The sequence below is a fragment of the Peromyscus eremicus genome, chromosome 4 (assembly GCF_949786415.1).
Source record: "Peromyscus eremicus chromosome 4, PerEre_H2_v1, whole genome shotgun sequence".
NCBI lineage: Eukaryota > Metazoa > Chordata > Mammalia > Rodentia > Cricetidae > Peromyscus > Peromyscus eremicus.
The window spans coordinates 77,703,254-77,847,432 of record NC_081419.1 but is presented as its reverse complement, the minus strand read 5'-3'; the positions used below and the strand labels follow the sequence as shown (position 1 = coordinate 77,847,432).

General features: G+C 41.3%; 2 protein-coding genes and 1 long non-coding RNA gene across 4 annotated transcripts; 1 reads left to right on the top strand and 2 right to left on the bottom strand.

Moving 5' to 3' along the window:
• Positions 1–28,700: 28,700 nt before the first annotated feature.
• Positions 28,701–30,996, bottom strand: LOC131908408 (uncharacterized). Its single transcript, XR_009378583.1, has 2 exons — positions 30,868–30,996; positions 28,701–30,010 (listed from the first exon to the last, which is right to left on the bottom strand). It is a non-coding gene; the product is annotated as an uncharacterized LOC131908408 (long non-coding RNA).
• A 10,257-nt stretch (positions 30,997–41,253) lies between these two features.
• Positions 41,254–61,815, bottom strand: Apip (APAF1 interacting protein). 2 transcript variants are annotated; one of them, XM_059259456.1, is made up of 7 exons: positions 61,646–61,815; positions 51,127–51,227; positions 46,946–46,994; positions 45,354–45,471; positions 44,515–44,650; positions 42,170–42,337; positions 41,254–41,433 (listed from the first exon to the last, which is right to left on the bottom strand). In XM_059259456.1, exons 1-7 carry the CDS (start codon positions 61,697–61,699, stop codon positions 41,334–41,336), a joined length of 726 nt encoding a protein of 241 aa, XP_059115439.1. In that variant the 5' UTR covers positions 61,700–61,815; the 3' UTR covers positions 41,254–41,333. The 2 variants fall into 2 exon arrangements, with proteins under 2 accessions (XP_059115439.1, XP_059115440.1); XM_059259457.1 differs by lacking the exons at positions 46,946–46,994; positions 61,646–61,815 and having other exon boundaries at positions 51,127–51,191.
• Positions 61,816–61,965: 150 nt separating this feature from the next.
• On the top strand, positions 61,966–128,236 carry Pdhx (pyruvate dehydrogenase complex component X). Its single transcript, XM_059261013.1, has 11 exons — positions 61,966–62,202; positions 83,136–83,216; positions 97,617–97,717; positions 104,684–104,886; positions 107,338–107,436; positions 112,983–113,157; positions 114,720–114,867; positions 118,223–118,281; positions 120,040–120,198; positions 124,943–125,007; positions 127,447–128,236. Exons 1-11 carry the CDS (start codon positions 62,043–62,045, stop codon positions 127,703–127,705), a joined length of 1,509 nt encoding a protein of 502 aa, XP_059116996.1. The 5' UTR covers positions 61,966–62,042; the 3' UTR covers positions 127,706–128,236.
• Positions 128,237–144,179: the final 15,943 nt, after the last annotated feature.

Sequence of the window (144,179 nt, the reverse complement as noted above, 5' to 3'; positions counted from 1 at the left end):
CATCCAGTGAGATCCTCCTCAGCTGCAGAGTTGAAGGGACAGTACTACCTCACACTTATTAGGATGCTACTATGAAAGATAGATAAAAGGTGAGGGAAAAAGAGAAGAACAAGTGTTGGTAATGATGGGGAACTCACAGTCCTTCTCACCATTGGTGAGAATGGAAAATGGCGCAATTATGATGAGGGGGCAATTCGACAGTTCCTCGAGAAATTAAAAACCTAGCAATTCCTCTTCTGGGTGTAGAACAAAAAAGAACTGAAAGCAGGATTTCAAACAGAAGCTTTTATGCTCCTGCCCATGGCAGCGTTATTCACTATTGCTAAAGGATGGAAGCAAGTATCCCTGAGTAAACAAATAAATAACACGGGGGGGGGGGCACAAACACACATACACAGAAACAATGGTTACACAGAAATACACACACGTGCACAAATGCATACACACATACACAAATATTATTCATTATTAAAAAGGAAGTAAATTCTGGCCTACTCTACAATGTGGATAACCCTTGAGAACACTATGTTAACTGAAACAAGCCAGCTATAAAAACATCACATTAGTCTACTTATGTGAGGTACTGAGGGTTGTCACAGTCATAGAGACAGAAGACATGAAGGTGGTTTGTTAGGAATCAGAGTAGGAAATGGGAAGTTAGAGTTTAATGAACATCAGGTTTCCTTTTGGGGAGAGTCTTGAAGATGAGTTGTGATAACAATGTAAATGTACCTAATGCCTGAATGTTACACTTAAAGATGGTTAAGATGGCAATTTGTATGTTCCATGTATTCTTTTTAAGTCACAATTCATAACAAAATAACAATTAGGGGACACTAAAAAACTTCATTCACCAAGCTAGCTATCTGAATGACTATATATTTATATAGTAAGCACCCTGCTGAAGATACAACCCAAGTCACTGCACATGCTAGGCAAGCACTCCACCACTCAGCTATATCCCCAATACTTAAAACCCCAATACTTAAAACGGATAAAAATTAATGCAAAAAGAAGTCCATGGGGGAAAAAACATGTAAAAATCTTAAATTAAGACTATTAGGGTCAATGTCTTACCAAATAGTAATAGAGCCTCAGGCAAAAAGAAAACCCAGGAATTCCGAACCAGCACATGCCCTGGAGAGTCTGTGGGGCTTTTAGGAGCATGAGCTGGGGTATCTACATTGAAGATGCTTGCTAGATGTTCTAATATCAGCCTCCCACTTCCACCACTAAAGCAGAACTCTGCCAACATGTATGGGGCAGGAGAGGACGCTGAGTACCACAGGGGTACTCTGTTTCTATGCAATGACCCAGTTTAGAGATAGCTGGGAACTTCCTAGCAGGGAAGGAGGTGATTGGAGGCTGGAGGCCCTGGGGTCCCTCCCCATGTCAGCTTTACCTCCAAGGCTCTGTGACCCCCTCACCTGTTTGGAGGTGTTCATCAGCATACCAAGCCTACATCTCTGCTGCCAGACCTTTTTTGGCTGATTTTAAAATGAGCTTCAGACCTAATCACCCAGCAACCTGCTCCCTTTTGCCAACTGGCTTGGGCAGTTCCAGGAGGGGAGGCAGCTTCAGGACAAGTCTCTGCAGTAACACCTGAGGGCTAGGTACTGCCATTAACAATGCAAATACTGGGGAGTGTCTGCTGATTTATGGAATGAAGCCCACAGAGGTTCATATGTCACCCCTCATCAGTCCTGGGAACCAGGCCGGATGAATGGGCTCCATGTAACCACCCAGGTCCATTGACGTTGTTTCAGGGTTCTGGACTTGTGGAAGCTCTTTCATTTTCTGGATTCCAGTGAGTCTAGCTAGGAGGTCCTGTCATTAGCCTTGTGGGTCCGCACCCCCATCCTGTAGGTTCTGTTTTCTTTTCCAGGAAGCAGACCATTTACTTTTTTCTTTCTCAGCCTTCCAGTTCTGGTCCTTTCTGCCTCTGAAAGTCATGGCTACCTTTGCCCAGGCAATCTGGAAGCTCCAGGAACACCACTCTGCTACCCATGGCTTCTGCTAATACATGCTCCTTCCACTTCTCCTCCCCACACTTCTCTACACAGTCCCCTTGCCTCTTCCCCAGCTCAATTGAGTCTCAGCTGGATTTTGCCCCACAGGGGACATTTGGTGATGTTTGCACACATTTTGATTGGTCACAACTAGAGCTCAGGTGGTGGAACTACTGACATCTAGTGGGTAGAAGGTCAAGACTGAATCACAAGAGTCTACAGTGTATAGGATATTACTCCTTGCCCTAAAACTTGTTCCAGGTGACCAGACCCATCTACCCAAGCTCAAGCATAATTTCTTCCGGGGAGGTGGGCTCTGATGTGCTTTCCTGCCAGCCCCACCTCTATCAGCCAAATCCACTATACATTAAGCCACGTTCTCAGCACATCTTTTCTTTCCTTCAAGGTGCTTACCTTAGTTTGTCATTCTATCTCTGTGTTATTGCTTGAGTAATATCTGTTTTGAAGTGCAAGGTTCAAAATGTCAAGGACTGTCTATTCCCAAATATCTGTATATGTGATGAACTCTTTTCTACACACACACACACACACACACACACACACACACACACACACACGCCTCTACTATGTGTCAGGGACTATTAAATGTTACATACAGCCATGCACAAAGTGAACACAGAACTTGACTTCATCAATCTTTAGCCTTTCAGAAAACAATGATAAAATATGTTACTATAGGTGTGATAATGTTCCCAAGGGCAAGGAATGGGACTGTGGGTTCTGAGACTCAAACTCAGTTGTGTATGCTCACTTGGTAAAACACTTGACCAGCTGAGTCACAGCCCCAGGCCTTGGTTTGAATTTTTACTTGGGGATATATGAGGTAATACATACTGTGGAAGCTGATTCTGGTATATAATGCCATGGTCAGGTTTATTGGGGTCAGATCTCAAATGCTATACCAGCATGGTGGTTAGGAAGGCAGACTGGGGATAGATGAGGAAGCTGGTCAAGGTGGACATCCTCAGGTTGGATAGCCCTGTAGATTGGTCTTGAATTGTGGTCAAGGAGTCCAGCCTTAATACCCACATTGGCTTGACACAGGCTCTGGGAAAACCTGCTAGGATGCTGTGACCTACACTGAGAAGTTTCCAAACAGAAGTGCAGATGTGAGGACAGGGCATCTAGGCAGAGCCTCCACCATCCCCACCACTAGAATTCACTCCTCCAGCAGTACATGTTGAATGCAACACACACACACACACATACACACACACACACACACACACACACACACACACATATAAATCTCAGAGATTGTATGCCCTAAATGTTATGTTGATAGAACCAAGTCTAGTGATCAGCTTAGAATACAATACCCAGTTTTTAAAAAAGAAGATCCTTTTTTTTTTCTCACTCCAGACTTCCAATTCCACCATGGATTCCATGGCTTAAAAACGGAACATCCCCCCCCCCCCCCCCCGTGCCCACACACATGGAAGTCGTCCTCTAGGCTGCTACAGAAAGTAACAGAGTCCATCTTGCAAACAGAGTCCATCTTGCAGTTAGTAAAAGAAAAATCTAATTCTGGATGAGAAGAGACAAGAGCAGGAACCACCCGAACTAATCTGCTGTGCTCTCCCGACACCACTGCATTCAGCATTCAGTCATATGTGGCTAGGGGTGGGCTGATCGGGATCAGATATACACTACTGTCTGTTCATGTGAACTTGAGCAAGCTGGCTGCTTTGCCTCATGTTTGTTTCCACATCTACGGGACAAGGGTAGCACAGCACTTGCTGCATGGGATTGCTGTGAGGATTAAATGAGCTAATGTATGTAAAGTGCCTCAGACAGGCCTGAGACAGCGAACATTTAAAAGACGTTACTCAACACCATTAGGCTCCGTGATTTTTTTTTTCCCAGGGAACTGGAAAACTTAGGCTTTTGAACCTGCTCCAGAGCAGCTTGTTAAGTGTTGCCAGCTCTTATGGCAATGCCACAGTCTTCAAAGCCCCAGAATCCTCCTAGATTTATGCTCTGTTATCTACAACATCTCATGGATCAGTATAACGTCGATAGTCCCAGGCAGAATATCTAAACTGCAACTTACTGGGTGGAAGAGGCAATGACTCTACCTTTAACATTTTATGAAATTTACACATCTATTTCCATTTCCATCTTATATACCAGGATTTAGTCTTGTGACTAAGTTTAGCTGAAAGAAATGTTGGGAAATGTAGTCTGTATCCAGGGCAACCAAATAAGGAGCTAAAATTTGGAGGGGTTCTATTGCTGATGAAGGAGAGGGGGGATACTGGAGACCATGTAGCGGTCTACCAAATGTCCTGACTTTGCTGTTGACTTAGGGAAGGTAGGAAGGTATAGTCCACTACTCAAACGATGTCACCATTGACTGCCTGGACATCATTCCAGAAGCATGACCGGGACTGTTCTTGTTCTGATCAGCAGATGGCAGCTTGATCTCCAGAGCTCACCATATGGAGTATGGAATAGGTCCTGACTGAGAATGGATACCTTTCCAGTAGAACAAACTTCACAACTGCTGTGGACACTGGGCTCCTAAGTCCTTCTACATCCTTTTCCTTGACAATCCTTCTCCTCTCCTTACACTGGCTTGGCTTGGCCTGACTTTAGATTTTAATGTTCAGATTGTCTGACCTGGCTGGAAGGTGAGAGACCTTTGAAGGACTAGGTCTCAGGGGAGGAGCCTAGGTGAGCTGGATCATCAGCATGTTCAGATGCCTATCAGACAGACAGACAGACAGACAGACTGCAGACTTCTCTCAGTAAAAATTGCTTCCTACAGCCACTCTTATTTTAGAAGGGGGCTTCTGTACTTTGAGGGCTTTTTTTTTTTTTTTTTAAACTCAAAATTTCTCTCGTTACCCTGGCTTGGTATGTGACTGCTCCAGAAAGGGTGTGTGAGTCTCAGCTTGTCTTAGTGAAGGTTCCCTCCCTTCCCCCTTCAGGGGCCATGGAGGACTCCTGCTGAGAGTTAAGCACTGGGCACTAGGGTGGCTCAACTCACTCACTTAACTCTAGAGGAAACGAGACTGTATTCTTCTTAAAGGCAAACGTTTGCTTACCCAGACTAGTGAGCCCTTCTGAAACCTGCTACTGTAGTTGATTACTAGCGGGAAAAAGTAGCAGTAGTTACTAGACAATCACTGTGGATTGGGACTGCACCAGGGACTTAAACTGAGTCATTAAATGCCCACAATAGCCCCATGAGATGGAGGATTTGAGCTGCATGTTATACATGAGGAAACTAAAGCTCAGAGAGGCTAAGTGACTCCCCAAAGCTACACATTTTAAATGTGGTAAAGCAGGACCAGAACCTGCAACTAATTCTCAGAGTGTGTCCTTTTACCCATAAGAGCTGCCTCTTGTTAAGGGCATTGAGTAGTCAGTGGTATGGGTACATGGGTAGTGAGGATTTGGAGACACAATGACATGGGTGCTATAGTAATAACAATAACAACAACAACAATAACAAAATCCAGCCCCTCCAGGAACATCAGATTAGCTAGGAAGACTCAGAGACGAGAGTCATTTTATTTGTAATAAAGATATACAGCATGGGATATTATGGAGTCTCAGTAGTATAATCCGTATCTAGTTTGGAGCTAAAGAGGGAATAGAGACAACCACAGATGTTCAAGGTTTCCTTGGCTACACAAAGAGTTCAAGGTCAGCCTTGGCTATATTAGACTTGGTTCCAACAGAACAGAGGTGCTAAGATCAACACAAAAATTAATTTAAAGATCTCATGCACTCAGCATGACCCATTAGACATCCACTAGGTTAGCTTGTAGGCTCTGCTCACTCTCCTTCATTTGTCAAGTGGTGAATTGATGTGGCATGTCAAGCGAGAGAGCACAGAAACAAACATAAGCAAGGTGACCATGGGTTGTGTTCCTGTGACCACTTTACAATAGGAAATGATGTGGATGGAGGGTGTCCTCAAATCGATGATTACACTACTTAAAGACCTGAAGTGTAGCTAGATAAACACTCTAGGGAAAGGCTACCCTACCAGTATCACTCCCTGTCTAGAACTTGCCTTCTTCCAGACAGTCCCTGGAGGTTTTCTTTCATGTGTGGTTTGGTTTCTGTAAAGCATCTAAAACAAGCTCAGCAGTGTAAAACACATCTTTCTTGAATTTTTCCAAATCTCAAAAAATAGTTCAAGGAACATGCTCCAACTGAATAACATGTGGTCTGACTATAAATAATAAACACCTCTTCTAAATTATCCTTCATTTTTGTAATCATGAAACCAAAGATTCATATTGTAGAAAGGTTGGAAACATAAAAGACAACCAAGAGAAATATATAGAATTATTTACAATAGTAATTAGTGATTTACTATAGTATCCTCAATGTGTGTGGTTCTTGAGGTCTTTCAAGAGGTCCACAGGACCAGAAATCATTTCATAACACAAAGCCATTGTCTGCTGGCTCTTATTCCATCATGATTGTACAAAGAAGTCTTCCAGAAGCTATGTATCATGATAGCATCATAACTCCAACAGACTTTGTGCTTGTGTAACCTAATCTTCTACATTTTCTGATTTTAATTTTGAGTATAGTAAATATTAATAGCTGTAGCTCACAAAGAAAGAAGTAATGCTGATCCTCAATAATTTCCAGAATATAAAGTGGTCCTTAGAACAAAATTTTTGAGACCCATAAAGTGCAGCATAATTTTTTTCATGACTGTGTCTAATCTTAAAGCGTCAGCATGTATTACATGCATGCTTTCTGCCACAGTTTGTATCTGGACTGTACCCCAAGGACTTTTGTGTTAAAGGCTTAGTCCTCACCTTGGTGACATTGGAGGATGATGAGACCTTTCAGAGGTGGAGTATTGTAGGAGGCTTGCTTCTTAGGGGCATGTGCTCTTAAATGAAACTGTTAGCTCTTCTCTCTCACATCTTGGCCTGAGGTGAGGGGTCTTTCCTATGTTTAATTTGCTCTCTGCCATGAGGTACTGCTCTGCCATAGGCCAAATGACCATTGATGGTCAAAACTGTGAGCCAAAAGTGACCTATTATTGTCTTATAAGTTGATTATCTCAAATACTTGTCACAGTAACGGAAAACCAACTTATGCTTTGTATCCTGTTGTTTTACCCCCACTTAGTTCATATATTAGATTGCAAATCTATAAAAAAAACTTGCTTCTCTCTACATTATATAAAGCAGTTTATAAGCCATATGGGAAAATAGGAAATTCTTTGTACAGAATGTTTTTTTTTAATCAATTTTAAAATACGATTTTTGGTTTTGAGAATAAAAGACAATATTTCTCATTGACTTTATTTGCCAAGTTGCATCTGAATATTGTTTTGGTTATCTACTGATACTGCCTGCTCAGAGCATTTCTTACAGAAGTTATTCATAGTATTCCATCAACACCTTGCCTCAATTCCAGTTCACCTGGCTGACACCCATGCCTAAATGCTATAAGGTCACCCATTACTGTCAGAGGCTCTCTCAGATAAACAAAAGTGCCTTCACTTATAGGGCAGCGCCCCCACACATCCTAAAGACAGTCAGTAGCCAATGGCTGACATGGAGATTCAAAAGATTGACATCTTTCCCCAAAGGATGCCTAGTCATTGGGTGCAATTTGTGCAGCAGAGTTTTCTGTGGCACCAGACTTCTGCTGGTCTTCAACCAAGACTTAGCCTTACTTAGGTCCTCCCACCCTTGTTCTATTCTGCTTCTCTTTCCTTCTCCTGACGGTAAAGTTAAAGGAGACTGCTCTCAAAAGATCCATGGCTCAGCTTCTGCTTCTGGGAAGCACCATCTAAGATGGTATTGGTAGTGGCCATAGATGATGAACTGTAAATACGGGATCCTGGAGGTAGTTCACTCCCTGGTGGATGAGAATCAGGGCTCCTGTAGCATTGGTTGACGTGTTCACTGTATTTGGCGTGCTGCAGCAGTGTGAGTTTGGCCTGGGGTGGGCCACCCTGCAGGTAGGTGATGCATTGGCTAAGGCTGTGTCTCTGACATTTGAGAGGTGGAACAAATAGTCACTGTAAGAGGATAGTATGGGGAGACTGCTGTCTGGTGCCATCGATTCATGCAAGGAAGAAAATGCAAGGTTCAAGTTAATCAGCAATTTAGAGCAGAGAACCTCTTCGATGTCACTTAGAGCTTGCATCTCCTGCAGCCAGGCAGCAGATAGACACAGAGCACAGAGCCTGGTTGTTAACAATGCAGAACTCCAAAGCAGACAACCCTCAGTTTAAGCAAATAACCCACGCCAAAGCCAGGGCCCTAATAAGGAAAAAGAAAACCCTGAGACTTGGGATGCACTGGAGAACCTCAAATCCCAGATTTCAGATTTTCCTGAGCCCCCTTTGTCTACATAAATGATCCCCTATTTGCTGAAGGGTAAACCTCCCTCCATTTCTCAAAAATAATACACAGAAATCTTGATGTAATGCTTGCTATTCTTGGATCAGCCAACCATATTCCCTCCTAGCCACTAGCCCTATAATTAGGACCAAAATCTCAGCTTACTGGGGAAGTACCAGGCCTGTAAAGAGAGGGGAGGCACTATAGGCCAAAAGAGGTGCAAGAACAGGTGAGCACGTCAGCACATTCCAGCAGGAACACAGGGAGTGGGACACGCGCACTGGCCCAAGGAGGAGGGCAGGGAACAGCTATCAAAATTAGTTAGTTACAGGCCTCTGTGAAGCTAGTCCACTACTGAGAGAGCGCTCAGTTGCGTTAGATGTGATAGAGAGTCAATCTGCTTGGGAGTTGTAGAGCTGTTGCAGAGGAAGGGATTAAGAGTCAGAAAAATGAGTATGCTAGAGAGTCAGTTGCATAAGACTGGAAAACCCATCAGATGACTGTTCCTCCATTTACCAAGGCAACAAGGAATGTTCTGGGAAGGGCTAAGGGTGGGTACTGGAACCACTGAGAAGCTCCACAGAGGCTGTTGTCTTTAGGCTGGGGCTGACAATAGAAGATGGGGTTCTGGAAACCGGTTCCCAGTATCAGTGAGACTAATGGGGTGCTGGATAGTAGAGGGCAGGTAATAATGCTCCACCATCAGAAACGATTTATATGTGAATACTGTCAGCAATGTTGTTACCCAGAGAAATCTGACCTAACAAATCAATGAAAATACCTAACATGTTGTTTCTAAGGACAAGAAAGATTGTGGCTAATAAAGCTATTTATTTAGCTATTATTCAAAGCTATTATTTAAAATGCTTAGCATACAAGCACGAGGACCTAAGTTTTGGATCCTAGCACCCATGTAAAATAGTAAAACATGCCTATAATCCCAATATTAGGAAGTAGAAGACATGAGGATCTCTAAGGGGTTTGTTGACGGACTAGTACAGTCAAATTGGTGAACACCTGATGCATTGTGACCCTGTCTCAAAAAATAAATTAAAAAGTAAATAATAAAGTGGAGAAAAATTGAGGGAGACACTTGTACGGAATGGTTTTATGTCAACTTGACACAAGCTAGAGGCATCAGAGAGAAAGGAGCCTCAACTGAGAAAATGCCTCCATAAGATCCAGCTGTAAGGTATTTTCTTAGTTAGTGATCAATGGAGGAGTGCCCAGCTCATGTGAGTGGTGCCATCCCTGGGCTGGTGGTCCTGGGTTCTATAAGAAAGCAAGCTGAAGTTGGCAGTTATGGCACACATTTTTAATCCCAGCACTCAGCAGACAGAAGCATACTGATCTCTGTGAGTTGGAGGCCAGCCTGGTCTACAAAGTGAGTTCCAGAATAGCCAGGACTGTTACACAGAGAAACCCTGTCAAAAAAAGAAAAGAAGAAAGAAGGAAGAAGAAGAAGAAGAAGAAGAAGAAGAAGAAGAAGAAGAAAAGAAAAGAAAAGGAAAGAAAGAGAAAGAAAGAAAGAAAGAAAGAAAGAAAGAAAGAAAGAAAGAGAAAGAGAGAGAAAGGAAGGAAGGAAGGAAGGAAGGAAGGAAAAGAAAAGAAAGCAGGCTGAGCAAGCCATGTGAAGCAAGCCAGTAAGCAGCACTCCTCTATGGCCCCTGCATCAGCTCCTGCTTCCAGATTCCTGCTCTGCTTGAGTTCCTGTCCTGACATCCTTTGGTGATGAACAGCAATGTGGAAGTGTAAACTGAAAAAAATCCTTTCCTCCTCAACTTGATTTTGGTTACGGTGTTTTATTGCAGCAGTAGAAACCCTAACTAAGATGACATTTAACATGAACTTCTGGTCTTCACATCACACACACACACACACACACACACACACACACACACAATGTTCACACCTATACATCACACATGCATGAGTACACACACACACACACACACACACACACACACACACACACGCACAGAGAGAGAGAACATTTGTCCCCTCTATAAGATTAAATAAGACTGAGAATGGATGAACAGAAAGCAGAGAATAACCATCACAACAGAAAATTAGGATCTCTTGCTGTTTCCAGATCTGAGCCATTCCTTAGGTTCAGAATCCACTGCATACAAAAGGGGTTGACTTGTCCCATTTAACAAAGTACTGAAGCATCATGGCAAGTATCTTGACATGGTTCACCCAGTTCTTCACCAATGGAAGCCATAGGGTTTTTACAAAGATAACTATATCCTGAGGAAAGAGGCATCTCCATCCTTCCAAGAACTATTGGATCCAAATCAAAGATTATCCAGATTTGTGTGAGTGCCACCAGGTAGGAAGTGGAGTTCTGAGAATGTCTTAGAACTGTAGGGAATCCACAGATGCACGCAATTGTGATTGGAAGGGTTGAGGAATTCCTCTTGCACCCATTGTTCCACACAGAGGAACAAATGACTCTGTCCACAGGCAATGGCTGCTTGCCTTGTAGACATACATTGTGTAGGGGAGGTCACAGTCAAAAACGCCATAGAGTTTATCAGAGTGGCTCATGGAAAGCTAAATGTTTAGGGGGGTCAGTACACTGCTGTAAATTTAGCCAAGTAGTACACCCAGCTATCACTGATTTTTCACTAGAGAAAATAAATACATCCCCATATATAGAGAATTTATCTAAATAACCAATATACTTGCCTAGCATGGGTTTGTCCTCAGTACCATAAAACAAACAAACAAACAACCCCCCCCAAAAAATCACAAAACCAACCAAACAACAAACAAACAAAAACTAAAACAAAACAAAAGAACCTCAGAAGGAGCTGGAATTTTCGACATTGCAGATGTGATGAATGACATACACACTTGTAGTGTTGTCTCAGGGATGCATTTGTTTTCCCCTTTCTGTGTAAGCCTTAAAGATCTAACCTACATAGTGATGGTGGTAGACCATTGCACTGATCCACTGCGTGATAGTGAGGCCAGATGAGAAAGTGGCATATTTTCTGGATGCTTTGGCAAGGTACACATGCTTCAAAGAGTAGGAGATAAAAGCTGCTGCATTGTGTGACCTGCTTAGAAGTCCAGTCAACTGGAACATATGGAATTGTTTTAAGAAGTCTCTAGACCTGTATCTTATGCAACTAAGAAAGAAACATAATGGACTGTGGGGTGCTGACAGGACATCTGTATCAACTCCCTTGCCAAGGACGAGGGTTCATTTGAGAAGAGAAAGTGCAAAGAATGTAAGATCTGGAAGATGGGGAGGAGGGCTATGAAATGATGTCTTTTGGACCTGACATGACCATTCCACTCACGAACCCACTACAACTATTGTTACACATCCAACATCAAACCACAAAATCTGCTAGCATTCCAGTGGGCAGCACTGATTGGACTCAGTGGGTTATGTAAAAACAAGGAAAAGACAGGAAGGTGGAAGGAGATGTGTTGAGGGAGGAGTGTCAGGGCAAGAGAGGGAAGGGGAGAGGGGTGGATATGTTCAAGATGCATTGTATACACATATGAGATTGTCAAATAATAAAAAATATTTCTAAAAACTTCAACTAAAATAAAATTAAAAAGAAAAAGAAAGACACAATGTTTGGTAGACAGCTCTGGGTTTAAGAAGTAGAATGGCCCATGCTGGAACATTAGTCTTTTTATGAACTGACATAGAAGAATCCTAGATGGAGAGTGAATCATAATATTCACTCCATTAAATCCAAGTTATCATTTTCTTCATATGCTCTGCTTCTAGGTGCTGACCTGAGACAGATGCCTCAGAAGAGGCAGGTTGTTCTGAGCCGGGGGATAGGACACCTGGATCCTAGCTCTGAGTTTCTTCCACCTGGGAGATCCAGGCATGTTCTGTTTCCTCTCTGGGCCTCCGTGTTCTCAATTGTAAAACATGGGGTTTGTGCTGGTTCAGCACTTCTTAACCTTCTCCCATCAGATAGCAGTCATGACAGATAAGATTTACACGCATGACACACTTCCAAGGGTGTGCACCTTGGCAGCCACGAGAGAGGCTGCATGTTACGTACAATTCCCAGCAGGCAGTTGATAACCCCACCTCTCCCTCTCAGTCAAGAGAAGGTACTGGCATGCAGAGGATAAAAGTGGGATGCTGTGGTAGGGGTCTCCCACATGCTCTTCTGATTTTTTAAAGCATTGTTCAAATCTGTTGTGCTTGGATGTGCTTTTAGAGATTTACTTTGAGCAGACCTCACAATTGGCATCTCTTGACACGGTTCAGAATCTGCAGTTTAAACGTTCTTTGGAAGAATGATTTCTGTTTCTAATGTTTGAAGCCCTAAAAATAAGTTCCTCGGAAAGAAATTCTGGAATCTTTGTATAATGTCAGTGTCTCTGTGATACTTGACACAGGAACACTTTGCATAAATGTTTGAGTGGAAGCTAACTACAGAGCCGACAGGTGCTACATCCAGTCATTCGCTCCCTGTTAGCTGAAAGCCCACTGTCCGTGCTGTTTTGGAGATTCTAGAGTTCATAGGTCCTGTGATGTGACTTTGTTGAGTGTTTTGGCCTTTCTTTTTTTTTTTTTTTTCGAGACAGGGTTTCTCTGTGTAGCTTTGCACCTTTCCTGGAACCCACTCTGTAGCCCAGGCTGGCCTCGAACTCACAGAGATCTGCCTGGCTCTGCCTCCCGAGTGCTGGGATTAAAGGCATGTGCCACCACCACCCGTGTAGTACTTTGAAAAGTTCAGGGTAATAAGTATCAAAGAAGAGAGGGCTTCTGTAATCAAGAAAGTTTGGAGTGATTAAGCCTCCTTAGATTTCTGGGTTACACAGTTTCTCAGGTCCTTTAATCCAACTGGTTGCTAAGGCTGCAAATCTCCAGCAGAGAAATTAAGTTCACAATGTTTTCCCAAGATTTTGAATATGGGACCAATGTGCAAAAGACATGCTTTAGAAAAATTATCCCTACAGTAAACTGCTTCTGTGTGAGTTCAATGGTTCATGAGTAGGTTGAGATAATTCTGTGATTGCCTACCCACCAGCAGGGGAATTGCTTTGCCGAGTGATGCCAGGTGGCACCTAGTAAATCCTCTCCCTGCCTCTCCTCATTACTTCCTTCCAGATTATTCCAGAAAAGTCAGTGACTGCACCCCTCTGAGGTACTAACAGCTTATTTGTGGGCTTAATGGACCAACCATCAAAAGATCCATCTTTGGGCCTTCCTTCGAGTAGTAAGGTAGCATGAAGAATTGTGTTAATGAGATTCAATAATTAAGAGAAAACCAGTTATGTTTGTAACCTGAGATGATGCTTTCAAATATTGCTTAGTCGTGGCTGGCAAGATGCCTCAGCAGGCAGAGGCAGTTGCCACCTACCCTGACCAATGGAGTTTGGTCCCCAGGACCCACATGGTAGAAGGAAAGAAGCAAAGAGTTGACTCCCAAAAGTTATCCTCTGACCTCCACATTCATGCCATGGCAATTGCCCATGCCCACACCCCCATGCCTATAACACATACATACATACATAGATGTAAATTAAACATTTAAAAATAAAACAGACTGTTGATTGCTTAGAGATACATTTGAAGAATAAAAGAAAGCACCTCCCATAGTTCCAAGCACCCATTAACACCTTGAAGTTGAGAATCTAGAAAGTAACATAGATGCCCCACTTACTAGGCAGTCAGATCTTTGCTGATATGCCTCCTGCTCAAAGATAACTTTTATGATTGTCCTATTGCAAATAAGCTCCCTGTTATCCTCTGTACCCTAAGTAGGCTTTACGAATTTTAGAATTTGTCACCACTCAGCATTACTCTAGTCTTTTGCTGGTTTTTGTCTGTCTTACCCACTGGAATTTAAGTTCCATATAATCAGAGCTTTGTATCTTTTTTTTTTTCTAATCTGTATCCCTACCATCTAGACCAGTGTACACAACATACAGGTCCTTGGTAAAGTGTTTTATACAAGGGAGAAGTAAGTGGGTGATCTCAGGGAATTCTAAACGCCCTGTGAGCAAAGTCCTATTATTATCTCCATTTGGCAAATGAAGAGACCAGGCCACAATGAGGTTAAGTCACTTGCTCAAGGACATGATGCCCAATTAGGGAGACAGCGCTAATTAGGTTCCTTTTGAATCAGCAAATCTGCCAGTAAAAAGAGACCTTGGCCCAGATTCTGGAGTTGTTAGAGAAGGCAGAGGGAATCTCAGGCACGGGACCGCAACAGAGAGAGTGAACCACCAAAAAAACAAAAACAAAAACCAAACGAGCAACCCCCACAAAAAAACCAAACAAACAAAACAGGGCTGAAAGCCCTGTGGGACATCATCTGGGCACTTGAGAAAGCCTTGCAGGGTAGGCAGAATTTGCCAGGGTGGAACTCCTATTTTAAAGCAAGCCTGGTGCTAGCTGCTGACACTTGAATTGTTTATAATCATTCTTTTTCTCCCCTTGCCAGGCCCCTGTTCTCCTTTGTCTTTTGGGTCTGTCTCTCTGCTCTCTGAGGTCATGCTGATTTACTGAGCTTACATCCAAAAGGTGAGCTAGAAGGCAAGACCTAAGACCCAAGTACAGCATTTATCTTTCATCTTTTCTCAATTCCTGAGGCTGTGTGTGTGTGTGTGTGTGTGTGTGTGTGTGTGTGTGTGGTTTTGGTTTTGTTTGGGGGCAGCGTGGGGTAGAAGGAGAGCTGGAATAATTACTCCACAGGCAGATTTGGAATTAGCTGTAAAGTTCCACGTTCTGATGTCCCATCTCTCTGGACATGGATGACCACCAGAAAGAGAAAAGAGTCCCTTGTCTTTCTGTTGATCCAAGCCAAGCACCTAGTGTCCCAGGACCTAGGGGAAGCTTTCTTGAGGTCCCTCTGGTCTCACCCAGCCACTCCTTTATTTATATATTGGTTAAGTGAAGAACACCCACTCTGATTGTGAAATGCCATTCATTGTTTTTAGTGAGTTGCTGTTTTAGGTGTGGTCAAGAGGTCTTCATTCTGAGGGCTTCGAAAGTGTTTCACAGCAATACCAATCTTGTAGATGTGCCCCTAAGTAAAACCACTGACCTGAAAATGCTCACAATAGGTGAGGTAAGTAATTAAAGAAGGGGCTGTGTTTCATTATATAAATCACACGACATTTACTGTGAGCTAAACCCCCGTTAGCCCCTTTACAGTCCCCACACATAATGACTTAATCGCTAAGAGCAGGTTCCAGGACTGTGGAGCAGAACAGAACATGTCTGTCCTTTACATGCCATTGGGAAACAGAAACTAGATTACATTGGGAAAAGGCAGCTTTCCCAGTCTCTAGTCATTGGAAGCTTGGCTTGGCTTCAGGGCTGGAATTCTGGTTTTCCCCCCAAAACTCCCTAGCACTGGGTTATGCAAATCTTAGGTGTAGCAAGAATTGGGCATGAACTCAATTGCAGGTTTTAGATGGTTTGTGGCTTACCTGTGACTTGGTAGAGCATAGTAATGTTTTCCTCTCACCTGGGCTGTTTTCCTCATTTCTCTGGAAAGGAGAAGAGTATAAGTATGGCTTCAGGTTCCCAGGTTTACAGAATTCCAGTGCACATCATGCAAATGGAAGCTCAATGTCTTCCCCTAGAGGTGGGTAAAACATCTACTTGATTCCCCCATCATAAGGCCAACTCTATATGCATACACACGTATGTTTATATTCCTGCCAAAACTGATGACTACGTCCAGGTCAGATATTCCATGCAGACATTCTTTTCCCAGAACCTGGGAAAAACCTTTCTTTAGCCTCAGTGTCATGAATAATGATAATGACAAGCAATGTCTCACCCAGCGAGCCTCTAAGTGACTTCAAAATGCTAGAACGATTATCTTGAAGAAGATGTAAGAACTAGCTTTGTGACCATATAAATTTATTATATTTAATAAGTATTTAGTTGTTTGAAACCAAGTCTTGCTGTGTAGGCCAGGCAGGCTTTGGATTCAGAATCTTCCTTCTCAGCCCCTCCATTGCTGGGATGACAGGTAATTCACCACTGTACCGAACCAGAAAATATGATTTTAGATCCCAGTCTCGGTGTCTGGAGTTGAGGCAAAATGAGGGCATGGTGTTCTTGGCAAGTGATGAGAACGGGTAATGTGTCCCCCACACTCTTCAGCCTAAATAGGTTTGTTTGTTCTTGTAACAGGCCTTTACTTATAAAGACGGCTGGTTCCCTTAAGAAGTATGTATCCAACTAATCCCCCACATAGATTCTTGGCTTCAGCAAAAACAATGAGTTTGCCATATTCAGCATAAAACTTGATTGCACTTGCCTCCAGGCCTTTGAGCAAGCAGGCCTGCCTTACCTGTGATCATGGCTCTACAGGAATAGTGCCTAGGTAAAGGCCCAACAGTGTTTCAAGCCCCAGGGGGAAAGGAAACAAAAAAATGCTTAGTTTTCATTGAACATTGTGATATATGAACTTAAAAATATGTAGAGACATCAACTCCATTAGCTATTAAATTTAATATTCACAAACATCTCATTATAGTAAAAACAATTTGTGGATGAGTTTTTTTTTAACTTAAAATTTCTCATGAGTGCCCAGTGATTGCTGAAAGAAATCATTAGCCAATTATAAAATAATTAAAATAATTTCATTATTTAGAAATATAATTATATAAAAATTGTAACCAATTATGAATCAAAGGAGCTACTAACATAAGATTCATTTCAAAAGCCAAATTAGAAAATATTTTGCCCCAGAGTTATGTTGGATGTGGGTACATTCCAGTATGTTTGGTAAGATTGTGGGTGAAGCTACCCAAGATTCAGGGATCTCCAAGAAGCCCCTGACGGGAGTTATTTGCTCTTTCTGGAATACTCTCTTGAGTGATTTCTGCCATCTACATGCTTTCTCTACCTGACATCTGTAGTAGGGAGTCTCCCAAGAACTCTTCTTTAAGTCTACTCTAATTTTCTTCTCTGTATTTCTTTAGCAATCAGACATAGACTTTGTATTTGCTTATGTTATAGACAACACACATTCTTACCGTTTTTTGTTTGTTTGTTTGTTTTGGAGACCTTTCTTAACTCTATTTTGCATATTTATATTATATTTCAACTAAAATCAGGGCCTTAAGAAGGAAAGTCTTTATTTATTCCTTGAACAAAACTGTCATATGCCAGATGCTGAAATTTGGACCAGTCTTCTGAGACATCCAAGGGCTAAGAAAACAGAGAAGTGGAGTGACAGCTGAACAGGGTCCAACTGCCTCCTGGAGGTGACTCTGTCGCTGAGCCTGGCACTGGGCTGGCTCAATATGTTTAGATTAAGTTTACAGGAACATTCTGTGTGTCTGGTGCTATTTTAGCACAGGCACTGTTTAATGCCTTTACAAATATTAGCTCATTTAATTCTAAAAGCGGTCCTCCTGGGAGTTCCTGCTAACCCATTTTACAGCTGAGGGTCCTGATGTCCCAGGTCGGTCACAAGGCAAATAAATAACAGGAGCGAGATTTGAGTCCAGTTGAGCTTCTTCAGAGCCCTCACCTGACCTGTAGAGTCTGGCTGGAGCCATTGAGATTGGCAGGGAATGCTGCACAGCTGACTGAGGCCGGAGGAGGATGACCAGCAGAGGAGCCTCACAAGGAGGGACTGGATCGATTGCTTTGTATGACATACAACCTTGCTCAACAGACACATTGTGGGTTCAAGACTGAAAAGGTATTCCAGGCAGAAAGGATGGCCTGTGTCATAGTCTGTGTAGGCCAAGCAGAAAAATTCTGTCGTTTTTCCTAGCAGATGCAGTCACTTATATGATGGGAATTTGGTTTGCTTAGAGAGGATGGACAGAGACAGGACTTGAAAGAGAACCAAGGAAGACAGAACACTGTTGATCATGATGAGGTCTTCAGCTTTCGATCAGTTGTGACTTTGGCACGCTGACTGTTCTCTCTCTCTCTCTCTCTCTCTCTCTCTCTCTGTGTGTGTGTGTGTGTGTGTCTGTCTGTCTCTCTCTCTCTCTCAATTTCTATGTAAGAATTACAAAGGACTATCTTGATAAAGGCAGCTATGTGAATAAATAAATAATGAAACAATAATTTAAAAATGAGACTTAATTTCCAGGAAATGTTACGCATCTATATGGGAGAAATACAGATGAAAACATTAAAGTGAGAGACCATTGTCACCCTAGGTTTGGCCACGTTCAAAGAGTTTGGAACACACTGGCCTGGACAGTGTTTGGGGACCTAGCTCCTCTCTAACCTTGCTGTACTGAGAGTAATTAGCACAGCTCCTATGAAAGCATTTGCTATTAAAATCATGCATGTTTCTAATACAGCAATCCCACCCCAGGTATACTCAAATATGGAGGTGTCTTTGTGTTTACAAAGATATCCATAGCACAGCATTTTAGTGAAAGATTGAGGGGAAATCTAAAAGTACCTGTTCTTTAAAGTATTGTTTTTAGTATTTATTCTATCTTAATTATGCAGATGTGTCTGTGTGGGGGTATCTGTATATGGCTGCAGGTACTCACAGAGTCCTAGTTGTGGGATCCACCTGAAACTAGAGTGACAGGCAATTGTGAACTGAATGACATGGGTGCCAGGAAGTGAACGTGCATCCTCTGCAAGAGGAGTACACACTCTGAACCACTAAACCATCTCTCTAGCCCCCTAAATGTCCCCATTGGGAAACTGGTGCGTCCTCTGCAGTGTATCTGTAACCTGAAACTTTTTTGCTGTCTTATAAAAACAAGTCTACCTTATGTACTTTAGACTAGTCGGCTCTCCAAAAAAAATGATTTAAAAAAAAGAACAATGGGCTGGGTTTGTCACTGTGTATATGTGTGTGTGTGTGTGTGTGTGTGTGCATTTAAGGAAGCTATACACATGGGCTGAAGCAATTCTTAACCTGTGGGTCATGATCCTTTTGGGGGTCTCCTATCAGATATCCTGCATATCAGATATTTGCACTATGGATTAATAACAGTAGCAAAACTATGCTTATAAAGTGGCATTAGGAAGCTTGAGAACCACCAAGCTAAAGAATGTATTTAATAGGTGAGGGCCCTCCCCAGAAGAGGAGGCAGAAAGAATGTAAGAGCCAGAGGGGATGGAGGACAGTAAAAAACCAAAATCCTCTAAAACAACATGACCAAAGCTCATAGGAACTCACAGAGACTGGGGCAGCATGCACAGGTCCTGCATGGGTCTGCACCAGGGACAGAGAGGGACAGAAAGGGAGTGAGCTGGATGGGAGGGGAGGTGGAGAGAAACCAGGAGGAGTAGAGGGCGGGGAAACTATCCAGATATGTTATGTGAGACAAGAATCTATTTTCAGTAAAAGGAAAAACAAAGGCTAGGATAGTAGTTCAGAGGTAGTGCGCTTGCCTAGTTTGTAGAAAGCACTGAAAAATAAATAAATAAACAGATCAATTAATTAATCATTAAATACTTCCGGAAGACTCATTAAACAAAAAACAAAAAGCCAATGACCTCTAGGGTCAGAAACCTTGTCACTGAACAGAGAGGGATAAAGGGCATTGACTTATTGTGTAATTTGAGCTTGTTTTTTTAAATTTTATTTTAGTTTTTTTTGCTGCATATTATCTATCTTTGGTTCTTTTTTCTTTTGTGCTACATGATCTGGATTGAACTCTCTATTAAAATGGTGACTAACCCTCGTTTCACTGTTCTTCCTTCGGTAGGCAGGTCAATCAATCTGTGTCTCACGGATTGAACTGTCCAGAAAACTCTCAGAAAAGTTAGCTTCCCACTAGAGGGAGAAGAGCAAAGAGCTTGAACACAGTCTGCAAGACTTACAGGCAGACGCTGGCTGTGGGGAAAGGCTGCCTTTGTGTACTGCCTGGTGGCTTTCTGAGTCTCCGGCTTTCCTATGGCACAGGCAGGTGACAGACACAGTGTGTCTCAGGCAAGGTGCTCAGCAGAGCTCCTGGGAAGACTTTTGTTTACGCACTCTTCAAACACTGGCTGTTTTAGCACTTAGACTCAGAGATGGAGGCTGTGAAACTTCTCCCTGGCCTCCCTCGGTGGTTTGGGTGACAGCCCTGTGTGTGTTCCTTGACACATTCCAGCACAGAAGTAATTTTATTTTTTTCATTGACCTTCATCAGTGTGAAGTTTGGGCTTGCTGAAAGGGATGAATTTTTGGCAAGTATGTGATATCAGTCTGTTCTGGTTTAAGAGGGATATGCGTACTCACTGAAGGACTGTAGGGATGCGTCCAGAACAACCAAGAGCCCCATAGAATGCACTGTGCCATCAGTCACAGCTAATAAAGGAAACCAAGGGTCAGAGACCGTGTCAACTGACAAGACTAGGCCCTTCTCCTCAGTGCAAACTGCCCGGTTGCTGCCGTGTGGTGTTTTCTCTGCCAGAAGACAACTCCTATCTGAAATGTCGAAGCGACTTCTTGCTGAGCTGGTTCTGGGATTAAGCTGTGTAATTTCATCTCTCTCAGGTATGGGACACTTGTGTGTACAGTAATATGATTCTGTACCGTCAGGCAAACAGTGTACCTTGGTCAGCACTGTTGGCTGTCGAACCCCTGAATCATGAGCTCGCTCACAGGCAATCCCTCTGCAGGCCTAGGCCCCTTGTGGTTGCTGCTTGCCCTTCTGCTGGGAGGTGCAGCGCTTTGGCTCCCTGCACATGGTCATGTCACTCAGCACAGTGAAGCTGATGTGTGTCACCAGCCAAGCTGGACCTCAGAAAGGCTTTTCTTTCTAATCCTTTGGAGTCAGCTCCTTGGCACTAAGTAGTTGGTAAAACTACAATATTTGTAAGAAAGGGGGAGGATACAAATATTAATAATCTGCACTTGTTTTAGTTGGTAGCTATGTCAGTTGCGTTTCTGATGCTTTTGTTTCCTACTGAATGCTTGCATCTCTGAAGTGCTATGTGTGCTCTAGAATATAATAGTCAAGCTAGAATCGGCAATCCTAACAACGAACATTCATCATGTTCTAAACAAGAGACATGTACTATTCTTCATACTTCCATATGCAGTTTATTTATTATTGCCATTGTTGTTGAATACTAGGGATCAGCTTAAGGTCTTAGTCACACTAGGCAAGTGCTATGCAATTGAGCTATAATTTTCAACCCTTTATGAGTATTATTGCACTTAATACAAGATGCTATCTCATTCCCACTTTACAGAATGGAAAATGAAATATGAGTGAAGTTAAGTAACTTGACTAAGGTATCCATTCAAGCAAGCAGGCAAACAATTAATAATAATAATAATAATAATAATAATAATAATAACAACAACAACAACAATAACATCTTCCTATTCTTTATTTTACAGATTGAGGTCATCTGTTCTTAGGTACCAGGACTTCAGTTTCTTTATCATAAAGCTATATAGACAACCTGAGCCAGATACAACTGCTGCTTTCTTCTAGACAAAATCTGAATATCATCAGTTTCTTGGGATTTTACCGTGTGTGTGTGTGTGTGTGTGTGTGTGTGTGTGTGTGTGTGTGGTCAGAGAACAAGCTTGTGTATCATGGGTGTTTAAGCACTGTGCACCTTTTTCCTCATACTGCACCTTGAGCTCTTAGTGGTGTCTACCATATAGTAGGCATGTTCAACAAACATGGTACACCAGTGAATGAACAGCAGACTCAGAACAAAATGCAATAACTACGGATTCCTGTGTTCCTCATTCGGTGAAGGCAGTGTAGGAATATTTTCTGTATATTTAAATTCAAGTAGAGATATGTAGAAGAAACCTATTTTACTGCTTCTAGGGGAGCCAACCAAAAGCCTCTACCAAGTAGTAATGTTTGCAAGAGTGCCAAGAGTCCTTGAAATTTCTTTGTATGGTTGCCAAGCTAGTATGTAGACTAACTTAAAATATGTGTACAAGCTTTAGCAGGGAGAGGGCCGGGGCTTTAAAATCCATCAGCAACATAGCATTATAAGCATGCAGACTAAGCTATCTGTCTGCCGGGACAAGCATGCTAACACTTCTAACCCCTCTGGCCAGCACACACAGCAAGGGAGAGCCCTGTGGTAGATGCGGTCATGTGGATACTTCCTGATGGGGCCTTTTTCTTAGGCAACAGGTGCAGGAGTTAGAAACAGACTTTTATGAGATCCTCAGTTCATAGGGCTTTAAGGTGTTGGTTGGTACAGGTTGGGTGAGACCTGGGACCAGCTGGGCACAGTAGAGGGCATGCTGGGACAGATTGAGGATATCAAGATATTTAAGCCAAATTAGCCTGTCTCTACTGTCACTGACCAGTTTCTAAATCAGAGGAAATGAGTTGACCCTAGAGTTAACCCAAGGGTTAACTTTACAAAGATTAGCCCAGAGGCCTCCCTCCCTACGTCTCGGAGCAGATTCTGACATCATACTCTATGTCTTTGTAGAGACTGTGACTTCTAGTGACTTCTGTATTTGCATAAGCTAATGCACAGAGTGCTTTTTTCTACACCTGGGACCAGGACAGGGTGACCTGACACTTTAACTGCTCTCTGCTGCCTAGCACAGATCATTATCTGCAGGTGGGGTGTGCTGCAAAGAAGAGCCTGTCCTACTGACATTGCATGGAGATTGGGATGTTCTGCTTACAGCACACGAGAAAAACCAGGCTCTGGGAAGTAGCTGAGGTGGATCGCTTGCTTGGTAAACCAGCTCATCAAACAGGCTGTGGTTTAAATAAATGGTCTAAGCTAAGCTTTAGTTGGTGGTGGCATAGCCAGAAAGCTTTGGCTCCATCTTCACGACGCACTTCTCCAAGGAATGGCTTAGGCATATTCTTTAAGGTGCTGTATCTTGTTAGTCCTCTGACATCAGGTCCTCTCCTGCTGGGTCTGAGTTGGCTGCTACTTTCTATAATTGTGCCCACTGTTTCCCAAACGGCTCCTGCTGCTGTCCTCATTGCTGCAGTCCAAGGAAAGGCAGGAAGCAGTGAGTTTGTAGCCTTTTTAACTCGAGGCAAAGCATTGTTCTTCTGCTACAGGGACTGAAAGAGAGTGCTTCTCAAGGTCAAGTTCAGAGTCTCGAGACCTGAGATGTCTGCTCTGTTTAAATGTCCATCTGTGTGGCTGACCGCATTGCTCAGCTAAGAGGGTATAGCATCCGAACAACAACAACAACAAAAATTGAGGCCCTAAATTCTTATCAGGAAAGCCCCCTTTCACTACCCCTCCCCCACTTCTTATCAGAGGGTGCAGAGTGGAAGACTGTAGGTGTAGATTGTACAGGCGTTGGATGGGCGATTCTATAAGACAGAGCATGTTGGATTTTAAAGTTTCCAGAATTTAAACAAGTGTCCCTTAGCAATTATTGGGCTCCTCCCCTATACTTCATATTCTTGATTATCTAGCAGGCTATGACGTTCAACCTTCTACCCCTTTTACAATTCTCGTATATTGAAGATTTGTTTCCTTTTTTTTTTTTATTTATGTGCTCCCATGTGAATCTGTGTATGTGTATACCTAACGTGTGCAGGTCCCAATGGAAGCCAAAAGAGTCAGATCCTTTGGAGCTATAGATGGTTGTGAGTCACCAGATGTGGATGTTGGAGATGGAACTCTGGTACTCTGCAAGAGCAGAAAGTGCTCTTAACTGCTGAGCCATCTCTCTGGCCCCAGAGATTCCTGTATCTTAAACTAAACACATTACTATTCTGGCTTCCCATATGACCTCTTTCTCCATTTCTGTAACTGATTTCTTAGTAGGCTCCCCACTACACACACCAATTTAGGGTTTCTCTAGATCAGTGGTTATCAAGCTGTGGGTTGCAACCCCCTTGGGGGGGGTCGGATGACCCTTTCACAAGGGTCTCCTAAGACCATCAGAAAACACAGATATTTGCATTATGACTCACAACAGTAGTGAAATTATAGTTATGAATAGCAATGAAAATAATTTTATGGTTGTGGGGGTCACCACAACATGAGGAACTGTACTAAAGGGTCACAGCATTAGGAAGGCTGAGAACCACTGTTCTATATCGTTGGAGAAATCATCCTCACTCACAGCCTCAGTCATCTCTTTCCAAATTCTAGAACAACAGACGCCCAATTTCTCTTTCTTTCTGCCAAAACCCTAGTATCTCCAAGAGTGCCTGACAGATGTTCAATAAATATTACGGAGTGAGCAAGTGCATAAACTCTCAAGTGAATCACTGGTATGCTGACAATTCTCACTCTTTCCCCCACGTCCAGACCCCTATTTCCGGAAGCTGTTAGATAGTGCCCACCATTGGTGTGAGGTGGTACTAAGAATTTAGTAGAATGTTGAAGTTTTCAGTAGTTTTCTGGGCTGCAGCATTGGTTGGGTCCTCTTGTGTACTGGAGTAGCAAGTTGGGGTATGGTCTTCCTTACTGGGGAATAGCAGCTTGATTCGTCCAATGATATAGATCTGAGATCTTTTGATGGGGAGGGAGGTCCCCAAGAAGCAAGCTGTATGACATTCTTGCTAAGCAGACATCAAAGGAGAATAGTAGGCACATCTGAAACCTCTCGTTGCTCATTGGAGGTGACAACATCACCACATTCATTTGGGCAAATGTGTCCTTGTATTGACTGAGCAGGGGAAGTATAATTCCAGGTCAGGTTTAGACACGGGAGAATAATGAGCCTGTAGCCATGCAGTCTCGGTCCTCTCAGGGCTTCCAGATCTGTCTCTTGTTTGCCTCCTCTTGCTGCTCCGGCAAATTCTTTATATGCCCATAAAACTTGGCTGTGGATGTCAAAATTGGAGGCTGTCCTCAGTTCCTAGGGGTGCGGTCCATTGAGGATTTGTGTGGCTTGAAATAATTAATTAAAGGAAGGATTATCAGACAGAGGTTTAGAGACTGGATGGCATCTCCTGGCTGATTCATCCTGTCCACCTAATTGCTTCATACTTATTCTGTAGTATGTGCCCTGTGTTACAACAATTCCAAGAGCTCCAGCACTCTGTGTCTACGGATGTGTCCGTTCTCCATGTTTCTATAGCATGCTGTTTTGGTCTCAGTGTTCTCAAGGAAGAACATAGCACAGCTTCAGTCCACTTTGGGCTTGCATACCTATACCAAATTGCTCCTCCCATAAACAAAGCCCAGGTTTGTTCATCCTCCATCAGCCAGTTGTAAGAATCCCCCCAAGTGGCTTTAAGGAGCTAAGAGAAGGGTGTTGGTGTAACGGTGACCAATGATGTGGAACCCCAGACTATCTGCTTTTTCAGCTTGCTTATGACCTCAGGACTAGCTCATGACTGACACTATGTACCCACTTCTGAGTGGGTATCTAAATGAACCACCACTTGGTGGGTCTGATAAAACTCAGCTCTTAGCAATGAGTATTTCAGATGTGTGGGCACTTGGTAGATTAGGATACACCAGAGAAACAGAAAACAATAAATAGATAAGTATCTTAATGTATACAGGTGGTACTTATGATGGCTCTACATAATGACTATTTAACTTTATGCTGGTATGAAAGCAGATATGCATTAGTAACAACTATACTTCAAACTTTGATGTTTTTCCAGACTATTGGTAGGCTGTCTGATGCTTTCTTGTGATGTAAGGCAGCAGCACTGAACCACAGAAACCTGCACAATCATGAGAATAAATAACCAATACTAACTTCTATGGTATACTGCATTTGATAAGCAGCGTTAAGATATTCAGTACTTTATTAAAAGCATTCTGTTAGTTGATTTTGCCTAGCTATAGGGCAATGAAAGTGTTTGCAACACATTTCAGTTAGGCTAGGCTAATATATGATGTTCAGCATTTTCAAACTGAAATATTTTTGTTTGTTTATGATGGATTTATCAAGCACAATCTCATCACAAGTTCAGAAGCATCTTTGTACACACACACACACACACACACACACACACAAGAGAGGGAGGGAGGGAGGGAGGGAGGGAAAGGAAGAGAGATGGAGATAAAGGGAGTGAGTGAGAGAGAGTTTCAGTGAATTGGTCCATACCACTGCAGAGTCTGGCACACTCCCAGTTTGCAGGCATTAGGCATCAGGTCAGGCTGGAGACAGGGAAAGCTGATGCTTTAAGTTGTGGTCCAAAGGCAGTGTGGAAGCGGAGGTCTTGCCTCCTTAAGGGATGTCGGTTGTTTTCTTTAAGTCCTACTGTCCTGTGTCATGGAGGGGAATTTGTTTTACTCACAGTCTTCTGATTTACATATTAATCAGATTTATACTTTTAGAGTAGCATCTAGACTGATGCTTGACCAAACATCTGACCACCAAAGCTCCCTTGGTGTCTCTTAGGCAGGTTCTTCCTGCCACGGTCCAACAGCACTCTAGAGTTTTCAAAAGACAAGTAATTCTCCCCTGTAGATAATATGGCCTTGATCAGACGCCTAGGGATCTGCATGGTGACGGCCACTTGGGTTAGTTGTAAGCTACACATCACATCATTTCCCCTTATAAACTCTCAAATATTACGGGACCTTCCAGTCATTCATCTCTAATGTCAGGGAGCTGTAACAGAACTCTTTCTTGCTCTGGGTCCTACTGGAGGCCAATTGACTCTTAAGACGTCCAATATGTGGATCATATCAGGGTCCCCATATGTGAAATATGCTCAGTTCAGAAAAATGAAACCATAACACTTGCAGAAAAAACGAGTGAACCTAGAAATCATTAAGTGAAATATTACAGACTCAGACAGATGATGCCACATATTCCCCTCACGTAAGCAATCTAGACTTAAAGAGAGGCGGGGCAATGATCTAATGAGGGGTGGAGGGTGATAGAATTCATGTGACATAAAGCAGAAGAGACAATCATTTGAGGTAGGGGGAGAGAACCAGCAGGAGGGGGCTGGTGGAGGGCAGGAGAGGAGGAGGGGAACAACAAAGAAGAACAAAGTCAAACCACACACACTTGGAGCTGACACAAGGAGACCCATCTTCGGTATAGTAACTTAAAAGACTAAACGCCAACCACCCACAAAAATAACTACCCCTCAAAACAACAAAACATCTCTCAAATTAGATTAATGTGTGGAAAATTTCTAAAAATAAAGCCTTTTCAAAAAAAGAGTAAAATAAAATCAGAATATCACTGGAAGCATGAACAGGAACCAATATAAAAAGAGGGGACACTCAGAAGGCAGAGGGGAGATTGGCCAATGAGGAAGAAATGCATAAACAGTATTAAATGAACATATGAAAGGTAAAGAAAACTGCTACTACTGTACTACTGTATAGGGGAAATGAGAGAGCTGTGTGTGTGTGTGTGTGTGTGTGTGTGTGTGTGTGTGTGTGTGTGTGTGTTTCTCTAGCTCTTGAAACTTGAAGACTGCTGGGATGAGCTGGTGACCAGAGTGTGAACTGAACTCGGGCCTCTATCTTTTGTATGTGACGTGCCGGTGCTGCTGAGCCTGAGCGGGGAAGGTTTCTGAGGTCTGCAGAGACATCTTCACTTCAATGGCTTCCCCTTTTGCAAGCCAGCGGGCTCTGCTAGGCACACGTTGCTTCTCAGTGTGCGCTGCGCAGATTCTCCCACTCTCTGAAGTCTTCCCAGTTCATAGCAACCCAGCATCACTCACCCTGCTGGAGACACGTGGGCTTCAAGTGGTCCGCTGGACGGTCAGTGCTTCCAGACTCCACAGCAATGAACTCCATGCAGACAGAGGGCTCCAAAGGATGAGTGGGCCACCTGCTTACTTCATGCTCAGGGAGGACATCTACTCCCAGGTTCCGAGGGTGGGTCTACCTTTCCCCACATAATTTATACTGGGCCAAGCCTCCTGTTGCCTGCATTCTTTGTCTTGTTAGTGTCCAGTCCTCCCATTCTCCAGAACTGACTCCCAAGGCTGTCTCTCACTCTAGGTTGTGTGAGGTTGAATCCAGACTCTCTGACTTACGTTGGTTCCCTGTTCTCAGGCCCGCAATGTAGCTGAGTTTTTTAAACATTAGATTTCCTCTCAAGACAGAAGCAGTCACAGCCCTCTGCATAAGGGAAATCCTCCTTACTGTTGACCTATTCGTCAGAGAATTCACTGTTCATCAAGACCCGTAGCTGAATTTAATGTTTGTAGGAGTAGTGGGTTTGTCCTGTGGGTTGGACGCTGGTCTTCACCAGGGCTTTCTAGTGTATTTTTGGATGACCTGTCAACTTCGTGCCTCGAATAGGGAAGCCTGTTGGCTAGAGCTGTGTTGTGACAGACTTTCTTCCTTTTAGCTTGTTGCCCTTCTGGGTTTCTGTGCTGGCTGCTGTCCTAACACTCCTCGTGTCTGGACACTTCTTCACCAGGTCACCTAGAGGCTGCTTCTAGCCACCCTACCCAGAACTCCCTGCAGCTCTGTTAATGAGATAGGTAACATTACTTAATTCTGCTGAATTTGTCGCCTTATTTCTCGGTCTAAAATGTATGAATTGAATAGGAATACTAACAAGCCATTTTTTAATGAGATTTGCCTCATTTCATATAAGGTCCAGATAGGTATATTTACCAAGACAGCTTTCCAGCACTGATTTGTGTCTTTCTTAGTCCTGCCCCTCAACTTTAATATCCATGTTTCTGTGTCCTCATGTTGTCATGTACATGATTTTTACATGGCTCCCAATCCTATTGGGGATTAATACATGTACATATTAACGTGATATAAATACTCTAATGTCACATATATTCCTGAAATACTCATGTAAAATAAAAATTCATCTGAAAATTACAAAGCAAATGGGACAGACAGGGTTAGGGAAGACACAAAAGCACTATAGACCCATGTGACCAGAACACTAGCACAGATAACGAGCAGGGCTAGCTCTCTCTGTCAGTCATCCACACTGTCAATCATTGCCCTCCTTATAACCTTGAGGAGGTGCTTCCTCTTTTAGGATGTAGGTATAGGAGAGCTTTTGCTTCTGAAAGTCTCTATTTTCATCAGATTTTAAAACGCAGCCACGTCTGTAGCCGTCTTAGAGTCTTGATTCTGGGGCCTTCTAAGTAGCCCAGGTAGTTAACAGAGGACTCTGAAGCTGTGGAATCAGCTTTTCTTCTTTGCTACAAAGAATGAATTGATACAGATTTTTTTTCTCAAAAGTTTCTCATATATTTCTAATTCTTTCTTGTTAGTTGCAAGAAATCCTGTTTGATTTCTTCAAAGCAATGTGCCGAACAAAATTCTCTACGAGCAACTTAAGGCCCATGTCACACCATCTTACAAATATCTTTCTTCTGGTCACAGTTCTGTAACAGAATGCATATAAAAGTCCATTCTCTATGATAGGAAGGTGAGGAAGGCTTTTACTTCATACAGTTGCATGGCATTTGGTTTGCCATGTAACCAAGCACCGAATTAGTTAATGTTTCATAATGGTTAATTAGGCACTAATATTGTCACAGTAGTTACGAGAATGTTGGTAACCATGAAAAGTGAAGTCCTCTTATGAAAGAAGCCATTTCAAAACAAGTTTGAAAAAGAAGCAAACTTGAACACCACTGTTGCCTTAAGAGATGGCAGAGGCAAATCCAAGGGGTCTCCAAATCCAAGTACTGACACGATGTAGTTATGACTCCAGAGCGGAGGACACGACTCAGTCAGTGAAGTGTTTGCTGTACAAGAGGACCTGAGTTCGACCCCCAGAACCCACATTTTGTAGTGTGCTTAGAATCCCAGGACTGGAGAGGAGGAGATAGGCAGATCCCTGGAGCATGCTGGCCAGTCAGCATAGCATATTTAGTAAGTTCCAGGCCCTGTCTCAAAATAAGGCACTTGAATCAGCACGGGGAATGAATCTTTGGTTCCCACACATACTCACACACATGCACTTTAAAAATAATGTCCTTTAAATCCCCTCTTTTCTAGCAATTACTGCTGTTAATTCTATGACAGCATTCACTAGTGATCTTATCACACAATAGAATCCATTAGCTCATTTCAATAAGCATTAATCAATGTCATACACCAGCAGTCAATATGTCTCCTAGAAATATTCCAAAGAACTCCTTCCCTCTTCCTAAATTCCATGGCCTATTTGATTTTTCTACTTTGCCTCCTTTTCCCCAGAAGTCGGAACTGAACTCCTGCTTTGAGTTGCTGATTGCCCTTCTGCCCCAGGAATGGCATGTCTTGCTGATTGTAGCTAACATTCGGAAGCATATTGCTTTGCTTCAGGTAGTTTGATGAGAATGCCACTTAGCATAAGTAGTGAGTCTGGCTCGTCACACAAAAAGTGTGATTTGAAATAAATGCTTTGGGGGCTGCTGTTAACCTTTAAAGACTCAATGCCACTCTCTTCAAGCATTCTTCTTACTTAAGGAGCAAATCACTGCCAATAGTTCTGATATGAAATAAGATGATTTACCTTAAAACAGATCTATAATACATCTCTCACCACTCATAACCTTCTTAATACTATCACACCTGGAAACTCAAGTCCTTACTTCTTTTCCTTGTTCCCAATTTCCTCCTCTCATTTATATTTAATAAGGGAAATTGTATTCATTGCCATATTACTTTTTTCTTTTTTCTCTTCTTTTTTTTTAAACTTTCTAGACATATACCTCTTTTTAAATTCTTTCATTGTTTTGTATGGACTTTCATTTCTTACCTTGTTTCTCAGTAATGTAATTTTTTTTCATACTTTTACAATGACCTTGAGCAGAATCACTTCTCTTTCTTCTACTGGCATTTTCTCAGGGTCTTTGCCCACTCGTCCCAGCCAATCTTCTGTAATGCTCAGCACTTCTTCGGTACGTGGGAGCTGATGTGTGCTATGGTAACCCATTGTTAGTGACCAGCCAGCTTTCTTCTACTCCATACCCAGCCTCTGGCTTCTGGTATAAGCATGTGACCCAGGCCTGCAGATTGTAATATCCTTTTCTCTGGCCATAGAGATTGTTCCAAATATTAGATTTCTGACTCAGCTACCAAGGCTCCCTCTTCCCTTCCAGAGATAGAAAATTTGACTGTGGCCAAAGATAATTGGACCAACACACAAAGAGAAGCATAGAAAAAAGAGCCAAGATTTGGAAATCAAGGTTTTGGTGTGTGTGTGTGTGTGTGTGTGTGTGTGTGTGTGTGTGTGTGTAGGGAGTACATGTATATGCATATGTAGAACTGTGGAAAGCCAGGTGTGATGGCACACACCTTTAATCCAAGCACCCTGGGGGCAGAGGCAGGCAGATCTCTGTGAGTTTGAGGCCAGCCTGATCACCGTAGTAAGATCCTGTCTCAAAAAGTAAACAGACAAAATCTGTAGGGGGAGATAAGGAAATAGTCGCTTATTTGATAGCATCCTAGAGTTCTAATATTGTCATATTAGTCATCTTTATGAATATCATTTAAATATGTATGTACTTTTACTGAAATGTCACAGAGAGTATGCCTGACCTTTATACAAGTAATGAGAAGAGGCAAGTGAACCTGAATATGTCTCTATGTGTATGCTATCTTGAATAATTAAAAAAAAACACTAATAAAATGCCTGTGCATTTGTTGAGATTTGTTTACTCAGGCTGAGCAAATGCCAGGGAATTGAGAAGCTTAAAACAAATTCCTAGGCCTGTGGTTTACAAGTTTCAAGCAAATTAACCCTCCCAATCCTTTGTAATATGAGTGTTTATGCAAAAACAAAATATTTTTAAATAGTCAACAATGGATGGATTCAAGGTATGAAAACAGATAGGACCCAGCCCTAAGTCACAGAAGTTTGTGTTCATTGGAGGATAGTGATGCCACCTAAACCAGATGATTCTTTTTTTTTTTTTTAAGCTGGACTTTTTAAAATTAATTTATTGACTTTACATCCTGACCACAGCCTCCCCTCCCTCCTCTCTTCCCACTCCTTCCTCCCCATCTCCAATCCAGGCCTCCAGAGGGCATCAACAATATGCAAGCTGCCTTAAGACCAAGCACCTCCTCCAGTATTCAGGCTGGGCAAGGCAATCTAGCATGAGGAATAGGTTCCCAAGAGCCAGCCAAAGCACTAGGGACAGCTAGCTCCTGTTCTCATGCCAGGAGCCCCACATGTAGACCAACCTACACAACTGTCACATATATGCAGAGGGCCTAGGTTGGTTCCATGCAGGCTCCCTGGTTGTTGGTTCAGACTCTGGATCACGTGATTTTTAAAAAAGATGGCCTGAGAAATAAAAGTGCTTGATAAACTATGTGATTTTATGCAGTTGTTATTATAGTTATTATTGTATTAAATGATTCATGGTGGCTAATGGGAAGACTCATAAAAATTAAAGACATCTAACAAAGATATAAGATAAGCTTTATTGGGTCAATAAGATTTTATAACCCTATTCCTCTAAATTTCTTCCTTCGACTTGTAATAGTTTATTGATTTATTTATAATCTCCCCCCTAATTCTGTCCCAACCAAGGATTAAAGACTTTTCCAGTCTATTCCATTAGCCACAATGGCCAATTATGCCATCAACTATAGTGACAATATTTCATTTTGTCTACATAAAAGTTAACATGACATGCACTTTTTTCCTAAGCTCAATTCTCTCACGGTAAAATTGGGAGCAGGTGAGGTTGACATTTTATTTGATTCTTCCTTCTTTCATATTGCTGGAGGGCCAAGAGTCATCTATTCAATATTTATTGGCATCTGCTTTCAAATTTGATTCTTGAGGAAGGTGATGTAGGTTTACCAAGTTCACAGCAATGTCATTTGTACCCAGTCCTGGGCAGGAACATTAGGTGCTGAGGCTGTCTCCTGCCATGGTCTTGCCCGCTGTGCACTCTTAGGGGTATTTTTAGGTCAGTTACATCAGACAGATGAGCTTACAGATGGCCATCAAGGCTTTGATCTGGACCCTTTCATTTGACATTAGCTTTGACTTACATATTGCATTTTCTTCGTCTAGAGTATTTTTAGAAAATAATTCAAGCATAAATGAGCAAAAATCATATACATCTACAATCAGTTTTACATTCAAAGCATGAGGAGAAGTACGTATGAACAGGAAAGTTTATGCACGAAGAAAGAGTAGGGGGACAAGTTAGCTAGTGAGTACTAAGTAGAATAGTATTGAATCACTTAACATTTGTGTAAAGGGACTGCGTACCAGGGCTGTATCTCCTTTGCGTTATGCTTATTGAAAGCAGTGCATAGAATTAATCCTGAAACCGTGAGTATTTGTGAAACCAATGGGCAAATTGGTGAATGATTTAAAAATACATTAAATAGGCAAATGGTGGTGATACTTAATAAACATCTTCAAGGGAGCATAAATGACCATCTGTAAATAGCTCATGCCTATAACCACAGTACTTGTGAAGCTAAAGCGGGAGAAATATGGCCTGGGATACACAGCAAGATTATACTTGAGAAAGAGAAAGAGAGGTGTGGGGAGGGACGGAGGGAGGGAGGGAGAGAGGCAGGTTGGTTGAGGAGGATATGGTTCAGTCAGTGAACGGCTTGTCACACAAACGTGAGGTCTTCAATTTGATTCCTAGAACCCAGGTAAAGCCATTGTGGTGGTGGTACACACTCTAATCCCAGCACCGGCGAGAAAGAGACAGGCAGATCTGGCTGGCCAACTCAGTGAGCTCTGGGCCAATGAGACACCTTGTCTCAAAAGATCAAGATGGATGGTTCCTAATACACAACATCTAAGGCTGACTCTGGTCACCACGCTCATATACGCCTGCTCACTCATGCACACCCGCATAAACATCCACACTTTCAGATACACAACTGAAAAAGAAAGAAAAAGAAAAAAAGAAAGGAAGAGTTGGAGAGGAGAGAGGAAGAGAATTTTATTTGAAATGATAGGAACCTTTATTGCAAAAATAAGTAGGATGAATATGAATAAATATGAAGTAGGTACTCAGAAGAAGTATATGTAAAAAAGAGAGGTAAGAAGCCACTACATTTATTTTATTTTATTTTATTTTATTTTATTTTATTTTATTTTATTTTATTTATTTTTTTATTTTTATTTTTTTTGGTTTTTCGAGACAGGGTTTCTCTGTGTAGCTTTGCGCCTTTCCTGGAACTCACTTGGTAGCCCAGGCTGGCCTCGAACTCACAGAGATCCACCTGGCTCTGCCTCCCGAGTGCTGGGATTAAAGGCGTGCGCCACCACCGCCCGGTGGGGCCACTACATTTTATATTGAACAGGTTAAAATCAGTCACACAATTGAATAATAAATGAAAACCCAATGCACCTTTAGTAAATAGTTTTGGAAGTAGTTAGTTTTGGAAACTGTTAGGTTCATAATGCCAACATGCTTCTTTGTGAAAACCTATAAAACATTCTGTTGAGTCATAAGTCCCTAGTACCTATGTTTAGAAGCTGAATAAGATTTTAGAGCATATTTGAGTTTACAACTTAAAATCACAAAGGACTACTGATTTTAGTGGCCATCACCAAAACCTGACAACTAGCCCCTTACAGATCCTGATAGTAAAATGGTGCCAAGTCAGACTTCTGTTGCTCTGACAAATACCCAAGAGAGCTGGGCATAGTGGTGTACAACTTTAATCCCAGCACCAAGGAGGCAGAGGCAGGTGGATCTTCATGAGTTCTAGGCTAGCCTGGTCTACACAGTGAGTTCCAGGCCAGCCAGGGCCATGTAGTGAGACCCTGTGTCAAACAAACAGAACATACGTGAAAGAGTTCAATTTAAAAGGAGGAGAAGTTTCTTTTGGCTCCGGGTTTCCGAAGTTCCCTCCTGTGGTTGGCTGTTTTCAGCACCGTGGGCCTGAGATGAGAATGAACCTCATAGACAGCAGCAGAGCAAAGTTGCTCACCACTTTCTGGACAGGAAGCAGAAAGGAACAAACAGGAAGGACCAGGTCCAGACACCCTTCAAAGACACACTCCATGCAGGCCTCCTACCAAGACTTACCTTACGGTCCCACCACCTGCCGATAGTTCGTCAAATCTTGAGTCCAGCAATTTATTAATCCATTAATGGAGGCTGGGCCAATGATCCAACCACTTCCCTGAAGCTCCATGTCTGAACACTGCCTGAATCAGGGGCCAAGCCCTTAAGACAGGAGCTCCTTTGGGGGACTCCTCAACCATAACAAAGAGGAAATCAAATTTCTTTTTCTTATTGTTTCATTTTAAAGAGGTTTGATGAGGAAACTTCACTCACTTCTTGAAGTGATACAAATATCCTATCCGCCCACACTGGCAGGAGCTGCTGCTGAGACCCTGGCAGTTTTCTTTCTTGAATGGGAACTATTTACATTGAACATAAGGCAAGTTGTTTCTTAAGACTCAAAACAGTTCAGTAGGATTAAAGGGCTCTAAAATAATTTAAGAAACACACGACAATCTTTTGACTAAAATGTTGATGTCTGATTCAATTGGAAGGCAAATGTAGGCACTACACTTCATTTAATACAACCTGGTTTTCTGTAGTGCCCTCATCAGCTTTGTCTTTCATTGGTCACCAACCTTTGCCATCTTATTTGAAGAAGTAGTGGGAGAATAAGAGCTCGAGGACATGAGGACTGTCACAGGGAAGAATGCCTGTCACCTCCTCAAATCACAGAACACTGCCTTGCCGAGCACTGGGAACCAGTCCTCCTGGGCTGTAATTTCATTCATCAAAAATGGGCCCTATTATGCTGTGGGATGGTCTGTATGTCAAGTGTGTTGCTGATTGGTCAGTAAATAAATCACTGATTGGCCATTGGCTAGGCAGGAAGTATAGGCGGGACAAGGAAAAGAATTCTGGGAAGTGGAAGGCTGAGAGGGAGACACTGCCAGCCGCCATGATGAGAAACAGCTTGTGAAGATGCCGGTAAGCCACAAGCCATGTGGCAAGGTATAAATTAATGGAAATGGATTAATTTAAGCTGTAAGAACAGTTAGCAAGAAGCCTGCCACGGCCATACAGTTTGTAACTAATATAAGTCTCTGTGTTTACTTGATCGGGTCTGAGCAGTTGTGGGACTGGCGGGTGAGAGAGATTTGCCCTGACCGTGGGCCAGGCAGGAAAACTCTAGCTACACTATTATTTCAAAGAGAAAGGCTAAAATGATGGACATCCACCAGTGCTCCAATCCCCAAATCAGATTTCCTGGCAATGTGCTGCTGCAGTATAGTTTTCAAGGTTTATCTGAATGTCAATGACCTTGAGGAGAGCTAGGTTAGGGGTCCCTGGGAAGGAAGCTAATATTTGAAGTGCACACCATATATCTGATAGGTATTATGCTAAGATGTTTACATACATCCCTTTGTTTAAATTCCGTATATTTATTTCCTAAGCTTCAATTTCATGTAAGAACAGAGGAATACCTATCTTGAAAGATGATGATCCCAAACTCTTCAGAAACTAGTCTAAAAAAATTAAACTATTCTGTATTCATTGGGACTTACAGAAAGGAAGATAATTAACTGAACACCTACTATGGATCAAGCATTATGTCTTTCATTCATGTTACCTCATCCTTACTCCCACTTTAAAAATAAGACAAGTGAAATTAGGCAGAAGTGATCCAAGCTATGTTTCCCCAGTGGAGAAATCTCCATCAAGAATTCAGAAAATAGGCAGGCAGTGGTGGTACATGCCTTTAATCCCAGCACTCAGGAGGCAGAGGTAGGTTTGAGTTTGAGGCCGGCCTGGTCTACAGAGGGAGTTCCAGGACAGCCAGGGCTACACAGGAAAATCCTGTCTCAGAAAACGAAACAGAACAAAAAGAATTTAGAAAATATTTAGTGAGTAATTATGATATGGCAGGCATTTTTCTTGCTTATAATGAATAAAATAGATTCTATCTTAAAAAGAATTTTGCCCCAAGTTTCTAGAAAAAAAAAATGTCTGGAGATGAAGTGAGGTAATGGAGTATAGAGAAGAAAAGTCAATGGTACTGTGGGGTCATGGTAGGTAGGGTTAAGATGCTAGTATTAGCTAGCCAAAGGATGATGCTGAGTTAGAGTGAGAGGATAACTGTCTGGAATGTACAGGAGGGTTGAGGCTAGTGATAAAATAGCACATGTTCAACAGCTAGGCACTCTTTAAAGCTATGCTTGAAGGAGGTTGTCTAGGAGAAAAGAATAGAAGGGAGATACGATTAAGAACAGAATTCTAATGGTGGGTGGGAGGGCAGTGGGTTGCGGAAGACACACCTCAGGAGCTTAGAGGATTGACTCAAGAGGTAGGTAGGGCATCATAGGCATCTGGCATTGTGGAAGGCTAGAGAAACATCCCCAAGAAGAAGCCACCACTAGTAATTCTGCTAACTAGTAAAATACAGAACTCTGGCCTCCAATTTTGGTAGAATGATGGTTCCATTCCACAAATATTTATTATCAACTATTTACTAAATATTGCTTCAGCGAGTAGGGGATACACGGTGGAACAAAAGTGAAGATTCCTACCTCTAGGGGATTCAAATTCTAGAGGAAGGAAAACACCAAAGAATTCAATAACAGCACATTAACTGGTTATAAGCACTTCATAGGAAATCAAAGCAAGGAAGGACAGCCAGGAGGCAGCCCATTCTTGTCATCCCAGCACTGGGGAGGCTGAGGAAGGAGGATTGTGAGTTTGAGGCTGGCCTGGGCTCGTGCATTCTAGACCAGCACGGACTACAGAGGAGACAATATTGAAAAAATAAAAAACAAAATAAAAGCAAACAAAAAGCAGGAGGTAGAACTCTATGTGAGGAGAGATAAGATACAGTTCCAAGTATGGCGGCCAGGTGACATTTAAAGACATGAGTGAGTAGAGGGGGCCAAGTACATGTGTGGCACAGATATACACCAAGAAGTACATAAGCACATAAAGAAGAAAATATGTAAGTGCCTTGAAAATGCAAAGGTTTCCAGTGATTGGAGCAGGGTGTGTGAAAAGGATCACCAAATGGGCTTAGAGGGGAGTGGGCAAGGTGTGTGGAACTGTTGTCCAAAGACAGGGTTTGGAGCAGGAGACCCTAGCTGACTGACCTCCATGATAGCGGGATGATAGGAGCTAGTGTTGATTACTGTTAGACTTCTGGGACGAGAGGCAGAAGCAGGCAGATCTGTTAAGGCATATCTCTGGTACACTGGGTAAAAGAAATCAGTGGGTGCTGAGCCAGGAGCAAAGGAAAAGCAGTGAAAGGTTGGACTCAAATACTTCTTGAGTGTGGAGCTGGTGAGATGTGCTGATCAACTCAACATTGTCTGAGATTGGTTAGTTCACCATCAGTGTCTGCCTGAGCCACTGGAAGGAACTGGTGGAAACTCAGGGAATGGGGGCTCATTCTGAATATATCAAGAGGTACAGAGAAATTCCTGGGGCAACATCAGAAGCAAGGGAAGAGTTTGGAGATAGAAAAACAGAGGGCTAAAGATGCAAATGTGTGATCTGCTGGGTGCAAGCGACGTTTGAATCCATGAAAACAGATGGGATCAGTGAGTTGTGAAAAAAGTTGTCCAAGGGATGATGCAGTGGGCAGCTGAGACTCCAGAGCTGAAGAGGGAGGGGCCAGCACTGTGTGGAGCCTAGCAACCTGAAGGGCTGAGAAGGCCAGTGCTGATGGGAAACCTATCATAGAGTTTAACTGTGTAACTCTGGGAGGTTATAATGGCACCTCCAGTCGAGTGGTATAGACAAAAGCCCAGCCAAACTCAAGCCTGGGAGAGAAGAGGGACTGGCCTATGAAAGCACCAGAAATTCTAAAGCAAAAAAGCAAAGAAACCGGGTAGCATCCCAAGCACAGGGAGTATGAGATATTCGTAAGCCCTAACAGTCATCTCATGTACTGAAGGTAGAGAATTAGTAGAGAGCAAAACTGACGATACAGGTGACGGGAAATTGCTCAGTGATGACCTTGAACACACACCAGTGGGAGATATGGTCTCTGTGGGCAGCAGGGCTAGCTTACCTGTACCGTGTAGAACATGCAGGGGCGAAAAGCCTATGGATGTTCTCTCTTGATGGTGTCTTTTCTTTTCAGTAAACTAGCAGTCAAGGTCATTAGCACAGAGTGAGTATGCAGAGACATGTTTGAACTTTAAGAAAGAGCTGTCTGGAAGTGGGTGGTGAATGGATGAGGATAATAAAATTCCCCAGCAGCACCCCAAGTCCACTTGACAGTAACACAGCAGTGTTCCTTCTGCCTTGCTAAGATGCACACACAGAGGATGACTGGAACTGTTAGTGAACGTTTGCTGGAGCAAGGAAAAGAAACAGAGATTTGATGTTCAAGGAGTTCATTCATCCTACCCGCAGGCCCAACGATGAGGCAGCAGAAAGCATCACTTCAGCTTCAAGGGCAAGCGTCTTCAGGGCGAGACTGGTTTCATTTACAGCATGGCAGGGAAATCAGCATTCAGAGGAGAGCACACAGGGAGATCTGGCTCTTGGTGAGGCCTGTTTCAAGAGTGGTGGGGGCTGCCTGGTCCGAGTGGGAGAACAGAAGCCAGGCTGAACAGTAGATAGGGGCTAGCCCTGGGTGAAGGCCGAAGGCAAGGTCGCAAGCATATACCTGTATGTGGTGCATGTGTTTTAAGAATCCTGGCAAAAGCAAAGGCCGTGGGAAGGTAAGGGGATGACCATGACGGGTCCAAAGCACAGTGGGAAGATGAGACTTAGATCACCCAGTTGAAGGAAGTGGTAAAGATGGCTACAGCCACAGAGGCTGAGTGGCCTGTGCAGTGGAATAATCAGATATTTCTCTCATGAGTTTACCTATTTGCTCTCTCCTGGAGTGAGGTGAGAGTTGGTAATGTTGGAGATCTGGCAAACGGAAGGAAGAGTGAGCAAGGGGACCAGTGATGAGGCTGGAACAATGTTAGGGACTTGCAAGTGGCCTGTTTGTCAGTCTCCAGTACTCACCCGAGATATGTGGTCCTAAGTCTGAGATGACATCACTCAACATGGTTGTTCATTTGTCCCCACCAGGCCTTGTTGCTCAGGTGCAGGTACCATGTAAGTGGCTTAACCAAGACTGAGGTCTTACCCAGGTGACTCTGACTAAGGTCAAGGGGTTAAGATGCTTCCCGTGAAGTAGTAAAAATACTGGCCCATGCACTCTTCCTTCTTTTTGAAGCAAGGATGTAAAGAAGAATGGGTAGAGACAGAGTCTGGATGTCTGGGTAAGGTGAATGAGTGGATAAAGGACATGATCTGGGGTAAATAAGCTGAAGAAGGTGGAAGTTGATGACCTAAGAGGTAGGATGATGGTGGTGACCATCTTTTCTCTCATTAGAAGTAGGGCTGGGGTATACCTCAGCAGTAGAGTACTTGCCTAGTCCACTGGAAACACTGAACTGAGTATCATTTAATTTGAATCTTATAACTGATAGCAATGTACAGCAAGTGCTCTATATCATGTTATAGGTTGACTGTCTTTCATTTTATGCTTGGGACTAGTAGTGTTTAGATTTGGGGATATTTGCATATACATACAAGGAGATATCTTGGGGATGGAAACCAAGGGTAAACACAGACTTCATTTGTTTCACATACAACTTAGATAGGAGGGAATTTCACACAATGTGTCTGTTCCTTCACTATGACCGGCCACATGGAGTGAGGCGTGGAGTCCATCTGTGACACCATGACTGCGCTCAAACTTTTAGACTCTGGCCTTTTAGATTATAGGTACTGAGCCTGTATAGGCAAGTACTACAGTCTGATTATAAGGGAAATCTATACAATTATTTTTATAACAAGTGTGAAGGATACACTAGTCTTAATAGTTCATATAAATTTTATGTATCTAATTAAAATAAGAAAGTATTCATTCCACAATTAAGTGGGAAATACCCAGTGAATTCTACTCTTACCAGTGTTTTAAAGATGAAAAAGAATTCTCGAAGAGTGTATACAAAAGGAATGAACTGAAAGGCAAATATTTTGCTGTTACATGCTTTAAAATAAGCAAATACCAAGTGAAAAAGGTTTTATTCTGCCTCTCTGCCACCTAAAGCTGTAAGAATATAAACAAATATTTAATGTGGAAGTGATTAAGTGTGACCATTGGTAGTATTCAGTGACAAATTAGTGGCATCAAGGACATTTTCAACTCATTTAAAAGCAGTCAAGTTTTATTTAAGCCATAATTAGGTTTGTTTTATCCTTGAAGATACTTAGGCATCCACTTGGCTCACACAATTCCATTTTCTCCGACTGGGAGCTGCGTTGGGTCCATTCCCATCTTCTTCATGGAGACAGCAATGTCGAACAGGTAGTCATAACACTCACACCTGCAGAGGAGGAGGAGGCGGAAGGACTAAGTAGGTCAGGAGAGAGCTTCCAGCAGTCCCCAGCACCACATCTCCCAGCATTAGCTTTGCTTTGTTGCTACATTTGCTACTGAGTTCGTACCAAAAGTTTCCTACTTTGACCCCAACAATTTTCAAACATGCAAAGGAGTCACACTGAATTGTACAACTACATCATTTACTTCTCGGGAAAGATACTACTCACATGAAGTTATATTTTTTATTATATATATTTTTATTATGTGATATATATATTGTTTGTTTGTTTGTTTTATTTTTTTCAAGACAGGCTTTCTCTGTGTCGTTTTGGTGCCTGTCCTGGATCTCGCTCTGTAGACCAGGCTGGCCTTGAACTCACAGAGATCTGCCTGCCTCTGCCTCCCGAGTGCTGGGACCAAAGGCGTGTGCCACCACTGCCCGGCATGTGCTATATTTTTTAAATAAAAGTTAAATTATTTAAGATCTGTGACTCTTTTCCTCTGTAGCAAACTTCACAGTGCCTTCCTAAATCAGAGCCGACCTAGTCAACACTTCCTGATGATTCAACAGAGTAAAAATCAGGTCCCTATAAATAACAATGACAGATTATTGAAGCTGAAACCAGTTGACCAGCAAACACATGAAAAACTTGTATTTCATTTTAATCCTAGAGCGTGTTAAGTTCATTTTCACATTTCTGAGTGTGATTTGTACCAAATATTCTCAGATTCAGTCTTACATGGTTTTTGCTCTCTCCCACGTCTCTCCCCACACATACACCCCATGACGCCTGACGAGCACTGCACAGGAATCTGGGTACTCATTCATCGCGTGAGCCATTCGTTCCTTGAGGTCTTTCTCTTCAGGAGTGTTCTCGATGATGGGTACCACTAACACATCATCGTACCTGTAAGACAGAACGAGACAGTTTCTCCCACTAAAACATCAATATTCTATTGTAATTTTTCCTGTTAGTAACCAGTCGGACACTCTTTATATCTAAACAGCACTCCACGTCTTCAACTTCAAAACAAGATGTTGCAAGTTATTCTGTATATCTTGTATGAACATCTATACCAAGAGATACCTTTGGAATTTGGCAGGCAGCCCTGAGTTTAAAAGGCAGAAATTTGTACAGCATAGCAGAACCTAACAAAGAAATCAAGATCATACAAGCATTTCCTTGAAGCAAAGATAATCAGAACATTTTAAACAAGAGATAGGAAATGATACATCTCATACACAGAAGGGTAGAAGAGATGAAACACTGAACTATATATTACATAGTAAGAATATTCCCCAATATAAAAAATCACCGTGCTTCATCTCTGCAGAATACCAAAATGTCTTGACAGGCAAACCAATCAATGCAGGTGTGGTTTGTGGCACCAGGATAGAAAGAACCATCTAGCAACAATTACCAGGGTTATGATAATCCTTTCAGAATAATCTCAAACCTGCTGCATTAGAACTTCTGTTTCCACTTTTTTTTCTCAGTAAATTCATGAGTTAAAGTCAGAATGTAATAATGTTCAAGTAAGCAACTTCACCACAAGTAAAACTAGGTCTGTTCTTGAGGTCACTTGTCACCAGTGACAACTCAGACAAGTGTTCCATTGTACATGGTTTTCCCCACAATGCCTTTTCACCAAAGCAGTGAGTAAACTTAGCAAAAATGCTCAAAGTGTTATCTGAAAGACCACTTTCAGGCAGGCAGAGACTAAGCAGCTATCTTGTGATTAACAATTTGGGCAACCATTATTGTAGTAGTATAGACTTGCCCGTGACTCCACTGTAGTTGAGACCGAAGTAATTATACAATACCGTAGTGTAGAAGGAGTGAATTGCTGGGCTCACATCTTTCCTGAAACTAGCCAGAAGAGCAACAGACTTACATTTTCCTATAGCATTCACCACACAGTCAGAAATATATCCAGGTGCAAAATAAGCACAGTGAGACCAGAAAACAAATTCAAAGCGTCCATCATTTCACCAACATGATACTGATCCTCACAAGTTAAAACAAAACAGAGCCATGGAAGCCCTCTGATCGACTCTCAGTATCCTCTGCACTCTAGCAGAGGCGTGTTGCTTCCAAAATGGACGGCAGCTACAGTAACACACGCTCACCTCACCTGGTAAGGAGGGGAGTTCAATGCTGACTTTGTTTTGCTTAGCTCTGTTGCTGAGGACTGAACCCAGGGCCTCCCAAGTTCTCAGCACATACTCGAGTGTTTTATCTTTTGTCCCTAATTTTCATAGTGCCGAGGAAGGCGCTAGGCACACAATAAATAGGAAATCAAATGAGATGAACTTTCAGCACACTGGTATAAACACACCCAACCTGTTCCCTGCAGTCACAGTAAGACAGACACTGCTGTGGTGTCTTTAGTAACAGGAAGCACTTTCCTGTGAAGGGGAGGGGGAACCAGGCCCCATCGGAAACCAGGAAGGGTGAAGGTTCAGAAGAATGCTACCAACTAAAAGCAAGGCTCAGCTTGTACCTGGACACTGGGAACCTGTTTCTTCAAGCCATTCAAGTCTAGATTTACGAATAATGGCTACATTTTTGCTGGCTGGTGGACTTACTTAAATTTAGAAAGAAGGTCATTGTTCTACACTTTTATGTCACCCACATCACAAATTCTGAAATACAGTCATTTATCTAATTAAAATGAATAGGAAGTTTTTATAATCAGGAGCATATTCTAGAAATACATTAAATCAATATAAAATTTAATAGTAGTCCAGTTCAAGCTTCCTGAAGACAAAATGGAAGTGAGATCTTGCTTTCTCAGTGCTGAAAACAGGGGCTACCCTTGCCCATCTTGATAGAAATTCTAGCCAAGACTTCTGTTCATTTTAATGGAGCAAACATTCCATTATTCATATTGCTAATAATTCACCCTGGCTGGGGAAGGGAGGAGGAAGCTGTGTTACTGAGAACGCATCTGAAAGTACATTGTTAAGTAGGGTATTACTGAACACAGATCCCACTGTACCTCATTATAAAAAGATCGTGGCCTGACTTATCAAAGAGAAGAAAAAAAATGCAAGCCAAATAATTTAATAATAAAATCATACCTGTAATACCCTCCTGAGGTACATTTCCTTATTCCTTTGATCATCTCTTGATGTGTAATTTTAAACTCCCGTCCTGGAAACAGAAGGGTGGCCAGGACAGCAGCCTTAGAGTGGGTATGAATCACTGCGCCTGCTCCTGCAGGATGAAGAGGCAGCTGCTCAGTGAAGAGAACTTAGGTCTTTAAGAGAAAACCAACATCTATACCTACGCACATTATGCATGCATATGTTTCATTATGGACTTAACACTTCTGCCATAGGGAAAAATGGAGGTGGCTAAGAAGTGTCCTAGTCAGTTTCTGTTGCTGTGACAGAATGCTGACCAAAGCCAACCTGGGAAAGGAAAGGGTTTGTGGCGTACACGTCCTGGATCACAGTCCAGCACTACGGGAAGTCAGGGCAGGAACTCAGCAGGGACCTGGAGACAGGAACTGAAACAGAGACCAAAGAGGAGTTCTGTACTGCCTGGCTCTCAGGGCTTGCTTAGCCCGCTTCCTTCTACAATCTAGGACCACCTACCCAGCAGCGGCACTATCCACAGGGGGCTGCGCCCCCCACATCAGTCATTAATCAAGAAATGTCCTTGGAGACCTGCCTACAGGCCAGTCTGATGGAGGCAATTCCTCAGCGGAAGCTCCTCTTTCCAGGTGACTCTAGCTCGTGTCAAGTTGACAGGAACTAACAGGCAGGTGGAATAACAATGGACCTTCCTCAGAGGCGATGAGAGAAAGGCTTGTACGTCTTAAGATACTTGTGAGCTGGTAACTAAAGTCATAGTGACTATCATTTAGTGAGGCCAACTCTGCAAATGTTCTTCAGACCAACAACTTTCTCCATACCTCTCATGGTATAAGCATTCATGAAAAGAGGAGTACACTGGCTTTTTTTTAGCTTTTTAGATGCTGGAGGCCCACTTATGTCCTGTTCATTGATGTCACAAACAAACATATCTTCTGGCTATTTAAAGAGAGAGAAAAAGAAAAGAAAATCTTAAAAATGACAATTAAAATGTCTCTACTTGGCATATTTATACAGTATACGCATGTGCAAACATGTTTAACATTCAAATTAAACATTCATGTTTGATTCCCCAAAATTTTAGGAAAAAAAATTTAAAGTTTTATAATGAATGTGACTAGGAGTGATGGCTCAGTGGTTAAGAGCATTGACAGTTCTTCCAGAGGACCTGGGTTTGGTACCCAGCACCCACATGGCAGCTCTCAAACATCTAACTCCAGTCCTAGGAGACCTGATGCCCTCTTCTGGCTTCCATGCGAACTGCATGCACATGGTACAGATATATACATGTGGGCAAAACGCTGATACACACAAACTAATAAAATAAAAAAATAAAGTTTATACTATCAAAAACTTTCTTGAGAGTTAAAAAAAAAATCACTTTCTTTTAGAGTTAGAAGGCTAAGATCGGATGTAGAAACAATTATGTATGTAATGATGTTGCTGTCAGTTCACAGACTTCGGCCTGCTGTTTCACAACTACTTCTCCAGGAAACCACATAAAGAAATCAACAGACCCAGATGGATGTTAGAACTTTCTTATCCCTTAAGAAACTTAGCAATGATGTTATTCTTCAAGTTTCAGGAGTGTGTTGACCTAGCTTTTTCTTAGTAATGCCTGCATAGTTCTGACTGCAACTTCCCAATGCCAGGGCTTACCACAGACTACAATATAAACTTTCATTAAGAGAGCAACTGCTCTTTTTTCTTGCAATTGATCAAAGTTTTATGTATTTGGTTAGATTTGGGGTATTATTCTATCATTGATCTAAAATGCCACTTCTCAAATTTTTGAAAAACAATAAATGAATTTCCTCACTTTAAATTGGACTAGCTTTACAATTGAAAATGTGAATCAGTTGTGTGACCTGAACCTATCAGTAGGACCAGCTCACTGGTCTAAAAAAGGAGGGATGAGGCGTGCTACTCACTGCTGCCTGCTACAGTTTTCTGAATGAGATTTTGAAGACTTATTTATTTTTATGTTTGCCTGCATGCATGTATGTACATCATGTGCATACCTGGTACCCTCAGAGGTCAGAAGAGGAGCTTTAGATCCCCTGCAACTGGAGTAACAGGCAGTTGTGAGTCACTGTGTGGGTGAGAACGGAGAACCAAGCCCAGGTCCTCTGCAAAAGCAGTGAGTGCTCTTAACCAGTGCGCCGTCTCTCCAGCCCCGATGAGAGTTTAAAAAACATGCTGGATACGTGGAAGATACTTGCCACCTTAAAAAACATTTCATAATCACTCAACAAATATTTAATAGTTACTTAGCGAATGTTTGTTGATTAGCTATTGAAATGATCACAACAGAACCACCCTTCAAAACTAACCTAACATTTTAGAAGCAATCCCACTTCATGGGATGGTGGTTAAGGAGGGGACAGAGGCTTAGGAAGGATCCTTAGCGTACCTGAATGCGTTCCTTTTGTACGCCTGAGGGAGCAATGTAGATTTCATCGCTGGCAACACAAAATATAGAAATTGGTTTTGTTTGGCTAAACTTCTGGTTTTGAACAAATAAAGCGTATCCTTGCAGTCTAAGCAATAACGTCCTTTATGCACCAAGCCCCACACGGCTGCTTGGTTGAGTGAAGGAGTTAGGGTGCACAGAATGAGTTCTAAGCGACTTTGCAACACCAGTGGCCTAAGAGAACTCGTGGTAGTTGCTTTTGTCTTTCCTGTTTTCACATATATGTATTTCTTTTCACCAGGCAAAAAAAAAATTATGGTAGCAAGACCACTATCTAGAGGAAAGGTAAATTTGAGTATGTTAATTATTTAGCACTTTTGGCATGCATGAACAGAATTTCAGTATCCTATGTAAAATATAGTTAACTTTAAAATCAGGCAAAATATATGCCTGTCTGAGAACATTTTTGCATTGTAAAGAACGAGGTTCAAATTTATTGCATGAAGTCATGAAGCTCAGAGCCCTCTGGTGGACAGTTTGCTAAATTACAGCATTAACACTCAGAATTTCCTCTATGATAGGCATGCAAATCTTAAAAATTATTTGGCAATTAAGTGATCACAAAAAGTTAGAGATGAAAGTAGGGTATTGAGTGTGGTTGCATATGCCTATAATCACAGCACTTAGGAGGCTGAGCAGAGAAGATTATGGGTTCAAGACCAGCATGGGATATGCAGTGAGCAAATATCTGAAACAAAATACACATACACATACAGAGAGAGAGAGAGAGAGAGAGAGAGAGAGAGAGAGAGAGAGAGAGAGAGAGAGAGAGAGAGAGAGAGAGAGAGAGAGAGAGAGATGCTTTTTGTTATAAGTGTTAGGCTGAGATCTACACCCTGTACCATTTCCCACTATGGTGCTGTCAAATATGACTTGCACCATAATTCCCAAATCCTCCCCATTCTCTCCACTCATAGAAAGGTACTTCTCCTCACTTATCAGTTTCAGTTCCAGAGCATATTAATGAGCGGCCACAAAACCGGAAACCAAGGGAACACAAGCACCGGGACTCTAGCTTTTACCACACAGGCAGAAATGCACAAAGACAAATATCAAAGCTTCAAAGTGAAAACGAGGATGGCCTATATGAAGCTGTCAAAATGGTCACTGCAAAATATACAGACATGGAACTGACAGGCAGGTCAGGGAAGCGAGAGTTTCTCGGTAATCTAAGGTCTAGATGAATGCCCGATAGGTGAGCAGAACCCAGGAAGCAGGGCTCACGCCTCCATTAGGTGTCCTGAAGCTCAGCAGTGCTCAGTCTCTGTTGTATGGACAACAGTGTGGCAGCCCTTCCTCCAGAGCCAGAAGTCCCAGATCCTCGCCAGCCTGGGTATCAGAGAAGAGGGTCTAGTTGTGCTAAGTCTGCTTGGACTGTTGTCTCTGGAAATGGGAATTTAGACTCCCGTCAACTTCGAGCAATTCAAAGGTAAGCTAAGAAAGTTTTTGACAGCAATACTAATACAGAAAGAGAAATATGGGAAAAACACAAAAGTGACAGCTTTTGTTTTAGGAGATAACACACAAAAGACTGAAGGAAAATGTGTGCTTGATTCTATAAGCCACAAATAGAAAGAACTTGGAAGTTCCAGAGAATGAATTCTGGAGTTTATTTCTCGATACTCCGTGCTCTTTCACTCTATGGCAAACAAAAGGACAGACAAACAAGAGTCCATACCACATCTGTGTTCAGGTGTGTCTATTGTTACCCTCTGGACATTAGAGATCACTGAGATATTATGTCTCAATAGCTCATCTACAATATGTGCTTATCAAATGTGATTCTAACAGCATGCAACAAGCTTAGGCTCGCACAAATTGATGAAAATAGGAAATGGTAAATCTAAACATCGCAGACCAAGCCTAAAGGCCATGGCTGCTCAGTGTCGTGGAATTACTTTGATGACTCCTATGTGTGTCCTCACTTTCAATCCCTATGCATGTCCTCGCTGTCATATACATGTGTGTGTATGTATATATGTGTGTGTATACACATACACACACACACACATACAACACACACACACACACACACACACACACACACATATATCCTGGTACTGCACTAGTCATGTAAGCTAGAGTGGTATCAGCCAAATCTTGAAATCTGTCAGTAGTTCTATATTCCCCAGGACTTCATTGTCTGTATGATTCTAGAACATTATCTACTGTATTTATAAGTCTTTTCAAATTTATTTGCACCAAAATTCAGACACAGAAGACAAAACTATTACCAGAAACATGAAGATGAGTAACGGGGACTCGTAAAGTCATTTAAATATTAGGGATAACATTCAGTATTTTACTAAAAATACCCATTTTAGTCTCTAAGCCCAAACTAAAAGCCAAACAATGCCTTAAAACTTTGCTCCTTCCCATTTGTGGCCTCTAGGGGGAGCTCCCTGCCCATTAAAAATAAGGAAAAACTGCACATGATGCAACTTTCCTATAAATTGATTGCAGTGCTATAAAAGCCATGACATATTAAGAGATGTGCCAATAAATGGTTTATGTTGGCCACACACAATCAGTGTGTAGAATAGTAAAGTTTTTCTAGAAAGAGAAGTCCTTTACAATTTCTTGCTTTAAAAAAATTCTCTTTCAAGTTTTCATTTTACTCATTTTAACACACACACACACACACACACACACACAAACACAAACACACACATACACACACACACACACACACACACAGAGAAATGACTATTTTAGCTCAGTTTGGTAGGAGCTCTATTATGCACAAAAACCATTCTCTGCACATGAAAATAAACAGTAGTTAACTAAATACATTTAGAACATGATTTATTATAAATCATACATCAGTAAAATACAGGCACTCAACTTTTAAACAGAAAAGTTATTAATAGTTTCAGGTAAATTGTGAAGCAGACAACTTGAAAACTTAGGCCAAACCACCTGAACGTCTGCACAACGCTGAACTGACACATTAGCAGCTGGGGTGACTGACGGTGAGGTGGGCACAGATGGGCGTGTGGGCCCGGCAGGGAACACGCTGCATCTGGACTCTGAGAGGACCTTCTTGTCACAACTGGACAAGCTGTTCACTAAGGCACCTTTTGCTACTTCCCACTATTGAATCAATATTTCATGAATTACATTGTAATTCGAAGCAGATGAAATTACAAAATCATCATCTTGTGGGATGTAATAAAATTCCTTGTGTTTAAAATGTTCTGATTTTATTTTATAATCCATTTACTATTATGAACTGCATATGTGTGTGTGTGTGTGTATATATGTAGATATATATACACACACACGTATACACATGCATATGTACACACACATATCATGTACATACATACTCAACATATAAATGTTTTAATAGCCCAATTTTGCTAAGGAAAAAAGGTGAATTGGAATACAGAAATAAAGCTCTGTCACTCAGTTTAACACTCAGTCTCCAGACAGCAATATTCATATGACATTTCAGGAGGAACACATTAGTTCTACTTCAGGAAGCCTCGGGAGAATAAGGCTTCACCATTTTGAGAGTTATTACCAGCGCTGTGTCTATTCCTCATCTGCTTGAAGACAAGACATCCCTGAATCCAATGAGCATTGGAAAATGATTCCTTCTTTCTATTTTAAATCCAGTGCCTCCAAGGAGGAAATATCAGCAGGTGCTATGCCCATTAATCATGATATTTCTGCTTAGAATAGTACATGGCTTGTTTCTGAACTCAGTAAACATGGATTTTTGAATTTTTAAAGATTAATAATCTATATTTAAGTAACTTCAAAATATGTCTCTGAACTTTTGAAGTAAATCTTCGACTGTCTAGAGAACAGTATAAAAGTCCAGAAATATGAACATACTTGCTGGACTGTTACCTACCTTCAATATTCCAAAGAGAGAGAATCAAATTATTCCAATTAGCAACTGGCATTCAAAAGCTTATTATGCTTATTGCTTCTGCTCCTTGGTTCCGTTGGGTTATGCAAACATCCATAGATCATTTAGAAATAAACAGCTTCAGTATCACATTAAACTGACTATCAGCTGGGTTTGGATGTGCCATCTGTGGTAAACTGACTATCAGCTAGATTGGCCATACCACCCACGGCTCCAGAGCTGAACTCAACTGGACACTTACCCATGCTTCAAGCTAATTCCTCCTCCGGTGCCAGTGACCCAGCCCAGATGGTAAAACTGTTTGCAAAGTTCTGGGATCAGGAATCTGGGGTGTTCCTTGTCCTTAAACAGAAGAGAATGATTTTTTAAATAGACTCTTTAAATTGTGTATTCCAGCAGGCATTTCTAACAAGAAACCAACTTAAGGACATTCAAGGAAATGTACCTAAGAAAAGAGGTAGTTAAGGAAACAAACACATTCTGCCCTTAACATTTAGAAAATGGATTTACTTAGTTATTTGGCAACCTGGGATTGGTCAGTGTAGGGGTCTATAATCTAATGCTATGGAACAAGCTGTAAGAATAAGGCAGGGAAATGCCAGGGGTCTATGACACCCATGTCAAGAGAAAGACAGTGGAACCTAGTTAAAAGGAACATGCTTCAGGCTACACGGGAAAGTTATTCACACAGAACATCACACTAGAACACCATACATGAGACACTGCTCTTGTTATCTATCCAACAGTCTGTGCTGGCTCAGTTTTATTTTTATCTTACAAATGTTCTGTTTTCCAAAATGATTTTAATATCTTCTCTTATTACAATTATAATAAACACCCACTATGAAAACTAAAATCAAGCAAATAACAATAAGCAAATCCTATTCAAAAGCAATCATGATTCTTTTCTATGAAGGCACTTTGTTTAAAGGAGCATATGAATAAAGGCTGAGGTAAACATCAAGCCGCATTTATACGTGTAACTCCAATAATTACCTCTTTAGAAAAATGATGTCATTTATTTCCTCCAGTTTTTTTCTTAATAGTTTACATTAATGGAAAGAAAAACAAAGAGAAGTACAATGAACTTCATTTTGGCAGTATGACATATAGCATTACCTTGAAAACAAAGAACTGCGGATTAAGTCATTTTTATAAATATTTTAAAACAAATTGCTGAAGTGGAAAGCAGGATTTCACAGGGGTTGTAAAAGAAATGAGAGTGGGACATCTTGGGAGCAGGGAACCTCAAAGCCAGGATTCTCTTCAAGGCACCTGAAAAAATTCTGGGGACCCGGAGCTTCAATTCTGATATCTGGACAGGCATTAGAAATCCAAGATATACTCCAGACTTGCACCACACAGAAAATCCCCATAGAAACTCAAGACTCAGTGGGCTGCATTCTCAAGGAAAAGGCAAACAAAAAAACTCTTGCTATGGAGAAAGCACAGGGAGTAACTGGACGGCTGACCTCGGCCCTGGGTAAAGGGGTTAATCATTCTTGAGGCCAGAGAAAAATCATTCTTTCAACAGACTGGATCCTAAATAGCTGAAATTGTGCTTTCCCAAATTTGCTTGTGATTCTCATTCTCTCCCTCTCTTCTCTCTTCTTGCATCTTTCTCTCTCTCTCTCTCTCTCTCTCTCTCTCTCTCTCTCTCTCTCTCTCACACACACACACACACACACACACACACATACACACACACAGATATAGATAGTTTTAGGTAAGTATTACGAATGATTGTTGATGAAGGGGCCTTCAAAACATAAAACCGAGAGCATGGGAGAGAGCTAGACATTTTATAAAGCTCAGATGAACACAGTCTTAAGAGTTTGGCAGGGCTGACAAACTACATTATGTCTAATTCATTGTTTACATGATGCTGAATGTGCTGGCTAGTTTTTATGTTAACTTGACACAGGCTAGAGTCATCTCAGAAGAGGGAACCTCAATTGAGAAAATGTTTCAACCGGACTGGTCTGTGGGCAACACTGTGGCACATTTTCTTACTGACAATTGATGTGGCTCAGCTCACTGTGGATGGTGCTGCCCCTGGGTGGGTGGTCCTGGGTTGTATAAGCCATGAGGAGCAAACCAGGAAGCAGCACTCCTCCACAGTCTCTGCTTCAGCTCCTGCCTCCAGCTTTCTTGCCTTGTATTCCTGCCCTGACTTCTCTGGATGATGGACTACATGGTGTAAGCTGAAATTAACCCGTTCCTCCCCATGGTGCTTTTTTCAGGTTTTGTCATAGCAATAGAAACCTTAACTAAGACACTGAGCCTCTCTTTTACTCAGCAATTCAACGAGAACATGTTGAGGAATAAAATGAGATAAAATGAAGATAAAACACATAACACAAAGCTGAAGGGATGACTCAGCAGTTAAGAGCATGTATTGCTCTTGTAGAGGACCAGATTCCGTTCCTAGCACTCACATCAAGTGGCTCCCTACCACCTCTAACTCCAGCTCCAGCGAGTACTGAAGCCTCTGGCCCGCGTAGGCGCCTGCATGTACACCTATCTATATACATGTGTGTGTGAGCACACACACACACATTTTAAAATAACAAAAACCGGGGCTGGAGTGAGGGTTCAGAGGTTAAGGCCTATGCCCTCTTGCAGAGGGATGGAGTTCAGCTCCTAGCACCCATGTCAGGTGGCTCACAAGCACTTGTTACTCCAGTTCTGGAGGACCCCAAACCCTCTGCTGGAGTCCTTGGGCATCTGCACTCATGTGCACATACCACATAGAGCTGCACACATATACACGCATTTAAAAATAAAATTCTAAAGTCTCTACAGTAAAAACACTCCCTACAAAACCGTGTGGCACAATACTTCCTTCCTTCCATTTTAAAGAGTTAAAGTTCTTGAACACAAATTAATTGCTTAAAGTTAATAATAAAATGGATTTCTTAACTTTTCTCAAGGAAACTAGCCAAAAATTTCTATGCCCCATATAATTTACTATTTCCTCTTTTTTGGGGGGAACATAAATGATATTTTAATTACATATTAAATACAGCTAATGGGAAGACTCCTGCAGTGTTCCAATCATTAAGACCAAATTTGCGCAACAAATTGCAAACATTACAGAAAACGGTCTATTATTACAGATCCCCCTTCCCTTTTGTCTTTCCCCAGCACTGAAGTATTAGAGCAATTAGCTAGCTTCCCGCTCCAGCATAACGACGACGATGATGAGGACGACAGGGCAGCACAGTTCCTGCACCTCCCTCGGCCATTCAGATCAGCAAGACATAATTACAGGGAAGTAATGGAACCCTGGTAAAGACACCTTTGCTGAAGGTGCCGTCACTCAACCTGTGCGGCCCAAGAGTGTGAACATGGAAACGCTGTCTTTACCATATAGGCAAGGGAAGGCTTAGCTGGTGTCCACTGCTCCCTGGATGCCAAGGGCACCTGTCAGCTGTCGTCAGAGCTGGCTTTCAGTGAGCACAGTAACTATATGACACGAAGCTAAGGACTCCCCACGATGAACTATTTACAGAAACGCAGCTCCGGTGCAACAGACACAGACTTGGTGACATTCAGCAGATATTACAGGCGCTGAAGTGTAAAACGCTTTCATGCCGCTTTGAAGAAACTTCGCCTTGACTGTCACAGAAATACCTAGGTACGCCCAGCAGGGGCTCCACTGATTTCCCTTCCTCGCTTTTCTTTCACCTTAAAACACCAGCATGTATCTGGACCCAGGGTTTCCTGGGAGACTCTGACACCACATAAAAAACTGTCGGGTGAGGGGTGCCATTTGATGGTAAAGCATGCTTATTAGCATAAGCAAGGGCCCAGATGTGATCCAGGGATGCTTTCTGGGTGCTGGTTTCCTTATATGGATCAGTGATTCCTAGACTTCCGAATTTCAACACCAGTTTTGTTTGTTTGTTAGTTGGGGGTGGGGTGCACGTGTGGAGGTCAAAGCATCACTTCCTGGAGTCCTTTCTCTCCTCCTATCTCTGCGTGGGCTCTGGAGAATGAACTCAGGTCAACAGGCTTAGGCAGCAATTGCTTTACCACTGACTCACCTCACAGGCCCATGGGTAGTTTTATTAATTTTAAGGAATGACATGTGGTTGCCAAGTAATGACACTAATTATTATTTAACTCTCCACTATCACTGTCTTCAGAAAACAGTGGATTTTAAACATAAAGATTGCGAGGAGAATAATGTCAGAGGAAAGGCTAATCTTTTAACTTGAATGCAATTAATTGGGGAAAATTCATATTTTCATTGTTCTCGCTTTGTAGTCCCAATAAAAAATTTCCGCAGGACTAACATTTGGAGGTAGAAGTTACACTTTTCCTGTTTGAGCTCCTTGCCTGCATTTTCTTCTCCTCCAGTTCATCCTCCATCCTACCATGAGTACTAAGCTAATACAGTACTTTGATCCTTGAGCTTGGTCCCTCAAATCAACAAATACTCAAATACCACTTCCTTGAGCCACTACATCCCTTTATGTCCTAATTTACTTTTCAAGTATTTTTTTCACATATTGTTTTATATAAGTCCCTCAGTTCTAGTCAAACTCCTGTTAGAATCAGTTACAAGATAGCTCTGAGGGATCACTGCACCCTGACAGTCACACTGAAGGTCTGCCCCCATGGTGCCAGGGCTGGCCGATGTGCTAACAGACCACAGCAAAAGTGGTTACTGTGCCACTTCTCAACGAGGTCATAAGAGGTGAAGTTTCAGTGTTGGATCTTGGGTTTCTCTCTCTCTCTCTCTCTCTCTCTCTCTCTCTCTCTCTCTCTCTCTCTCTCTCTCTCTCTCTCTCGGATCACTGGTTCTTTGCAGAGCCAGCCCATGCAGAAGGCCACCACAGCCTACAGTAGTCACTTGGGAGAGCAGATCTTCCTTGTGCGGTCCATGCTTGCTGTGTCTATTGCTTGGGCAACAGCCTGAATGCTTCCTCATGAGACCCTGATCCAGAACGCAGCTCGGCTGCTCCTAGATTCCTAACCCTGAGCATCTATGGGACACAATCAGTGCTGTTTTCAGCTGCTAAACTTTGTGGTGGTTTGCTGTATAGCAACAGGTAACTAAGCTATGCTTCTTCTCAGGCAAGAAATCAGTTTTCTTCATACTGTTCCTGCTCATGCTGGATCTCCAGTTGTTGCAATTCTCTCAAACCCTGCTGGTTAGCTTTTATTCAAGCAAAATGCAGCCGCCCTCCCTCCAGTTCTGTGTGACAGGCTTGCTCTCTGAACTTGTTTCCTGGCATTTATTATGTACTTCACTCCTTCACTCAACAAACCCTGAGTGCTAAATACATGATAGGCCCTGAAGAAAGAAATAGAAGTAAGATAAGATCCACTCTGAGGAGCTTAATCTAGTAAAGAACTTGACAGTTATGGGATGGTAATGTATAATACAAAATGGGTGGGGCATACTGGCAGTAGAAGCTAGAGATAGGGAGGAAAGGAGTTAGGAAGGGTGCTTGAGCTCATGAAGGGTGATGTGAATGTGCTGTGCAGGCAGATGGGGAGAACTCAGGAGAGGGGACTGTCTACAAATTAGGTTCTGTGGATGAAGTGGGGAGGCAGGGAATATCTGCCTCTTTGAAACGTTGAAAATTTACTTATGTATATAGGTGTTTGCCTGCATATATGTCTTGCACTACTTGCATGCCTGGTGCCCAGAGACCAGAAGAGGCATTGGGTCCAATGGAACCAGACTTACAGATGGTTATAAGCCATATGGGTGCTGGGAATGGAACCCAGGTCCTCTGGAAGAGCAGCCAATGCTGTTAACCACTGAGTCATCTCCCCATCTATTTTTGAGACAGGGTCTCTCTTTCTGAACCTGGAGGCCACTGTTTCAGGTAGCCTAACTGGCCAGCAGGTCCTGGGAATAATCCTTTCATCTACCCTTCCAGGGCCAGTGTTACAGGAATGTGGCCACCTCATGCAACTTGTGCATGGACGCTGAGGATCCAAATTAGGCTGGCATGCTTCAGTGTCTACTGAGCTCACTGAGCCATCTCCCTAGCCCTCATACCCTGCCTCCAGACACCTGACTATGGTAGTGGAGAAAAGACACTTGAGCATGAAAGCCAAGACCAGAAGGCCATGAAATACTTCAGAGGTGAAATTGCAGGAGTGACACCGGAAATGGATTTAGAAGATTGAAAAACTTAAGAGTGAGGAAGCTAAAGGGCACGCACAGTAGAAAAATGACTTCACCCAACTTGTCAATCATTTGAGCCACCCTGATATGCCCCTTAGTAACAAATCTCCCCCAACTCTGGAAAAGAAAGCCTGATAATTGGGTCCTTGAGTATCTTCATGCACAGGAACATCACTCCACTGTAGTGTGTTCTGATCTTTTCTATTACTTTGCTTCAACATTTCTTGGGGACTTTTGCAAATCAGTATGGACTTTTATTTCAATTGCTTGAATAAGTGAAGAACCTGGAAATATCTGATCCCGACCTCAAGCACCAGGAGCAACAAGAGAAGCACATAAAGGTAAAGAGTAGTCACTGTGGGTAGGGACACTAGAGACTGCTGGGGAAAACAGAAGTGCTGTTGGCAGTGTAAAAACCCTTTGGAGGGTGACAGAACCAGGATGACGGGAGACTAATGAGCATAGCTGTGGCATATTCCCTAACAACATTCAGCTCCTTGGAAGCACAGCAGCGTTCTGGCTGAGGGTTACATGAGGTCCAAGGGTGTCTGTAAATTTAGTCAGCCTTAATTACCCTAAGGAACATTTTTCAAAATTGTTATTCAGTTATTTGTGTGTGTGTGTGTGTGTGTGTGTGTGTGTGTGTGTGTGAGTGACACCTGGGTGGTCAGAGGACAACTTGCAGGAATTGGTTCTGTCTTACCATGTGTGTCCTGGAGACAGAACTCAGGTTGTCATGTTTGGCAGCAAGTCGTTTTCCCCACTGAGTCATCTTGCTGGCCCCCTAAGTAACAAATACTTTGAAGAACTGGATTTGGAAGCCAGACCAAAGTGGGTTTCATTTACATCATTTAGAAGTAAGTGACATTTGCAGGCATAAAATTCTAAAGACTCTTTCAGTAATGTTGCTATGGTGGGGAGTCCCAGACAAGGAAACAGATTGAAAAAGTCAATACAAACAGTTTCCTATTATATGTAGTAGTAATCATTTTTCAGACACTGTAACAAAATACCTGAGATAATTAACATGAGAAAAGGTTTATTTTGGCTCCATTTTCTAGGTTCCAGTCCATGATTAGCCGGGTCTACTACTTTTAGGCCTTTGCTGGGGTGCAGGGTATTCAAGGTAACGGGAACATGGTGGCACAGATGGCTCACTTAATGGCCAGGAGGAAAAAGAGAGAGAAGGTACACAGGGTGTACCGTGCCCTTTGGGGTCACATGGCCAATGACACAAGGATCTCTTGCTAGTCCCCACCTTGTACACCTTGTACAGGTGCTTCTACCTCCAAATGGTGCAGACCTAGGGGATAAGCCTTTACCATATAGGCCTCTGGGGACATTCCACATCCAAATGATAGCATATGCTAAGAGGCAGAGTTAGAGGACAAGAAGAGACCAAAGGCATAGGAGAGCTATGGCCTAATAGACAGGTTCTCTTGTGCGGGGGAAGAGATTAGGAGAACAGGGAGGTAATTGCCTTCAACCAGGGGAAGAATGAAGACACACGTAAATATATGATACTATCAACAATAGGAATTGCCAACATTTATTGGGTGCTTATTCTGTGACTGTTAAAACTGTATGGAATAATTCCAACCCTACTATACTAAAAGATGAGTTTGTCTAAGACTACCAGATACTAACGGCAGAGCCAAGATTTGAATCCAGGCAATACGGCTATAGATCCCCACTCCTTTACTTTTAAATTATACTGTAGATGGAAAAAAGAAATTAAAGTTGAAAAGTTTATATCTAACAGCTTTTCTTGTCATTGCAATTTCAGGGGCAACAGGCCTGGAGCCTGTTGAAGATGATGAAGAGAGACTGTAAGGTTCTGGACTAGCCACCTAAAACAGCACAAAAGGCAGCTCCCCAGAGGGACAGCACCCAGGGTAGGACACTATCATGTGTGTAGATTCACCGTATCAGAGAGCTGACCTAGCCTTCCCTCTTATGAGTTCTCAGCAGCTTGGGGAAGAGACATTCAAGGAAAGGCACTAGTTGCCACACAGTGAAAAGGATACTCAGAGAGGTATGAGAAAGAAAAGCGTGTGTAATGAACAGATAGGGATTGGTCAGGGCAGACATGGCCAGGGGGTAGGCTGAGTGAAGGTTGGCCGAATGCTGAGATCAAGAACAACAGGAGGCAGGGACTCAGATGGCCTTTGTTTGTCGTGTTAGTACAGATCAATCACGGTCACTGCTAGATCTTAGACTAAGTCATGGCCTCCTGCAGCTGCCTCCACCCCCACCTCCTAGTTGCTAGCAGGCCCCTACAGTGACTCTCATCCTCACAGCTACAGTGAAATGACAAGCACTCTGCTGTGATTCTGAAGTCAGAAAGGGCCAAATGTTTTCCCTCTCCTCAGTCCAGGAAATCAGAGGCAAACTGATTGCAAACATCTACTACTCATTAACTACATGGACCTTCTCTCTTTTTCAGAACCCTGTAAGAGGGGGAATTCTGCTGTGTCTCTGTTCTAACTCTGCTGTGCTGTGTGTTGTTAATAACCTTCCTGATTATCTCTGACACAAAAGAACAATCTGGGTCAGACCCAACCAAATTGAACCTTATAGTCACTATATGTAGGAGACCATGATAAGGTCTTAGATCTTAGACTAAGTAGATAAGGCAAAATAAAAAAAAATAAAAAGTGATGCCTTCCTGGGTTTTCTCCCCAGGTTTGGCTTTCTAAGGAGTAAGAAACATGTTCTTGGTAAGTTATACCTACTATAGTGTTTTGCTCAATAAACACTGGACAAACTAAGATCACATTTCTTACACTAAGAAAAGCCTCATATCATTATATCAAAGGGTTCAAACATGTATCTTGTGGACTATGCTGGCTTGTTTTATGCCCTGCTGGTAAAGACTTCCAAGCAGGTAACATGTAGATAAGTCTTAAAAGATATATAGGCCGGGTGGTGGTAGCACATGCCTTTGATGCCAGCACTCAGAAGGCAGAGCCAGGCGGATCTCTGTGAGTTTGAGGCCAGCCTGATCTACAGAGTGAGATCTAGGACAGGCACCAAAACGACACAGAGAAACCCTGTCTCAAAAAACCCAAAAAAAAAAAAAAAAAAAAAAAAAGACATATAAATTAACCATGAGAAAAAGTAGTTAGGTGTCTGTGCTGGCTAGTTTGATGTCAACTTGATAGAAGCTATAGTCATCTGAGAGGAGGAAACCTGCACTGAGAAAATACTTCCATAAGATCAATGTAGGGCATTTTCTTAGCAATTGATGGGGGAGGGCTCAGCCCATTGTGGGTGGGGCCATCCTTGAACTGATGGTCCTGAGTTCTATAAGAAAGCAGGCTGAGCAAGCCATGAGGAGCAAGCCAATAAGCAGCACCCCTCCATGGCCTCTGCATCAATCAGCTCCTGCCTCCAGGTTCCTGCCCTGTTAGAGTTCCTGTCCTGCCTTCTTCCAATGATGAACAGTGATGTGAAGTGTAAGCCAAATAAACACTTTCTTCCCCAAGTTGCTTTGGTCATGATGTTTCACCACAGTGATAGTATCCCTGACTAGGACAAACCAGACTTACAGCAAGTTGTTTATTTGATCTGTACAATACTTAGAAACCAAGCAATATTTTTAAATCAAGAGATTTCATACAAAATGTGACTTTCTAGTTTTCCTCAAAAAAGCAGAATTTAATGATGAGCCCATACCTCCAAACAGCAAGAAAATGCTAGAGACATGTGATAGGATGTCCAGTCAAGGTGGCCTTAGAGTTGTCTGTTGGGTTTCCTCAAAATCTGGGTCAATCTAAAATGCTAAGTATTCATAACATTTTTCATGAATCATAAAAACTACTTTCCTCTTTTTCTGTTTATAAAAAATACTTTCAGCTTCTTTTTTGTGTGTGGCTACTTTTAAACTCAATCACAGCTCTTGGATCGCAGCTTATCTTGCCAATCTGGCAAAACATTTAGGATGAAAAAAAATCTGTATGTCTATGATGACCTTCACCAAGATTTACTAATCTGGGGACATAAACACTTCTGCTATCAAGACATCTTAGCAATGATTCTGATATACTGCTTTTACTTTTCTCATACACCTGCCTAGGGATGGCCACCAATGACCTGTGTCGTATATGCAAGATCTCCCTCTCAATCTTGCCTAACTTTAAGGTTTTCTTTATGAATTTGGGAAAAGCCACTTATTCAAGAACACTAATGGTTGACAAATGCTCTGCACTAAAAATTTCCTGTGTTTTATTTTTAATTGAGACCTTTGGCCCGAAGAAAGGCTAATAAAAGGAGGTAATTTCGTGGCTTATCACATAGTATCGAAACTATTTATTCTTCTAGTTCTGTTGTTCACCATTTTCATAGCACGCAGAAGGCATGCCATAAGACTGTGGCATGTTTAACTGAAAGAAAAACCCATGCACCCTGCGGGCTCATTTTTCCTAAAGAAGAATCATTTCCATGATCTCCTTCTTCATAACGTCAAGTAAGACAGGCCGGGACAGTTCAGGTTGAGCAGCCCTACTAGGGGTAAGGAGGGACCTCGGACTGCCGCGGACTGGGCTGGGGATCAGGCATCCGGGGCGCCTGAAGCGCCACCCCGAGTGCTGTAGACCACTGTCCTTACCTGCACGCCGCATGGCCGCGAGCAACAGTCTCCTTGAGCGTGACAGCCAGACATGGTTCTGACAGTATGCTCGGTTATCCGCCGCACGTTCTTTGCAGGCCTAAGCGTACCGCACAAACGCTATTAAGCGGCCGAGCGGGCAGCCTGGGGGCGGAGCAAGAGCAAGAGGCGGGATCTGAGAGCGCCTCGCCTATTGGGAGAACCTGCGCCGGCGCAGACCTGCCAGTGGGTGTGTCCATGAGGGTTGGACAGGCGGTGCTAGGAAGGCTGTTCCTCGAGTCCTAAGGTGCGGAGCGCGCATTGTGGGCGGGGCTAGCCCATGCAAGGCGGGGCCTGGGCGGGCCTTGGGACCGTCGATCTATCCGCGCTGCGAGCAGTCCCGGAGAAGGCCGGGAAGATGGCCGCCTCCTGGAGGCTGCGCCGTGACCTACCGCTGCTACGTTACCTCCTGGGCTTCGGCAGCCGTCGAAGCCTGGGCCTGGCTCAGGGTGCTGCTGCGTGGCCTGTCGGCCGTGGAGCGAGCTGGAGGTGGTTCCATGGCACTCAGCTGCTGCAGGGTGAGTGGCTGGCGCTCGCTCAACTTCTCTCTTTAGCTGAGCAATGGGCCTGGATCGGGCGTTCTTGTCTGGGGACCTGCTTTTGTGAATGTAGGTGCCGAGTCTCCCCTTTCCCTTCAGCCTCCTCCAGGAACGGGTCTTCTGACTTAGCCTATGGCTTGCGTTAAAGGACCAGTCTCAGACTTGAGAGAGCTTGACTCGGTCCCAGCCACCAGGGCTATATGGCTTCTCTGTGACCTTGCTTGGGAATTTGGATTATTTTGATGTTACCGAGAGGGGATGGATCTGTTTTAAATCCCCCTGTTTTAGACCTTTTTCAGTCACATGTCAGATTCCTTTAGTTTTTTTATTCATCTCTAACGTAATAAAGCTGCCCCTACACTATTACCCATCCTTATTCATTCAAAAGGCCTGTCCTTATTGGGAAACCTTAAATCTTACTCCGCCTAATGGCTCCTTTGCAACATACAAGACTTTATAAATACGGAATCACAGACATGACCAGTATGTTTTAAGTAAAACGTATAGCATGAGATTCATAAAATATATATTCATAAAATATAGCCTCTTACATAAAATTACTCTTAAGTAATGATATTGGATTCGGAGATATACCCAGTGTCCTTCCATTATTTAACATACAGTATATAAAATGGCAGGCCTTTCTTATATGTGTGAGTATGGGCTGGGGTTAAGGATGGGGACAGAGAAGACATTTTTAGGGATCGTTAGACATTTAAGTCATCATTCTTAGCACCCTCTGGTGCAATAGGCATTGCCCACACTTTCTAAGCTGTCTGAGGCCCAGAAAACAAAACAAACAAAAACACAGCTTGTACAGTAAAATGGGTGCTTTGGGGTTCCTAAAGAGTGGGTAATGGGGACAATTTACCTAAGTCATTTTTGGTATGTTTAATAAATGCCCCCTCAGTAGTGATCTTTAACAGTATAGTATATAATATTTTCTCTGCCCTGTTCTCATCTTCATTTGTTAAAATTGAACTTCCCTACACTTAGCAGAAACGCTGACTCAAATGGTACTTAGGCATCTGCTTCTTACACTCTTTGTGAATTTTGATGGACAACACTTTTGAGACTTCCTGCCTCAGAACATCATGGAATGTTAAAAGCTTGGAATTGGGGAGGAATACCTGTGAAGGGTCCTACCCTTGCTTGTGTTTAGGGCCCTGAATGCCCTAAACTCCGTAAAAAGAAAAGAGTATATGTGCTTACACACAAAAATGGATATTTTCCAAGATTTCCTTACAGTCGATTGCTTCTGCCTTTAGAAATTCACATAAGCAGTTTCCATTTGATAAATCTTGACATTTTGCCTGTTCCTCACCCACTACCTCCAGACATACACCTTGAACAACTTGTCTCTAAACATCATCTGTAAGGAAGATACTGAATGAGTAGTTTCTTATCATTGCTACCACTATCAACTTAAAGCACAAATTCATCGTCTTATAGAACTGTATAAGTCTCCAAGAACTATCATACAATGGAGTCAGAAGAATAAAATGGATGTCATCAGGCTAAAGTCAAGGTGTCCAGCTGGGCCTGTTTTCTTTGGGGGTTCTAGGAGACAATTTGTTTCCTTGTCTTTTTTTAGCTTCGAAGGGCCTCTTAGATTCATGGGCTCCTAGCTCCTGTCTCCCCTCCAGCTCAGTTATGGCTAGTCTAGTGTTGATCACATTTGTATCTCTCTTACCACTTCCTCCTGCCTTCCTTCCATCAGGGGGACAAAGAAGTCAGTCTTGTTGCTATGCTGTGCCCACCTGGATAATGGATGTTCTCCCTGTCTCAAACTCAGTTGATAACGACCTTAATTCCACATTCATCTTAGTATTTGTAGGTTTTGGACATTATGACAGAGACCTCTGGTAGGGATATTATGCTACATGTAGAGCCCAAATTTATCTACCAGTTCTTACCTATAGGCTTTTGTTAAGCTACTTGAATACACATGAACTATTTTAGGAAATATTTAGGAAAATATTTAAGGGAATGTTTTTTCATCTTTATATGTAAGGAGTTTCTCTATGAGTTGGTGCTAAGAATGATGATGTCTAATGATGCCTAAAAATGTCCTTTCTGTCCCCATCATAAGCCTCAGCCCATACTCACACATGTAAGAAAAGCCTGCCATTTTATATACTGTATGTTAAACAATGGAAGGACAGTGAGTATATCTCTCAGTTTCTCCATGAGTAAAAATTGTACTTTAATAAAACTAAACTGCTTTTTTGGATAATCAAAGACTGTATCAATTAGGTACATTTATTGAACCCATTTCTCTTTAACACACCTATATAGGATTTTAAAATCTGTAAATTTGGAAGTACTCTTGTTTTGTTTTCCCTAAGAGGTATTTGTTGGCTGCCTTTGTGAACTGTGGCACATGCTGTGTGTTTAGTCAGTACTTCTTAGAATTTTTTTTATTAACTTCTCTTAATGATCTAAAGCTTTGGCATTATTGCTATTTATTTGGGTAAAACTATAAAAGCTCAGAAAGATGAAGCCATGCCGCTGTATTATTATAAGTGGACTAAACAATGCTCTGTGTATTTATGTTTAACAGATCCTTTCTTTCATTCTTTCAACTGGCGTGCTTTTTGAGAAGGTAGTGTTACTTGTCACTTGGCTGATTGCATAATGGAACAAATGTCTATCAGGTAGTGGGCACGTGGCAGCCTACTTACAAAGTGTGATCTTCTGAGGTGAATGCATTCTCGGAATTCTGCCACGTGGCCCATTCAGTCACACTAAGTTCTGGACGTGCAATCCTGAATTTGTTGATATCCCTATTTGTAAGTATTTATAGGCTACTTGGGAGAGAGAAACAATGAAGACAGGATTTCAATGGTCTATGCAGTGAGCCCTAAGAACGAAGTTTATGGTGATGAAGCAATGAGCAGCTAGAGGAAGAAGTGGCAGTCCTTCCAGCCGAAGGCACAGTAGAAACCCCTGAAGGCACACGTCGTGGTTACAGAAGGACACACATTTGGAGTTTCTCTGTTGCTACCTGTTTAGAATAGATAGGGTTTGGGTTAGTGTTTTTTTAGATTATATTTTTTCATTTATTTGGGTAGGGATAGGAGTGCCACAGCATGTGTGTGGAGGTCAGAGGACAACTTGTGGGACTCGGTCCTCTCCTTCTATCATGTGGGCTCTAGGGACTGAACTCAGGTCCTCATATTTGGCTGGAAGTCCCCTTACCTGTTGAGCCATGTCTTCAGCCAGAGACTTGGACTTTACTAAGGTATTTAGCATTACCCCGAGCATCAAGGTGGAATGTTGCTTGTGTTTCGCAATCACCTCTGCCTGTTCTTTTCATGTACACTGCAGTACATTGCAGTGATGTGTTGAAAACTAAACACCCAAATCTACTTGATAATGATATTTTAGGGTAAAGTCCCTTGGGGAGGGTTAGAATTAGGTGACGCCAGAAGATAGTGCCCCCATGATGGATGGCATCAATGTCTTCTTAAAAAGAGGAAGTCAAACCCAAACCCAAGCTACCATACTGTACCAAACCCAAGCTAGCATGCTATACCAAACCCAAGCTACCATACTATACCAAACCCAAGCTGGCACTATACCAAACCCAAGCTAGCTCTATACCAAACCCAAGCTAGCACTATACCAAACCCAAGCTAGCACTATACCAAACCCAAGCTAGCACTATACCAAACCCAAGCTAGCATACTATACCAAATCCCCTTGTATTGTATTGGATAAACTAGTTCATGAATCAGTCACCAACTTTGAGCTCTTTCTTTTCCACTAAAAACATAAAAATGAGCCCTAGTGTGGGCAAAAGGTTGTAAGAGCTAGATATCAGGAAAGATTGGGATAAAACAGTATCTTTTTTTTTTTTTTTTAAGATTTATTTATTTATTATGTATACAGCATGTATGACTGCAGGCCAGAAGAGGGCACCAGATCTCAATACAGATGGTTGTGAGCCACCATGTGGTTGCTGAGAATTGAACTCAGGACCTCTGGAAGAGCAGTCAGTGCCCTTAACCTCTGAGCCATCTCTCCAGTCCAAAACAGTGTCTTCTGGGCATGAGGGGACCACTGCATTCCTGAAACCTTAGCAGCTGAGGTTCCCTGCATAATATCCATACAAGGTCAAGCCAGTCAACATTCCAACATTAGGGTGGGGGGGTTCACTTAGGAGCTATTGACAGTTGATGACTGCTAGGTGAGGAGAGTGCTTTTAGGATTTAGTCCTTGGTAGGTTGACCTAAATCGAGTGGATGGCCCCACTCCCATGTGTATATGGGCAGTACAAATTGTACTCCATGGGTTTAAAAAAAAAAAAGTGTACCTGATATTGAGAGGAGGTAGACAGTGAAGGATGGATTAAGGAGTTAAGAGGGAGGAATAGGGGTGAATATGTTCAAAATACATTGTATGCATGTATACAATTCTCAGAATTAATACAAAATATATTTTTTAAGTGAGCCTTGGCTAGCAAAGTTTAGGAAGCGGGTTGAGAAGTAATATATTATTTATTGAGAGCATCCTGTATACTGTGCAGTCTTCCCGGTAGTTAGCATAAATTAACTCCTCTGGTGCTCATAGATCCATGGTATATGCTCTAGTGAAAATCAGTTTCAAACCATCTGCCCAACACCAAGCTACCTGTCAAGGGACTGCTGAGTCATAGACAGCAGAGTAGCTCTGGCAGCATGTTCACATTATAGTCACTGTCTCTATCCTAAGTAAACACTTGTGCATTTTCTTTGTTTTGGGAGTGAGACATACTTTAATAACTACACTGTGAAATAGTTGTTTAGCAACAGTCCTGCTGTAACTATCGTTTAACAAAATTTAACATTTTGGATAAATGCAATTCTGGACTATATGAGCAGTAGCAGAATTATGCAGCATAGTTTGAAAATGTTTATTTCTTGCTATATATGTTTCTAATTTGCCTTCTTAGTGTTCTCTTAAGCCTTACTTGCCTTTGATAGCAAAATGTGTACACTCCTTTACTCTGACGCATATGTCCATTTCTTTTGCTAAAGTAAGTGGAATGATGATTTCCTTTTCCCGTGTTGAAATCTTGCAAAATAAACTGGGATCTTTGTACAATTTACTTTCTGGTTTAATGTCAAGCAGCCCAGCACAGAACTCTTCTGGAGCCTTTGGTATTCAGTGTGAGGACATAGATTCTACTGTATGAAATGGTATAACCCTTTCTAGCAGGCGTCTTTAAAATATGCATTGACTACTTCCTAAAAGTATGTGAAACAGTCAATAAGCTGGTGGTGGAGGCAGGGGCATGGAGGACAGAGAGTTTGGGGCCAGCCTGGAGTACATAGTGAGATTCTCTCTCAAAACTCAGGGGCCAGGATGACTGCCACACAGCCCTGGGTTTTTAGTTCCCTGTACTGTGAGGTGGTACTAGGGACATCAACAGATTGTCTAAAGGCAGTAAGCTCTGTATGACCTGGAGTAGGCAGTATATTTACAATGTCTGGTGCCTGCTCATTATATTTCTGTGACTGCATAAGAACTTTCTTCCATTACAGACATTTCTGGGAGAACTGGCGCTGGCAAGCCAGTATTCAAGGCAGTCTTTGGGGGATTTACTAGCACTGGTTTTGAGAGGTGCACATATCTTTTTGAAAACTGAAACAAAGCTATCCTACCCCCATTTTTCAGAAAAAAAATGCACATTTGCAAAATTTTGTGTTTCAAAGGGACCTGGATCCTACCCACAATGTACCCATAAATACCACCTAGCCTGTTTGCAGGGACATCTTGTCTATTTCCTATTGAAAGTATTTGTGTGGCTTTGCAAACATACTAAATAAATCTGAGAACAAGAGAGATGTATATTAATATAGAAATTTCATTTATAAATAAATGGCTAGGTGATCCATGTATATAAGTGACCACAGTAAAGCCAGTAATTGGAAGTCTTGACTCCGATCTAGATATGGGTTAAGGTCACTCATGCATTTAGGATCATGAGACCACTTGTCCCTAAACATAAATACCTTGTGTTTTCATTTACTCAGACTCTTCCCTCAAGTCTTTCTTTATTATTTAAATGCCTGTCTCCCAAGTCTTTCCATACAATTGAGAGTCCAGATGGGAAATAGTGCTTCCTAAAAACTGGAGGATTTAGTAAGTGACATTTTTGTGAATTCAAAATGTTGTTTAGAACAAGGTGCTTGTCTCCACTACCTAGAGGGAACCAGATAGGAATACCGCTGATGTGCTGTGTCCTATATAGTAAAGCACGCAGCCAGCCTCTGGTGACCCCACAGGAGGCAGGGAACTGCAGAAGAACTACACTGACTTCATCCTTCTCTTCCTTCAGTTTCCTGACTGTACTGCCCATTGGCTGAACTCAACTGGAGGCCAAGTGCAAGGAAGCCAGTTTATGTAATCTACTCAGTGTAGTGTGGACAAAGACAAATGAAAGACAGCCCCTACATCACTGACTTCTTCACCTCAGCTGTTACATTTCATTTCTCTCATTCTTTTAGTATTTAAACTAGTAACCACTCTATGATATATGTGTAAAAGTTCCTATGTTAAAGAGAGGGATAGTCCAAATATGTCTATACCTGGAGCTTCTGTGGATTGTATCTGTAGAACAGTAACATAGACAGGATTTTACTTTGTAGTCCAGGCTGGCCTTGAACTGAAGATGCCTATCAAATGTTCAGCCAAGATTTAGTCTTTATATAAAAGTAAGCAAACACATCCATCTTCTATAAAACTTTGCTTCTGTCTTTAATAAATGATAAATTTATAATTTTGTGTATGTGTGAGTACATGTACATGTGGAGTGTAGAGGATAACCTCAGAGTCATTCCTCAGGATCTTTTTATGTTTGAAACAAGATCTCATTGGCCTGGAACTTTGAATAGGCTAGACCAGCTGGAATGGCCTTTCAGGGATCTACCTCTATTTTCCTTAGCTCTATTGCTGGGGTCACAAGTGTGCCTGCCACAGCACCTTGTACCAAGCTCTTTTTTGGGGGGAGGGGCCCCAACCATCTCCCAAATCAAGACATGGAGACTTTTTATTAATTGTGAATGCTTGGCCTTATCTTAGCTCTTATTTCTTGCTAGCTCTTATAACTTAACCAGTTTCTCTTCATATATTTGTCTGGGGCTTTTTACTTTTCTTTCTGTATGTCCAACTCTGTGTCTACTGACTGGCAGCTGCCTGGCTGGCCCTAGGCATCTCCCTCTCTCCCTTCTCTCCTCTTCTCTCCTCTCCTCCTCCTCCCTCTCCTACCCTCTCCTTTCTCTCCTCTTCTTAGATTTCTCTTTCTACTTATGCTTTCTGCCCACCACCTCTGGTTATCCTTTCTCTGCTTAGCTATTGGCCGTTCAGCTCTTTATTAGACCAATCAGGTGCTTTAGGCAGGCAAAGTGAAACAACAACACATTTTTACATAGTTAAACAAATGCAGCAAAAAACAATGTAGCACTCTCCTACATGTTAAACAAAGGCAGCAGAAACAAATGTAACACACCTTTACACAGTTAACGTAATATTCCATAGCAGCACCTGACGCTTTGTTTTTTATTATTATTATTTCTTTTACTTTTGATATAATTATGTCATTTTTCCTTCCTTTTTCTCCCTTCAAATCTTCTCATGTACCCCTCCTTGTCTGTTTCAAAGTCAGTTTCTTTTTTCATTAATTGTTGTTATCTGCATATATGTGTGTGTATGTATGTATTAATTACTAAATATAACCTGCTTAGTCTGTTTAATGTTACTTGTATGTAACAAGGCTGACCATTTGGTATTGGATAAGCAATTGACGTGTTCTTTCCAGGGAAGACGATTCCCCTGCCTCAGCATTCCTTGGTTGTCTGTAGTTCTTTGTATATGGTTGAGGCCACATGGTCTTTCCCCTATCCACTTTGGCATGCTGTTGTCCTTACTCAGTTCCTGTTTAGGCAGTCATGTTGCTGAGACTGTGAGCATAGCTTCTGACATTACTAGGAGATAGTCTCACAGCAAAACAGTCCGAGCCTCTGGCTCTTAATCTTTCTAATGCCTCTTCTAAAATGTTCTCTGAGCCTTTGATTGGAGAGTTGTTTTGTAGTTGTATGCACTGGGAGTGGGTTCCAAATCTCTGCATTTTGATTGGTTGTGTATTGTGGGGATTTATTAAAGTAACTCCATGTAGTTAAAAAGGAGGTTTATTTTGGGGTAACTTACAGCCAGTAAAGGGGTTGGTTACAGGATCGGGAGAGGTGAGGTGCAGTCCAGCGGTGTTCTCTGGAGAACTCCGCTTGATCTACCATCCAGCATCCAGGATCACCAGGAACCAAGAGCCCCGGCACATCTGAATCTCAGGTCTTAAGGGCTCCCATCTTGGCCCTACCCCAGGGGCAGGTCATAGGTAGGCATGGCAGTTACCAGAAACCTCACTAGGGGTAGTACTTCCAGGTCAAAGCTGGAACAGCTACCTACTACAGTTGTGGCTTTCTGTAATGGTTTTAGTCTGTTGCAAAGAGAAGTAAGTTCCTTGATGAGGGATGAGAACAAATACATTTTGAAAGGAAAAGTATTGGCTGGGACCCTCAAGACCATGTTATCAGCACAAAGGAGATTTATTTGCCCTAGAGGGACAGGGGACAGGGATAAGGGACAAAGACAGGAGATAGAAGAAGAGGGAGAATGGGAAGGGAAAAAGGGAAAGGGGCAGGGTATTTTCCCCAGAGGACAAAGGACTGCCCCTGGATAAAAGGATATAAGGGGAAAGAAACTCTGAGTCAGAATGAGGTGTTTCATTTTTTGTGTTTTGTTTTTTTTTTCAAGACAGGGTTTCTCTGTGTAATTTTGGTGCCTGTCCTGGAACTCACTCTGTAGCCCAGGCTAGCTTTGAACTCACAGAGACCCGCCTGGCTCTGCCTCCTGAGTGCTGGGCTTAAAGGCCTACGCCACCACCACCACCAGGCTGAGGGGTTTAATTTTAATTGAGCATGTTTATTAGATGAGCCAAAGGATTGCTGGATTTCTATCCTTTGATAGCTGGACCTTGATAGTCAGCCTCAGGAGTAGGGATTGGCCAAATAAGGGAATGAATCTTGGGGCTAGCTTTAGGAACGTAATCTAATGATTTTTATCAAGGCAGAGGGAACGGCGAGAAGGGCAAGGCCTGCTAGAGCCACATGCTTGAGTGGGCTGGTGTCCCTTCACATTTAGTAAAGTGGTGGTTATAGGTTCTCCTCCAAGATCCGTGACTTCACTAGCTACGTTTCCAGTGTCAGGCATGCTTTCCTGCCTGTTGAGTGGTCTAAGTCGAATTAAATCCGAAAGCTGCTGGCTGCCAAGGTCCGGATGCCACTGCTGCACCTTTAGGATTATTGCGCCATGCTGGCTATTGCTGTGGTTCATAGGTGCCATAGCTGATAGGACCTGGTTGCTTCCCTCCTTCGGAAGCTTGCATGGCACCTTTTGGTATTATGAAAGCTAATCCTCAGGGAGGAGGCTTTCAGGTCAGTTCCAGCACAGGGGCCTCTGGGCTCTGTTTCCTAAGTACATGGTTTCTTCAGCAATAGGGACTTACTTTCCACCTCCGGGGGTAGGGTGGGAGGGATCCAATGGCAGTAGTAATAGTCTGTAAAGTTTTGTCAGTCTCCTAAGAACTCTGACCAACAACTCAAAAGAGGGCTTTTCATCCTGGTGTTGAGTTTTTGTTAGGTGGTGATCTTTGACTCTTGGAGGGAGCATTGTCAGCCCAGATGAGAAAAGTTCATTTAAGCTAGATAAATATTTTTATACAGACCACAGACTTGCGTGTTTTATAGGGTGGTTGTTTGTTTTTGTTTTGTAGATCAGTTAATAGCATGATTCTGTCCCACCATGATGGTCTTGTACTCACCCTCTGAAGTGTAAGCAAGCCTTCAACTAAATGCTTTTTTTTTTTTATAAGTTGCCTTGGTCATGGTGTGTCTCCTAGTCATAGAAAAGTAACTAAGATACCTAGCTGTTGTGAGTAGAGCAGCAATAACACAGCTGAGCTGTGGAAGAGGATGTTGAGCCCTTTGGGCATATGCCAAGGAGTGATAAAGCTGGGTTATGTGGTAGATTTAATACGTTTCTCTGCCGATACAGTAAGCCAAATCAAGCAGAATTGAAAAAGTATAACAGGTTTATTGAGAGCAACTTTTGGGCGGGTTCTTTGGTCCCAGAGATCAGGGCCAGAGGAGTCTGCCCCCAAAAGAAAGCAGCGAGATTTTATGGGTTGTAGGCAAGGGTTGATGATGTGTCTGCCACAAGCTGTATTTGTGCCCAAGTATGGTCAAAAGCTAAGTACTTTAGGCTTTTTGGCACCCTTTCCTTTGGAGACTCTAAGTGGGCGGGGTTTGGAGAGAGAAGAGACGAGAAGAGGAGAGGAGGGGAGGGGAGGGGAGGGGAGGGGAGGGGAGGGGAGGGGAGGGATGGAGGGAAGAATGGGGCTTTCCAGATTGTGCAGGGGTGAGCTGAAGGTTCCAAGTGAACAGGGACGATAAACATTTTTCGATATTTCTTAGCCTTTTATTTTGAGAATTCTCTGTTCAGTCCCAGGCCCATTTTTGAAATGGGTCATTTTTGTATTATTATTTGGGTTTTGTTTTTTTGTTTTGTTTTGTTTTTTTAGTTCTTTATATATTCTGGATGTTAATCCTCTGTCAGATGTATACCTGGCAAAAATTCTCTCCCATTGTGTGAGCTTCTTCTTTACCTGATGATTGCTTCTTCGGCTGTGCAGAAGCTTTTTAGTTTTATGAAATTCCATTTGTCAGTTGTTGGCCTTAATTCTTGAGAAAATGGAATTCTATTCAGGAAGTCCATTCCTACACCTATATAATGTAGGGTACTGATGTAAATGGAGTCAGAGCCTTTCTGTTCCAACACCTGTTCCCAAATACCCAGCAGCCACTTCCCAAATTACCACACAGAGGCTTATATTAATTATAAATGATCGGTCGATAGCTCAGGCTTATTACTAACTAGCTCTTACATTTTAAGTTAACCCATATTCCTTACTTATGCTCTGCCATGTGGTGGTACCTTTATTAGCATGGCACATTCATCTCCTAATCTCTCTACATATGGCTGACACCACCCCTCTCCTTCCCAGCATTCTTAGTTTGGTCATCCCACCTATACTTCTTGCCTGGCTACTGGCCAGTCAGCATTTTATAAACCAATTCAAGTGACAAATCTTTACAGTGTACAAGAAGATTATTCCACAGCATACTTCCTATTCTTCTAGCAATGTCAGTGTTTCAGGTTTCATAGTTAGGTCTTTGGTCTGTTTGGAGTTGGATTTTGTTCAAGGTGATAGATATGGGTCTAATTTCATTCTTCTACGCATGGACATCCTGTTTTCCCAGCACCATTGTTGGAGATGCTTTCTTTTCCCCAGCTTCTGTTTTTGGCCTCTTTGTCACATATTAAGTGGCTGGAATTACATATATTCATGTGGGCCTTCAACATTGCTCTACATCTCTCTTTGTATGCTGGTATGTTGTTTTTCTTACTATAGCTCCATAATATATTGTTTTTATTACTATGGCTCTGTAGCATATATTAAGATTGGAATGGTAATCCCTCCAGCATTGTTCTTTTTGTTCAGGATTGTTTTGTCTGTTGGAGTCTTCTGTGCTTCCATATGAATTTTAGGGGAGTTTTCTTCTATTTCTGTGAAGGATGAGATGGAGATTTTGATGGGAATTGTATTGAATCTATAAATAGCTTTTGGTAAAATGGTCATCTTCACAATATTAATTCTGCCAATCCATGAGCATGTGATGTCTTTCCACTTTCTAGTGTTTTTTTTTTAATTGCTTTCTTTCTTTAGAGGCTTAAGTTTTCATTATAGAGGTCCATCACTTCCTTGGTTAGGCTTATTCCTATTTTATTTTCTTTGAGGCTCTTGTAAATGGGAATGTGTCCATGATCGTTTTCTCTGTGTGTTAGTGGTGTATAGAAAAGCTATTGATGTGTGCAAGCTGATTTTGTGTCCTGCTACATTGCTGAATTTATCATTTCTAGAAGTTTTATGGTAGAAGTTTTGAGATCTCTAATGTATAATGTCATCTGCAGATAGGGATAGTTTGACTTCTTCTTTCCCTATTTCTATCCCTTTAATTTCTTTCTCTTACCTTATTGCTCCAGCCAGTACTTCAAGCATAATATTGAAAAGGAGTGGAGAGAATGATATCCCTGTTTCATTCTTGACTTAAGTAGAATTGCTTCAAACTTTTTTCTGTTTAGGATGATGTTGGCTGTGGCTTTCTCATACATAGTTTTTATTATGTTGAGGTATATCCCCTCTAGTCCTAAATTCTCTAAGAATTTTATTACGAAAGCATTTTGTCAAAGGCTTTTTCTGTTGTCTATTGAAGTGATCATGTGATTTTTGTCTTTAAGTCCGTTTGTGTGGTTTATTACATTCATTGACTTACATATATTGTCTTCCCTGTATTTCCGGAATAAAGCCAATCTTACCATGGTGGATGGTCTTTTTATGTATGTCTGTATTCTATTTGCAAGTATATTTTCAAGCATTTTTGAGTCTCTGTTCATCAGGGATATTAGCCTCTAGTTCCTTTTTGTTGCTGTGTCTTTACCTGGTTCTGATATTGGAATGGCACTGGCTTCATAGCAGTTTGAGTGTGCTCTTTGTGTTGCTCAGTTTTTGAATAGTCTAGGAAGGCCTGGCTGTAGATCTTCTTTGACTGTCTGGTAGAATTCCGCTGTGAATCCATCTGGCTCTGGTTGTTGTTGTTTTTATTTCTAGGTCAATCTCCCCATTTGTTATGGGTCTGTTAGGTTGTTGACTTCTTGGTATAATTTTGGTGGTTTGGCTGAGTCTAGAAATTTATCCATATCTTTTAGGTTTTCCAGCTTGTTGGAGTACAGGTTTTTAAAGTAGTCCCTTGTAATACTAGGAACAATTTTTTGTGTCTGTTGTAATGTTTCCCTGTTCATTTATGATTCTTCATGTAGCTGTCATTACCATTTGGCTTTTAGCTCTGGTAGCCAGTAGTATGATAGCATTGAAGGTAAATTTGTCAGTGATTTTAGTGAGAGATACAGTTAGCATAGAGATGAAATAGAGCAGACACAGAAGATAATGTACCTTCACTGACAGAATAGGGCTGGATGTTGGGGATGGTGAAAAAGGCACCCGCGACTCCATCTGTAGGATATTTCAGTACACTTAGCCAACTCTCTGGATACCTTTGGGATCCATCTTCTAAGTGCCTGTCAAAAATATGCTGCCTGTCAATAATACATAGTTGAGACTTAGTCTTCTCCAGGGCCCATTGTAAAGACTTTACATGTATAACCTCATTTCTTTATAGAAATCTGTATTGTGATTTACAAAAGGGGAGACTGGGGTACAGAATAGTCAACTTACAGGTGAATGAGCTGCAATTTGACCCAGCTAGTTTAGTCCTACTCTCTATTTCTTGTTGCCTTTAAAAGTTAAATATTTTATTAATATGTATATACTTGTTAAATAAGAAAACATTTCACTTAGTACAGTAATACACACTATGTTATACCGATAGAGGCTTGTAACCCTACAGTAGATCTCTGCCCCATGGCCCCCACTTCTCCAGTGTCATCTTCCTTCAAAGCCACAGGTTTGACTCTAAGCTCTCTTCTGGCATTCTCTTAGCATTGTAGACATTGTCTGTAGATGATTTCTGCTCAGGAGAGTCCTCTCTTTTCACTCTAGTTATTTTGTATTCTCAGTCTATTTCATAGACACTGCTTGTACTAAACATATACTGTGTGCCCCAGAGGACATGATCCATTCCATATATTAACAGCTTGTTACCGTTGTTTTGCATTTCCTGCAGGAATTGCTGTCCTGCAAAAATTTTTGACTCCATAAAAGTACATCAGCTAATGTTTTGGTTAACTGTAAGTTTTCATTTCTGTGTATCCTAAGCCAGGTAGGTTGACCTAAATTCCAAAGGCCCCTTCTTAGAGAAAGGATTCTCTGGTGTGCTGTTGAGTGGGGATGGGGCAGTTACCTAGCTCTGGGCTGAGACACCTGGGCACCCAACTCTTCCCTGTTCACAGACTGCTCCCTGACTTAAGATGCAGCTCTGTGGGGTCCTTTTAGTTGATTTTTAGGCAACTATTTACTTTTCTACTTCCAAAGTTGTGTTCCATTGTTCTCCATTTTCTTATTGGTTTCTGTTTGCAATATGACAAAAGGACATTTTCCCTCAGTGTTGGGTAAGTTTTGGGGGAGGCAGTGAAATTCTGTAAATATATTCCAAAACTCATTTTAAAAGAACAATGAAAAGTACCTTTAATAACACTACTGACTAGAACTGAGTAGCTGTTGTCAAGTAGAGGACCTTGTTTTAGTCCTCGCTTCTGTGCAGAATAGATAGCAGCTGGACAGCATGGATTACTGTTGTCTTTGGAATGTTTGTTAGCATGCCAGGCAAGCCCTGCAGCAGCTGTCTTCATACATACTGGTGTATATCTGTTTCTGTCACAGGCTGTAGATGTCTCAGTCTATTCTACCAGCACCACAGCAGAATAGTGAGGCACAAAGAAAGCTGGCAAGCGGTCATTTATTTTGAAGTGACACCGGAATTGCTTTTATTCACTGCTGCAGTCTTCCTGTTCTGTTCCCCGGGTGCTGGTTTAAATCATGTCCTCCGTGCTGCTGTATTTCATTCCGCCTGCAGATGGCAGGATTGCTTTATTTGTACAGCAGTTTTGAAGATGCATTTTATCAGTGAGCTCTTTGTCTATTCATTTCATGGTTTTTGTGTGCTTAGGTAACAGTCCAATAAATGGGCTGGAGTGTGCCACTTGGCTGGACCATATGTAAACTGCCCAATGTCCTTAATTACTTCATTATTGTAATGGAGCATCATAGATCTGCTTCACATTAATACCACAAAGCAATTTGTATTTTACGAGTTTGTTATATTAGTTTCTCTGTTAATCCAGTGACCTTTTAGAATTCCTGTATATATCATAAATTTAAGTCTTCAATATAATTGATTTTGCTGAAATACCAATTTTGTTGCCAGGATAAAAATATACATTAGGAAAAATAAATTAGAATCAGATTATTATGCCACATTTAAAATTAAAGTCAGAATTTTGCTGAAGGAAAATTGGCAGAATAGATTCGAAGAACTAAAGAAATTTCTTCAATTTGGTGATAAATTGTTTGTACAGCTCATATTGTACATCAAGCAACAGCATTCCGAATGGTTGTCATTTATTGTGTGGTTCTTATGAGACAGACAGTAAAATAGTTTAATAGTTTGTGAGACATTTACTCTTAAAAGTTAGTGTTTCAAAATAAAACACTAGAAACATATATAGAATACCCATGGGGATTTCGCTATGTCCAGCACGAATATCTGAGGGGAAAATTCTACGTACACTATGCTCTTACGTCTGTTAACTTTATTTCCCTAAGACAAAATTCCATCTATTACAGCTACAGCTCCACCAGGCATTCAGGGCAGGAATAAATGTAGATACACCAAGCTTTTTGTCCATCTACTGTATTCCTCTGGGATAAAATCCTATCTGCATACCTTCAGTTCTATAATCAAACCTAGTTCCTTTCTGTTTAATTCTCTCTATATTTATCTGCTATTCCCTCTAAATTCTATCTTAATTCTCTCATCTTAGTTCTGACCCATCTAGGTTCTCATCCATCTAGTTCCTTCCCATCTTAGCTCCCCTACATCTCCTTCTTTCTCATCTTGTTCTTCCTCATCTTGTTCTTCCCCATCTGGCTCTTCCTCATCTCCCATCTTGTTCCTTTAGTCCTCTCTTCTCGCCTTCAATCTAGTTCTTCCCATCTAGTCTGTTCCTCTCCAGTTCTTACCCATCTAGTTCTGTTCTCTTTTCTCTGTATCGTCCTCAAGTTCTCTAGTCAAAATCCTCCTTCTCCCTCTCAGTTCTCCGACTCTCTCAGTTCTCCCCAAGTCTCTCAGGAATCCAGTTATAAACCCAAGCAATAGTGATCCATCCTCTGACCAAGCAAGGTCACCAGCTTGAATTCTATGGGGTCATAAGGTAAGTAAGAATTTTTCTCAGGCAGTGACCGTCAGGCTTTCTTTTACAACCCAAAATGGGAGTGGTTAAAGAGGAGGTCAACTGAGTGCTAATGACCTGTTAGTATATCAAAAAGGGGATCTGTGTGCTCAGTCTACATTCCTAGAAGTGGTTAGGTAAGAAGTTAGGGGTCTATTAGTAAGGTTGTATAAGAAAGGAGGGTCTCACCCTAAATTGCACAAGAAATAAAGCTATTCACCTGACCTAGGAGACAGGTGTTTCATTTGGCCTTGGATGCTTGATAGGTATTTTAGATAAATACACTGTTAGGAGTTCTTGGAAGCACACAAGAAAATCATTTTAGAAACCAGCTAACAAACATATATATATATATATATATATATATATATATATATATATATATATATATATATATATATATATAAAAGCTAAAATAACACCAAGACTTCTTAAGCCATGACTTGACCTTTGGAGAAGTGGAGAAGTCCTTGACTTTTCTATGTAGTAGTTTTTATGATAGTAGGATAGTAGCTGAATTCCATTACGTTTTCCTGGGGCTTGCAGCAAACATATAACAATGTAGTCATCTTAATGTTTTTAGTGTTTTATAGCTTTGTATATTGGCTCACTTGCCAACCAGTTAGAAATAGTCTAACTGGTTTATAAAAAGGAACAAGCGTTGAACTGCTACAAAAGGTTAAATTCTAACAAAATATTACATATGTTTAGGTATTATTTTAAATAAACGTGTATAACCAGTTGAGCACAAACCTGACTTCCTCTATCTTCGTATTTCCTCTCTTCTCACTGCTAGTTAGACACGTTGGTATTAGTAGGAAACAGTCGGTAGACAGGAGCAGTACTGGTTCCTGGAATGAGGAAGGGGGCCGTACATCCTGTCTAATGAGTATTTGAAAATGGAGTAGCATAGGTGCAGGTTAATCCCACTCCAGGGAGCTGAAGAAGCATACACTATTTTCATAGTGCTGACAGCAGACACAAAGGGAGATAGTGGTTACGTGGAGGCCTGATACCAAAGCCTGGTTTATTATTGTGTACTTACTTTCCCCGTCAGGAAAAAAAACAACAAAAAAAAATTGTTTGTGAAAGATGTATAAAATGTTCGAATCCAAAGAGGATCTATTAGGGTGAAGTATGCATTCTTGTTAATAAATTCATGTAAATGGTTTAAAATGGCATTTCTAACAGGAAACTCTGCAGACAGACTGGTTAGAATCGGAGTGTTTGGCACATCTGTAGGGAGCCAGCACGATCAGTCAGGAGACAGCACTGAGTGATGGCAACATCCAGATACCTCTGTTTGCTTCTGATCACTTCCCGAGAGGCGGATAGTGATCTACTGCAGGAGTTTTACATTTTATTGTCATTATTCAGAGAAGCACTTCCAGGTCCCCCTTAAGGGGACTGTGTGAAGAATGGTTAGGGTTGTTTTCTTTTTACTTTTAAAATAAAATTTTGGAGTTCTTGATGTTGTACTTTGGAAAATAATGCTTAATAAATGCAGACATTTCAGAATATAGTCTCTAATGTCAGGAGTAATGGCAATGTGAAGGTCTCTTGGGTGAGAGATTACCGTAGGAGATAATAATACGAGTTGATCATATCATGGCATCTGAACCAAGTGTGAAAATGCTGGAGAGTCCGTTTGGAGAGAACTGATTTAATATTTGTCATAAATTGGGATCCGATTGTGGGAGCACTGTCCTTTTTTCACCTCTCTGAAGTGGAACTCTGTTGGGCAGATTAATGTATGTATGACCATGCCATCCTGTTCCCCTATGCCAGGCTTGACCTTTTGAATAAGAGCAATGTATTGGTACTTCGTTTTGAAGCTATGCTTTGTAGAGACGCTTGCTTCTTACCATGGTGCCCTTTAGAAGTAAGGGTGCTTTTGCCTTCCTATTTTCCAAGCACTGTTGTCCCTGAGTTAAAAAAATGAATGTTGAGAGTTGAGCTTGATAAACATTCTTTAGGTAGATGTCTTCATTTGTTTAGCATGCTGTGGAAAAGGTAATTAACACCCAGCATAATCTGTGATTATACTTCAAAATGTGTTTCATGGATTAAGTTTTGAACACTTGTTAAAATTTTCGTAACTACGAGTATACAATGGTTACAATTTGGAATTAGACCTGTATTACTAATACTTCAGTAGATTAGCATCCACACACGCGCGTGCGTGTGTGCGTGTGTGTGTGTGTGTGTGTGTGTGTGTGTGTGTGTGTGTGTTTTCTCTAAGTAGACTCCTACTTCCAGTTGATTTCAGACTTTGGTGGTCTCTTAAGATATTGAGGTGGTACATAGGCCTTTGCATTACTTCTGCCTATCTAGAATCCTAATGTGCTGCTTTTAGTGCGCAGAGGCTTGCTTTACTAAGAAAAAGACGTTTACAGCTGTTTTGTAGCTATAATTCCGTCTCAACTAGGCTTCAGTTGGGAATTAAATGAAATTACTGGTGATAGTGAATGAAAGCCAGAGTAGAAAGGAGTTGAATGGTATATGTTCTCCAGGTTCTTTTCAAATAACAATGCTTTAATAATAAATTTAGAATTAGGAGACCCATTGAATGTTTCCACCCTCATATTTTTATTATTATTATTATTATTATTATTATTATTATTATTTTACTTTATTTTGTGCATATGGGTGTTCTAACTGCATGTATGTCCGTGTACCCACTTGTATGCCTGGAGCCATGAGGCCAGAAGAGGTCATCAAATCCTGGAACAAGATAGAGTTACAGATGGTTATAAGCTGTCATTTGGGTTCTGGGACTGAAACCCAAGTCCTCTGGGAGAACAGCAAGTTCTTTTAACCACTCAGCTAGCTCTCCAGCCAATATTTATATCCGTCCTAATACACTTGAGATTAGCTGCTCTCTGCTGCATTTGAAACACTCCTTATCAGTTGTAAAAGTGCTTTCTTAATGCCGCAGTTCTTTATGCCCAAGGTAAAGGTATATTAGGGTTTTTGTTAGACTTAGGAAGAGTGCTCCTGTGGAGTTGATAGTTCTGGTTTGCTGTGGTTGATTTCTTGGTGACTAGACCACTTGGTGGTACTACTACCTTGGTGACTTGGTAACCACTACCAGTGGTTAAATGATGATTTGCATTTAAGGGGCATTAAGGGACACAGTGACACAAAGTACCATAGCATAGTAGGGGCCAGCCTTGAGTTAGGCAGGAAGACTAAACTCTTACTATGAGCTGCAGTCCTCTCATTGAAAATAGGAATGTTCCCCGGGTAGTGGTGGTGCAGGCCTTTAATCCCAGTACTCAGGAGGCATAGGCATTTCTCTGAGTTTGAGGCCAGCCAGATCTACAGAGTGAGTTCCAAGACAGCCAGGGCTATTTCTTACGTGGATAAACCCTGTCTTGGAGGAGAGAGAGAGAGAGAGAGAGAGAGAGAGAGAGAGAGGGAGGGAGGGAGGGAGGGAGGGAGGGAGGGAGGGAGGGAGGGAGGGAGGGAGGGAGGGGAGAAGAAAAGAAATTGGGAATGGGAATGTTGACAGGGAGTGCAGCGTAGACTCATCATTGTGCTGTTAGGATTGGTCATTCCACTTTTCTAGCTCTTTAGCACTGATACCAGCTAAAAGTCAGGTGAATGGAGATCAGATGGATAGGTAGAGTCTGAACACTGATGGCTTGGTTGGAATAGGGAATGGCTTAGTATCTGAGGCCATCTGTGGTTGGACTTCTCAGTACAGCCCTTTTTGGTTGTGGGTGAAAGGTTGTGTGTGAATTACTTCCTCAAGCCCACAGAGCCCCAGTGACTGGAACAGAAAGAAATGTACCTGTGGATCTGCCCTTGAAAGAAGATTCATTACCACCCAGCCCATGGAAGACCCAAGAGGAAAACACATGTTTCCTATAACCAGAAAATTTTTCAAAGAAATGAGGGCGTGGCTCCTTATGCTTTCCCCGATCTTTCAGAGAGGAGTAGAGAGTAGACAGTTTTCCTCTGACTGCGTGCCTTGAAAGGATTGAAAATGCCTTTATCATAAAGCCATAGATATTCTCCATTTGAAACTACAGTAAAATCAATTTGGTTTCCAAAAGGAAATTTCTGATCCCCTTAAACATTGATGCTCTTGCCTTTAACCCTCTAACATCAACAGAGAAGAGGAAACCATGCTCTATCGTCTTCACATTTGGAATGTGTGGGCTGTGCTGCAGCCCTTGAAAGTTCATCAGGACAGAAGACATTCTGTGGGAGACTTCTGGGATTGGCATGTGTTGCTTTGGTATTCTACTGGAATAACTTTCACATAAGTTGTAATATAAAAGTCACATACTCTTCCAATGAGGTCTAAACAATGAAGACTCTTGGGAAGGGTACTGGGTGATTATGTAGTATCTCCTTTAGGTGCCTAAGGAGAAAGTAGTTCCTTAGCTGTGCTTTCCTGAGGGATCTCATGGGTCCAGGGTGCATTTTTAGATCACCTGTTGGGATCTGAGGTCTGCTTAGGCTTTCCTGCCCAATCACTCTTGACAAGGCCAATGTTCCTGCTCATTCCTACTGTCAACAACAGATGCAGATTGAATAGCATAGGATTAGAAGAAATTAAAACAACCAGGTTCTTAATGTCTGGTCTCGATTATTATTTTGTAGGACCTTAGAACCCTGTCTTGATTTTGTTTCATGTCTTCTGGTCATGAAAAAGGAGCTGAACGTATTCTAAATATTTAAGTATTTATTAAACAAACCTAAAGTTTTGTTTTTTCCATAGTTACTTTTCAATAGACTGTGAGGTACGTGTGTGTGTGTGTGTGTGTGTGTGTGTGTGTGTGTGTGTGTGTGTGTGTATGTGTACTTTGGTTAATCTTTTCTGTTTTCAATTTCAGCGGATCCTATTAAGATCCTAATGCCATCGCTGTCTCCTACAATGGAACAAGGGAACATTGTGAAATGGCTGAAAAAGGAAGGTGAGCAACATGTTCCTAATGTCTTCCCAGCTTGCTTATTTGATCCTGTTGTTCCCGTTGCGCCACGTTTTGATGTAATTCATGATATAAAGGAAGCAGATGTGTTTCTTTGCTGGTTGGTGTAAATTTATGTAAATAAAACCTTCCCAGATTAGTGTATCAGAGTTTTCTGGGTTAAACCGTGTCTTTTCACTTTCACATAATGGTGAATGTTTCAAGGCTTTCCCTTTCAACGTGTAGTCCTTTTCGTGGCTTTTGGTTTTAGAATTGTTATCATTCTGCTTAATTTATAGCTTATTATACTTTTATGTGTCTGCATGTTTTCCTGGAACTAGGAAGTTGGAAGGTGCTTTCATTAGAAAGAACAAATAAATAAGAATATAAGGAAAACTCTTAAACAGAGGCAACAGTGGAGGAGTATGGTTCGCTAATCCCTGGGCCCTAAGGCTCTGTAATTAAAACTGTGATAGGTGCTTCAAAACAGACTGGTGGAGCTGAGTAGAAAATGGGGCAGTAAATACTCAGAGATGTTTTGAGTTTGAAAAGCACACAATATTGGATTCATTTGTATTGTGTCAAGACTAAATTACCTATAAGTCAGGTACCATATAAAAATAAAGACATTCGTTGCAAGTACTAGGGAAAAGCTTGATAGATTCCTCTACAGCTGGTAGTGTTGTAAATTCCCGTCCTCTCAGAAGCCATCGGCAAGAATGGGAGCAAGTGTCAAATCTGCTGAAAAAAAAATATTTTTTTGTAGGGCTTGAGAAAATGTTTAGCAGTTAAGAGCACTGGCTCTTCTTCCAGGGCAAGAGCTCAGGTTTGAGCCCCAGCACCCACACGGCAGCTCACAACTGTCTGTAACTCCAGTTCCAGGGGATCCAGTACTTTCTTCTGGCCTCCATGGGCACCAGGAACACAAGTGGTACACATGCATATGTTTAGACAAAACATTCATACACGTACAACAAAACAATATTAATAATAATAATAATGTGTTTGTATAACAGAAAACATGGTAAGCCAAATAAAAAGAATCTAGTGACAAACTGAAAAAAAATATTTGCAGCTTGTATCATGAAGTATGAATACTCCTAAAAATTCAATAAATGAACAGGTGGGTTACAGATAAAAGGTTCCAAATTGCTCTTAAATGTGTATCCGAAAGATGTTTAATCTGTGTACTAGTAAAGTAAGCAAATAAGTGCTACTGAAATACCATGTTTCACTGTTAGAAATGTAGAAGCTTGGCATTTGATCTGTGGATGGGATGGTGGAAGTGGGTGTTCTCAGATACTCAGAGTGCAAAATAGTCTAAATGCCGAGAATCCGCAATGTCTAGAAAGATCACGTTTATAGTTCCTCTTTGGCCCAGCCACTCTGACTCCAGGGACTTATCTAGGTGTTACACTGGTAAAATAAGACAAAACATACCACATGTGAGGCTGTATTACAGCCCTGTTGACAATAACAGAGTGGAGACAGCCCAAGTGGTGGTCAGGATGAGAGCCGTTGGTTGACTTCTTCAGTGTCTGTATCTGTATAAAGAAGTGAACGGTACCTCTTTTAATGTTGTGGAGTGATGGTCAGTGATGGTAGCAGGGTAGAGATGAGGGTAGTGTGATTCGTCAAAAAGAGGGAGGGTGGTGCCCAGGCTCCCGCAGCCGAGGACTGTGGGTAGGGTCGGTGGTGGAGCACTGCCCAGAAGGTGAGAGGCAGGCCCTGGACTCAGCACCCAGGAAAGGGAAGAGAAAGGCGTGAAAACAGCAAGTGGTTGTGATGGAGAGGACAGGGAGGTGGGGGAGACAGAAAGGCTGAAAGCCAGATGTCTCTGAATAGAGCTTTCTTTTCCCCCTTGACTTGGAAATATATGTATTTTACATGATCTTAAACCAAAATTAAAATGTGGAAGAGCCCTAATGTTCAGTCAAATTGAAACAGGTGAACCTGATCATATATCTGGTTATGGGTAGGGCTAGTTTAAATGTCAATAAATACCTACTAAACTCTAGCTATAGGAACTCCAAAAGCAGTCCTGAGGATGAGTAGTCACAGTGTGATAGTTAGATTGGTGGTGTGAGTGTCAGGCTCATATATGTGTTTTATAGAATAAATCAAAGGGGTCGTTGAGGTCGTGGATCTGGGAACCTGGACTTTGGTGTGGGTCACAGACAGATGAACAGTAGCAGAAGTTAAAGAAGGACCCGGGGACAGTAATTTTCAAGGCCTTTCCCGGAAATGTGTAGAAACAAGGACCAACCTAGAAGTCCTGAGTACTACCTTAAAGCAGTATGCTTTAGTCTCTCAAGTCCCAGGCCCACTGAAGTGAGTGAAGCTTCATTGTGCGTGGCCACTGCTAGAGCAGGAATTATGCCTGTGAACCTAGAACACCCTGTCAATCAAAAACTTAAAGAGGGCATTTTATAGACTTCAGGAGCCAAAGGTGGGGTAGTTTAAGGATCAATAAAGAAGATAAACAGTGTTTGAGTGTATGCTAAGTATATTTGAACCCTAAGTTCTCAGTAATACTAAAACCAAATAGTAATTGAAAAACTTCAGAGGATTCTAGAAGTTAACTAACTCATTTTAAAACTAATAATAAATGGAAAGACTCAACTATCCCTTCCCATCTTTCCTCCAAACTGTAGCTGAAGGTAACACATAATCAATAAGAAGAAATGTCTCATTGTTGACATACCTTAGCTGTTAAAAAAGTCATCTTAATGTCAGTGTGTCACTTTTAGAGTCTGTTGTGAAATAATAGATATAGCTAGTGATTGTTGGTGGTTGCTAGCATCAGGACAAGAAAGGCAGCCGGGTAGTCTATGCTTCCTGGTGTTAATATACCCCACCTGGCATGAAGAAGTCCTGCCAGAAAAGTGAACTGAGTGTGCTTAATCTAAACCTGCCATGTTCAGGATGCCAGTGAGAAGTGGAACTTGTTTCGTGACACCATGAGGAGCGGTCAACAAGCCACAGACTAGGGAATGCTATAGGGCAGTTTCTTAAACACATATATTGGTGGAAGTATTAAGGCAACTCCACGTAATTAAAAGGGAGGTTTATTTTGTGGGGTAACTTAAAAGTGAAGGGATAGGTTACAGGGTCTGGGAAAGGTATAGTGCAGTCTGATGGTGTTCTCTGGAGAACTGCTTGATCTACCTCCAGCGTCCAGGGTCCAGGAACCAAGAGAGCCGGCGCATCTGGATCTAGGGTCTTAAGGGCTCCTCTCTTGGCCCCGCCTCATAGGTGTGACAGACTCTGAAGCCTCAATGGGGGTAGTACTTCCAGGTCAAAGCTGGAACAGCTACCCACTACATCTCCCCCTTTTGTCTAAATAGAAAGTTCTAACCTAATACAAAACTATATACAATAGGAATGATTATCAAATATTGTCCAGGAGGAATAAGGGATAATGACCTAGACAAAATGGAACTACAACCAACACGAACAATATCAAAGAAGAGATATTAAAATCCAGAGAAGTCTGGAACATGGATAAATGACACGTTACAGAGATCATTCCAAAAGGTGCCCTATCCTGAAGAACCTGAATCTAATACTTAATATGTTCTAGCTAAGATAGAAGATTGTAACTGTAACTATTAAGTCTTCAATCCCATCAAAGACCTGAGAAGGTACACACATACATTTCAAGTGTGGCATGCAGAGAGACTGGCCTACACCATGAAAGACATAAGAGGCTGAGGCTATGTGCAGACCTTATTTCATTATGATCCAAGCAACCAGAAGACACATTTGAAAGCTGGCTGGGTTTTCATTGCTATGAAGGAACTGGTCTCTGGAAATTTAACAGTGCTGTAGTTATCTGCAGGAGCTAGGACTTGAAACAGTTATGTATAAAATGATGCTATGTCTGATTAGCTTTGAAATGACACTGGGGGGAGCTCTGAGGTTAGAGACAGGGACGAGTGAAACCAGCCTCTTGATGTGACTTCGTGAACTTCCCTTGCTGCTTTTGTGTGTGTTTGAAAATTTGTAATAATGTATATATTTTAGAAGTGTACTTAGTACCTCGGGAGTATACGCTAAAGTGAGAAACCACTCTTTAGTTCTTTAAAGCAGCAGATGAGTTTGATTGTTGGTGTTATTAAGTTATTAAGAATACTTGATACAAAACTGTCTTTAAAGTTGTGCTCATCTACTGTGTGTAGTAGCCACTTTTCTAGATCTCAAGTGTCTAGCATGGTGCTTAGGAAAAAAGACTGGATTTCCAGGCCAAGGAGGTGAGTGTGCTGTGGCTCTTAGGACAGACAAGGAAGAAAAGTACCATCGGTGGGTGTGAAGGAAGCTGGGAAAGACCCTCAGCTTTCTGGGCTCTGCTTTTCCTTTTTCCATCTTTTGGTCATCGGTAGGAAGAGTAACCCCTCCAGATATGGGCCACTGCCAGTGTCTTAGTACACGCTGTCTAGCTTTCCTCCCCTCCTCTGTATTCATGCTCCAACATTTGAAGGAAAGAAGACAGATCTTTAGTCTGTATCCCAAATCACTAGATATACAGAGAAATGGTAGGCAACCACTGCACTTGCCCTAGTGTTTGTCTTGAGGGCTGGTCAAGCAAGGACAGAGGAGGGAAGAGCAAGTGACCAGCTCTGGCAAGGACTTTGAGGGTGTCCCCATGTGATGTAGATGTCTTTAAAGCAAACACTGCTGTGAAGTGGTCCAACCTAGTGTTCATTGAATAGTGTATTCAGCAGCGTTGAGGGCGTGGACATGGATTCCATCTCCGGCACTTGTGTTCTGCTTCCCAAGGTCTAGCATTCGGAATGTCACCTCTGCCACTGATGACAAGTGTGGAGACCAGGAAGAGAGCGGACAGGTGTTTAGTTGAGAGGTATGCCCGAGTCCCGCAGAATTCAGATCCCAGAGAAGAGGTGTGGAGTCCGAGAGGGCAAGGAGGAGACTGACAGGCTCTGAGAGAGAATCGGGATGGCTGCCTGTTCCCTGAAAAAAAGGCTACACCTTTTATACTCTATAATTGCACAAAGGATTAAGTGGGAGGAAGAGGGCATGTCAGCTGGGGTGTGGCTTGTGGTCTGGGATTGAGGAAGCTGCATTGACCTTGACAAGCTAATAGGCACCAGTTTTATGGTAATGGAAGGGCCACAAATTCCTCTTGCCAGAGATAAGAATGACTCCCTTTTTAGCAAGCAGGAACCCACTTCAAGCCCCTGACGGAAGGAGACTTTTGTCTACATGCCTGACCTTGGGAAAAAGACTTTCTCTGGGAACCAGACACTCCATTATAGAATATTGCATTGTGGGGGGAGGGGGATGGCTTAGTTTATCTATATAGCTAAAGCTTAAAAGTGAGCAAAGATGAGGCTAGACAAATATTACTTATGAACCAGAGTAGACCTTAGGAATTTATAAGTCTTGATTATCAAATATGCCTTATTTATCAAGCATCTTTTCTAAATTTTCTAGCAGCTTCATGTTGACTAATATGAGAGTAGGCAGGGTTATCATCCTATATGGTTTCCATGGTGGCATCCTATATGGTTTCCATGGTGGCAGGGACTTTTTACAAAGAATTATTTTGTTTAAAGAAGCTGCCATTTTATACATTTTCATCCTTCAAAGTCTATGCAAAGTTTCCCAAAGGAAAAAGCATAAGAGAACTCCCATAACACATATGAGACTCATTAAACGTGAAAGTGAAAGGGTGCTGGAGAATTGTGTTTCACAAAGTTGAAATGCTGGAACTTTTGAAGCAGCAATGGTTGATGTGCGGTTCACGCCAGAAATGAGCTTGCCAAATGAGCTTGATGGTTTAGGACAGGACTGCCTTTCTTAGAAAAAATGTGGGTACTTGGGCCTAATAGCAGAAGTTTGGTCATATAGATCAGGCTGGAATGTCAGTAGGGATATGGTATATTATGGCTGACAGGTCTTGGATACTACATTTGACTGGTAGCATTTCTTAGCTTCTTTTCCGTTGTGGGGAATATGTTTGTGTGTTATTATGTTTTCTTTCCTGGTTTTGAGTCGTTTGGGCAGCTGCTGTAAGCAGTTAATTTGTGAGCATTTGGGTAGATCCCAAAGCCTGGAATGTAACTGGAACGCTTTACAGATGAGCTAGTCCCTCCAGAATAAATGGACTTAAGAAAAAGTGAGAAGCTCCCAAGAGTCCACCCAGAGCAGGAAACAGAAAGTAGAGTCATGTGCCCTCTTGGGCCTGAGCTGTGGCCCTGGAACTGCTGAGAAGGGGACAGAGATTTGAGCTGATCGAGACGTAGGAAGAAGGAAACCGGGGTTAAGTTCAGCCTTGGATGTGGTTGCTGTTGAGATCCTTGTCAGACGTTGAAGGCAGGATGCTCAGCATGTTATAGGAAGTGAAGTTTGAGCACAAGGTGTGGGCTGGTGACAGAAGTGTGAGTCATTAGCATGTGGGCAGAGCTTAGTGCAGTGTGATAACGTGGTTATTGTTGGGTTGGCAGTCTGTGGAGTAAGAATACCCATTCCCTTGAAAGGTTTCTCTCATGGGCTAACCATGTGAGGTCTTGGGGTTCAAAATTACCGTACTTGGGACTTTGTGAGAACTCACTGGCCCAAACAAAGCTTCCTCAACTTTTAATACCTTTGAATTATCTGGCCAAAGCCATCCTGGTAGGACACAGCCTGTAATCCACGCAGGATTTCAAGGTCAAGTCCCATTTGCTGAGAACTCAATCCCAAACTTACTGATGTGCTCAGAAGTAATCATCTAGGAGTGAAATCAGTAAGCATAGCCAGCAGCAAGGCTACAGCTCCACGATCTGCCTCCAGTTGGAGTTACTAAGTTCAAAATATATGAGTTTGAATTTATTAAACATCTAAGAGAAGGAATTTAAAATGACAATAGAGACACTATGCAAAAACATCAGGCAGAGAAAGACCAAATGGAAGTTCTAGTCATGAAAACTGTTGCCCATAAATTAGAAAATAACGTTGAAGGTTGGGTGAGTGTGTGATAAGTCCTAACTGAACAGAGGATTTGTAAACTGAAGAACAAGAGTTCCGTGCCACACAAGGCTGTAAAGCAGTAGAGATTAGGAAGAGAAGGCTAAAAGGAGACACATCCAGTAGGGCTAAAGCAGAGGATGGATGCCGAAACTAGTCAAAGGAACATCTGGCAGATGTTTGAGAGTCATGTAAGCCAAGCCAGTGCTTCACTGAAGCACTTTGAGAACTGGCCCTGCATGGCTGCCGCCGTCTTTTAAAATAATTATCGGTGGCTGAGAAAGTTCCACGTTTATAAGTAATGTGATCCATGGGAGGCCATTTTAGCTTTCTTCCCCTCGTGACTTAGAGCTTTGTCTGTTTCCATATTCATTACTGCCGGGTGTTGGCAGCCCTAAATAACGATTCAGAAAGATGAAGTTCCTTCACACATGAGAATTCCCAGGCCCGTAGATGGGAGTGTTGCAGCTCACTGGCAGTGTGATGAGGAGCTCCCAGTGGAGCTGGGCATTGTGATCAGGAGTCAGGATGAGTGCAGTTCGGCCATCTGCTCTGCTTTTCCAACAGTGCACTCCGTCCACGGATGACAGGCAGTGATGTATTTTAATCTTCTGGAGCATATTTCCCTGCTGTTCGCTCTTAAAATTCTGTATTAAGCCAGCTTGGGGTGGGGGGAGTGTTTAGTAATATATTGGAAGTAATTGAGATCATTCTCAATCCTTGTTTCTTGGTAATTCAGGAATCCTTTAGAGATTGTCGCCACTATGATCTAATGTGCTGAGTGCAATACATCTATAATAGCTTAGTTAATTCATTTTGTGTTGAAAACAAATTTATATTCTGACAGATGGTTTTTATTCACTGTTTTGTTTGATAGTGATATCTTTATTGATGATAGTCATTATGACTTAAACAACTACTTTAGAATTTAAAACATGTAAGAAGGTTGAAATTGCAAGGAAAGACTAAATAATGATCTGATACCCTGTAAACAGAATGTGATCTTCATAAGCTTTAAGGGTTCCTACAAGTCTGAGACTTTGTAATTCTAGTCATGTCTGACAGTGCTACAATGAATGAGTACATATGTGTTAGAAGCTAGAGGGTGCAGCAAGATGAATCCTGCCCCAAGAGTCACGTCTGTCCACTGTGCTGTCCACTGTGCTGTCCATTCTGAGTTACCGGAATGAAATCTTGGCTTCAGAATTCTAGCAGAACTCATCTTCGTTTCATTTTCTAAGTTATAGAAAAGTAAGAGAAGAACATATAAGTTAGTTCCATCTTTTGAGTGAGTGAGTCAGAATAGTTTTGTATTTTATATTATAACATTTAATTTCAGTCTGAGAATGGAGTAAAAATACCATACAATTAGAGAAGGTGCTTTGAAAATGTTAGTCTGTGTCCACGTTTCCAGTCTATTGAAAGATGAGTTGAGCTGTATTCAAAGTTTCCTTATTGAAAGTTTTCTATGTGGGGTATGTTTCAGTGGGTTGTTTTTTTGTGTGTGTGTGTGTGTAAAGTGAGCATAGTTTACTTTTCCTCGGTTGAAAAATCAAGTGTATTTTAAAGATTCTTGTTTCCCACTTTGTGTAAAAGTCTGTTTTCTGCTCTGACCTGAACCTCTGTGGAACAAAACCAAATTCAGATAATGGTGCAAAGGTCAGGGCCCTGCCTGGATGGCACAGGCAGAGGGAATGAGTGGGGAATATGATTCTTCCGAATTCACTCTCATACCCTTCCTTACCTCCTGTGACTGAGAACTGTGACTGTGTCACGCCACTGTTGTGTAAGTCATAGATGATCTGTAACTAGTGTCATGTTCCTGGGTAAAACTCAGAAGCAGTGGTTCTGAAGGATGCCGTGTCTGAAGGAAGATGGAGTCATCCAGAGTGGATTGTACTGTAGCAGAGACCTTGGCTTATTTTTGTGATGCTAAAGTAGAAAATTTGAAAAGGGAATTCTACAATAACCCTTGTTCAGTACAGCACTATCTTGACAGTTTTATTGAGGAAATAGTTTATATTACCATAACAATCATCGATGTTCGGCACACAATTCCATAAAGGTATGGATGATGTGACTGTCACCACAGTTCAGTTGTAGAGCATCTCTCACTCCAAAGACATCTGCTGTCTGATGCTGCCACTTCCTTCCCAGCCCCAGCTCTTGCCAACCTGATTGTCCTATCTTTAAACTTTTGCCTTTTCTTAACGTTTCTTTTAGAACATAGGAGAAAATGGGCTTTTAATTGGCTTCTTTTATCAGCCTGGTGGTCGCTGTGACTCTCTGTGGCACCAAAGAGCACATTCGCCTTGATCTTCTTACAGAAGAAGCAGATACAGATCTGATTTACTTGCTGTACAGAGAATAGCTGGCTGTCCTCTGCACACATCTTTGAAAAGGGTGTCTAGTCTTCATTTTTAACAGAGCAAAATTGTTTTGTAGGAGGCAGGGGATTGTGCTTGTTAATAAAATAAACATCACCGTTAACTGTGTTTAAGACATATTTAAGAGAGAGGGACGTCTCTGTGGACCTCATCCTCAGTTCTGTCAGCTGCCCATCCGGACAAAGGACCAGGATGATGCCTGCTGGCTTCGGTGCCGGGGAGCGGCTCCCGGGCGGGCCTCTGCTCTGGCCCCTCCTGGGGCCCGCACTCTCGTTCCGGGCCCGCTCCACCTCCAACACGGACATGGACCAGGAGATGTACAGGAAGCAGAGGAGCTGCCATCTTCTGCAGCCAGCCATGTGATGCTGAGAACCCGCCTGTGAGCCTCAGCCAAGAGTGACCACTAGGACATAAACTGCCGGGTGGAACTGAACCCTTTGTTGTAGCCAATGCTTTCTTAGTGCCTTCCATTCTTGTGTGTGTGCCCTATACATGAATGTTTGCTGAATAATATGTTTAAATGACAGACTATGGAATAAGGAGGAAGGCTGCTTCTTGATTATTAATGGCTTATTAGCTAGAACTATATCTGCAACTTTATTTTTAATAGGAAATGTTGCAAAATGTTATTTAAAGGTGTATGTGAAGTGTTAACATTAAACTTCCGGGTCCATGATTTTTTTTCCCCAATAGCCACACATTCAAAAATCTTCTTGAAAGTTGAAGAGATAAGTAACTTGTGGAGATGATTTGTGTCTGGGATGGCAGAGGCTCCTCATTATTACTGTGGCAGGCAGTGCGATGCTGATCAGTACTGGAGCCCTGGGTTTGGATCTTTGGGACTCATTACTCAGTCTCAGATGTCCTGCATGCACACACAGTGACTGTTGCTAGAGTTTCAGGCTCGTGATCATTACAGGCAGTGCTTCCTCATGTAATAATTCTGTTTTAAACTCCTCTGTGGTTCAACAACTGACTGGTTTTTCTATGTCCTGCTTTGTTGATCACATGCTCCCTCAACTCTCTCAGCGTGCTCATATTGCTGACAATCTGTTATGTTCATAGAGAGAGGTGTGGCTTTAAAAAGAAAGAAAGGAATGTCTTTTTCAGATGTTACAAACTTGCTGCAAATCAGATGTCATAACCAAGTAAATGTAAAGGACAGTTTAATATTTTCCTTGTGAGGAACCAATGATTTCGGAAGTGACTGCAGTGCTTTCCTTAAACTATTTTGGTCTAAAGTTAAGTGGGGGAGCACTGGCCTGAGACTTGGGGAATGAGATGGGGTAGAAAACACAAAATAAATTCTATTATGAAGAAGCGTGTGACTAGTAACTAGGAGAAAGTATCAGCAGTAGTGAAGCATTTTCTGAGGCAGTTTGTGATTCTTTTCAAGTTAGCAAAGAAATTCAGAAACAGCAGAAGTGAATCAGCTGATGACTGAGAAACTTACATGCCAAAGTAAATTTGTGCATGGTTCTTTAAAAGTTGTTGGTGTTTAAATGAGAGTGAAAAGTAGTACAACATTATCTTGTTTTTCTTTATGGCCAGAGTTTATTGTCTGTGCATCCAGGAAACATTTGAAAAGTTACCTGCTCTAGGCACTTCTCCCATCGCTCCGACAGAAACACTGGGGTGGGGACCCACGGAAAGTAGAGCATCTCAGACTTTTAAAGCATCTGTGATTGAAAAGAGAGAGATGCACACGGGGGGAGGTGGGGGTGGCCACTCTCCCTGCTGCCACACACAGCTCTTTGGGCTGCTCCTGTCTTCCTCCTGTCTGGTCTCCACATGCCCCCTTGTTCTGTTTGCAGGGTGCCTGGAGTGCTGTGCTCTCCCCCAGGGCTCTGGGTGTGCACCTTTGCCTGGCTCGCTGCCCCTTTCCCCTGATCACTCTTTCAGGCTCCTTCAGGCTGAGGAGCTGTCCTCTTACTCTAGGAAGCTTCTCTTCCCTTCCAGAGACTGAGGTAGATGACACTCCCGACTAGTCCCAGAGCATTCTGACTTCCGGCCCTGCCACCTTCTCCAGCTGACTTTTCACTAGGTGTACAGGGAGCTTCTTGAGGTCAGAAGTTCAGACAAACAAACCAACCTGCTCATTTCCCACTACAGCATCCTCAGTGGACAAACACGTTTTTCAGTAAATATTTGTTGACCAGAAGCTTCTCATTGGAGCTAGACGAGGTAGGGACTTTTTAAGTGTTCAGTAGATACCATCTAACAGCTAAGTTTACTTCATTAAAATACTTACTGTTGGTAGTCCTGAGCATCTGTAACTGAGGTAAAAACGTCTGGTTGTTCGTTCTCGTATACAGTTAAGTTTCCGTACATTGAACTTTCATGGCATGTTTATTAATGCTTTAGGTTTTTCTTTTCTATTCTCCTCTGTGTTGGCCAGTTATATCTCTGCTGCATACAGCTGGGGACTATGTGTGAGTAGGTATGTTTATATATCTCATATTTTTCTGTCCCTGTATTTTCATTCAGCTTTGGTTTGGGTCTGTGTCTTATAAGCCACATTTGCAAAGATTTTAGTTTTGTGTTCATTTTGATAATCTGCTCATAACAGATGGTTTTAATTCATTATACTTATTGTGATTACTCATATACTGGGCTAATTTCTGTAATTTTGTAGACTTTTCTGTTTTTGTTCTCTTTATTTCTTATATGTCCAATTTCTACTAGACAGTCATTTTGTTCTTTTCTGGTTTTCCTGAGTTTTGAATGTTATAGATTTTATTTGTATTTTTAAATCCCTAAATTTTGCCAGTTGAATCTAGAGTTAATTCAGTTTAGTTTTCTTCTAACTGTACCAATGTTGTGAGCACAGTTAGCGCTCACTAAACCTTCCCCTCACCTATCCTGTTATCTTTTGGAGTTTGTTTTCACGTTTTAAAATCATCAAGCACTACATTTTAACTAGGAAACGAGTATTAACGCCTCCGGTGGTAGCTTGTTTCTCGTGTCCATCTGTCCTGTTCATGTCCGACTGCCCTGTTTGTGTCTGCTTTTCTTGACCTACATTTTATAAGAGCTCTTTAAAGTAATTGCTATTAGTAAATTTTCCTACACTTTTGTACCTAAAAATACTTTACAGTTCATTCTTTACTTATGGTTTGGCTGCGTCTGAGATTCCAGACGATTTTTTTCTTCAACATGAATGTTACTTCGTTGTCCTCTGACTCTTGCAGCTGCTGAAGTGTGCTCTCAGTCTGTCATTCCACTGAGGTAATCTGTTTTTTCCTCTGATAGCTTTTTAAAATGTTTTTTCTATTGTTCACAGTGTGTAGTCTCTCTGGTTATCAAATGTGGATTCATGTTTATACAATCTAATAATCTTGTTCCCTGCTGAATTTTTCATCAAAGTAAAGCATGTATACTATTGAAGCCCATTTAATTTTTATGCATACATATTCCCTTGTGCGGAGCCTCCGTCCAAGCCACAAGACCCCTTATGTGCCCGTTCTAGTCAGCACAGCCGTTCCGATTCCGCATGCTGACACCCGTCTAGTGTTGGGAACATACATCTCGCAGTGGTCTCGTCACAGCTGCTTCTCAGCTGTCCCTCTAGCCACTGTCCCCGAAACTCGTGAGAGAACACTGTCCTCAGGCTGTCACTCACCTGCTTCCTCCTCCTTCAGTTCTGTCTGCCGGTCTCAGTGCGTTTGGCGCCTCCTTCATTACCATGGTTTTGCTGGGTCTCATCAGTGCCTTAGTTCGACACTGTTTTGTTTCATTTCTGTAATTTTTAAAGAATTCCTTGTGTTTGCAATGGCTATTTTATCTCAAAATATTTATTTGGAAATATTTGCTACAGTAGCTTTTCTAAAATTCAGTTTCTGTTCCAATTATTTATTGTGTATTTTGTTTTCATAACATTAGATTTCTTAATGTGTTTTAGAACCTTGTTTTGTGATTTGCTTTTGAGTGAACAGTTTTTTTGTTGTTCCCATGTCTTTCCTCCTGCCTGTTCCCCGCCCTGGATTTGTTCATGTTTTGTCTTCAGGGGTAGCTTTCCACAGCTCATGGTGTTGAGAGATGTTTCAGCCCTCCCATTTCCTAACCTTCAGCTCCTGAAGAAGCCATAGTTTGTCAGCAAGCCTTGACTGGTCATTCTGTCGCCCCACAGCATCTCTTCCCCTGCTTCTCAGCCCAGAAACCTGCCAGTCCGCAGTGGTGGCTTCTGGCCACCTTTTGAGTTTCATTTTGTTTCTGTTGCATAGAAATGGTCTTAGTTGGCTTCACTGATGTATTTTTATTTTCTGTTTATGCTTTTTATGCTTTATTTACTCGTGCTGGGTAGTGCTGTCAGAGTTTCTGAATTTGCCCTACAGTGTTAACCAAAAGCTGTTATAAATGATAACACTTCTCTCTTAATGGAATAGTCAAATTGTGCTTTAAAAAAAAAGGGGCACCTGAGAGGCGGAAGGATCAGGAATCCAAGGCTTATCCTTGTCTACTCAAGCTTAGGATAGATTACATGAGACTTCATTTCAAAAAACAAAAATAAAAATAGAGAGACATGGAATCTTTATTTACCCCAGAGGAAAAAAATGCTTCTCTTATTATCTCTATAAGTATGAATTCATTTTTAATATTTGGTCTATCTTTAGTCATTTTTATTATAGCAGATATTATAGAGCTTTTAGAAGACCTAAGACATCCACAGGCATGTACAAACACACACTGAGAACTCCTGTGTTTCTATAATACAGAACACTTTGTTATCAATTCATGTTGTACACACGTTCATAGTAATTTTCATATGTAAAAGAACAAAACAGGGCTGGTGAGATGACTCAGCAGGTTAAGGCACTTGCCTCTGAGCCTGATGACCAGAGTTTGGTCCATGATTGAAAGAGAGTACCAACTCCCACAAGTTGTCTTCTGACTTCCACACAGGAGCCATGGCTTGCATGCTCACACACACACACACACACACACACACACACACACACACATACCCCAAATAATAAATGGTAAATAAAATGTAATTTAAAAATGTTTTCAAAAAGCAGAACAACAGAACAAACCTAGTCTTGTTTTTTAGGTGAAGCTGTGAGTGCTGGAGACTCCTTATGTGAAATTGAGACGGACAAGGCTGTGGTCACATTAGATGCAAGCGACGATGGCATCCTAGCCAAAATAGTGGTAAGACGTGATCTTTCTTTATGTAACCCCTTTAAGAAGTCCCTCCTGTTTGTCCTCTTATCTACTGTGTGATACATCTTTAATTCGCATTTGCATGTTTTAGTGCCAAAACTTAGTAGTAATTGCCTTTTCCCCCTAGTTTTGTGTGGTTTTTTGTTTTTATTTTTTGTTTGTTTGTTTTTTTATTTTGTCATGTGTATGATGCTCTTAGGCTAGAATTTTAGACCATTTATACAAAAGCAAGTAACGTGATTGGCTCAAAGCTGTGTGTGGGTAAAGCGTGGCTGTTGGGCTGCGCCATGTGCTCACTGTAGAGCCCATCGGCACACTGTCCCTAGAGCAGACAGCGTGGTGTTGCTGTAGCAGCTGAGACTGCGGGCCACAGTCACCGCCGAGTTGATAGTAATTGAAAGGTGCTGCCGGTTCTACGTGACGTATAATGAGCAGCAAATTCATTTTGTTGGTGTCTTTCTTTTAGAATGTGGAGACGATCTGAGTCATGTAGTAGTGAGGAAGATTAAGTAGGAAAATACGCCAGTGTTCACTACAGAGTCCAGTAATGCTGCCACTGTTTACTTGGCTCTTGGTAACCGTTAGTCCCATGTTGTATTGGTTGATTTTGCCTTCTACCACTTGAATTGCACAAGCAAGCTGCCCCTCTGTTGGCTGTCCTTTGTGAAGGGGTGTTTGGATCTGAAACCCCGGCTTGTCTCTAGGTGAAGCTTAGGTCTAACCCTGCTTTTGTCTGGTCTGTCCACATACACAGTACCATAGGATTTTATACTCTAGTTTGGTATAGACCTTCTTTCTTTTTTTTTTTTTTTTTTTTTTTTTTTTGTTTTGTTTTGTTTTTTTTTTGTTTTTCGAGGCAGGGTTTCTCTGTGTAGCTTTGCGCCTCTCCTGGAACTCACTTGGTAGCCCAGACTGGCCTCGAACTCACAGAGATCTGCCTGGCTCTGCCTCCCGAGTGCTGGGATTAAAGGCGTGCGCCACCACCGCCCGGCTAGACCTTCTTTCTGTCCTTTGTGTTTCCTACTATAAAATGATCTTGTTGGTGTTTACTTTTTCTAGTCTTTGATGTTTTATTCTTAACACTGTAGTATTTCCAACATCCATTTCTTGCCATGTATGTTATCAGCAGCCCAGTTAAAACACACCGATGAACAACAGTTAATGCACTGGAAGGAAATGTGAGTTGAAGGGTAAATTTTTTTCTGTCTTTATAACTGGAAAAATCCATACCAAAAGTAGTTGGCTTAGTAATTTTATGGTATTTTGCAAAAGAAAAAGATTGCTTGATTTACCATATGCCTCAAACTCAACTACATTTTCTTGTATGTGCCTTTGGCAGCCTGTTCTTGGCAGCAGCTCTGGATTGTTGGGCTGTGCAAGTCTTCCACAATAATAGCATTTTCTACTAACTGCTCAGTAATGCATTTCAAATTGCTAGCCATTCCAGTGGGTCAGTGGTGTCCATCCTTCCGGTCCTAATGCCCTGAAAAGAGGTGAGAAATGGATACAGTTGATGGCTGTTTTAGTGACTGCTGTTTTCCCACTAGAGGAAAGAATGAATATGGATTTTAGGCCTCTGTGACTTTAGTATTATCGTAATGCTTTCTGAGTAACGGAAAGAGGAAGTACATACTGCGGCCGGCATGCAGTTTTACCAGGCAAATGGGAGCAGAAGCCACTAAGGTGGTATTTCTAGTCCTATTTTCCTTCCATTCTTCTCTGGCCAAGCAAGAGCTCTGTCTTTGCTTTTCATTGTGCAATAATCCTCATGTTAGGAAACATAATAAAATGATTTGCTAGGAAGATGCGCAACAGGTTTTTATTTTCGGAGTCAGGTGGTTAAATAGTTGAGCTTATTAAAGACAGGGATGCTGTTAAATACATCCTGCAACTGTTACCACTACAGCAGTAGTGTAGTAGGATTCACAGTTTGGGGATGATTATAAAGTGTAACTTGTTCACTCTTGGTAATGTAATTCCTTGGTCACTGGGATTGTGTTCTCCTGTCACACAATTTTATCTTTGTAAGCAGTGTTATAGTTTTTGTATCCAAATTCCATTGAAATGTAAAATATTTATTATATTTTAATTAGAACCAGAAGATGCTTAAATGCCCCTAATAGTTAATTAAGAATAAATACTGTTGGCGTGAATAATTCTGTGGTCTAGTTCCAATTTGTTTCATTTAGTACAAGGGCTTTTAAATTTCCTTTGAATCAAAGAAAGTTGTGCAGAAATTTTTAATTATTATCCAGGTAGAATCAGTTTGTTAGCTTAGTCTTCATTTAGTATTCAGCAGATTGGGCTTAGAATGACATATTAAGAGGGTTTATTAGAAGTTCTCTGATCCTGCTTTCACAATGTTTAGTTTCCTATGGCAAATATTACATATATGTATATAATCCAATATATAATTAAACTTTCTAACTTTTTGAAATAAAAAGTATGTGTTCTGTGTGTATACTTGTATGTGTTCATGCGTGAGCACTTGCTTTGATGCTCATGTGGCAGTCAGAGGACAACTTGTGAAAGTCGGGTCTCTCCATCTGCCACGTGGGTTCTGGGGATCGAACTTAGAGCACAAGCTTAGTTGTGTCTCCACTCAGCCGTCTCACTGATTCACTGATAATTTTCCATAGCAGTGCATCTTTATTTGAGATTGTGTGTGTGTGTGTGTGTGTGTGTGTGTGTGTGTGTGTGTACACATTAAATACCTTATGGGCTGGAGGGAGCAACATCACCAGCAGCTGCGGTGGTGCAGACAGGAGGATCAGACATTCACAGCTGCCTACATAGCTTGTTAGACGCCATGCTAGGTGGGCTGTATGAAACCCTGTCTTAACACAAAGTTCCATGAATAGTAAAGCACTTAAGAAAAGACTTGCAGATCTGGATAGTAAAAAGAACTGAACAGTTACTCTCAGCACTATTCTATTCTACAGTACCAGCTGTTTCTCTAAAGCCACGCATCACTATTTTCTAAGACTGATTTTCAGTTCAGCTTTGTTATTTTACCCCTTGCTTTCATTAAATTGCCCACAATTGCCTCCATAGATACATATTAGAATTTGAAGACTTATGCTTAGAATTTGAACCTGCGTAACCTTGAGTTAATCCCTGTAGACCATGATATTTATAATTATGAAAGTGCCCTCTCAAAGCTCAGAGAAAATTAATCTACCAAATGGAGGCTGCTCTCAGTTCTAATCTTTTTCATATTGAAATCGGTAAGTGATGCATTTTGAGGGTGTTCTTCATGAGTTAAAAAGTATAAGTCAGTTATGTCCACTGTATAGATACTGCACCAACTTGAGATGAAAGGCGGCAGCATTGAGCAGAAGGTTGTGATTTAACTAATGGACATGGTGCTGATCTAAGTCATGCTGTCTGTGGTCAGTTCATTTAAATCCTAGCTGTGGCATCCTGAGCAAGTTGTAACCTTGGGCCTCAGGTTCCTGATCTGTTTATTGGAATACTAATTTACTTCCTGGATTGTCAGATGCATTGGACGCATCAATAGAACCTTGTCTGGCCCTGGGAAGGCAGGCAACTATTACTTGGACTTAGTGTCTCTTCTACATTATAGCTGTCATTTTCTACATTGTAACTGTCATTGATGTGCTTTGCTTACCCTTTCATACTTCTTATATTGCTTCCTTTTAAGTTGGAGTTCAGTGTGCATGTAAATTAAGAAGGTAATACTGAAGAGTAAGAGCTATTTAAAACTGTGTAGAGACCTGAATCAGTATATCAGTTATGAGACTCAACTCCTCTGCACTAGCTGCTGTTTGAACTTCAATAATCAGTTCAATTTTAAGAGAATAAAAATATTTAAATAATTACTTAGTGCGCTGGTTATTTTCTAATGCCAAAATTAAAAAGATAGCATTTATCATTAGCTTGTGTTGTATTTGTGTTTCATAAGGGACAGTGGGTCAGGTTGCCCTCTGATTCCCTGTGTAGCTGAGTATCTCTTGATCTCCAGATTCTCCTGCTCCCACCTCTCGAATGCTGGGTTACGTGTGTGTCACCACACCTGCCTTTACTAGTGTCTTTGATGAAGTGGACTCTCAGACACCCTTTCAGCTGGGAGTCCTGTTGTAGACACTTTGTCTTCATCTCAGCATCCTGCCTTTTGAGTCTGCTAGTAAGCCTACCCAAGCTGGGTTTAGTGTATTTACCATACTTAGTGTCAGCTTACAGGAGCATCTCTGGTTTAAAAAAAAAAAAAAAAAATCCTGTAGGAGCTAGCCTAGGCTGAGGGGTGCAATTCATCCTCTATTAAATATTATCAGGAAGCAGTTTGTCTCTTATTACAGTCCTGAATATGTGCTGACTTATTAGGCATGATTTCATCCTTACTAAATGTACTTTGTAGTTTAATATTTATCCTTGTTGAGTATATTTGTTTTAGAAATTAATAACTTGAAGGTAAACACAGAAATTATAATTATACTTTTACTGTTTATGTGAAATGGCGGGCACTGTTCTAAATCCTTTATATCTGAACTTCTTTATCCCTCCTAACAAACAAATCTGTGCCATAGCTACTGCTGCTGTCTTCACTTGACAGATCAAGAAACAGGCATGGTGAAATAATCATTACTGTGCTCACATAGCCAGTTAGTACTAGCTATTGTAGCAAAGCCAGTGTTGAAACCCAGGAAGCTATCTATACACGTGGGAGGGAAGACAGTTGACCCGAACAGACTCAAGATTCAGGATCTTTTTACCAGCTGTGAGTAGAACAGAGAGTGAAAGTACTTCATTTAGTATTAAAGCACATTGGCATAAGAGCAGTAAAGGGTTTTGATTGAGTAAGACAGTAAGGACATCTTGGATGCTTATTGTCCTCAGACTTGGGTGTTTTGCTGGAGCAACAAGCTAGGAGAGGGGAAGGAGGGAAGGCCTGATAGGTTTCTAAGTGCAGTTTTGCAGATGATGTTTATGCTTTTGTTACTGTGTCTGAACAAGCTCTGACTGTTTGCTAAATACAGCAGAAGCAAATGTCTGCACCAAACTAGCATGTGTGAAGGGAATAGGCAATGTCTTAAATTCATTTCAAGATTTTAATGACATTAAGTGGAACTATTATGACCACTCTTTAACTTCTGTTGTATTAGTCAGGCTGTAGGGTGGTATATGATCTGTCCTTTTCCATTATATGCTTCATTGTGTCATTTTTTTTTTTTTTTTTTTTTTTTTTGGTTTTTCCAGACAGGGTTTCTCTGTGTAGCTTTGTGCCTTTCCTGGAACTCACTTGGTAGCCCAGGCTGGCCTCGAACTCACAGAGATCCGCCTGGCTCTGCCTCCCGAGTGCTGGGATTAAAGGCGTGCGCCACCACCGCCCGGCTCATTGTGTCATTTTTTTAAGTGAGGAAAAAGTGTGAGTACTCTAAGTTTTGTTTGGTATTTTGCTGTAGTTGGTTACTAACTGATGGTGAAAGTGTTGCTGTCATTGTCGTGGGGTGCGTGTGGAATAATTAATGTGGATGCTTTGTAGTAAGTAAAACCAAACAAACAAACAAAAAACCCAAACCCCCTTCCAAAGAACCCCCCCCCCCCAAAAAAAAAAAAAGCCAAGATTCAAATGCAGAACAGTTTTGGGGAAAGCTTTGAAATCTACTTTGAAAATCTAAGTAGATTTCTGAAAGGTGACTTGAACAACATCCTAAATCTGAAACTTGACTTCCATGGGCACCAGGAAGACATACATGTAGGCAAAACACTCTAACACATAAACTAGTGTAAATAAATCTATAAAAATAAAAAGTGCTAAAGGAAATTAATAGTCAATGGAAATAACATGTTTTGGTGTATGACAAACAGCTAAGCAACTAAATTTAAAAAAACTTTTTTTAGTATTTTCCAAAACTTATAAATACCTCTTTATTTATTTGTTTTTTTGCTCCAGTCTTATACATATATGAAAGTCTTAGCTAAACCTTTGTTCCTATTCCTCCACTGGTAATTACTAAGCTTGGAAAGCTTCCTAACTCACAGAATTTATACTTATTTTAAATTAGAGGATAGTGTACTTACTAATAAACATCAAAATTAGTGTTACTTTGAAATGTCACACATTCCACAAGTCATGCTTTTGATGGTAATTGTTATATCAGTGAACATCTTCCAGCCTGTCATACTGTTCATGAAACCGATCTGTAATGAACATTAGTAGTTGAGAGGGAAGAAGAGGAAATCTTAAAGGAATAGCATTGTCTCCCACTACCAAAACTAGTAAATAGTGTCGTCTTTTACTAAATAAATTGTTGACATGTTTAAAGTATTTTTGGCTTTAAAACATCTTTATCTTATTTAGATTTTTAGTTGACAGATACTATCTGAATATTAGCTCATTAGTCAGGACACCACCATATCACTGATGCACTTATGAAAAGCTCATGAGATATTTCCTGGGTTTTTAAGTCGATATTCCAAGAAAGACATAAGTAATAGGGAAAGATATAAACGATCCTTAAATTAACCACAATTGTTAACTATCTTTATCTCCATAATAGGATATTTTCTTTCCACAGACTAAATTTACTGAGAAAATTTTACTTAAAATTATATCCTAGTAGATAGGACTAATTTGTTTAAGTTAACCCCTTATGAGCTCTTAAAATTCTGAAAGCGTTGTAGAAACTACTGGAGATAATTGACATCTGTAACCACAGCCTCGAGGATGGTAATGAATAGACATCAAGTGAGAAGGAGCTCTGGTTTTGAAGGCTGCCAGTAGAGGGAGCTATTCTGGGTCTTGCTCATTTCTAAAGGCAGCATTAGTACTTGGAAGAGGAGGAGGAGTGAGCGGGGTGCAAGAGGCAGAAGGTAGCAGTTGGAAGAGGAACCCCATCTTGTTCAAGTCTTTCTTGCAAGTGTAGAATTAGTGACTTTGTGTGATACTGGGTCTTTCCATTTCCGACCATTATTTAAAAAAAAAAAATACAGGTTGAAGAAGGAGCTAAAAATATAAAGCTGGGTTCACTCATTGGCTTGATGGTTGAAGAAGGAGAAGATTGGAAACTTGTGGAAATTCCCAAAGACATCGGTGCTCCACCTCCAGTTTCCAAGCCAGCAGTGCCTCCTCAGCCCTCTCCACAACCACAGATTTCGAGCCCTGCCAGGAAGGAGCACACAGTAGGGACAGCACGGTGAGTGTGTTTATTTGAACATATATGTTCAATAAAACATGATTGTTGTAATGTAAAAAAAAGTTACGATTGTTTTGGGTTTTGAAGTCAGTATCCTGTTCAAAGCATTTTCATTGGGATTTGCTGGCCTTCCACTTTTTCTCTTAGGACAATGAAATGTAACTGATTATTTTACATCCTTCTTCATTCAATAAACGTTAGTGAATACCTGTTTTGTTTGGGCCCTCTAAAAGCCTTGCTTGCCTAGTGTTGAATAAAATCGTCTGTATCCTAATTGAACCTGAATTAAGTTCTAAAATTGCAGAATGACACTCATGAGACCAAGCTTCATTTTTGTGTTCCCATTCACAGAATTCTAATTACTAAAATGTGAATTCTAGTCTCCAGAGTACAATTGATACAAGATGGGATTGTCATTTTAACATGTGTTCCTGTTCAAACAGTTCCGTATTTGAGATTCTGACAAGGATCAGTTTTTCCCAACCATTCTGTGATAGTACAGGTGCTTGTGAACATTGTCCCCGCCTCACCAGTGCCAGAGTTTCAGATACGCACCTCTACACCCAGCTTTGATGTGGGTACTGGGGATCTAAACTCAGGTGTTCATGCACCAGCTCCAATGTTACTGTTGACAAAGCATACTGTGAGAACTGTGATAATTTGATCAAAGAGTACTGTGTATAATGATCGGATCTGGGTAATCAGTAAGGATTTTTTAGTTCCTTTTACCACAGAGTATTCTGATTTCCATGCCTGGCCTCCCTGTCTTTTCAGCTCTCTGACTTGTGACAATCAGAGCCATGTCACCTGTATTGTGCTTCCTGGTCTTCTCTCCATTGCAGAGATAACACTGTGTGTGCTCTGTCTTGCTAAGAGTAGCCATGATTAGACACTAGCCAAGAATCTGCCATGACCTGTCGAAACCACCTGACCCATGGAAGTACACAATATTGACCACACGGTGGCTTTTCAAAATTGCTTTGCAGTCAATCAGTTTTGTCTTACAGAAAAAAATCTTGAATTTCAGTGTCTTGAAAAAACTAATAAAGAGTTGGTAGCATGAGATCCTTTCACCTGGGTCTATTTCTCCACAATCCTAGGGAGCATCACAGTCTCCCCTCCCCCCCATTTGCTCCTTTTAAGCCATCTGACCCAGCTTGTTTTACTTCTTTGTCTGAGTACATAGACATTTACAGTAGCTACTTTGCTTAAAGGAGAGTCTACACTTATCACCTATAGGACCGTGTGTACCTCAGTTCTTTGTCTGTAAAAATCAGTGGTGTTTTCTGCTGGAGTGTTCATGTCTATACTAAGAAGTTGAAGACATGCATCAAAGGTACAATTCAGTAATAGCAGAACAGTCTAATTAGAAGTGGGAGAAGGGCTTAGAGCTACTTCTTCCATTGGTGAGGTGGCTGGTAGACACATGAAAATGAACTCTACCATTATGTGGCACCACTGCACACCCCTCAAGATGTCTGCTTTCAGAAGCCCCAGAGTATAGCGAGTGCATGTGGAGAAACAAGAGCCCTTGAACATATGCGAGTGAGGATGTAAAGTCAAAAGGTTGCCATGAAAAAACGGCATGGCAAGTCCTCAGAAAAATCACAAGTAGGATTTCTCTGTCATCCAGCAACGTCTAATACTCTGGGATCTGTACACAGAAGAATCAAAAGCAGAGATTCAGTGTTCTTGAATCTATGTTCATGTATTCCTCACAGTAGTAGAAACAGCTCATACTTCCAAAATGCTATGTATATGGACAAACATTTAGCCTGGAAAGGAATGATAATCTGATACATACTAACTAGTACACAGATGAGCCTTGAAGTCATTAAACAAACGAGCCACAAAAGCACAAATACTGTATTTTTCCATTTCCATTCCTAAAGACTCCATTGGGAGGGAGAGTAGAACAGTGGTTGCCGGGGCCAGAGGATGAAGAGTTACTGTTGAGTGGGTGCAGAGTTGGCATTTGGGAAGAGGAGAGAATCCAGCGATAGATGGCCTTGGTGACTGCACAGAGTGTACTTGCTCTCAAAGCTACTCCATTATATACGGAAAATGCTTGGAGTAGAAAGTTAGCTTATAGTTGTACTGTGCTAAGTGTAGGAAGGAGCACCATGGGTTGGTTCCCTATTGGTATCTGTGATGCAGAGCCATATGACATGTAATCAGTCAAATTGGATGCTCTTTCTCCTAGTGAACATTTACCCTTATTTAAAGATTATTTAGAATTGGTAACTCATTTCTGCTTTCTTAAAGTATCTTGACAATAAAATAGATTGATATAATTTATGTGACTGTGACTGACCAGCTTTGAGCTTCAGGGTTAAGATTTCATTTTCCTAATTATCAGCAAAACTGTTGACATTTGGATCTCTTTGAATCAATATAAGTGTTAATTAGTTTCATTCATCTTCATGTTGTTTTTTTTTTTTTTATTCTTAGATTCCGCTTAAGTCCAGCTGCCCGCAACATTCTGGAAAAATATTCATTGGATGCCAGCCAGGGCACAGCCACAGGCCCTCGAGGGATCTTCACTAAAGAGTATGTGTGTGCTTGTGCGTCCTCAGTCCCTTCACTTGCCTTTTCTGAAAAGATTTTTAAAGAGCTTATTTTGTGTTGAAATTTAAAACAAGGTACACTGTTCTTTCGTGGTTTTAATTCCTTTTGTTAGTGTAAATTATAGTCTATGCAAAGATTGTTTTCTGAATAATTGCACCATTATTAAGAAATAGGTCTAATTTAGTAACTAAGCCACATCCTTAGAACTGGCGATAATGCAGAAAACGAGAGCTCAGAGCAGAGAAACATCCTGCAATTGACCTAAATCACCAATCACATTTCCATTTCCTGGATATGGAAGTACACTTTTAAAATAGTTTAATTCTTAGCCCCTCAGACTATTTACTTTTTCCAGCGCTGTCTCCATCTGCAGTTACTTCTCTTTGGGGATTTCCTTTTCTCTTTCATTGATCTGTCTGTGAGTTAATACCATTTTAATTATAAATGTTTTATGGTATACTTTAAAATCTGATAGACATATCAGATTTTCCTTGTTCATTTTTTTCAACAAAGTAGCTTTATTGGTATATCCTCTTTGTGAATGTAAAGCAGCTCTTAGGGTTCTGCAGGTGGAGGAGAACATGGTCATTTATGAAATGTGTTGAATTACCTTAGTAAGAACTGACCCCTTTATGTGGACGACTTCCTATTCAAGAAATTGGTGCATCTTTGTTTAAAACTGTCTATTAAGAGTCTGTTAATACAGATGAGCCTTTCTCTACAGATGTGTGCACCTTTGTTGGTGGCAGTCCCTGAATATTTGAGACTGAGTTCATGTTTTTAGAAGTGTGTTTATTCTAGGCTTAGCTAATATTGATTGGAAATGATGATGTTGGCTAGAATTTTTATAAATTTAGGTAGAACAAATAGAAATAAATGGTTCTGGCCCGGGAAGCTGGTCTGTTTTTCACTAGTTTATGTCTTAATTTTGTTAGTCACCTACCAGTCTGTACCTTAGTAGAACTCTGCAGACGTTTTCCTGCTGTGTTATCTGAGGGATAGGATAAAGGGTCTGTTTAATTCATTAACCACTGAAGATTTGAAAAAAATGCAAAGTAATTATAGCTATACCTGAGAAGGCTCAGCATGGCAAGTTCGTGCAGTATAAATTGCAACAGATAAGGGCCTCTGAGGCAATGGGATCAGTTGAGGTAAGGCTCATCAAGTAATACAGGCAGGAGATAATGAATACTGCCCTTAACATGGTTGAAAGTCATACAGGAGCCATCTAGAGTGTGCGTCTGGGATCCTGGTCTGGGTAGTGGAAATCCTGGCTCCAAAAGTAGATTGAATAAGGGCTTTGAAGAAGCGTTTGCCTTAGCAGAGTACCTGATGTCTAAGCTTATTGTCAGCACTGAGAAGCCTTCCAGGGATCAAGAGCCTGTGATGAAGATGGAGGAGATAGTTTGAGCAGATCATAAGGCAATGCTTGTCATCCAGATCAGCAGCAGCAGCATCTTTTAAAAGACTAAATATCTGTGGTGGGATATTGGGAAATGGTGCAAAAGTCAAGGAATGTAGGTCTGAGGAAAGGTTCCTGAACTTGGTGACTAGGTGCCCTTTGGGAAAGCAGCTTTGTGGTAGGGCAGCAGTGGCACAAAGACCTGGGACTTTCTGCTCTTACTTTCCTGAGTCAGGGTTTCACTACATAGACTGGGCTGCCTTTGAACAAGAACAGCCTTTCTCCTGCCCGCCAGGTGTGAGTGCCACTATGCTTAATGCATACACAAGGATTTCAAGAACTGGTGTAAACTCTGTTAGTACAGTTAGCTTCTTGATGCCCTAAGGGAACAGTGTTAAGAACTGTGCTTACAATGCTTTTGCCTTCTTTCTCCCACCATTCCCCAGTTCTTTCCCCAGCCTTTATGCCTTCTCTACCAGAAGAAAGTCAACTTGAGTCTTCTCAGGATGAACCTTTACAGATTTCATGAAAAAAGTGATCCTTAGGGCATGCACTATGGAGGGTTTTTGCTTCTGTATGCTATTTGACATTAAGGTGGAGTTTAGAGAGAGACATTGTGCCAGTGTCTCATTTCAGAAGAAATGCCCTCTTCTGAAACAGTTGTAAAGCTCCAGGCTTTGGCCTGAGCTTCCCCCAGTATGTCTAACAACACGCTCTGGAAATGATGAGTCTCCTGTCTGCTCCTCCTCAGCTGAGAATGCAGGGCAAGTGGTATGGCAGTGGTTCTGGCCAGTGAGGAGCACCTCAGAGCCGTTGTGTCTGTGGTGAAGAGCACAGGCTCAGAGCTGGCTTTTAATTCCATGTGAAAACAGAGCTAGTTCTCCAGGTATGTGTTGTGCAGAAGCACGGAGTCATCAGCCAGCCTGCCTGTAAGGACTCTTTCGAGACAAGTGCCAGGCTACAGTCAGAGGCTCGTGAGCAGTGTTAGTCTTTGCCTTAATATCTTTGGTGTGTCTATTAGATCAGAGTAGGACTTAATGTTTTTGTTCATGTCAACCACAGCATCAGAACTTGGCGTGTTGGCAGTTGTCTGGTTTTAAGTAACAGTCTTTAAAATTAGTTGATGACGCACCCGAGTTAACTACCTTCTGAGGGGTGGGAAAGCTTCTACTTGAGCTAATTTCCCAAGTAATTCATTTGTTTTCCCCTGTTTTAGCATTCTTTTTTTTTTTTTTTGGTTTTTTTTGGGGGGGGCGTTTCGAGACAGGGTTTCTCTGTGTAGCTTTGCGCCTTTCCTGGAACTCGCTCTGTAGACCAGGCTATCCTCGAACTTACAAAGATCCACCTGCCTCTGCCTCCCAAGTGCTGGGATTAAAGGCGTGCACCACCACCGCCTGGCTGTTTTAGCATTCTTAATGCCCAGTGAATGCTTCCAGTTGAATCTGATTAATTGTTTTAATGGGCAGAAATCATTAAAATCATCTCTGCGTTGTAGCAACCAAATTGTTGGCTGTTACTAAACAACAATTAACATTTACACTTCATGAGCTATATAATTGTAAAATCAATAATAAAAATTTATTGCAAATCTCTGGTCAGAATTATTTTCTACTTTTTTTTTTTTTTTTATGATTAATGGCTCCTCTTCACTTTTATTCCTCACCAAGTACTGTTTTACCCAGTAATCTTAATTACTTCAGAGTAAAACCAAATCATGTCTTCCTTGATAAATCAGTCATGCCCACGGGAAATAGGGCTGTGTCAGGTTAACATCCCACTCTCGTTTTTAGATTGATGAGTCAGGTACTGGTGTGTTAGATTTTTACCAGCTCCTTGGGTTTGTTTTCATCGGATGGCTGACAAAGGTAAAAATCTGGGTAAGAAAATGTGTCTGCTATTTGGGGATAATACAGACTATAACATTGGACTGTAACTTATAAGCGCTCTAGAAAAGGAAATTCCTTTCATGGAGGCATCGTTCTGGGTCAGTGGGTCCTATTTTATATCAGTGCTTACATTTTCATCTAGTCTTTGGGCTCATGACATCAGTCTCCAGGAATTGTGTCAGCTGTCATTGACCTTGACACAATTTGAGATTGAGTTATAAATATTATGGGTAAAAATTGATTTCCAAGTAGAAGTAAACTGGTTAAAAGCCTTAAAGGTCCACAAATCACTCCTGGGGACACTTGTCCCTTCACTGCCTCTGCCACTCTGTCACCAGCTATTCCTCTGTGACTGTGTCTGGTGAGTTAGGGCCCTTGTCCGAATTAGGCATATCCCAATTCCTTGTTCAATCCCAGGAGTCTACCCATTGTGGATTAATACCTTGCTAGTCTGTTCTTAGGAGACAGCTCTGCTTTCACTTTATTTCATTTGCATAGCATGTCCACTGCTTTTAGAGAGGAAGAAGACACACACAGGCTTTGTAGCTCGCTCTGAACCTGGGCGTACCCAAGTGTTCCCAATCCTGGCTGTACTCAGCTGCCTACCTGTTCACCTTGCTCACTACATTTCTATTCTGGTCTTCCGTCTCTTCAAAAGCTCATCTTGGAAGCCACATAGACACTCTTCTCCCAGTCCTTTAACCTGCCCACCTACACCATTGTGCAAAGGTCCAATCTGCCCAGGCCTCCCCCAGCTGTCTGTTTCAAAATAACCAGTCTTCTCACTCACTGCTTGTCTCATTACTCTGCTTTATTCCTTCTTAAGGATGTGTTACCATTGCTATGGTTTGTTCATGTGACTGATGGATAACTCCTCTGGAGAATAAAGCTTGGTGGGAAGAGTCTTGTCTAACGACATTTTCTCCCAGCACCTGGAATGAGTGGGTGCTTGAGACAGACTGAGTTAGATACTGAGTTTAACTGTTCTGAGTCCACATGTGTCTAAATGAGTAGTACCTCGCCCACCTGGCTGATGTGAGTGGCATAACATAAGCGACACATGTGACACTTGGAGGGCTCACCTTTCTCTTCCTCCCCCACTCTTTCAGTGTTAGGAATCCAGAATGATGTAGCATTTCAATTGCTTTGTCAGTTGGAGCTCTCATCTAAAATATTCCAAGAACACCTGCACAGGGACTGGGGCCACCCACAGTCGGCTGGGCCCTCCTCTGTCAATTAACAATCAAGACAGCCCCCCCCCCCCCAGACATGCCCACGGGCCAGTCCGACCTAGGCAGTCCTTTAGTTAAGGCTCCCTTCTCAGATGACTAGGCTGTGTCAAGTTGACTGCTAACTATAACCTAGCAAACTGAACTCAGGACTTCACATATCTTATAGTCTTAATTATATCCCTCTGTAAACAAATGCACCTTTGTTTTACAAAGTAGTCCAAAAGACAGGTCTGTAGGTAGCTTATTTTTTTCATTCTAAGTGATAATAATTTAGGAAGTATTCTAATGAAAGCCGTTGGCATTATGAACTTGGCACTTTCTGAATGCCATGTGACAGTTATCTCATGAACATAAAGTAAAATATGTTTTAATTACTGCATTGCTCATCTAACTAGTGACACTTGTTTTCCAATAAAAGACAAGTTTACTTTTTAATACAAATTACTATCTTTACGCAATACTGAGGGTTTATGTACACTCTAGGATCAAATAGATAGACCTGTCACAGATTCTACTTATTATGCTGCCATAAGATGCTAAGTTAAGCAAGAGGGTTTGGGGGGAAATAATTATCTCAGATATGCCCACTGGTTCTAATTATTATAAATTCAAATTATTAATTGGGTTTTGAAAATGTATGACTACCCATTGGATACCTAATAAGAATCAGAAGACCATCTAGGCCAGTGGTTCTTAACCTTCCTAACACTTTGACCCTTTAATACAGTCCCTCATGTTGTGATGACCTCCCCCAACCATAAAATAATTTTGTTGCTATTTCATAACTGTAATTTTGCTACTGTTATGAATCGTAATGTAAATATCTGATATGCAACGTCAAAGGAGTCGCAACCTGCAGGTTGAGAACTCCTGGTTTAGGGAAAGGCTTGCTTAGATTTTGTAGTATTTGTTTTTAGTATTTATCTTCCTTTCACACCTCAGCACTGTTTTCTAAGACTGTCTATATTCCTTGTTGTTTATGGTTATCCAATTTCCTCTCATTTCCAGAGATGCACTCAAATTAGTTGAGCTGAAACAGATGGGCAAGATTACCGAGTCCAGACCAGCCGCAGCTCCTCCGTCCACTCTCTCAGCATCTGTGCCTCCTCAAACCACAGCTGGGCCATCTTACCCTCGGCCAATGTTCCCGCCAGTATCCATCCCTGGGCAACCTAATGCAGCGGTAAGGTCTTCTCAGTAAGATTCTATTGTTTAGATACATTAGAAAGAAAATAAAAACGGGTACTGTGTGCTTATAAGTACTTTTTATCAATCCATTTAAACAGTAGCTTAAAGTTGTAAACATAATGAGTACCCCAAGTGGTTTTCTTGTAGATTTTGTGGCACAAACAGAATTGTTTGTATGGCACTGTCTCCCAAGTAGAACTGTGATTCTATTCCATTTTACCATGAGTTGTAACCCCTCAGTACAGTACATGTGTGCTGTAATCATGGCATTTTTCCTTGGATGTAAGACTAATTCACAGCTCTTGTTTATGGGTGTATTTGTTTTTTGTTGAGGGAATGAAGAGCTATTTAGAATTACCATACAACACAGTCCACTTTCTTCCTCCAAGACAAGCAGTGTCAAGATTGTTTTTCTTCTGTTTATCCCATTTTTCTTCTCTGTCCCTTTAAAATCAGGGACATAAATGCACACTGCTCCCACTGACAGAGAAGATTGTTCATTATCATACTTGGCAAGAACGGAGGACTGAGTTTCATGGGCAACATTTTTTATGCATATTAACATTGTACTGTCTGTACAAAAATTTGATAGTGTCAGATCTTCCTTAAAGTGGCTGTAGTAGGTTATTCAAGGTAGGGAGGTAAGTCTTTAAGATGCTCACAGAGTATAGAGACCATGTATTCTATGTGATCAGAACACTTTGCTAACAGAAACTGTCCTTAAAATATCATTTGTAAAAAGAAAAATAAATTATTGTTTTTTTATTATCCTTTGGTGGCTATAATTCCATTTTAGAATAGAATAAGGATGAGGAAGAGATTAAACATAACTGGACGCCCATGCCTTTACAAGAAAATTCATATTAAAATTACAGGAAGATTTTTATTATCTCATTTATATTTTATATTTTGAATTTCTAGGAAATAAGATACTCATTATTATTTTTAAATCACAAAAATGCATGCTCTATGACTGATTATTCGTTATGTAGTGTGTTGCCTTTTTCTGCAATATGCCATTTTTATAAGACTTGCCTATAGTCAGCATTTGTAACAAAAATTGCCTACAGACTGTCTGAATGGATAGGTAGATATTTCTTTCTGTATTCTCTCATACTCAACATACCTGTGCGTATGTGCACATATACGCATTGTACATATGTATATAGTGATGTGTTCCTCCCGGACTCAACATGTTTGTACATACTTGTGTGTATACGCATGGTACATATGTGCATGGTGATGATGGATTGGTTTATTTCTAGCTATCTTAAACTTGGTAATACAAGATGTCTTATTCATAACTGAAATTTAAATTTTGCTATGTTTTGTTGCTATTTTGGTTGTATAAACTCAAGCCAAATACTTAGATTTCTTATATTCCCCCTTTATATAAAGAATTTTAATAGTACTTTCCTTAAATTAATCTTTTGTATCATAAATTATTAGGTCTCTAGGATTTCAGATAGGTAATTGTTTGGTTTTTTTTTTTTCTTTCATTCTACTTATGTTTTGGTGGACAAATTGCCTTTTTTTTTTAAAAAAAAAAAATTGCAGGGCACATTCACTGAAATTCCTGCCAGCAATATTCGAAGAGTTATTGCCAAGAGGTTAACTGAATCAAAAAGTACTGTGCCTCATGCCTATGCTACTGCTGACTGTGACCTTGGAGCAGTTTTAAAAGTTAGACGAGATCTGGTCAAAGGTTAGTAAAATTGAATTGACTTAACGCAGAATGCATGCTAATCCGATGATCATCAAGCCCATAAAATGCACCTTGTGTATCTTTTAATCATTCCATAACCCAATTGCACTTGTTTTAGCACAGAGATGAAGAGGAGCAATGTTTTCTGCTGCGTAAAATAGATTGGGTGCATAATACTGAATTAGTCACAGATTATTACTCTGCACAATAAGGATTTCTGTTCTTCCATGCTTTCATTCCACAATCTCCTTGGTGATGTTTCCATCCTGTCGTTCAGTTCACACTCATCCCACACTCTGCCACACTCAGAACCCTGCCAGTACTGATATGGTGCCACTTACTGGCCAGTAGTTGTTTTCGTAAGTAAAAATAAGCTTAATATTTTTGTCTCCCTTGAGTTACTTTTTTTTTTGTAAGGACAGGTGAATGACTTACTTGCTCAGGCTAAATGCTTGTCTTAATTTTGAATACCTTTTGATAGTGCTAGCTGAACAAACAAAGATCTTAATAAAACCCTTAACTGATTTAAGAATGCCGATGTAAGAGTGCCATAGGTGGTAAGTTTTAGACTTCACATAGGTGCTACCCTTCTTTATGGAATTTTTAATTGTATTTTCAAAACATGTTTTCTGATATTAAATTGAACTGTCTCTAAGCACATTTCAAAATAAAGTTTCAGAGAGGTGTGGATTGTTAGCATGAAGATTTTATCTCAACCTTCCCAGACCATTTGCTTTTTCTCTCCTTATTGCACTGGCTAAGGTTTTTGGTACCATGACAAATGTCAGTCATATAGGCATTTATTCTTTATATGTTCCTGTGTTTTGGGTGGGGAGAAGCATTCAGTCTTTAACATTTACAGTAAGTTTTTTATAGATGGTTTTCAGGTTGAGGAAATTCCCATTCTCTGTATTCTGAGAATTTTAAGCATGAGTGAATGCCGAACTTTTGTCAAAAAGTTTTTGGTCATCTTTTGAGAGAACTTTTCCCTTTTGGTTAAGATGCCAAACTACATTGGTTGAACTTCAGTTGTTGAATTAACCCAATATCCCCGACTCAAAGCTTCTTCATGTACTGGTTGATCTTATTAACGTTTTGTTAAGAGTCTTTACATCGGCTGGGTGTTAGTGGCACTCAGGAGGCTGGGACAAGAGGACTGAAAGTTCCAAGATGGTCTGTCTATGTATAATTATATTCATATTTGTTATATAATTACACACATGCCCATAAGAAATACTGCCCTTCCGCTTTTCTTTCCTTGGGCTTGCTTGTGTTCCCAAGGTTTGTCTTTAGCTTGTGTAGAAAAGTTGGAAAATGTTTCTTCCTCCTTTTCTTTATGGAAGTGTTTGGTAGAATGGGATTCTCTTCTTAATTTTGATAGAATTTAAGAGTGAAACTGTGTACATCTGGGATTTTAATTGGTACTTAGGGTTTATTTGATATTTTTAGGTAAGTTCTTTTTGCAGCCCATGGAGATTCATGATCGTCCTATCCCTAGCTCTCCAACGCTAGGTTATAGGTGAGCATTACCAAGTTCAGTTTCTTAACCATGTGTTTAGTAACTATCATCAGTACTTGAAATTTCCCATAGTAAGAAACTGAAAATGAAAATAGTTGACTTTTGCACACATTGGATCTGAGAAGCCTATAGCTTTGGAGATAGAAGCATCTTATGTGAAGCTAGATATACAGTCCAGAAGCTCTGAACATGAAAGTTAGAAATGGAATGGGGGGGGGGAGTTATCATCATATGAGGACATCAGAACCATGGAACTGGAAGTTCCTGTCTGGGACATAAGAACATTGAGATGAGGGACTAAGAGGAAATGAGTAGTCAAGAGGAGAAAACCAGGAGAATCTGAGCAACCAGGGAAGCCAGTAGTGCAGGTACTGAAGGTGAAGAAAGTGATAATGTGCTACAGTACGATGAGGACCGAATTCTAGGTGAGGGCTGTGGACTTAGGTCGTGTCATTTCATTGGCTGGGGCTTCTGGCTGTAGGAATCTGGATTGTCACTGTATGCCTGTGAGCAGCTGACGGGCCTAGGTGAGGTCAACAGAATGAGTTCCTAATATGACTGCCATCTATTTGAATTTGTATAGACCAAATAAATCTTTAGCCTGTGGTTATCCTTATGTCTCCAAATACTGGCAATGCACTTAGATTTCTACTCCTAGAGGAGATTTTTAACAAACCAAACAGAATGTTTATATATTTCTAGATATGTGACTAGAAGACTGCTGTGCGGCGGATGCTTACTGCATGGTTTCACAGTGTGAGGGCTGGTGCAGTTTGTCCAAGCTCTGTCTGAAATCTCCCAAATACTTTTGTAGTGAGCTGTTGTTCGCATCGAACTCCGTGATGGCGCAGTAACAGGATACATGTTTCTTGCCATATATTCACTAGATCTTGACCATGAAGTCTTTCTACAAATTCTTCAAAGAAGGGGGTGTGCTTTACCTCTCAGGTGCCATCATACCCATTGGCAGTAGCAAAGGGAAAAGTCAAACATTTGGTTATGATCAGTGACATGGGAAGGGAGGGGACCCAGCTTTGTCCTTAAATTATTATGTATACTGCAAGGAAATTTGGCCACATGGACTTACCATAACTTCACAGAGATCCTCAGCATTTGCACTAGGACCAGTGCCAGCATCACTTCATCTTTGGCAGTTGCTGTATCCTATGGTATTGAGTTAAAAAGCAGCTCCCATTTAAGCCCCTGTTTAATGCTTAAAGGAGCTTGTCTTAAATTCTCTTTGTCATACACCTTGTTAGTAAAAAAGGAAATGTTAAGACGCCCTTTATAAATACAATCATCTATTTAATGTACTTACATACACTGTTCTTCTAATGTTATCAATGTATTATAAAATGTGCATAGAATAAAAACATTGAAAATGAGAAAAACTTCTGCACAAGTACAGAGATTGTTTGCCCTTGAGTGGCGTGCCAGTTGGGCCTTTTATTTGATTGTAGTTGCAATGTTTTCTTCAAGTTCTCATGCGTGATTTCTGAATAGCTTCACAAAATGGTAATCAAGGCTTAGAGGTGAACGTTTCGATGGGGAAGAATATTGAAAATAGAATGCAAGGTCCTGAGCCTAGTGAGCACAGTTTTCTGCTAAGCTGTACCTGCACCCCTAGAAGTGAGCTTTTGTATCTGTGGCTTAAACTGTGTGTAAGACTTCGTGTAATCCACATTTTGCTAAAGCAAGGAATCCTGTTTCACAAAACAAATACAGATCTGGTGTATTTTCATCACTGTGTGCCAGACATGTCCATAATTTACAAGTTTGAAATCATAAGAGTCAGTGTTACAAATACTGGTTTAAATATGCTAATTTTTCTTTCAGATGACATTAAAGTCTCAGTGAATGACTTTATCATCAGAGCAGCAGCTGTTACTCTTAAAGTAAGTGGCCACAGCAAACTAACTGTGGCTTCTAAATGTCTCTTGGCTTAGAGTGTGTGTAATTTTATTGCTAAAAATATCCTGTTGTTTAATTTTGTTTGCTTTACAGGAAAGACACTAGGAATCAAAAGGACTCCCAAAGTAATTATAGCAGAATAAAGACGATTTATTCAGTAAATGCTAATTTGTCCCCTGTTGTACTAAGTGCAGAGTAAGTCTGAGCAGTGACGATGAGTGACAGCGTAAACACAAGCCTTCATGGTTTGTTTCTGCAGTTGTTACTTTACAGAGTTCTGTTCTGGTTTAAGTCTGATTACCCAGGGCCTTGCCCATGCATGCAGGTGCTCTGCCTCTGCGCTGTCTTGTCACTCCAGCCCTGTCAGGACTTCATGAAGTGAGTTCTGGCTCTTTTCTTATCCTTACCTATATTCATTTCAGGTCATTAGAAGGGCTTTTATTTTTAGAGTTTTATGGAATTCACCAGTAAAAATCACCAAATCTAGTTGATTTTAATGAGACCTTAGTGCTTTCTCATTTACTTTCATAGTTATTGCTTGCCTGATTTTCAGCCTTCTTTTCATTTTTGAAGCATGTATTTTCTCAGAAAGTTGCCCACCTTGTGCAGTTTCCCAACTGTGTTAGTCTGGAGCCTCTGACTGCTCTGATTCTTCAGTGTTGATGTTGTCTGAGATGTTCTTAAATGTCCTGGCTTGTATTGTTGCAGACTTGTGTTCCCATTTACTTTGTTTTATTATGTGTGTCTTCCCTTTCTTAGGTCTGTGTTAGAAAACTTGAGTGTGGAATTTATTTTAGTAATTTGTAAAAAGGGTTAAGATTATGAATATTGTTTTGAATCCCATTTAGAATCTCTGATCTTCTACAAGAGCAGTATAAGCTCTCAACCTGAGCTGTCTCTCTGGCCCCTTGTTTTTTATAGTTTGTATGATCTTTTGAGGAATTAGGATGTTGTTTTTTACTATTTTAACATTGTAGCATTGTTGTGAATGAACAATACCGAGAACATCTAAGAATGATTGACATACTGTGTAGAGGGAGAAAATGAGAATCTACATAGAGTGAGAAAGTTGTCCTGGCGGAGTGGCACAATCACAGTAAGACAGGCAGAGTGGAGGCAGACTGCTCTTCTGTTGGTAAATGACATACCTGGACTTGTGGGCCTTACTCTGCAGAAAGCAGAGAATTCCTGAGAAGAGAAGCTGCCTTTTGATTTCAGTATTCAGCACCGTTTTCATCCTCTGATACTTGGTAACATCAATACACACCTGCCAGGCATTTAGTCATTTTATATAGTCTTTTCATCCTTCAGAGTAGTTCTCTTTATGTTAAATCTGTACGTGTGCATCTGTAATGTCTATCTCCTGTTTGTGATGCTCAGGAAATTGCTTTTAAATAGAGGACTCACTACTTTTAATATGTATTACAGACTTGTGCTAAAAAGATGAGTTTTCATGACAAAGGAAAGTAGCTGAATATTACTACTGTTTTCTGCTGTGTTGTCTCCCTCAAGGTCATATTGGTCATGTAGTTTAAAACATGTATATCATCAGAATTGTCTCAGTCATACTGCCAAAAAGTGTTTGTTCTTCCCAAACATGAGCAGTAATCAATGGTGATCCAAGCCATTTTTTCCAAACCAAAGTTTTATGTAGTCACATGTGCAACAATGTAAGTCATATTTCTCTGACCACTTTAATCCCAAACTGCTTCCTTCATAGCATGTTTTCTTTCTACTTGCAGCAAATGCCTGGGGTTAATGTCAGCTGGGATGGAGAAGGCCCAAAGCAGCTGCCCTCTGTTGACATTTCAGTGGCTGTGGCAACAGATAAAGGTTTAATTACACCAATCATAAAGGATGCCGCTGCTAAGGGTGTACAGGAGATCGCTGACTCTGTAAAGGTGTGTGTCCAGAAGACTGTGCTCTCAAACTGTTGACTATACATTCATCTTAGCACCTGCTGAGAGCCTTTTTCTTAATGTGTCTGTATGTCAGGGGAGGATATGTCCATGTGTGAGTACAGGTGTCCTCAGGCCAGAAGGTGTCCAGATGCCCTTGGGGCTGGAGTTGTAGGCAGTTGTGACTGTGGGTGCTTGGCAATGAATCCTAGTCCTCTGCAAGAGCAGTGCACACTACTAACCATGGAGCCATGTCTCAGCCTCCTTCCGAGATTCTTGACGTGATCAGATTGCACTGTGGCTTTTGTGGGGAGGAGTGGTGATCTCAAGTGTTTCTCTTACATGTTTAGGGTTTCAGTTTTTATCAAGGTGTTACCTATTTTAGGAAATTTAACATTTAAAAATTCTAAAAGTAATATATAGCTAAATTAGAGGTCAGCTTCATTCGTGTTCTGGACAAAACCTTAACTTTTCAAAGTCCAAAATTAAGTCTTAAAGATTGTCTTAGTTGGGGTTTCTACTGCTGTGACAAAACACTATGAGCAAAAAGCAAGTTGAGGAGGAAAGAGTTTATTCGACTTGCATTTCCACAGCACTGTTCATCCCTGAAGGAAGTAAGGATCCTGGAAACATGAGCTAATGTAGAAGCCATGGAGGAGTGCTGCTTACTGGCTTGCTCAGCTTGCTTTCTTAAAGAACCTGGGACCACCAAACCAGGGATGGCACCGCCCACAATGGGCCCTCTGCCATCAATTACTAATTAAGAAAATACCTTAGAGCCAGGTCTTATGGAGACATTTTCTCAGTTAAGGTTTCCTCCTTTCAGATTACTGTAGTTTGTGTGTCAAGTTAACATAGACTAGCCAGCACAACAGTGTTATTTCAGGTAGATTTTAAAGTTGTAAGTTAAGACCACTGAAACCAAAGCAAAGATACTTTAGCTTTTCTTGAATCTCTTGAAAAGAAAGTTTTAAAGTCCAATATGAAGGAATTTTTGTCACTAAAGCATACCACATTCCAAAGTAGAGATGCATACAGGTCAACTCTGACAGCCACAGTAATTCCTAAGGGTGTTCCTAGGCAGAAGTATCATGGGTCTTGAAGTGTTCACATTGAAACTTTGATACTCATTTGATTGATTGTTTTCATTTCTCCTATAGCAAGGATGTATTTTATATTGATTGGTAGAACAGGTTATGTAATAGATAAAAGGCAGAGGATAAGACTTCCTTGGGAAGCTCACGGTTCTATTTGCCCAAAGTAAACATTGCATTGTTGGTCTGTTTTCAAGCATAAAGCTATAAAAAATTATCTTACTTAGAGTTTTAGAATTATACATAAAGATGAATTTAGTGGGTCTAACATTTTTAGTTCTTCATTCTTCTTTGAAAAGATTTGCAACATATATCTATATGAATTAAAATATAACTATATTTCTTAACTGAAAGGTTGTACTAGTTAGGTCAGTTCAAAAGTCAAAGTTAATAGACTGATTTTCCGGGATATAACGTAAGTTGTTTCTTATTGCCCACAAGGGATACATTCCAAGGCCCCCTCATAGATGCCCCAAACCAGTCTACATGTACTTTTCCCTATACATGCAGACCTGTGCAAAACTTAATTTATGAATAGCGCACAGTATGGGGTTAACAATAACACTAAAGTAGAACAGTTATAACGGTATCATGTAATAAAATTGCCAGCATCATTACTCTTGCCCGTTGGAAACATTTTTAAGTACAATATGAATTAGGTGAACATGAACACTGTAGTGATCACTATGATGATGCCAGGAGACTTGATCTGGTGGAGAGAGCTGCTCAAGTGTCATCTGGGCGGGCAGTATATACACATGAGGATGCTGGACCAGAGAGGCCATGCATGTGTTCATTGTGTAGCTCCATTCTCTCAGCATGCTACTCAGAACAGCATGTAATATCAAAATTACTATTCATATCTAGAATTTTCCATTAAATATTTTCAGCCTGTGAGTTGACCACAGGGTAACTGAAAGTGCCACAAAGTGAAGCTACAGGTTCCTGTTCATGAACTTCATTTATCAAGGATTTTTAGCACTATTAAGAAACATGTACTTCAGTGTTGTGAAGGTGAAATGAGATTAAGTGTTGAAATAACATTTCTAAAATGCTAGGTAGAAGTCACTGATCTGTAGAGCTGGAATTCCCCCATCTTTATGTGCATTACACTTTAACTATTACAGGTTTCATTGGTTCTGAGCAATTTGGCAATTGTTACTACTATAATACCACATTATTAAAATAGCTATGCTAGCATTCTCTGGTCCTTGCATTTGAAAGAACCTTAGCTTAAGAGATGAGGAAGTAGTCCCAGCACCTCTCAGGTTTGCCGAGCACTGGCTGAAGAAAGCACAGCTGCTCCAGCCCAGGTCAGCATGCCACTTTTGATCTGATGGGAGCCAGGCACTAAACTAGGTGTTGTGCTTAATCTCATTAGTCATGATGACTCAGCTGCAGCTCTTCTGGTAATAAATGCACTTACTCGCCTATGCTTTCATGTAGAATTTTGACTCCTTACCCTCCAGGGAAGGTAGGCAAGCCAAGTTCCAGTTTTGGAAGAATGTCACTTTACAGTTGCTATTTTGTTGCTGTTTATATGTGAAGATTTTATATTGTGTCTTGTTCAAAAATATAATGCGTTTGTGTTTGAACAGAAAAAATTTAGAATGATTTTAATTCTAGAAGTAAAATCATTTTGTGACTATGTAGACTAATATGACTGTCTCTTAAGTGAATGCTTTGCAATCTCGTTTTAGAATTCTAAAGGTGTTTGTATAATTAACAGTGACAAGAATGACTGTAATAACAGCAGCTGGCATTCTGTGTGTCAGCTTTTTTTTTTTTTTTTTTCCTTTTTGAAAGGGTTCTCTCTACTTAGCCCTGGCTGGCTATCTTGGAACTTGTTTTATAGACCAGGCTGGCCTTGGACTCACTGAGATCCACCTACTTCTGCCTTCATCTCAAGTGTTAGGACTGAAGTTCTGTACCACAATGCTAGTCCTGTAAGCTTTTCTTACATATTAATTCTCTTCAGTTCTCTTTAAAGACATCCTATCAAGGACAAAATAAGAATTTCATGAGGTTGATAAACTGATAAGGAAAACACTTAAATAATTTGTGTAAGCCCCTGTGCTGTTAAGTGATGGATTTCTCACTCAACCCTGTCTGTCAGCTAGGCCCTAGAGTAGTGTGCTACCAACAGGCAAGCTTTACATTTTCCACCAAATTGTTTGACCATTGAACAATTAGAGGCCGTTGTTCCTCTAAATCAGTAATATTTTCTTAACAAACAAACAAAAACTTATTCCATATTAAAGAGATGAACAGATAGAAATCCCTGAAGAATCAGCAGTTACACACACACACACACACACACACACACACACACACACACACACACACACACACGGCAGTAACCTGATGGCTACATAGAAGAAAAGAAATGTAGCTATGCAGCTACAGTGTTCTGACTGTTAGATCAATCATGTAGCTCAGGATAGAGATGCTGAGACAGAAAGTTCAGAACAGAGAGGCTTGAGTTACCAGTCATCCACCAAAGAAGCAGTAAAGGCTATGCAGGAATGTGTGATCAGAGCTCCGTGGCTCTTTGCCTGGGCAGGCGGGAGCCATCTTTTTGAGGGGTCCCTGGATCTTGGGCAGATTGGCCCAGGACTCATGCTGGCAATGTACAGCTTCTCCTGGACCCTCGCTTGGCTGGCTCCTTCTCACTGTTTGTATCAGTTCCAGTGCTACCTCACAGGCCTTCTGCAGCATCCACAGCTTGTACATTTCCCTGTCCTGTGTTCCATGACCCCATTGCCAAACTATTTCAAAGTAATGTGTTCATTTGTTGACCGTTCTTTGTTCTCTGCCATCTGATGTTAACTACCTTGTTCATCACCATAGATCCAATTCTAGGGAAGTGCTTGGATCCACTAGTTAGTTGTTCAGTGAATTTGTATTTTTAATAAAACTTGCTGATAATTTCTCAAGGGCCTGTGTATCCCTATAAACCCATCTGTTGTCCTCTGGCTAAGTAAACCGGTGCTACTTACTCACTTCTTGACCCTTATTCACCCCTAAAATGTCAGTGTGGGGTTAAAGGCAAGTTCCAGCCAAATTCAGATATGCAGAATATCATTACTACATCATTTGTATGTATTTTATAGAGAGTTACTATATTACATATATATTATAATGTAGTTAATATTACTATATATGTAGTTATATATAGTATATATATATATATATATATATATTATATATAATAGCAAACCCTAGGTCCTGTACTATACTTATTTCTTCATTAAAAGGCAAAGGCAGGCTTATCCTTTTAATTGATGAGACATATACATTATTAGAATTTCTCCAAAACTTACGAGATTGACAAGAATGCCAACTTTAATATTTTTGTAGTACAAGAAAAAAGCTTTATAGGCAGCATGTAAAGTGTTGTGTATAGAAGGCATGGGACCATTGCCCATCGTTGGTACTTGAGAGCTCGAAAGCTTTTCAAGGAGCATTGTTGAGGTTTGACTTCTCCAATTGTCTGTGTAAATATCTACCACTTGCCTTGAACCCGAGAGCCCGGTTGTCTGTGTAAACATCTACCACTTGCCTTGAACCCGAGAGTATACCCTGTACGAATATTCCCAGGGACACAATTACCTAGAGCATGATTTTGTTGTTGTGCTCTGTTCTTTTCTCAGGTTCTGTCAAAGAAGGCAAGAGATGGAAAATTGTTGCCTGAGGAGTACCAAGGAGGCTCTTTTAGGTAAGATTCCAACTCTGAATTATCAGTAACATCAAGCAAATAGATTAAGACTTACTCAGTCCATGTCAGCCATTTTTGTGTGTTTGTTTAAGACGTTTTAAAAATATAGGCTCAATATCATATACTTTAATTTAAATAGCAGGCATGTGAAAGTATTGCTCAGAATAGTTAGGCACAGCTAGAGGGACTTGTCGATTGTGAAATAAACATTCTTTTTATTAGCTGTTAGCATCATAAAATGATGCTCAAGTTCAACTTTTGTTTTTAGTTACTTTATAAGCAAGGTAGAGTTATAAACCTCAGCCATTTCCTTTCTCGTGATTTATTATTATTATTATCATCTAAATAATGAACCTGTGATAGTTTTTCATTACCAGCTCTACCTTTAAGTGTCACTAACATAAAATATACTGAATGTAGCCTGTATATTTTGTAATATGAAGAACTATGATACCACCCAAAAAAAGATACAGAACACATCTTCAAATGCTGCTTTTTATTCTTCCTAATGTCATCTCTTTCTTTTTTTGGGGGGTGGGGGGGGTCTGACAAGTTCTAAAAGTGCTATAATGGCTGTCATCCCTCTTTCAAAGGTAATGTCATTGTGAAGATGGTCATGGCTTCATTTTGCTGCTTTATCGTTATGTAAATGCAAAGCACATAAATAGTACTCTGTAGGAGCACGGTAATCTTCTCGTCTAGCCCTTTGCCGTTGTGTTGATGAGTGTTCCACCGTGACTGCTGTTTGAAGCAGTCATTCGTTCACTGCTGTAGTGTGTGGTGGCCACTGGGTCAGTGCAGCCATGTCACTCTCGTTCCCATAGGTGTTAAAGTTCTTTCCAGACCATGCACATGCTTCCCGTTGTCTTAGGGTGCATATTTTTGTTGTGTGGTCCTGAAAGTAGAATTCCTAGATTAAAAGCTTTGATAGATTCTGTCAAAGAGTTTTCCAAAATGGCTCTACAGATCTGCACTTCTCTTATCATTGCATGGAGTCCTAGTGCTCTATGTTCTTGACAGCGTTTTAATGAAAGGCTTTAAATGTTGCCATTTCTTGGGGGGTTTTAGTGGTGCTTTTGGGGGTCAGGAACATGCCAATGAATAGTGATGAACACTTTTTTTTAATTTAATTTTATTTTATTTTACAATACAATTCAGTTCTACATATCAGCCACAGATTCCTTTGTTCTCCCCCCTCCCGCCCCCAGATGAACACTTTCTTATTCATCAGTTATTTGGTTGCCTGGTAGTTCATCAGATGAAGTCATTAAAGTCTTACATCTGCTTTTTAAAACCAATTTGTAGGACTTAACACATGCAGATGTACAGTCTCCGTAGGATGCACGTACAGGTCAGGTGGCTTCAGATCCTTCTTCCTTGCCTCTGGCTCTCCTGGTGATGTTTTAAATTTGCCGGTGTTTTGCATCATTTGTCTCGTGTCAGGAACTTTGGTCTTTCCAGTGAAGCGCCTTCAGGTTGTCGTTGGGAGGCATTGCCATTCTCTTTTCACAGGAAGCTAGATCACAGTCCATCGGGAATTAAGAGTTCCATGTGGGGAAAAGTAGGAGTCAAGGATCTTTCTTTCCCGTAAACACATGAGGTCAACCCAGGATTGCATACTGAAAGCTTTCTCCCTGTAGCACTGGGAAGGAGACTTGAGTGTCCTGTTGAGCTTCCATGTTGTGTTCTCATTGTTTGCCTGGCTCTTGCTCAGTTAGCATTAAAACACTACTGTCATATGCTTGGAAAGGAAACCTTCCAGTTTTGTTCACACTCATGATTATCTTTTCTGGCTCCTCATAGCCCAACAAATTTTAGGGTCCCTCTGTCATTTTTCAGACAGATACGCAGCATATGCCTAGCTGAGATTTTGACTGGGGTTCTGCATTAAATTCGGCGATTCAACCAGTATTGGGTGTTTCTGCGTGCTTTGATTTCTTTCATTTGTTTTATTCTTTTCTCTGTAGAGGTCATAGATCTTCGTTAAATCTACTACCCAATATGCTTTGTTATTGTGGCATTATGCTAAATGATACTATTTTCAAATTTCATAGTTAAATATTAATAACTTACGTATAATATAATGATATTGGCCTTTTGCCTGGCAACATAAATTTACTTACTAATCTTGTTTCTGTGTTGAGTTTTAGCTCTTCTGTGTAGACCATCAGTGCAGCTGTAAATCCTAACAGCTGAATTCCTTCTGTCACTAGTCACACTTCACATTTCTTTTCCTTGCAGTATGTCACTGATTAGGACCTCTAGTTGAGTACTGACTGTTCAAGAATAATTATGATATTTGTGTGTCTGCTGATGGACATACTCTTTGTCCTTAAGTAGCATGCTTTAAGGCTCAGTAGCAAACTACAGGTATTTAATAAAGGACAAATATGTATTTGGGACCACGCTACCTTCAGCAGTTTTTCTCCCCCTCTCCAGTATTTCCAACTTGGGGATGTTCGGCATCGATGAGTTTGCCGCTGTGATCAACCCTCCCCAGGCCTGTATTTTGGCAGTTGGGAGATTCCGACCAGTACTGAAGCTCGCAGAGGATGAAGAGGGGAACCCCCAGCTGCGGCAGCACCAGCTTATAACTGTCACAATGTCAAGTGACAGCCGAGTGGTTGATGACGAACTGGCTACCAGGTTTCTTGAAAGTTTCAAAGCAAACCTAGAGAATCCCATGCGACTTGCATAGCCTTCAAAGACCAGACATTTACTGAGTAGTTGTTCACCAGATACGCAATTGAGTGTGAGTATGAAGTAGATGAAATGCTTATTGCTTATTTATATAAGGCAAAAGCCTTGGCCTGAGCTGTGTTCCTTTTCCCTGTACATTTATTGTAGAATTGTGTGATGATAAGTTGTGACTAATAAAGAACATTTGCTTAGTCAGATCCATTTTTAACCTCTGGTGCTGTACAGGAGGGTATTAAACTGGTGTAAATCACATCCATGTTTGGTTCATTGAAATTTGGGGATAATTGTAAATGTATGATATTGTATAATTTAAAAAATAGATAGAACTCTACCTTAATCGTGTTGAAGTTATAAATGACCTTCAAAGAGATGTCCGGCCATATTGGGACCTCTTTTTTTTTTTTTATAAGCAGTGCTCTTGATATACTGGAACAATTTAATATGTACAGTTAGTTTATTCTGGATTAGTAAATAAGGATTACATTTTATTAGGGGTTGTGACAACATTATTAAACTTTTGTGTATATAAGGCCAAGTGTCTTAGCTATATATTTCCAGTCTTCTTTTTCACTTTTGTGACACTGTGAACTTTTAAAGAATAAAATAAAAATGAAGAAAGAGGAAGAAGAACAAGAGAGTTGTTTGTGCAGAGACCATACCTCATAAAAGTTAGGGGAGCGACTGGGTTTGCATCTGTCACCTCGAGCATTTGAGAGACTGAAGAAGGAGGATAGCTCTGAATCCGAGCTGGCTGGGCTACAGTGGGACTCCATCTCACAGACAGTACTGGGAGGATTTTTCCTTGAAAAGCTGCAGTTGATCTAAACTTCAGCAGTAAGCTCTTCCTGCTGACTTGGAATAAATGGAAATAAATTGTGTTCTCTCTTACTGCACATTGAAAGTCTGTATTGTTTTAAATACAAAATGTTGTTTGTTAAGGCATTGTAATCAACTTTGTATTGTACAGTCAAATGTGAGGAAATAAAAAAAAATTCTAGTTTACTTTAATATGACATGCAAAATAGAAAAGTAGCTGATAAGCTCAGTGTGATGGTTCACACCTATAATCTTGAGAGACCAAGGTTGGAGGATTCCCATAAGTTCAAGGCTAGCCTGAGCTACAGAGTAAGACCCTGTCTCAAAAGAGGCTAGAAGACCTAGGAAGCAGAACAGAGGGAAATAGCCTTCTTTTATTCTGTCTGTTGAACCAAATTGTCCCTCATTATCATTAATGTTACAACAGCTTCTCTCTGTTAGCAACGCTGGCAAGATAACAATATTTAAATTGGATGGTGATGAATGGTAATTTAATTCACCAGTCACAGAAAGGCTCTCCTTAGTGTCAGTTGACATAAATCCACCAGAAGAAAGACTATACAGTACAAGTTGTATTAAGTGTGACATGATGAACTATAGCCCTAACAAAAGAACCTTCAAAAATAATTAGTGCCCCAGTATATCACTTGCTAAGAAAATACTTAATTCAGCTATTCAGTTTTAAGAAGCCATTTTAAAATGTACTCTTCAAAACTTTTCTCAAATTAACTTAAAAGTATTGCCAAATACCGTTTTCAAAATAACTTTTAGGGGTTGCATTACTTTCCAGGTCAGTTTGGCTGAGTCTTTAAATATTGTGTGGGTATGGACATGGGCTCCCTGGTGTGTGTGTAGAAGGCAGAGAACAACCTGGGGTGTGGATTCTTGCTTTCCACCTTGTTTGATACATGATCTCCTGTTCACTGCTGTGTACACCAGGCTAGCTGACATGCTAGCTCCTGGCAGTTTTCTTGTCTCTGTCTCCCTTCCCCCTGTGAGAACAGGTAGGGTTATTGTGTCCAGCTTTCATATGGGTTCTGAGGAGCCAAACGCAGGTCGTAAGGTTGGCATGGCAAGTACTTTACTCTCTGAGCCCTCTCCTCAGCCTCCTCTCTAATTTTTACACCCGAGGACTAGAGCATGAGACAGCCATAGATAACCCTTTACTTGCACTCTGTCTTTTGTGGACGGATGTCATTCTCAGTAGCGCCTCCATTTCCTGTAGATGCTAAGGACATTGGTCCCCACCTAGCTTGCACAGAGGCACTGTTTCAACTGAAGCCATTTTAGTTCATGGGTGACACAACCTAGTTGCCTCCCATGGTTTGACCTCTTTAATAATTAGGTAATAATTGGCTCAGATGCTTGCCCCTTTTGATCAAAAATAATTTCTCTAATATCTCTGAAATGATTGGGCTCCTGTAAGGAAATTGTCATTTATGGAAAGAATCCTGTCTATCACAGCATGAGATCAAAGGATGATTTTGATATGAGGGAATGTGTACAGGGTCTGAACTGTGTGTGATCAGCAAGCCCCTCCCACACCACACTCCTGTTGATAGCAGGCAGATATACTGAGGGGCAAAAAATGAAGGTGTGTACCTTGTCACTTTTTTTTTCCTAAACAAGGGAAACACCCTAACCGTGGAAAAAATTCTGAGGGAAAAACAACATTCATTTTAGCTGATGTTGAGTTGAGAAAGTATCAATGAATATTTACCTTCTCTAATCAAAATGGGCTGTTCCCCTGAACTGTACTTTCTACTTAGTAGGTAAGGATAATACAGTTTGCCCAGTATTTTGTGTTGCATTAAAATCACCTGGATGCTGCTGGCCGGACTTGAATGAAGCGTTTCCAGGTAATGTATGAACACTGTTATAAGTGTTTACATAATAACAAGTAGGACTTCAATTTTTCCTTTTTCCCCCTTGTTTTGTTTTTGTATGTTTGTATGTATGTATGTATGTATTTGTTAATTTATTTTTGCTCTTTGAATCTAACTTTACTATTAATTGTTTAAGCAAACCATATGGGCTTATCTGGAAAATAAGCCTTGTTTTCTCCCCTTTCTCTGAAAGGTAGGTGGTGCTATGAGGTAATATATTGTCATTTGAGTAGGGGAGAAATCATCTGACTTTCGAGCTTAGCTTTCAAATTCTGTTCTCATGACAAGTTGCATCATGATGGGCCTGGGCTCCCTTTGCAAAGTGAAGAAATGAATGACCTGTGATGCAGATTTTAAAAAAAACCACTTTAGCCAGTGCTATGAATGGGAAACACTAGATTTCTGCAGAAGGGAGGAACGATACAGAATGACTTTGAGATGAGTCTGGCCATGATGCCAAGTAGGTTACAACAGAGGATGCTGGTCTAAAGGAAACAGCTGCAAGGTTTGTGCTAACTGAAGCATGACTGAATCTGGATCAGTTTTACCTCCGGGTTTTTAGAGAAGAGGGAAAAGGAAGCGTGTCCACCGTGTCAGGTCTCTGTGTATATTATGAACACAAGGTAGGTGTACCCTCTCCATGACAGTGCCACAAGCAGAGTGGAATTCCCCTGCTGAGACACAGTTCCTGGGGCTCAGCATGGCCAGTGCCCCTAACCCTGGGCCATCTCTTATGCACACTTAATTGAAATGGACAAAGGTCATGTGCGATGAACCGGGGAAGTTAACCAGCTTCTCCTGTTAGTTTATTTCTTTGGCCATATAGCTTATTTTCACATTTTTTTTTTTTTTAAAGTCATTTCTCTGGTTTTCAAAGGAGTCCAAGCCACCTTTTTTTTCCTGAGAAAGTGAGTGTTGTCAAAGCTCCTTGATTTAAACTACACCATAGAAGACGTAAATTTAGGGGAAATGTAGGCTTCTGTTAAAAGAAAATATTGTACAATCAGATGAGATTTTTACATCTAAATATATTTTAAATTTGTTCTTTGTTTATGATTTTCTCCTTTGCTCCTGTCACAGACAGGTAGGTCTTGGTTGTTGTGGCCAAATGATATGTTAGTTATGGCCTTTATAAAACATAAAGTGTATAAACATAAGGTGTTAAAATCTTTTTTTGGGGGGGGGTGTTAAATTCTTATTTGTATGTTACACTTACACTTTTTGCAGGGTATCACTATATAGCTCTTGCTGTTCTGGAACTCGGTTTGTAAACCAGGCTGGCCTTGGACTCACAGAGCTCCACCTGCCTCTGCCTCCCAAGTGCTAGGATTAAAGGTGTGCACCATAAACATCTGGTTCATACTTAAACTTTCTCTCCATGGCTCATCAGTCCACTTGGGAGAGAATGCTATTTTCCAGGAAGCTATAGGATGCAGCTTGGTAGTCACCCTTCCCAACGCCGTAGCTTCAGCTCTGTGGGACCATCCGTTTCAAAGTACAGATTCAAGTCTGCGTGCTTGCATCAAGAGTATTTTAAGCCTAGGTTCAGCCTGGCTTGAAATGACTAGACTTTTGGCAGTAAGCTATTCTGCACCTTAATAATTCTTATCTATGGGGGGCAGGAAAGCTCATTCGTGTGGCAGCTGCTGATCTGATGTCATCTCTTCAGCTCTGTGTGGGAGGTGTATCCTGCTCTACAGCAAGCCTCCTTCATAGTCTCAGATTACGCACACAGATTTGAGATTACATGAACTGATCTCAGACAAGCTGGGCCTGAGATTGAGCCCGTGTCTGTGAGGTACAAAGATTAAAGTGTTACCCAGCCTCCTGAGTTCTGACCCTGGCTAAGCTGGTTCTGAAGCTCTCCAGCGGTCACTTCATGTGCTTCCTGTATCACCACTCTTGGCTCATATTTTCTCTGTAGTTCTTTCTGTGTCTTGGTAAGATTGCACAAGAAGTACTGAGGGATTTTTTGTTTTCATTAAAAATACTCCTATGAAGTACTGCATTAAGTATCATGACTTAAATATATCTCCCAATGAAAACCTTAGAAAAACCAAAGCTTAAAATTTGAAGGGCTTCAACTCTTGGGCATATACCCAAAGGATGCTCCATCTTACCACACTTGCTCCACTATGTTCATAGCAGCTTTATAGATAGTAGCCAGAAACTGGAAACAACCTAGATGTCCCTCAACCAAAGAATGGATAAAGAAAATGTGGTACATTTACACAATGAAGTATTACTCAGCTGTTAAAAACAAACAAAAAACTAGAAAGTGAGGTAACTCGGACCCAGAAAGACACACATGCTATGTACTCATAAGTGGGTGTTAGCTGTTAAGGAAAGGATAATCACGCTATAATCCACAGACCCAGAGAGGAGAAGTAACAAGGAGGGCTCTAGTGGGGTGCAGGGATCTCCTTGGGATGGGGAAATAGAATTGATTTGGAGAGTGGACTAGGGGTAAGGGGGTGGGAACAGGATGGATCAGTCAGTGGGTGGGAAGGGATGGAGGGAGGGAGTACTAGGAGAGATGACTGGAATTGAGAGAGAATGTGGAAATCTAGTGCAGTGGAAATCCCCTGGAATCTCAAGGTGACCCTAGTAAAGACTTCTAGTAATAGAGATACAGAGCCTCAGCTGACCATCTTCTGTAAGCAGGCAAGGCTTCCAGTGGTGGGACAGGGACGTCAACCTAGTCACAAAGCCTTTGACCTATGACTGCCTGTTTGCAAGGTGTACTGAGGTAATGGTGGCATAGAACTTGTGGGAATGACCAACCAATGACTGGTCCAACTTGAGGCCCATGCCATGAGAGGGAGCCCATGCCTGATATTGCCTGGATAGCCCGGAGACGTAGGATAGAACCAAACACAACTAACAGAGAGAGAGAAAAGAAAAGAAAAAATGTTGATGAAATTATTCCTAGTCCAATTGTCATCAGAGAGGTATCCAGCAACTGATGGGAGCAGATTCGGATAACTACACCCAAACATGAGGCAGAAGAAGGAGAGGAAGGATTATAGGAGCCAGAGGGGTCAAGGACACCAGAAGGACACAACCCACCAAATCAACTAAACAGAGCTCATAGGGGTTCACAGAGACCAAAGTGACAGTCAGAAAGTCTGTATGGGTCTGAGCTAGGTCCTCTGCATATACGTTATGGTTGTATAGCTTGGTGTTCTTGTGGAACTCCTAATAGTGGAAGTAGGGGGTGTCTCTGACTCTTTTGCCTGCTCTTGGGACCCTTTTCCTCGTATTGGGTTGCTTCGTATAGCCTTGATATGAGAGTTTGTGCCTAGTCTCATTGCATCTTGTTATGTTCGGTTAATATCCATGGGAAGCCTACTTTTTCTTGAAGGGAAATGGAAGAAGAGTGGATCGGAGGAGGGCGTAGGAGGAGTGGAGGGGGGAAGTGGTTAGGATATAATGTAAGAGAGAAGAATAAATTTAAAAAAATATTATCCTCCCCCCAAAAACGTTTTAAGGGCTTAATGCCTCTAGGGATAAAAATATGATATAGATGAGCCGAGTGCAGTGGCATTTGCATGTAGTCCTAGGTACTGAGGATGGAGATGCAGGCATTAGAGACCAACCTGAGCAACAAGATGAGAGTAAAACAAGAACTCAGCCAGGTGTGATGGCACACAGCCCTTGGGAAGGGGCAGCAAGAGCATCAGGACTTGAAGGCCAACCTGGGCTCTATAGTACCATCCTGTTGTTTTTCCAAAAAGAAAAAGAATTTTCAAAAAATTCAATAAAGAGCACCTTAGTTTTTAATCTGGTCCATGTTCAGAACCCAAAATAGTTCCCTTGGTTTCCAACCCAGTTGCTCCTGTCTTCTATATAAATAACTGTCCATGGACCTCCAATCAGTCAAAGGTTAATAGCTGATGACAGTTCATTAGTTTACCCAGACCAGCTATGTGGATAGGCACCAAATAAGTGAGCAAGCCTCCAGGACACAAGTGAGGGCAGGAGGCCTGGAGCACATGGTATTTGTATTGGCAGAACATCAGTTGGTGATCACCAGGCCAAGCTGGGGCTGCCACTTTCAGCCCTGCAGAGCCAGGATAACTTTCTCTATTAAGGAGCCCTGCAGCAGCTGGATTCTACAGTCATCCCTCAGCAGAAGGGTGTCTTCCACTGAAGAAATTTAGCTTCATGTTTATTGTAAGGAAAAATGCCAGAAAATACACTTTGGAATTATAAAACAGGCAGAATTTAAGAGTACATTTGAGGCTGAGTGACATTGATATAGTAACTGGCACAAGAGAGAAAAGTCATTAATTTGGAGTGGGATATAATGGCAAGATGATTATAAATCTATTGCATTATAGATGTGGTGGTTCATTTTAATTGTCAAATAGACTATCTAAAATCACCTGGGAAGGGAGTCTCAAACAGGGGTTGTCCAGATTTGGTTGGCCTGTAGGCATGCCTATGAGGGATTTTTGTAGTTGGTTCATTGAGGTGGGAAGATTTATTCTAAATGTGGGCTACAACCTTTATGAGTTGGGTGCTAAACAGGATGCCAAAGAGCAAGCTGGCCATTAGCATGCATTAGTTCCGTGCTCTTCGCTCTTAACAGTGGCTGTCACCTGTGGTGATTTGAACAAGAATAACCCCCATATTTGAATACTTAGTCACCAGGGCATGGAACTCTTTGCTAGGATTAGAAGGATTAGGAGGTGTGACCTTGTTGGAAGAAGTGTGTCACCTCAGGTAGGCTTTAAGGTTTCAAAATCTCAATCTCAGCATACCACCTACTCCCACCATTAATGACAACGGATTAAACTTCAACAACTATAAGCAAGCCCCCAGTTCAGTACTTTCTTTCATAAGAATTGCCTTGATCACGGTACCTGTGGTAGTTTGAATGGAAGTGGCTCCATAATCTCATAGGGAGTAGCATTATTAAGAGATATGGCTTTGTCAGAATGGGTATGACCTGATTGGAGGAAGTGTGTCACCGTGGGGGTGGGCTTTGAGGCTTCCTATGCTCAGGATACCACTCAGTGTCTCAGTTGACTTCTTACTGCTTCTGGTGAAAATGTAGCACTCTCAGCTCCAGCACCACATCTGCCTGCACACCGCCATACTCCCCATCATGATGGTAATGGACTGAACCTCTGAAACTGTAAGCAAGTCACCCCAATTAAATGTCTTCTTTATAAGAGTTGCTGTGGTCATGGTGTCTCTTCACAGCAATAGAAACCCTAACTAAGACAGTGTCTTTTCACAGCAATAGGACACTGACTAAGACATCATCTGACCAGCTCTTCAAAGCTTCCTCTGATATGACATTCCTGCCATAATGAACTATAAGTTGGGATCATGGGCCAAATAACACTTAAATTGTTTTGGTCAGAGTATTTTATTATAGCAACAGGAAGACAATAAGGCAACCTACTATTGGGGACAAAACAAATCAATGTCATTTATTTCAATACAGTATGACCTGACATTTGTCAAATTATTAGTAAAATGTAAATGTTGGAAGACATTTTTCATTCAGCACCTGTGAATATCTGTGTGCCTGGCTACCAACCCTTACCTGCAGTCAGCTTAAACAGTAAGTGGCCTTTATGCTCCTGGAGATAATTTAGCAAGTTCTGTAATCAGAGCATGTGTGCAACTGAGAAGGTTTTGTAGAGGAAGTGACAGTTGAGGCAGATTTTTAAATTACTGGTTACAATAACCCTCACTGCCTCCTTTTTTCTTGTTTCTCTAATTTTAGTAATCAAGTATACGTTTGTTTTCCAAGACCTTGTCTTAGTACCTGTTCAATAGTTTAAATTCCAGGGGGAAAATGTGTTATGCCTTGCCAGTTACAATGAAAATATTCTGGCCAGATCAGCGGTGTAAAGAAAGGTAGCTTCATTTAGGAATAAACACTCATTCTTTGTTTAATTGAAATGTGTTTTTACTTTCTCCACACTCCTGCCTCTTCTCCAGCCTCTAAATTGCTTGGGGTATCTTGTGTAGGCAATTATATTTTTAAGAATCTCTATTCCTGTTGTTTTGTTCTCAAGGGTCAGTGTGATAAACTTTTGTTCTTTCTGAGACTGACTCACTAAGTAGCCGAAGGCCTCCTCCTTGAGGTGCTGGGGTTATAGTAACACCCCAGCTTACATTTGTTTTCAGGTTTTTCATCTCAGAGCAAATTTGTCTAAGCGAACAAAAATTAAGGTTTTAGGGTTTTGGGTTGGTTTTGTTTGTTTGTTTTTACATTTATTTATTCATTGGGGGATGGGTTACATGCAAGCCATGGCACTTGTATGGCAGTGGAAAGACAGCTTTGGGGGGTCAGTCCTCTTTCCACCACATAGGTTCCAGGGATGAAACTTGGGTCTTTAGGCTTGGTGCTAATTGACTTTGCCCACTAAGCCACAGACTCTCAACTTTTAATTTTAGCCTTCACTATCTTTAATGCTAAATGTTGTATTGGGGCTGGGTCAGAATGAGCTTTTGCAATGTGGAACCCAAGTCTATACACTTGACTCAAGTTACATAGTTACATCTTGCAAAATAACTGTACTTTGTCACAAAGTTCAGTATGCTGTATACGGATGTTTCATCATGACACCAAATCATTATTAATAAGATAATTTTTGTCTTATTGAATACTAATCTAAATATCATGATGCATTACAAGTACTTATGGTTTGCTACAACTTCAGAAAAATGAGAACAGATCTTACATTGCATGGATGTGCCTGTTTCTGAGAGCAAGCTGTAGTCCTTTTAAACACTGCAGTTTGGGCCATTTTTGAAGAGATAGCCTAAGTCATCATTACTGTAGGCTGCAGATGCATGAGCCTATGAACTGTGCAAAACAGAAACCCAGTATTGGGGGTGAGGAGTAACACAGCTTTTGGATACAGCTTTTCTCATTTCCCAAGTGAATCATCACAACTTTAAAAAATGTTGAGTAGGATAGTTTAGTAAGAGTCTTGAATGTAGAAAAACTGATAAATATTAATTTTTTATGTACCATTTGGGAGAATTACAAGACTTTCTGTCTTCTAAGCCGTTGGTTCAATATAATTTTCTAGCTCTCTAGTCGCTTAGTTTTCCTTAAGTAGAAGCAGATTTTTTTTTTCACTGTGTTCTGGGCTAGCTTTAAAATACACTAGTTTAGGACTGGTCGCTGACTTGCTGAGCTCACAGCATTGCTGTGAGCACTGTATATATATTACAGTATTGACTCATAAGTCCCCACCACAGCAAGGAACATAGTATTACCTATTACCAGCATGTCACAAAAGGGAATTAACTTGTTCAAGGCACAGCTTACAATGACAGGATTTGAGCCCATAGCCTGGCCCTAAAGCCTCACAACAGTCTTCTTTCTAAAGCATAGAACTGTTAGAAAATTCTGGGGTTTAGACTAGCAGGTGAACAAGATTTTTTATGAATAGGGCAATGCTTCTCTCTCGATAAAGTAGAAACAGTACATTGAATTTCCCAGTAGTTTCTCCTGTGGTAATATATTCATGAATGATGTGTTTCTTTAACATTCTCCCCATTGAAAGGGAAAGAGTTGGTATGACTTAATAATTGTTAAGTGGGCTGGAGAGATAGCTCAGTGGTAAGAGCACTTTCTTATCTTGTAGAGGTGCAGGTTTGGTTCCCTGCACCCACGTGATGGCTCCAACCATCTATAATTCCAGTTCCAGGGGACCTGATTTCCTCCTCTAGCATTTAAGGTACACATGTGTAGCATAAAATAATAATACACACACACATATATACATGCATACAGGCAAAACACTCATAATTTTTTTTAACTTTTTGAAGTTTAGGGTTGGGCTTGGAGAGATGGCCCAATGGTTAAGAGCACTGACTACTCTTTCAGAGGACCTGGGTTCAATTCCCAGCACCCACATGGCAGCTCACACCTTTCTGTAACTTCAGTTCCAGGGGATCCAATTCTCCCACATCGACATACATGCAGGCAAAACCTCAATGTACATAAAAATAAAATAAATAAAATTTAGGGTCAATCAAAAAAGCACCATCTCTTTTTATTTTAAAGAAAAATTAATGGGCAGTGGCCAAAGATTTTTTTTGGTTTGGTTTTTTGTTTTTCAGTTTTGCTTAGCAAAAGCATGTTACAAAAAAAGAAGTACATTTAAAAACTAAGCTGGGCATTGTGTGTACACCTTTAATCTCAGCACTTGGGAGGCAGAGGTAGGTAGATCTCTGTAAGTTTGAGACCAACCTGGTCTACATAGTGAGTTCCAGGCCAGCCAGGGCTACACAGTTATATCCTGTGTTAATAATAATAATAATAACAAATATCTTTGTGGTTGAAAGTATACACTTTAATGCAAAGATTAGAGTTTCATAGATATATATACATCTCCACTTTCCTCCAATTGTTTTGCAAGTTTCTTCATAGATTTTCACATAAGCACAAGGTGTAAGTGCAAGGCTCACTCTTTGCAGTGTTCCAGGCTACTTAGATTGCTCTGACTCCCCCTCCCCAGGACCCTACATGTTGTCAGCTCATCTTCAACGAACACTCCTTTTCTAAGGACTGGGAGACTTCTGTTGGAGCAATTCTGCCCAGAGTTAAAATAGTGTGTGTGTGTGTGTGTGTGTGTGTGTGTGTGTGTGTGTGTGTGTGTGTTTAAGGTAAAGCACTGCTTGATAAGGTGGACCTATATTATGCACCCCAGATTTTTTGAAGCTGTTTTCTCTTTACTAGTGGATTGATATGTGGATATTCAAAGTGGTAACATCAGTTTATATCTTCCTGGGATGCTAGAAAAGTCTTTTTTGTAATATCATTTTAAACATTTGACAGCAGAATCCTTTTTATCTGTAGCAGTTTTGTTTTGTTTTTCATAAATGAAAATGTTTGCTACCTTTAGCCCAAGGATGACGTTTTAATCAGAGGTTTCCACACTAGTGCTCAGATAGTAGCGGTATACCCTGCAGACGTGTGGATGCAGACACTCAGGTGTGTACACCTAAGGCCAGCATCAGGCAGCTTCCGTTGCTCTCCCCTGAACTTTTTAAAACAGCCACTCACTGACCCTTGCTGTTTCAGCTGGAGGGTCTGACCAATGAACTCCAAGGGATCTGACTGTCCCCACAAACCCCCAGGGTTGGGGTTACGGACTTGCACAACCACACCTGGACTCTACTAGAGTGCTGTGGTCTGAAGGCAGGGCCTCAGGCTTGCACAGTAAACACTTGACCCACTGAGCCCTTTCCTCAGCTCTTACTTAAAAAGGAGGAGGGCGGGGCCAGATTACAAAGGAGAAAGTAAGAAGGAAAATGAGATGCACCAAATGGAAAAATGCTCATGAAAAATATTGAACATGCAATTTTTTTCTGTTACTGTGAACATATAAACAATTGAGTAGGCACATGGATAAGGACTAAGAATAACGTGGTCAGTCAGCGATTGATTAGAGGCAGCACTAGCTATTCAAACACCGAAGTTTGCCTGCATTCGTTCTCCTCCAACACAGGGAACGCTTTATAGTTATTGTTGGTTATTGGCATTTGCCTCCAGTTATCAAAAGAGTAATAGGATTTTTAAAATTTCTATACTTCTTTGCCTGGTGGTTGGATTTTATTTTACTTTCACAAAAATATTTTCAAATTCCAAGCAATTAAGGTTTTTAAATAAATGTGGGGGCTGGAGAGGTGGCTCAGTAGTGAAAAATGCATAGGACTCTTTCAGAAGACCTGAGTTCAGTTTCTAGCACCCACATTGGGCAGCTCACAACCGCCTGTGACTCCAGCTCTGCGGGGGGATCTGATGTTCTGTTCTGGCCCCGAAGGTCACCTGTACTCATGTGAACATACTTACACAGAGATACAAACATACACATAGAAGGTAAACTATGTTTTAAATAAAAACCTAACGTGTTGGAAACTGTGCTATTCACCTGCGCTCTGTTCATTGGAAGATGGGGAGTTCACTTTTCTGAAGCAGAAACAAGTTGAAGATTTGACAGGTATTCAGACTCCTTCGTTCTCTCTGTGGATCCCTCTACTCCACAGCTCTCCAGCAGCCAGCATCGACTGCCTGTAGTAGTGACTCTTCTCTCTCTGTGGATCCCTCTACTCCACAGCCCTCCTCCAGCAGCCATCATCGACTGCCTGTAGTAGTGACTCTTCTCACTGCGGCAACAAAATGTCTGACAAGAGCACCCTGGGAACGGAAGGAGTTGTTTTGGCTCATGGTTTTAAGGTGATGGTGAGGAAGTCATAGCCATGGGAGCAGAAAGCAGTTGTTCACATTGCATCTGTAGTCCTGAAGCACAGAGATGGATGCTCTGCTTTCTTCTCTGTGTTTAGCACCGGCCCCCAGCCCATAGAACGGTGGCACTCCCAAGTGGGGGTGCATCCAGGAGAGGATATTTATTAGACTATAGCACCAACACTGCCATCTCTCAGGATTAACTATCCATTTTTTCCACGTGGGGGGTGTGGCCAGATCAACCCAAAGCCATCCTTGTTTGACAGACAGCCTCAGTAAGGACGCCGGATTTGCAGATTAAGTTGTCTACTTTGAGTCTTAGGGAAAACTTAGCCTTTTGATGTAATGTTTTGTGTTTTCCTTGGTGGAGAGTTGAGGTGAGGGTGTAGATCTAGAGGATAGAGCAGCCCAGGCAGCCAGAGACTTGTTTCGCTTCTTGGCTTGGTGATCTGGTGCCAAGTGTGTAGCAAGCAGCTCTCTAGGGAAGAAAGACGCTGACAGTAGAATTTACAAAGAGCAGAGTGAGCAATTCTCTTTCCTGGATATTTTACATTGGTCATCCTCACAGGACGCTTCCCTGGTTTTATAGAACTTGGGTTCAGAACTCAGCCCACCTAGGATTCCGTCTGCTGAGTGACTGTGCAGGCATGTCAGCTAGTCAGTGCCTTCATATGAAGCAAGAAAGACTGATAGAATTCTCCTTATCAATGAAGAGAGCGCTCTTCTGAATTAGACAATCAAGAAAATTTCCTCAAATGTTGTCATCTTCAAGTTTAAGCTACAGCATTTAGTTGCCTCGCCGTTTTCTTAAATCCAGAGGCACTCAACGTTTCAAACCCTGATGTACTCCCTCCATTGGCTAATTTCTGTAGTATAAATGTCTGGCTCCAAGCTCCCAACATGGTATTATTGAATGTATAATTGGGGAAATTATTTAGTATTAGCATACAAGCAAAGATCCAATAGATGTAAAACTGCTCAAGAACACAGGTAATATTAAATTATTAAAATGTGAACTTCGAGTATTTTTTTATGATTTGCTTAATCCTAAACTCGTATCATTTAACTTTTGATAATAACTTTGTTTAACAACCAGCTTCCCCATGGTGCTGGGGAAAAGAGAAGACAGGATTTGCTTCCGTGTTGTTCTCTTTAGCATAGGACTTCAGAACCTCCCCTCTGCAAGTAAGTCTGAGGTGAGTGTTGTGGATAGCTTTGGAGTACCAGCATTAGGGCATGACCTCTTGTTGGGTTATGGGTTGACTGCTTTAGATCTGAGGAAGCCCATGTGGTCGCTCTCTCTTGGGGTGATCGGAGCCTGGAGGGCTGGATTCATTTGCTCCCAGGCAGAACGGAGGTCAACGACTGCTGTTTACTTGGTTCTGTATCCGTTGAGTGTATTTTTCCCCATTTTGTATCTTAATAAATTCTTGATTCCCTTTTAACAGCCTCTCATGGCTTCGCTTACAGGTGAGACATGGAACTACCTTTCAAAACAAAAACCAAGCTCTGTAGGGAGTCATGTTGGGCAACCACATTTAGGAACAGAGTCTTCTAGTCACATCCTATCACCATGGTGCACTGATGGGGGGATTTGAGGGAGGAGCTTTGTTAGTGATAGGCTCTTTCTTCTTCTGGTCTTGTTTGCACATACTGGCTCCTTTGGGACACCATGGAATAGGAGTGGAAAGGGATTGACCTGGAAAAGGGTTCTTTTAGCACACCCTGGGACTCATCTGCCTATTTCTATTATAGTTGGCACAGGGTATGTTTGTTAGCACCACTGTTATCCTATAGAAGTAATATATGTATCAATCCAATTTCAGTTCCTAACCAAAAGTTAGGGGTAGAGGCCACCAAGGAAGCAGAACTGAGTGTGAAGGGCTTCAGGCTGCTTAGCTGGAACTGTGAGATCGTTGGCTGAGGCTGGTTAATGACTCATGGGGAAGTTTTCTCTATCAGCAGCCCACGTTTTTGTGTCATTGTTTAATAATGCTCAAGGGCAAAGCATGAATGGCTCTTGTGATGGTGTGGTGCTTGTTGAACAAATGAAAAAGAATGGTGGCTTCTATAATTGTTTACAACTAATACATGGCCACCTAGAGTCAGAAGGTATGAAATAAGGATAATGTTTGTTTTTGTTTTTTCAAGAGAGTATTTCATTATGAAAATATTCAGTGACAGTTACTTAGAGACTACCCTTTAAATAGTTTTTAATGTTGCTTAAAAAAATCCTCTTGCATGGGGTTGGGCTTGATGGCCCATGCTGTTGATTCCAGCATTTGAGAGGGAGGCAGGTGGATCTCTATTAGTTTGAGACAAGTATGTTCTACATAGAGAGTTCTAGGACAGCCAGGGCTACATAAAACCTGTCTCAAAAAGAAATACTTTTGGGTGTTTTCAGAAATGTACCTGCTACACTAGACCTATAATCAACACATAGCGTCTCAAATCTGTCTCCTAATTATAATATATAAACTGTGGCTCCATGGGAGGATCTGGGCCATATGATAGCCTGTGAGTGAATTCATTGTCTGGGGAAATGATTCAGTTAGTAATGTGAGGACTTGATTTTAATTTTCCAGCACTCATGTAAAAAAGCTGAGCACAGCTGTACACACATCTTTGATTCAAGAGCTGGGAAGTGGAGACCAGAGGGCTCTGAGAGCTCACTGGCCAATCATTGGAGCTGAATTGAGCTCCAAGTTCAACGTGAGACTCTATCTCAAAAAGTATGCGGAAGAGCAATAGACGAGGACAGCCAATGTTGACCTCTGGCCACAAATGTATACCCACCCACTCCATACACATGCAAACAAAAGGGGGGAAAGTATATGACAAATAGTAACAAAACAAAGCAACTTCTTAGCCTGAGAGGTCCCTGGACAGTGTGACTGAACCGGTAATTTTCAAAGTGCTTTTGTGGTCCCCATGATACATCCTTGCTAGTGAAGTCACTGATGAAACCTGAAGTATCTTAACTTGAGTGATAGTTTTAAATTCCTTTTCAATCCCTGAAAAGTCTATTATGAAATATATATGTAAGGGTAAAGATTAAAGATGGATCTCTTTGCTGGAGAGCAGGGAAACCAGGCAAAAGCACTATACAACCCTAAATTCTGTTACTGTTAATTAATTTGACATTTATTTTTTATTTTATTTATTTGACATTTGTTTTATTTATTTATATAAATGTTAATTAACATTTCTCAGGGAAAAATAAAGAGACTAATAGTTAGGGGAACACATAAAAATAATATATGAGGGACTGCTAGGAGTCTGCCTGAGTGATTGCCACAGCCTATGATAAGCCTTAAGCACTTAGGTGCCCCTGAGCTCTGCTGCAGTTACAAGTCACAATAGGATGTGATTAGAGCATGGCTTGATGTTATTGGGTTTTTTTCTTTTCTTTTTGTAGTGAATTTCCATTTAAAAGCATCCTTAACTTGGTGACTGCAGGATCTCAAAGGGAGAATGTCTAATGACAAGTCTTGAGCATACAGAAGAGGTAGGAAGGAAAAGCTAGTGACTGGTTTTATGAA

Excerpts from the sequence above, each read along its gene's own strand:
- Apip (XM_059259456.1), bottom strand. The coding sequence starts at position 61,699 with ATGTCTGGCTGTCACGCTCAAGGAGACTGTTGCTCGCGGCCATGCGGC. Across the intron at positions 45,472-46,945 it reads TACAAAAGGAACGCATTCAG|CCAGAAGATATGTTTGTTTG; the intron begins GTACGCTAAGGA and ends CTCTTTAAATAG. Across the intron at positions 42,338-44,514 it reads ACCTCAGGAGGGTATTACAG|GTACGATGATGTGTTAGTGG; the intron begins GTATGATTTTAT and ends TCTGTCTTACAG.
- Pdhx (XM_059261013.1), top strand. The coding sequence starts at position 62,043 with ATGGCCGCCTCCTGGAGGCTGCGCCGTGACCTACCGCTGCTACGTTAC. Across the intron at positions 120,199-124,942 it reads AGATCGCTGACTCTGTAAAG|GTTCTGTCAAAGAAGGCAAG; the intron begins GTGTGTGTCCAG and ends TTCTTTTCTCAG. Across the intron at positions 125,008-127,446 it reads TACCAAGGAGGCTCTTTTAG|TATTTCCAACTTGGGGATGT; the intron begins GTAAGATTCCAA and ends CCCCCTCTCCAG.